The 127,059-nt window shown below is 47.9% G+C and overlaps 1 long non-coding RNA gene across 1 annotated transcript; it reads right to left on the bottom strand.

The window, feature by feature from the left end:
* Nucleotides 1-581: 581 nt before the first annotated feature.
* LOC140397952 (uncharacterized) lies at nt 582-53,728 on the bottom strand. Its single transcript, XR_011937348.1, has 2 exons — nt 53,439-53,728; nt 582-879 (listed from the first exon to the last, which is right to left on the bottom strand). It is a non-coding gene; the product is annotated as an uncharacterized lncRNA (long non-coding RNA).
* Nucleotides 53,729-127,059: the final 73,331 nt, after the last annotated feature.

Below are 127,059 nucleotides of genomic sequence, written 5' to 3' on the forward strand. Positions count from 1 at the left end.
AGCAAATTTAGAATCAATAGTGGCAAACCATTTACGAAAAATTAAAGCACGGACGGTTTGAGTCCCTTATCTGCTCTCCTTTCGCCTTTCTAGACAGCATCTCGAGACATTTTTCTCTGTTAATGGGTATTGCATAAATCCACGTTATTCCCGTAGTTAGGCCTGCAAAGGTTCAGTCATGGTTTATCACTTTATTATGACTTCCTTTGTATAAAAAAAGCAAAAGTAATATAAAGCTTGAACTGTATTTGAAATGACACTTACAAAAAGTAAAATGATGTGCATATATTCAAAGGGCCATTGTGGAATGACAGAACTGCACATTGGCGGATTGATTGATGTGACTGTTTTACGCACCAGGGTTTTTTTTTTTAAATTTACCTTGCAATTGGCGATTTTGTTTTCCTCCAAGGATCCATCAGCCATCACTTCCTTCATTGCTTCAGAATAAACCTTTCACAGATTTCTTTCCAAATCCTTTCTGTGGCCCTGTGCACCTCGTAATCACAAAGCACTCTCCACAACACACATTAAACACTCTAACCTCCTCTCCACTGTAAGCAATTCCACAAGAGATCCGCTAATTAGCAGCAAACGTTTATTTTTTTAAAAATTGAAACATAACCTGTCAACTATTTTATTTAGCATCTTGGACCTGTGCAATATGAAGTAATTCAGTCAACATGATCTCAATGAGTATTTCTTGTAATGTTGTATTATGACTTGTTTGACATTATATTCCATATCATTGCTGTCAGCTGTCTGTCCTTAGCCTTTCAAACTCCTGAAAAGCATCAGTCGCAGTACAATAGAGGCCTCCCTCATGAATTATAAGATAGTTGACCTGCAATGCAGCAGTCTTTGAATCCAAATGTCACTCTGCAATACACAATGGGAGTTAGAAATTACAGAGAGTTGAATATAGAGACTATTTCCATTCCCCAAAGATTTTTGAAGATTACCAAATCCCACGGTCTTGGGAAGAGACAGCTGGGAGATGTCACAAAAAGGGGAAAATGAAATTATTTTCTCAGCCCTGGAAGCCAGTGTTGTCTGGTGGACTACGGCCGTTGATTGCCTGAGAGTTATGCACGCCGAGTTTCCTTCTTCCTTTTGCCGTGCAACTTTGATAGACCACAGTTGGCAGCATCACAGAATGGTTACAACACAGAAGGGGGCCGCTCAGCCCATCTACTCTGTGCCGGCTCCCTGAGAGAGCAAATCACATAGTCCCACTCTCCCTCCCCTGCTTCCCACCAACTAAATCCTGCAAATACTCATCAGGGCCATCAGCATCTGTGGAGCAATACACAAAGTTCACATGACAGATCTCCTACCTTTCATCAGATGCTGCCTAACCTACCAAATATTCAAGAACAGCTTCTTCTCCGCTGTTACCAGACTCCTAAACGACTCTCTTATGGACTGACCTGATTAACGCTACACCCTGTATGCTTCACCCGATGCCAGTGTTATGTAGTTACATTGTGTACCTTGTGTTGCCCTATTATGTATTTTATTTTTTTTCATGTACTTAATGATCTGTTGAGCTGCTCGCAGAAAAATACTTTTCACTGTACCTCAGTACTCATGACAATAAACAAATCCAATCCAATATTTCCAGCAATTTCTGTTTTTGTTACTTCTTTTAACGTTACTATATTACGTGGAATGGACTTCATCTAATCCCATCTAGGGGGTATTATAATAGGAATGAATATCGTAGCCAGAACCACATTCATCTACCCCAAAACAAAACAGATGAAGGGCATGTTAATTAGACAGTAGGTTAAACATTTCCATCCTTAATGTCAGGAGCTTAAAGTTGCTCAATGATTCTTAAACGTAGAATATAGCTGGTAGCTTAAATTCAGTTAATTAAATAACTTTAGAAGAGAAAGCTAGTATTGATTAATAACGGTGGTCAGGAGACAATTGGATTGTCATGAAAAAAAACATCTGTTTCATTAATATACTTTCAGGAAGGAAATCAGACATCTTTATCTAGCCCGGCCCACATTTAACTGCAGAACCATAACAACATGCTTGACTCTGAAATGCCCTCTGAAATGGTCTCACACGTCACTCAGTTATAACAAACTAGCCTACAAAACTGCAAGGTGAACGTGTTTGGATGGAACACAGCATCGGCCGAGGCACAGGATTCAGGTTCGGCATTCAGCCCAGCCATTAACATCTGGAGTCTTGTGCCAAAATTGGGAGAGCCGGCCCACAGACTCGTCTAGCAACAGTCAGACTCACTGAATCAAACCTCACAGCCATGTCGCAGACCCCCCCCCCCCCCCCCCCCCCGACCTACCCTAGTGCCCTGGCCCAGCAGCAGGACAGACCCACCAGCAGGGGTGGCACAGGGGTATAGAGTCGGGAGGGGTGGTCCTAGGAATGTTCAATATTGACCCAAGACCCCCAATGAAATTCTAATATCCCACACGAGACCCAAGGGTTGGGAATGATTATCTGCCCCGTGGTCTTCGCAGGATACGAGCTCTCCTGCTATGGGCGGGGGAACATTCATTAACATTGTCTAAAAGGTTGGCCTCTATGTTGAATGTCACATGGAAGAGGAACTGAGGGTAGCAAGAGCACAGAATGTGGGTGACTTCAACATCCATCAGCAAAAGTGGCTCTGTAGCACCATGGTTTTCAGAGGGCTGAGTTCAAGGATGCATCTGCCAGACATGCGCAGGTGGTGTCTTGCCCAGGTGGTGAGAGAGTCAACCAGAATCAATCCTGTCACGAATGTGTCTGACTATGACAGTATTGGTCAGAGTGACCATCGCACCATCATTGTGGAACTCCATCTTCATACTGAGTGTCATAATATACACCAGTATATCATGGTGCAGACACACACACTGATGGACACACAGCGGGACCAATCAACACACACAACACCGCAGCCAATCACCAGTTAGAGCACACTCACTATATAGACAGAAGGCATCAGAGTTCCCGTTCGTTCAGGATGCAGCCTCTCAGAAGGACAGAGCTTACAGCTTACAACACAGATCTTCACCATGTGCTGAGTGCATAGACTGGTTAGGACAGGCATAGGTCTTTAGTTTAATCTAACATCGTGTTAACCCACAGTGAAAGTATGTTCAACAGTTTCTAACTTAATAAAATAGTGTTGTACTATTTTAAGTATTGGTGGCCTGTATGTGTTCCACGGATCCAGAGCACCCAACACATCATGGTACCAGTAGTTGAGGGATGTTAGAACTTCTTAGATCTACCTGCAAGTGATCTGCCTTCCACCAGCATACAGCCATCCTGCAAAATGGACAGCGTCCGCCCGCCGCCGCCGCTCCGCATCACCGGTAACCTAGGGGCCAACTGGAAGATATTCAAACAACGCTTCCAGCTCTACCTTGAAGCCACAGACCGGGAAGATGCCTCAGACACCAGGAAGATCGCTCTCTTCCTATCCACGGCCGGGGAACATGCCATCCACATTTTCAATTCTCTCACCTTTGCTGATGATGAAGATAAATCAAAATTCAAGACGGTCCTCCTCAAGTTTGACACTCACTGCAACATCGAGGTGAATGAAAGTTTCGAGCGCTATGTATTCCAACAGCATTTGCAGGGTAAGGATGAACCTTTCCAGTACTTTCTCACCCACCTCCGCATCCTTGCGCAGTCCTGTAATTACGGGCCCACTTCCGACTCCATGATACGCGACCAGATCGTTTTCGGTGTTCAGTCGGACCCCCTACACATGCTCCTCAAGGTAAAGCAGCTCACCCTAGCGATTGCCATCGAGACCTGCGTGCTACATAAACACGCCACTAGTCGGTATTCCCACATCCAAGCGGCTGAAACGGCGCGGCAAGGTCCCCACGAGGTAGAACGGGTCCAAGCAATCGAGCAACTCCAGGGCCTCAGCCTGGATGAGGGCGGCCATTTTGTGCACTTTTCGCGGACTCCCGCGCTTGTGCGCACTGAACGAGGGGACGGCGATGTCGACGAACGTACTGCGCAGGCGCACACCACGTACGACCGCACTGCGCATGCGCAGTGGCGCAGTGAACATACTGATGCTACAACGTTGAAGGATTTCTACCATTCGGTTCCCAGCAGCACTTTGCGATTACTGGAACTCAGTAGAAATTTAAGTTAAAACTTCTCAGGTGCCAATAGGAATTGTTTTATTTGTCTTCTATTGATTACAATTTGAAAGTCATTTAAAAGGCAATTTGTAGACAATTTGAAGCTTTCAAAAGAATCACAGATCTTCTTGCTTAGGCAAACAGCTCGACAATAATTTTTAAAAGTCAAAGTCTGAAAATGAAATATGAAAAAGAGAGAGCGAGAGAGCGAGAGAGCTAATCTTCAGCTTCAAACCAACAAAACAAAAACTAACAAACTACCCACAAAAACCTACCCTACCAATCTACCTAAACCTAATCTACAACAAAAACTCCAAACTAAAACTCAAAATGGCGGGCCGAAACTTCTTCAGTTATACCCTTTCATATCTGTCTTAAGTCATCTAATCACACCCCAATATAATCCTAATTGGTTTGGGTTTGACTCAAACACAGTTGATTTGACGGCAAGCCGTCCATCTTCAATATGTAACATTACTTCTAATTGTTGCGTATCTACATACCTGTGTATGTTAAAGAATGCAATATGGTGCTTTATCAAAGCCAAAATATGCTGGCCTGGCTATTGCAAATGATTTGCAAAATATAAATCAAAGTCTGTTTCAATTTATCAAAGTGAATTATGCTGCTTCTATGAAATTGTTATGTTTTGAGAAAGTTGGAATCAAATATATATTTGATTCGATATCTTGTAAACTGTCCATTTTAAAACTACACCAATAATCTAAAATGTTTCAGCCTTATAAGTTATAGAATGTGGTTCAGGCTATGATAACAATGGAGCCTTCATGTTATCTTAACAGGCAATGTTGTTATGGGTCTTCTCTGTCCTTGGACACTGACTTGAAAAATGTATTCAAGACTGTCTGTTTTATCAGACTTCGGTGTTACTTTAAAACTGTGTAAAATGAATTTGCAGAATATGTGTCTCTTCAATCCTTAATTTAAAACTGGGGCTTAATATTTATGCTTAAAAAGCTATCTTTTACCTATATTAGTTGTATTAGAAATACCTGGTTTCTACAAACGTGCGGCAACTGTGGCTCCGCCCACTTAAAGCGGCAATTCCCTGCCAAATCCCAACGATGCCTGAGATGTGGCAAACTTGGCCACTGTGCTGCTATATGCAGGTCAGCTCAGCCTGCCAACTCTCGTCGCTCCAGCCAGCCTCGCAGGAATGTCCGGGCCATTCAACCCACGGTCACCGAGCCCGATTCGGACCTGCTACCCAACACTGACACCGAGGACCCGAAGGCGTCTTTTCGAGTCGGTATCATTACACAAAACAGGGTGTCCCCAAAGCAAAGAATCCAGCCTCTATTGGTATACAGCATCGATCCGGACGATGAGTGGTGTGCCACCCTTACGGTCACCCGGTCCCAAATACGATTCCGCCTGGACACTGGTGCCTCCCCCAATCTTATTGCGCGGTCTGACCTCCAAAGCCTGTGTGTCAAACCAGCCATCCTGCCATCAGCTTGCCAGCTATTAGTTTATAATGGCAATGCAATTGCTGCCAGTGGCTCATGCCAACTTGAAGTGACGCACAGGTCACGCAAAGCCTTTGAAATCGTGGACTCCTCGAAAGCCTCCCTGCTTGGCGCGCAGGCATGCAAGCTGTTGAACCTAGTTCAGAGAGTTCACTCTCTCTTTCCTGCTGATGCATCTGCCTTTCAGGACACTGACTTCAGGGCGCAGCTCAACGCCATTTACAACCAGTACGACGGCGTCTTCGAGGGCGTGGGCACGCTCCCGTACACCTACAAGATTTTATTAAAACCGAATGCCACGCCTGTGGTGCACGCACCTCGCAGGGTCCCAGCACCCCTTAAGGACCGCCTCAAACAGCAGCTGCAGGACCTCCAGAACCAAGGAGTGATTTCCAAAATCACGGAACCAACCGACTGGGTCAGTTCCATAGTATGTGTAAAAAAGCCTTCCGGCAAATTGAGAATTTGCATTGATCTCAAGGATCTAAATTGCAATATTATGAGAGAGCACTATCCAATTCCCAAGCATGAAGAGCTCACAGGTGAGATGGCTCGCGCCAAGCTCTTTAGCAAACCCGACGCCTCAAAAGGATTCTGGCAAATCCAGCTCGATAAATCCAGCAGGAAACTCTGCACATTTAACACCCCGTTTGGAAGATATTGTCACAACAGGATGCCGTTTGGGATCATCTCTGCATCAGAAGTGTTCCATAGGATTATGGGACAAATGATGGAAGGTATTGAAGGTGTTCGCGTCTATGTCGATGACATAATCATTTGGTCCACCACCCCGCAGGAGCATGTTAGTCGCCTCCAGCGCGTATTCAGACATATACATGAGCATGGCCTCCACCTCAACAGGGCCAAATGCTCTTTTGGTCAGACAGAACTCAAGTTCCTCGGGGACCACATCTCCCAATTGGGTGTGCAGCCGGATGCGGACAAGGTAGCTGCCATCACAGCTATGAAAACACCAGAGGACAAGAAGGCAATCCTCCGATTTCTGGGCATGGTCAATGTTTTAGGGAAATTCATCCCTAACCTCGCCTCTCATACCACGGCTCTCAGGAACCTGGTCAGGAAGACGACAGACTTCCAATTGCTCCCTGCCCACGAGTGCGAATGGAGAGAACTCAAGGCAAAACTGACCACGGCCCCGGTCTTAGCTTTCTTCGATCGAGCAAAGGAGACCAAAATTTCGACCGATGCCAGTCAATCCGGCATTGGGGCAGTGCTCCTTCAACGTGATGAGACCTCATCATGGGCCCCCGTTGTATATGCGTCACGTGCGATGACCCCCACGGAGCAGCGCTACGCGCAGATAGAAAAGGAGTGCCTGGGCCTTCTGACCGGTGTTGTTAAGTTTCACGGTTATGTCTACGGACTTCCTCAATTCACCGTAGAGACCGACCATTGCCCGCTGGTCAATAAAATACAGAAAGACTTGAACGACATGACACCTCGCCTCCAGCGTATTCTTCCCAAGCTCCGGCGATACGACTTCCAGCTGGTATACACCCCAGGCAAGGACCTCATCATTGCTGACACTCTCTCCAGGGCAGTCAACACTCCATGTGACCCAGCGGGATTTGTCTGCCAGGTTGACGCCCATGTGGCATTCGCGGCCTTCAATCTACCTGCCTCGGATGAACGCCTCCTCCAAATTCGCCGCGGGACGGCGGCTGACCCCTTGCTACAGTGTGTCATGCGCCACCTAACGGATGGGTGGCTCAAGGGCCAATGCCCTCAATTCTATAATGTCAGAGATGATCTGCCGGTAGTAGGCGGGGTTCTTCTAAAACTGGACCGCATTGTCATCCCGCTGAGCATGCGCCAGCTTGTCCTGGAACAACTACACGAGGGCCACCTTGGCGTGGAAAAGTGCCACCGACGGGCCCGAGAGGCAGTGTACTGGCCCGGCATTAATGAGGACATAGCCAACACAATGCTCAACTGCCCCACTTGTCAGCGCTTCCAGCCGGCCCAACCACGTGAGATCCTGCAGCCCCATGAGCTGGTCACGTCACCATGGACCAAGGTGGGCAGCGACCTGTTCCATGTGCTGGGTAGAGACTATGTCCTGATCGTGGACTACTTTGAATTACCTGGAGGTGATACAGTTGCACGACCTCACCTCGTCTGCAGTCATTCCTGCATGTAAATAAATCTTTGCTCGACACGGCATCCCGCTCACGGTTATGTCGGACAATGGCCCCTGCTTCGCCAGCCAAGAATGGTCCAACTTTGCCAGGCGGTACAATTTTGCCCATGTGACGTCCAGTCCCCTGTACCCCCAATCCAACGGCAAAGCAGAGAAGGGAGTACATATCGTCAAACGGCTCCTATGCAAGGCTGCCGATGCGGGGTCTGATTTCTAGCTTGCCTTGCTGGCCTATCGCTCCGCCCCGCTGTCCACTGGCCTGTCGCCAGCCCAGTTACTCATGAGTCGCACCCTGAGGACGACGGTGCTGTCCATCCATGTCCCAGACCTCGACCACGTTCCGATCCTTCGCCGGGTGCAGCTATCTCGTGCACAGCACAAGGCGGCTCATGACTCCCGTGCAGCTGATCTCCCTGCTCTGGCTCCAGATGACAATGTCCGCGTCCATCTTCCGGATGGTGGCTGGTCTGCAACCGCTGTTGTCCTTCGGCAGGTGGCCCCCTGCTCGTTCCTGGTTCGTCTACCGGATGGCTCTATTCTGCGCCGCAATCGACGCGCCCTTCGCCTCGTTCCACACTCGCCACGTGATCCTCCAGTGTCGCCTCGCCCTCCTGCTGACCCTGCCACGGACTATGCAGAGCTCCCTGTCACTCTGCCTCCCCCTGACTCTGACGCAATTCAGCCCGCTCCTGAACCGGCGGCTCTCGACCCACCCTTGAGGCGGTCAACCAGAATTCGTCGCCCACCTCAGAGACTAAATTTATGAACTTTTCGAATTTATGGACTCTCTGAATTGTTTCGTTGCTTTGTTTGATCGTTTCCCTGGTTTGTAAAGAGTGTTGATCTCGTTACTCTTGTTGCATACTGCTTCTCTGCACCAGGCACCTCCCCATGTAAATAGCTTAGTTCTCATGTACATAGTCCTGTAAATATGTCTTCGCACCCCACACGTAGTTAGGAACATTCTCACCACACATTATTTATTGCCACACACATACATTTCTTTATAAAAGGGGTGATGTCATAATACACACCAGTATATCATGGTGCAGATACACACACACTGATGGACACACAGCAAGACCAATCAACACACACAACACCGCAGCCAATCACCAGTAAGAGCACACTCACTATAAAGACAGGGGGCATCAGAGTTCCCGCTCATTCGGGATGCAGCCTCTCAGAAGGACAGAGCTTACAGCTTACATCACAGATCTTCACCGTGTGCTGAGTGCATAGACTGGTTAGAACAGGCATAGGTCTTTAGTTTAATCTAACATCGTGTTAACCCACAGTGAAAGTATGTTCAACAGTTTCTAACTTAATAAAATAGTGTTGTACTATTTTTTATTGGTGGCCTGTATGTGTTCCACGGATCCAGAGCACCCAACACATCACTGAGGAAACCCTCCATTGTGTTGTGCGGCACTACCACTGTGCGCTAAAAGATTCAGAACAGGTCTGGCAGCTCAAAACTGGTGCTTTCTGGTGTCAACAGGGAGCAGACTTGTATTCAACCACAATCTGCAACCTCATGGTCTGGCATATCCCTCACTCCACCGTTACCATCAAACCTGGAGGCCAACCCTGGTTCAATGAGGAGTACAGAGGAAGATTCCAGGAGCAGCATCAGATGCACCTGAAAATTAGGTGACAACCTGATGAAGCTACAACGCACGGGTGCTAAACATCAGAAGCTGCAGAATATTGATAGTGCTGAGCGATCCCACAAGCAACGGACTTGTTGCAGCTTGAAACTATGCAATCCTGTCACACCCAGTTGAGAATGGTGGTTGACAAATAAGCAACAAACGGGAAGAGGAGGTGGAGACTCCATGAGATCCCCATCCTTAATAATCTTTATTGTCACAAGTAGGCTTACATTAACATTTCCATGAAGTTACTGTGGAAAGCCCCTAGTCGCCACATTGCAGCCCCTGTTCGCGGACACAGAGGGAGAATTCAGAATGTCCAAATTACCTAACAGCACGTCTTTCAGGACTTTTGGGAGGAAACCGGAGCACCCGGTGGAAACCCATGCAGACACGGGGAGAACGTGCAGACTCCGCACAGTGACCCAAGCTGGGAATTGAACATTGGACCCTGGTTCTGTGAAGCAACAGTGCTAACCACTGTGCTACCGAGCCACCCGCTTGGAGGGGAACCTCCAGCACAGTGAAAGGAATTTTAAAGAATGAGAGGGAATCAAAATTCTGAAGGACAATTGAAGGAATACAGTTGTTGGGAGCTGATTGGAAATAATTTGAAAGTTCTCACAAGCAGAACCCCTTCATCGTATCTCATTGGGATTATTTTCAAGTCTTGTTGCTTGGTTTAGTTATTTCGGTATTAGATTCCCAGAAAATTCAGAGAGTTGGTTGTCTACCTGAATCAGGTTTTTATTGGACGCATGTACGGTGATACTGAAATGGTTACTAATATCACAATATAAAAACCTACCCAATGGGCAAGAAGCATTTATTACCATGATACCAAATCTCAACAACAAAACTCAAAGCACAATATGAAAATGTTTTTTAAAAATTGATTATTGCTCTTCTTTCTTTGGGCCAGATTTTCAAGCTGTTCACGCAGGCGGCGACTTCCAGTCCCGTCGACAGCGCACCCCTGCCACGGATTTCCAGGCGGCAAGAGGTGCATTCAATGGGAAACCGCATTGACAACTCCGGGACCAGAAGATCCCGCCGCTGGCCAATGGCGGGCCGTTGCTGTGAAACACCTGGCGGGTTGCTCGGTACATCCCACCCATAACACTAAAGAAGCGAGACCACCATCCAGGAGAAAGCCATTCGCTTGATCAGCATCTCATCCACCACCGGTGCACAGTGGCAGCCGTGTGCACCATCTACAGGAAACTCCCCAATGCTCCTTCAACAGCACCTCCCAATCCCGCGACGTCTACCACCTAGAAACGTAAGGGCAGAAGGTGCTTGGGACCAGCACCACAGGCAAGTTCCCCTCCAAGCCATACACTATCCTGATGTGAACTATATAACCATCCTTTTACTGTAGCTGTGTGAAAGTCTCCCGACTCCCTCCCTAACAACACTGTGGGTGTACTGTCATGTCCAGAAAAGGCATATCCTATTCATAACTTTCAACATAATTTCATTCAGTGCATAATTTTCTCAAACTGTCTTTTATTTAAGAATGGACACTAACAGACCGGATAAGGTGGCTGCCCAAGGTCACGTGACCTTTTGTCATTTCTGCCTCAAGTCTCTGGGAAGTTCCTGATTGAATAACCATGTATATAAACCTTCCCCTTGAATGGGCACACTGAGGCAAATCTACAGATCTACACCTGCTATTGTTTGTGGTTAACCCAAAATTCGCAAGTCTATCGACTCCTCGACCTGACTTCAAGCTCAATATTTAACAAAAGGGAGTTGCGGAAACCAGTTAAACACAAGTAGGTGTGAATGGCCAACATCTATCTCCTATTGTGCAGCAATGACTTTGGACAGCCAAACAATGCAGATTGGACAATACAGTTGTTCACGTGATCCAAACTTCAGACAACAAGTTCTTTGCTCCCAAGAACCAAAGGGAAATAATCAGTATACATAGAACACCAGCTACAGGACATTAGCTGAAAAAGGCAATAGATCCATCCCTGCTTAAATTTCAGCAGTCTCCAGGTTTAAAAGCCTCTCAGCTTGATTCTTATTCCAAGTCTACCAGTATGGAATCCTGACCTCCTGGTAACAAAACCACAAGTAACCAAGTTGAAGACATGCTGGAACAGTCCATCTTTTCAAGGAAATCCTGCAAATATTCTGACATACAAATCCAACCTTTTGAATCTATCTAGGCTGACCTTCAGGAGTGAAATACCTTCTCAATGGACCAGCAATGGCCTATTTTTCATCAGACAGGCCATACATGTGAACCATGACTTATTCCTTTTTCTTACAGCGTGTGAAAGTGCACTATCAAAGAACAAAGAAATGTACAGTACAGGAACAGGCCCTTTGGCCCTCCAAGCCCTTGCCGACCATGCTGCCCATCTAAACTAAAATCTTCTACACTTCCTGGGTCCGTATCCCTCTATTCCCATCCTATTCATGTATTTGTCAAGATGCCCCTTAAATGTCACTGTCGTCCCTGCTTCCACCACCTCCTCCGGCAGCGAGTTCCAGGCACCCACTACCCTCGGTGTAAAAAACTTGCCTCGTACATCTACTCTAAACCTTGCCCCTCTCACCTTAAACCTATGCCCTCTAGTAATTGACCCCTCTACCCCGGGGAAAAGACTCTGACTATCCTCCCTAACTGTATTTTTCTGATGTGTGTGCATGTTTGTGTGTTCTGCTGAGTGAATGGTGTTACGTTAGACTTCCGGGTGAAAGTATGAGGGAATAACGTTTTTTATTATAACACTATAGCAAGGCAGTGAGGTCACTGGAGAAGGCGCAGAGGGCATTCACCAGGATGCTACCTGAGCTGGAGCACTTCAGCTATCGAGAGAGACTCAATAGATTGGGGTTGTTATCCTTGGAGCAGAGAAGGGTAAGGGGGACCTGATTGAGGTATATAAAACTATGAGGGACATATGTAGGACCGATAGGAGGAATGTTTCCCCTTTGTTGGGGTCAATAATCAGGGAGCATACATTTAAGGTAAGGGGCAGGAGGGTTAGGGGGGGATGTAACAAAAACCTTTTCACCCAGAGGGGGTTTGGAATCTGAAACTGACTGCCTGAAAGGGTGGCACTTTTCTCACAGAGGGTTGAGAATCTTTGTATTTTTCTTTCAGAAATGGTGGTGGAAGCAGAGGGAGTGTTTCACCGGCTGTTCCTGTCGGTGAGATCTTCTGCCCCTGCCAACAGTGACCCTCGCCACAGGTTCCACGGCGGCAGAGGGTGCAAACGACAGGAAACACCACTGGCAGCGGCAGCACAGGTAGATCCCACCGCCAGTCAATGGCAGCCGCTTCAGTGACTACAAAACATGTCGTGGCGGGTTCGTGGAAAGTCTCGCCCAGTACCTTGGAATATTTTGAAGGCAGATATGGATAGATCCTTGAAAAGCAAAGGGATGAAAGGTTATCGGGGTTAGGCATGAACTGAGGAGTTGAGCTTACAATCAGATCAGCCATGATCTTTTTAAAAAATATTTTTATTCCATTTTTAAACATTTAAAAATGTTGTACATAAAACAAAATGACACAAAACAGAAAGAATAACAAACCCCATCCCCACTCTACCGAGCAATAGATATATGACTCAAAAAGTGCCCCCCCCTCCGCCCATTTAGCAGCTGACGATGACCAACTCTATAAAGTGAAGGATAAACAGACCCCATCTCTTATGGAACCCCTCAATCGCCTCCCTCAAGGTGAACTTAACTTCTCAAGTGACAGAAACTCCATCAGGTCCCCCAGCCACACTGGGGCACAGGGCGGAGAAGCTGATCTCCATCCCAACAGGTCCCGCCTGCAAGCAATCAGCGAGGCAAAGGCTAAAATCTCTGCCCCCGCCCCCGTCTGCAATCCCAGCAGGTCCGACACAAACACGGTCCTCAAGGGACTGGGCTTCAGGTCCAAGTTAAAGATCGGCAACATGCTGCTCAAGAAAGAATCCCCAAACCTCTCCAACTTCGGACAGGACCGGAACATATGTATATGGTTAGCCAGGCCCCTCCTACACCACTCACAAGCGCCCTCCACCCCCTCAAACAGCCGGCTCATCCTTGACCTCATCAGGTGTGCCCTGCGCACCACCTTCAATTGTATTATTAGCCATGATCTTATTGAATGGTGGAGCAGGCTCAAGGGGCCAAGTGGATTACTTACACCTGCTCCCAATCCGTATGTTCGCAAGCATCAGATCAGCATGGGTGATGCATATGTTGATTCAGCTTGAACCTCAGACTGGCAGCAAGGTAACCAGAAGAGACAGCAACAGCCTTCTCCTCAAGCTGCTATCAATCTCGCTCAGTCAGGAACACTCTCACCCCTGAAGGAGACGGTTGTTCAAATGCCATTCCTCAACTTGAGCATGAGCACGAGCCTGACACTCCAGTGCAGTATTTGGATGGCATCTTAAACAGAGTGCCGGCTCTTCCAGGTGAACATCAAAGATCGCAGGGCAATATTTCAAAGAAGCGCTGGGGAATTATCCCTGGTGCCCCAGCCAATTTTCATCCTTCAGTCAATAAATAAAAAAACAGATGACTTGTTCGTCAACAGAAACAGATTGCTCTTTGTGGGAGCTTGCTGTGTACAAATTGGCTGCTGTGTTTCCTACATTACAACAGCATTTCAAAAAGGAGCGCGTTGTATTTCAAGCACTTTGGGAAGTCCCCGATCATGGAAGGTCCTGTGTGAAGGCAAGTTTTTTTTTCTTCTTTGTGCTACTCCACAGGTGCTGGCATCTCACAAGCGAGGATGTGCAGAACCAGGATCACCTCTAGACAAACAAACACCAGTGTCTCAGAAGTTTCAACGGTTAACATGGCATTCCGTATGGCGCCCGGCGCCAACCTCGATTCACAGCTGACGCCATATTCTTCCGCCCAAACGTGTTTCCCAATTTCGGCGTTGGCCGACAGAGAATCCCACCCATAATCTTTTCATGGAATCAATCATAGAATTTACAGTGCAGAGGGGATTTTCAATGCAGAAAAGGGATTTTCATCCTTAATAAATATCCTTTCATACATTTAAGAGCGTTCACCTGGGAAAATGTTATTAATACAACTTTCAGGAGTTCATCACAAAAATAGAGCGAGTAAATTGATTTTAAATAATTGAAAATGACTTGATAAACTAAGCAGAACTATAGAGTAGATTCATTATTGCGAAGTGGTCAGTTTCTCAGTCAATTAAATGTTTAATGTTCTGAAGCTTTTCTTCAATAAGGTGGCTATTACTGGCGCTGCACCTGAAGAATATTTTATATTAAGAGCATCCTTGAAGAAGACCCTCAACAGGTACAATTAGTTAAATTTGCAAGGGTGAGATGTTTGGTTGGCGAGCAATGAAATTACACTGAAAATACTAGCGGGACCTCTCCCCCCCCCCCTCAGCTTTTTCATCCATTGTGACTGCTGGCTGACTTTGCATCACCTCCAAACTAAACACAACCAAAGTGTTTTGAAGCCGTGTGTTGCTGTGAATTTAAATTGACAAGAAATCCAGTCTTTTATCCATTTTGAAGGTAAACATTATTTAATTCTCTCAGCAATGGCCACAAGTGTCTCAGAGCGCAAAGAACATGATCGGCTCAGTAATATCTTACTTGGTGAGCCAATATAATTCACCGGCAAAAGCCGATTGTTCATCTTCCACAGCACATTGCCTTATAGCTAGGTATATATCAGATACCAGGGGATGAAGAAGCAGACAGGTCTTCTTATAGAAATACCTTATCAACACTTCACCAAGTGCTTTTGGATTATCGCCTTGGAGTTGATCAAAGTTTTTTCCGGGCTATCTTTTCCAATTTTTTTTTTTATTGAATGCAAAGTTTTACTTGTTTTGGGAGAAAAAAACAATCAAATGGAGTTCTTTCATGTTGGATTTATCGCCCGTGATCATATTGACAATTCTCCAGCCTAGAAAAAGAACAGAGTGCAGCAAACCCGTGCTGAGGGGGAGGTGTACCAGGCAAAAGTGTTCTACAAGCTTTGATATTTTATCTCCAAGAGTGCACACATGCAACACAGCGCCAAATGTTAGCTCTTAGTGAGACCCCTGCTATAATCATGCTCCTTCCTCTCCCATTGAAGTCAAGCTTTGTTAGTTAATCAAATAGCTGAACTCAAACAGAAACCCAGTGAAGAAATAGCTCAGATTCTGCACTAAAATGGCTGCATATGAATTTCACATTAATTGAAGTAAAGTTTCACAGAATCACAGAATTTACAGTGCAGAAGGAGGCCATTCGGCCCATCACGTTTGCACCGGCTCTTGGAAAGAGCACCCTACTTCAGCCCACGCCGCCACCCTATCCCCGTAATCCAGTAACCCCAGCTAACCTTTTTGGACACTAAGGGCAATTTAGCATGGCCAATCCACCTAACCCGCACATCTTTGGACTGTGGGAGGAAACCGGAGCACCCGGAGGAAACCCACGCAGGGAGAACGTGAAGACTCTGCACAGACAGTGACCCAAACCGGGAATCGAACCTGGGACCCTGGGGCTGTGAAGCAACAGTGCTACCGTGCCGCCCTAATGATCTATCCATCATTTCAATCCAATCTCAATTAAAAATTGAAACCCCAATGACATGTTGAGCAAATGATTCGCCACCAGGGTACTAGACCAAATTTACTTAAGGTTTCCAGCATCTTATTTGGCATTCAGTTTAAGGTATTGGGCCATACAAACTAGAATTCACCCTCTTCCAACGTTTCAACAGGACCCTTAATTCAAAATTTCCTCTTGAAGTCCATCACTATCTTCCTCAAAATTCATAATACTTCCAAGTTTTATGTCACCTGCAAATTTTGAAGTTGTGTCCAGCACACCTTAAGTGGTTGATTCCTGCTAAGTACAGTTCCAGAGGCGCTGCATTTCATCACTGCATGGCCCATGCGTCTCTTCTTGGTGTTTGAATCTCGGGTAGCAAGCATAATCAGGTTACTTTGACTGTGGGGAAATACAGCGAAGCCTATTCTCACCCTTTTGTGGCCTGGGACAAAGGTGATGGCTTTGGTCTTCCTGATATTGGGCTGGTTGAAGCTGGGATTTATGCAGCACTTAATGTAGACAACACAAGGCATTCATGCATTGAGAGGGGCGCTGGAGAGGCGAACCTGACCCCGTGCCTTGGGAAGGGAAAGACACAGGTTGGAAAAGGGCCAGCCGAAAGGGGGAGATGGTGGCAAGGTGGCTATGTATCTGGACCAATAATCCAGATACGCAGAATAAGGATCTGGGGACATGGGTTCAAATCCCACCACTTCGGACAGTGGAATTTAAATTAAATTGATAAACCTGGAATGTAAAGCTAGTCTCAGTAATTGCCCATGACAGCTATCATCAAATGTTGCAAAAACACATCTGGTTTGCTAATCTCCTTGCCCGGTCTGACCTACATGTGACTCCAGACCCACAACAATGCCCTCTTAAATGGCCCAGCAAGCCACTCAGTTCAAGGGACAGTTATGGATGAACAATAATTCTGGCCTTGGTAGCGACATGGCAGATAAAATTTCCTGTGGCCACTTCTGAAGGGGTGCAGGAACAGCGGGACCTGGGAGTATGTGGGCGCAATTCACTGAATGTGGAAGGGTGGGTTGAGAATGCTATCTTGGGCTTTTGTGCGAGAATAGAATAAAGCAAGCAAGTTACGACGAACCTTTATAAAACTCTGCTTCAGCCTCACGTGGAGTATTGTGTCTGATTCTGGGCCCCACACGATAGAAAATAAAGGTTACAGAGAGGGTGGAGAAAGGATTTGTGAGAATGGTTCCAGGGACGAGGGGGTTCAGTTGTGTCGATAGACTGGAAAAGCTGAGGCTGTCCTTCTTCGAGAACAGAAGATGGAGAGGAGATTTGGAGGTGTTCAAAATCCTCGGTCTGGAAAGAGCAGAGAGAGTGAGAGAAACTATTCCCATTGGCAGAAGGATCTAGACCCAGGGGAAACAAATTCATGGTGATTGGCAAAGGAACCACCAGTGACATGAAAAAAACAAGTGGACAGTATCTGGAATACATCACCGGAGAGTATGGGGGCAGCAGATTCAGTTCTGGCTTTCAAAAGATAACTGGATAAGTGCCTAGAAAGGGAGTAGTTGGCAGGTTTGGGGAAGAGTGGTGTGGGGCCACCTGGACTGCTCTTGCAGAGAGCCAGTGCAGTATAGAGACAATTGGCCAAATGGCCTCCTTCTTTGCATTCAATGGTTCTATAATTGAGGAAAGAGATTTGGTGAAAACAAGGAATGTAGTTGAACATAGCTCAATATGTTTCTTGGGAGAGGGAAAAAAATGAAGATCTTGGGCGTCATTCTCCGACCCCTCGCCGGGTCGGAGAATGGCCGTTGGCCACCGTGAATCCCGCCCCCGCCCCCGCCGAAGTCTCCGGTACTGGAGATTGGGCAGGGGCGGGAGTCGGGCCGCGCCGGTTGGCGGGACCCCCCGCTCAATTCTCAGGCCCGGATGGGCCGAAGTCCCGCCCAGAAATTGCCTGTCCCGCCGGCGTAAATCAAAGCTGGCATTTACCGGCGGGACCAGGCGGCGTGGGCGGGCTCCGGGGTCCTGGGGGGGGGGGCGCGGGGTGATCTGACCCAGGGGGTGCCCCCACGGTGGGCTGGCCCGCGATCGGGGCCCACCGATCCGCGGGCGGGCCTGTGCCGTGGGGGCACTCTTTCCCTTCCGCCTTCGCCACGGTCTCCACCATGGCGGAGGAGGAAGTGACTCTCCCCACTGCGCATGCACGGGAAACTGTCGGTGGCCGCTGACGCTCCCGCGCATGCGCCGCATTTCCGCGCCTGCTGGCGGGGCAACAAACGCCATTTCCGCCACCTGGCGGGGCGGAAATCCCTCCGGCGCCGGCCTAGCCCCTCAATGTTGGGGCTCAGCCCCCAAAGATGCGGAGCATTCCGCACCTTTGGGCCGGCGCGATGCCCGTCTGATTGGTGCCGTTTTTGGCGCCAGTCGGCGGACATCGCAACGTTGGGGGAGAATATCGCCCCTTATCTTGATGGTTCCTTCATTCCAGCACACATTGCAAATGGCAGCACTGTTTGAGGAAGCTGACATTACCTTCCTTGCTTGAATCCCTGATATAGCATCAAAAGATGGCTTTTTTGCCCAGTGATTTAAAAGAAACACAAGGTTCAGGCTTTCAAAATTAACTATCTGTTTTCAAGCTGCCTGATATGACCATAAATTCACACGAAACGGGAGTAGAAGTAAACTGTGACTTTAATCAACTAGAACAGTGCCTGCCTGTGACTGATCTGTTAGTGTCAGCCGCCGACAGGTCGACTGCTCTATATACCTCCCCTCAAGGGGTGGAGCCAGGGGCGGAGCCCAAACAGGTCCCAACATGTTACATTATGGGTAATACCATTCAATGGTCCACAGGTGGAGCCCACAGGGGCAACAGCGTAGTACAGATAAACACATGGTGGATTATTACAGCAATACATTTACCACACTGCCAAAGAAATATTCCAGGAGGTTTGCTCCACACAGTTGGCGAAAAGTTAAAGCCAATAATCGTGTTATTGCTTCATTTATTTCAGTTAAAATATTCATTAATCCCCCACAGCTCTTTTGTCCGTTCGTCATTGTGACCAGCTTTGTTCATTCATTTGATGTGCTTCAAGGAGATCAAGTAAAAGGCTGAATTTAGCTTTGGTAATTGTAAAACAAACCAGACCTGATAGAGATTCAGCCGCTGTTTAATCAGGGAGCACATCAGTAATGGAAAACGCTTTCTTAATTTATTTATGCAGTTTTAATTAACTCAACCTTTATGCTGTTTAATGGCAGGTGAATTCATCAGGTGAATAAGGGTTCAAAAATGGGTTGGGCGTCGCAGAAGGAAGGAGAGCAGATAGAGTTTCCTTGGCTACAAGTTCAAACCAATCCTTTAGCTCCTGCAAACGATAAACTAAATGTCGGCCGAAACAGTTTTCGAAACCATCAGTGGCTGTGACTACATTTTTAAAAAAATCTTTATTGTCACAAGTGGGCTTACATTAACACTGCAATGAAGGTACTGTGAAAAGCCCCTAGTCGCCACACTCTGGTGCCAGTTCAGGTACACGGAGGGAGAATTCAGAATGCCCAATTCAGCTAACAGCACTCTTTTGTTATGCTCTTGTCGTAGCATAAGCTGCTTCCTTGATGAGCACTCTGACAAAGGAAGGTTCAGACTTGGAGATAGCTTTAACACGTTTATTGAACTACTAACAATTCTCCGACTTGGATTCAACGCTACTGTTAATCCTGCTATAGCTACTCAGACTGACTAACCAGTCTGCTACAATCCACGTGGTGGGTGTGATGTGTTTTAAATCAACCCTTTGTACTCACTGAGAGTCTCCACTGGAAAGAGGAAGATCATGTGTGCAGTGTCCTTATATATGGGTTGGTGTAATGCCTCCCTGTGGTAGTGTCACCTCTGTGTACCGTGAATGCCCATTGGTCGTGTCCTATCTTACTGACCTATTGGTTGACTGTCTGTGTGTCATGTCTCTGGTGTTCCCTCTAGTGTCTAGCTAGGTGTAGTGTATGTACATTAACCCTTTGTGTACTTACAGTGATGTATATCACCACAAGCACCTTTTCCGGTACTTGTGGGAGGAAACCGGAGCACCCGGAGGAAACCCACACAGACACGGGGAGAATATGCAGACTCCGCACTTAGTGACCCAAGCCCTAATTATTATTATTATTATTAAACAGTCTGTGTCCCCATTAAAAAAAGCCCATAGAGCCATATCTGCACAAAAGGAGGTCATTAAGTCTATGCTGGACAGTGCTACTCGCTTTGCCAAATATCTCCATCCGTAATCAATTACATTGCCCATTTGGAACATTCATGTTAATTTATAATCAAGAAAGGACCCTTAATAAGTGAAGAGCTTTTAATTTATAAAGTATATTTTAACGTAGGCAAATACTCATGTCGTTAAACCCGTTAATTAAGGAAAGGATTGGCCGCCTCTCATTTGTAACTGTCGCTATGAACTGCAAAGAAAGCAAATTGCAAAGGTTTTGAGAAGCTTTCAAAGGCCTCTGGAACTTCATGGACTTGGTAAAGCAGTCAGAAAGCCTTTGGGAAAGACAACTAACATTCGGCACTTGGCTTCCAGTAGACAAGGGGATACAGGAGGTTTCACCTATTGCGTTTGCAACGGTAAAGCTCACCGCGATTCTCAAGCTTTGGAATGGCCCATCATGTGTCAGTCAAGTCACTGGCTGTCTGAGATAGATAGGTTCTTGATCAATAAGAGAATCGGGGGCTGCAAGGAGAAGGCAGGAGAATGGGGATGAGAAACAGGGGCGAAATACTCCGGGAACGGCGCGATGTCCGCCGACTAGCGCCCAAAACGGCGCAAATCAGTCGGGCATCGCGCCGCCCCAAAGGTGTGGAATGCTCCGCATCTTTGGGGGCCAAGCCCCAACCTTAAGGGGCTAGGCCGCCGCCAGATGAATTTCCGCCCCGCCAGCTGGCGGGAAAGGCCTTTGGTGCCCCACCAGCTGGCGCGGAAATGACATCTCCAGGTGGCGCATGCGCGGGAGCGTCAGCGGCCGCTGACGGCATTCTCGCGCATGCGCAGTGGAGGGAGTCTCTTCCGCCTCCGCCATAGTGGAGACCGTGGCGAAGGCGGAAGGGAAAGAGTGCCCCACGGTACAGGCCCGCCCGCGGATCGGTGGGCCCCGATCGCGGGCCAGGCCACCGTGGGGAGCACCCCCCGGGGCCAGATCGCCCTGCGCCCCAGGACCCCGGAGCCCGCCCGCGCCACCTTGTCCCGCCGGTAAGAGAGGTGGTTTAATCTACGCCGGCGGGACAGGCATTTTAGCGGCGGACTTCGGCCCATCCGGGTGGAGAATCGCGGGGGGGGGGGTGCCCGCCAACCGGCGCGGCGCGATTCCCGTCCCCGCCGAATATCCAGTGGTGGAGAATTCGGCAACCAGCAGGGGCGGGATTCACGCCAGCCCCCGGCGATTCTCCGACCCGGCGAGGGGTCGGAGAATCTCGCCCCAGGTCAGCCATGACCGAATGGCGGAGCAGACTCTTAATGGGCAGAATGGCCTAAATATGCTCCTATTGTGGCAGATTCTTTATGAGAGTTGAAGGAGACTCGAGGAACTTGGCCAAGAGGAAGGAACGTCGCGAACCAAGAAAAAATAATTACAAGAGCGACAAAGGGACAGATTACTCCATTGATTTGATGTCAAAATCTTTTCTTTAAAAGGTTGTATGCATTTATTGATTTGTTCAATGCTTGTGTGAACAGTTCTTATTCACCATGTTTGAACTATTATAGGAGAATTTCTTTGAAGCAATGCCCAGCTTCTCAAATCGCTGGAACATCCGTATCTCAAAGACTTATTCAGAAAATCCAATTGAAAGTAATGGGGCTGGATTTTCCGGTCTCTGGCGCCGAAATCACGTTCACCGATCGGCCGGAGAATCCAAGTTCCCGACCGGATCGGGGCTGCGCCACTTTTGCGATGCTCTACCCCCTCCAAAGCAGAGCATTCTCCGAGTGTGCCACGCCACGTTTCGACAGCCTCAGGACATTGCCTGAAGCCCCCACCCCTCCCCCCAACCCCCCCGATGCTCCGCCCCCGACCAGCCGAGTTCCCAACCGCGTGAGTCACATGTGATGTCACCTGTCGGGAACTCGGCATGGCGGCTGCGGACTCAGTCCAGCACAGACACAGTCGGGGGAGGGCCAATCCACGGGCAGGGGGGGACATTATTCGGGGCTGGGGGCATTGTGTGGGGGGGGAGGGTCCGGGGCGCGTGAGCCAGCCGAAGGGGGGAACTATTTCGCGGGCCTGGTCCACGGGCGGAGTAGCACGGCACGGCTGCTGCAGGCCACCGCCGTGCGCATGCCCACCCACGGACCCGGCAATTCTCCTGGGCATGTCGGCAGCTAGAGTCGGGCGCTCTGCGCCGCCATTCCTGCTAGCCCCCAGCAATACAGGGAATCGGTGGCCGTTTTGCGCCTGTTTTTCTCCGTTCCCACGCCGGCGTGGAACATAGCCCCTGAATCGAAGAATCCAGCCCATTGTCTTCACAGATATGAATAATGAAGGATAAGCACCTACCCTAGAGTGCATTTACCCAGGAAATATCTGCAGTTCTCACCACGCTTCCCCCATTGAGCCACCACCTGCAACAAATCATCTATTCACATCACATTCACAGGCCCATGCCATCCCTACTGATTAACTAAACAAAACCCACCCAAATAATACACTAACCCAATTAACCATCCTCCTGCCTGTCAAACCCAACCCAACCCTAACTGCCTGTCCGTACCTCTACCCCACCCCATAACATGGAGCTGCATGGTCAGTGATACCTCTGCTATAATATCCGGGGTCTCTTCCATGTGTGAGGAAAGTTCCCACCCATTTCTAAAATTCACTTCTGCCACTCTGAACATTTAATGTTCTGCCGTGTTTTAATTTGAGGTATTATTCAGATCTTGCCATTTTATTTTTAAAATATCATTGAATACCTTCCCTCTAATCTAAGCTGCCGCACTCTTCATGTTTATTAATAATAATAATAACAATCTGTATTAGTGTCACAAGCAGGCTGACATTAACCCTGCAATGAAGTTACTGTGAAAATCCCCAAGTCGCCACACTCCGGCGCCTGTTCGGGTACACCGAGGGAGAATTCTGAATGTCCAATTCACTGAACAAGCACGTTTTTCAGGACTTGTGGGAGGAAATCAGAGCACCCGGAGAAAACCCACACGAGCGTGCAGACAGTGTCCCAAGCCGGGAATCGAACCCGGGACCCTGGCGCAGTGAAGCCATAATGCTAACCACTGTGCTACAAACAGTTCATGCTCGCAGCATGCGCAGCGTTTTGCTTTTGGAGGATGTGAGCTTTTATTCTCACACAGCTGGACACGCAGCAACCTGAGGACTAGGGCTCGGATGCGCTGTGCTGGAAAAGGACGGTGTAGATTTTACAACAAGAATAGCCTGGAGCTACAGCACAGCGTTTTGAAGTGCTTTCGGAATGCAGAGGGGAATCGCCGCCCTGTTTGATGGAATGTGATGTAAAACAGCTGCTCAGCCCAACGTCTTTGATGCCCCCTACCTGCCTACAGCATTTGAATGCTACCCTTTTGGCTAATAACAGACAGTGAAGAAAGCTGCACTTAAAGAGAATGCAGGGCTCAAACTGTTTGAAACAATGGCCGTCTTGACGTTCCGTTGGCATGTCCTGATAAAGATGCTTGGGTAGTGTGAGATAGCAAGAGGGCCTCATTCGAACTTCTGTTCCTTGACAGCTTCCAAGCTCAATAGCTCATTGCTCTAAATGACAGAATACAGTAGTTGGTTAATGGATGGGAACAGAAAATTCAGGCAGCGTGAGGCCACTGGGGGTCACAGGCAAGTCTGCACAGCAGTTTCTTCGAGGCTGCCTTCTGGTGCCGGGGCACAGACCTCATTGAAGGGGTGAAGGGAGGGAAGGAGAGCCTGGGGCATGGGCTTCAGTACAGTTGCGGGGGGGGGGGGGGGTGAAGGCAAGGAAAACCCATGTGAATGGTGAGCACACTGTTGCAGCTGAGACCATTTAGTTTGAGCTCAATTGACATGCTTGGAGTCAGACTGGTAACACAATTGTGCCCACTCAAGCAGCAATAATGCGTGCGAGTGCCAATGATTGCTGCCTTGCATTGAATCCATGGAGCACAGACTTCCAAATTCAATGACTGATGTGGTGCGACAGTGCCATTGTCCGGCTGGGCAAGCTAGAATAATCCTTTAGAAAGTCGGCCATGCCGCACTGCCCGAGGATAGTGCTCCTAATCCTTTGCTCTATGCTGAAGTGGCTATTAACAAGTGCCCCCTATGATCCAAGCTGAACACAAAGCTTTGGAGTGAAGATCAGGATAATGGCTGTGCCTGAGATGAGAGCTCAGGATGCTGAAGCTGTCACCACTCATTCATGTGGTGCGTGGTGGGGTGGTGTCAAGTTCTGGCCAAACATCATGTGACTAAGGACTGGGCATGAATATTGCGGCCAGGACATGATTCAATGGGCTTTGAGAGGCAACTATAGATGATGAATGGACAAAGAGTGGTTCATCGCAGACAGATGTTGACTGTCAAGCCTCTCTCTTTGATACTACAGTCAGGAGATCATCAGGAAGATGGAGCCTGGTGTCTTGCTGTCTGCAAGATTAGGTAAGAGAGAAGAAGGAGGAGACCACAACAGTGCCTCGCCAAAGGCAGGAGCAGAACGTCAAAAGCAAAGAGTGACAGGCCTGTTTCGGATGCAGAGGATGAAGCCAGAGAGCCGCCGCTCATGGACACCTCTCTAGACCCAGTGAGCAGACAGCAGTTGCCATTCCTGCAGATGATCAAGAACCAGTATCGCTGAAGATTGCACATGTCCAGGGAACTGGTTGCTCACATCTGCCACCTGCTGTAGGATCTGGCACCATGGGGGCTTGGAGGGAATCTACTGTCTGTGTCACTGAAAGTGACTCCGGTGCTCGATTCTTACGGCAGTGGCTCCTTCCAGGGCTCCACAGGTGGCCCCTGTGGGGGCTCACAAATCTTCGCACACCTGCATCCAGGAGGTCACAGATGCAATCTTCACGAGGACACACGAATAGTCCATTTCAACCGGGTTCAGGCAAGCCAGGAAGCAAGAGCACTGGGGTTTGCGCACATCTCGGGTTTTCCACAGGTGCAGGATGCCATCGACTACACTCAACGTGGCACTAAGATCTCAGGGGTATCAACCTGCCAACCATGAGGACCACAAGGGCTCCCACTTGCTGAATGTTCAGCTGGTCTGTGACCACACCAGACCCATCCTGCCTGTAGTTTTGTACATAAAATAGTGTGGGACCTCAAAAAGAACATGTCGGGAAACGACATGCAACAGCTACCTTCTTCACCAATTACATAGCTGCCTCCAATATCAGTTTGAAGAGTTTCTTATGCAATATTGTACATACAGGGTAATGAGCTCCTGAACGCGATACTTCAAACATGACGAAAATGAAAGAAAAAAATTATATCATTGAAATGCACACTTTAATGAATCTTTGACCACAATTCTACTTATAGTTACCCAGATAACCAGTGAACTATGACACTGACTTTGACATCTTACTGTGAAATCACTGTAACCGAAGTGGCGTTCATTCAAATGCTCAATTTCAAATATGTTCGAGCAATTCTAAAATAGTGGACAGTGGATTTGCATCTGAAAATGTTCGGTCATTACTAATATAGGTGTATAATGTGATTGTTTTATTTGAACAAAAACATGGAAAAGCTTTGCTTTGTGCGTCATGAGATTCAGTCCTTGCTTTTCGTTCATTTTAAGAGATGATGAAAAACATGAGGTGAATCAAGCATAATCGTTCCTTTGACCTCCCCGCCACCCTCACCCACTTCTCTCTCTCGACATCCACGTGTCCTGCAGGAATCCCCAGGTGGCTACCTTGTCGCCGAGGCCCTGATTTTTGTGGCTGTCTAACAAGCAGCTGGGAGTCGTGTCCTCTGAGCCTCCCTCCCAGAGGGGAAGCACGTTTGCCTTTTCTGACTGACTACACACCTGATACAACAGATGGGGGTCAGAGGTTTTACCAGATGGGGGATTCTCAACAGCAACAGTAGAATATCAACAGATTCATTTCTTCTTTCAACGAGTTTCAGCTCGGTCTAGTTGCGAGAGTTCCACTTAGAAATCAACCTCCGGTGTCGCAAATACAAGACGACAGCAAAGCTGAACAAAATGTCACTGGATAGATCGCACTAATTCACACTTTACCTCCATTGCCCCTTAACCTTCACCAATTGAGTCTCCACGTCAACTCATTATCGTTTAAGGGTAAAAGGCCTATCCCTGGCATCAGCGACAAATTATCTATTGACACATTTGCAGCAATGTCACCCTTCGACATAGGCCGAGTTTCGCCGTTGCTAGTCCGCCCCGCGATCATTGCTAGCTGCTTGTCAATGGGAGTTTCCCATTGAAACCACTCCATGCTGCCGGGAAACCTGCGGGAAGGGGTGTGTTGCCGGCGGGTCCAGAGAATCCCATCCCAGCTAACGAGCGGAGAATCCCACAATTCTTGCTGTTAACCAGATGCACCAAAGTGAACTAAAAAGAAAGATTATCACTAAATGGCAAGAATTGTGTGATGAATCATTTTAAATTATATCAGAGAGTAGAGTTTGCAATCCAAGAATAAGCATAAATGGGTTCAAACCAAGTCTTGGACCATTTTTGGTCGATGCTGTGCACTCCGCTGCCAAATGAATGGACTGTCCAACATTTGCCCGGCTTGGCTAGTTCCTCATTATTCACTCACTTTAATCTTTTGGTTGCCCTCTTAGCTTGATGTAAAAGATTCCAGGGCACTCTCTCAAGGAGGAACAGGGAAGTTATCCCCAGTGTCATGGTTAATATTTGACCTCGCCAACTTCACTAACCACAGATACACTGCTCATTAGTTGTGGGATCTTGCTTGCTGTGCTACTACACTTCAAGCTTGCTTGCTCATTGCTTGCTGTGCTACTACACTTCAAGGTTCCTTCATTTGTTGTAAAATATTTCGGGACTTATTGAGGTTTGCGAAAGGTGCTGTAGAAATGGAAGTCAACCTGACTTTTACAGCTGATAAAAGGTCATCATTACGTGGTTAAGATTAGTATATATTTGTCGCATAAAATCACACGGTCAGAAACAAAACACTTTTTCTTGAAATTTCATTAACAGCCCATATGTTACGTCGTTAAATGGACACTTTTCAATGCAAGAGGAAAATCAAATCCTTTCACTGCTACACCAATAAACAGATACATGTTACATGAATATAAAAAAAGAATCAAGCCACCTTCGATCATGGAATTCCTACAGTGCAGAAGGAGGCCATTCGGTACATCAAGTCTGCACCGACCCTCTGAAAGAGCACCCCACCTAGACCCACTCCCCTGCTCACTACGCGTATCCTGCACATCTTTAGATACTAAGGGGCAATTTAGCGTCGCCAATCCACCTAACCTGCGCACCTTTGGAGTTGCGGGAGGAAACCGGAGCACCCGGAGGAAGCCCACGCAGACACGGGGAGAAGGTGCAGACAGTTACACGAGGCTGGAATTGAAGCCCGGTCCCTGACACTGTGAGGCAGCAGTGCTAACAGCTGTGCCACCCACCTTCATGTCCAACTACGAAAACCTATTCATCCAGGACCCACTTACAGTATTGTCTAATAAAGCCTTGACATAAAAGTGCCTCAGTGATTTAACTGCGCACTCTATTCATCTAAATATTGCACATGGCCCCATCAATGACTGAGTCATTCTAAAGTAGTCTAGTTTGCTCACAGCAGAGTTCAATCAGAAACAAGCACTTTCCATCTATTATTTCTTTATCCATTTGTGCTTATTTAAAACAAGTGCAATCCTGTTGATAAAGTATGCTGCAAGGTAATGTTGCCAAAGCTAGCTGCAAGGGAACATGAAATGCTCTTTCTGCAGTCACAGTGCAGAGGTATGTTTCATATCATCATGAACAAAAGTATGAAGGTGCATTGAAAGTGCATCTGGGTGTTATCATCGTAAAGCTACGACGCCAGTGAGGTGAGCATTGCTGTGCCGAAAGGGCCTTTTCATAGCCTCCAAATTTATTATGCTCGAAATCTTACATCTGACACTTAGATATCCGGTAAAATAAATCAGGTTTTATGATGAACTACTTACTGTGTGGTGCAAGATAAAAACACATAAAGACAATAATCTACTAACTATCTGTTGTTAAATCTGCAACTATGCCAAAGAAGATCAAGAAGGACAATTGAGGGTGGGCAGCAAATGCTCACCTTTCCAGCAATGCTCACATCTCATGAACAATAAAAGAAAAAAGTTGGTACAACATTCTTGGGGTGATTACTGTACAGTATGGTTTCCCGATCCTGTACACAACAAACGATAAATATGGCAATTAAAGCAGCCAGTGGAGCGTTTTTAATTTGCATTGCTTCCTACCAGCCCAAAGGTGTACACGTTAGGTTCATTTATGTGGTTAGAGTGGGCCTAGGTAGAGTGCTCTTTTGGAGGGTCGATGCAGACGCGATGGGCTGAATGGTCTCCTTCTTCACTGCAGGGATTCCGTGGATTCTTTTCATAAAAAAATTAAAGTGCCCAATTCTTTTTATTTCCAATTAAGGGGCAATTTAGCATGGCCAATCCACCCACCCTGCACATCTTTGGGTGGTGGGGGTGGGACCTGTAGTGATCTGTACATCTGTACATACATCTGCACATACACAAGGGACTGCAGCACAGATGTGACAGCCACAGCATCACTAGAGGGAGCATCAGAGACGGGATAAGGGTCGAGCCCAAGGCAGGATCCGCCTCTTTTAGAAGCACAGGGCTAGTGAGCAGCAGCACACAGAGACAGCTCACCATAGGCAGTTTACCTGAGCTTCACTGGTCATACCTCTTGACTGTTTTACATCTAGTTGAGCTCTGGAAGCAGAACAAACCCTTTGAATAAAGTGTTTGTGTTAACTGTAAGTCTACAGTCATTATTCAGAATTAGAGAATAACATATAGTACCAGGAGTGGTTTCAATAAACCAGCTAGACACCAGCAAGAGAAGAGAACTTAAACCAGACATTCGACCAAGGAAGGCCTCGCAGCATTCGGAATCTTCAGATACCAATCGGCACGATGGACCCAATCCAACCTCCCCGCCTGCTCAAGACCACGGGTAATATGCATTCCAATTGGAAACTTCGCATACAACAGTTCAAAATATATCTAGAAGCTAAGGGTCTGACCTCAGCGTCTGATGCCAGGAAGATAGCCTTGCTCTTATCCCTTGCAGGGCCACAGGTATTAGAAATATATAATTCCTTTATCTCCCTGGAAGGGGAGGACAAGGGCAAGCTGGAAATAATCATCAAAAAATTTGAAACCCACTGGCAATCTGAAGTCAATGAGATATTTGAAAGATTCAAGTTCACCAGGCGTTTGCAACAACCGGGAGAATCTTTCAGCAGCTTTGTAACTGATTTAAAATTACTAGCTCAATCCTGCAACTTTGAAAACCTCCGTGACTCCCTCATCAGAGACCAGATAGTCAATGGCATATCTGATGCGGGACTTAGAAAATCCTTATTAAAACGAAAAGACCTAACCCTAGAAACAGTCATGCAAAGATGCTCTACTCATGAAAAACGTAAAGAGGAATATGAGGAGTTTACTTACTGGGACCAAGGCCTTCACCACGAGGTCGAGCCCGTCAAAATGGTGGCTCAGGCGTCCAGAAGGCGCTCCTCTAGCGGCAATCCCGCGCGAGCGAACCTGGATGCAGGCCACATGCATGCGCAGTTCTCCCGAAGATTTGACACAGAAGAAAGGCCTACTGCGCATGCGCGAGCGTGGAGGGACAGCGTTATGATGTGTCCCCACTGTGGACACACCCACTTAAAAGGGCAATGTCCAGCTTCTGGAAAACAATGTTTAAAGTGTGGCAAATACAACCACTTTGCCTCACAGTGCAGAGCTGCATCGTAAATGAAGACAATAGGACAGAAATACATGAACTTCAACGTAAAAAGCATAGACTCAACGGAGCACAAAAAAAACAATGGTGAGTATTCCTCGGACGAGGACAACCTCGTTTGCGACAACTCGCTTGTCGTGGACACGATCAAGACAATTGAGGAACATGACACAACAATCGCCACGCCTCACCCGGTCGACAGCATTGATTCCAGCAGTGAGTGGACTGCGACTCTGCAAGTCAACGACTTTCCATTAGTCTTCAAGCTTGACACTGGGGCCTCAGCAAACGTCCTCACTAATAAAGGATCTCCATTCGATTCCAGGAGACCATGAAATAATACCTGCTGCATGTCGGTTGAAGGACTACAATGGCAATCAGATCATCTCAAAGGGATCGTGCCATCTCCGGGTGGACAGCAAGACGATATGCAAGCAGCTACGATTCGAGATTGTAGACAACAATAAATCATCACTGTTAGGCCGCTCACGCCTGCAAAGACCTGCGGCTGGTACAACGCATTTACATGCACACCCAGGATCCATCAAGCCTGGAAGCTAAAATCCACAGCATGCTACAAGAATACCCCGACGTATTTAAAGGCATGGGCACCTTCCCCTGCAAATACAAAATCATGCTGAAGACAGACGCCAAACCCGTCATTCAGCCGCCCAGGAGGGTTCCAACTCCACTGTGGGAGAAGGTGAAAGCGGAACTCAACAGACTGCAGTCACAAGGCGTAATATCGCGAGTCACACAGCCGACTGACTGGGTCAGCTCCATTGTCTGCGTTAAGAAACCTTCTGGAGATCTTCGCATATGTATAGACCCGAAGGACCTGAACCAGAACATTCACCGGGAACACTACCCCATCCCCAAGCGTGAAGAGATCACATCTGAGATGGCAAATGCTCGTATCTTCACCAAACCCGACGCCTCGCAGGGATTTTGGCAGATACAGCTCGATGACTCGAGCAGATTACTGTGTACGTTCAACACGCCATTCAGACGTTTCTGCTTCAATCGCATGCCCTTTGGCATTATTTCTGCGTCAGAGATCTTCCACAGGATAATGGAGAAAATGACCTAGGGCATCGAGGGTGTCAGAGTCTATGTGGATGACATCATCGTATGGTCCACCACTGAAGAAGAACATCTCTGTCGTCTGAAGAAGATGTTTCAGAGGATTCATAAATACGGTTTGAAACTGAACCAGGCAAAATGCACATTTGCGAAGGAGTCTGTCACCTTTTGGGGTGATACTATATCCTCTCAGGGTGTCAGCCCTGATGAGGTGAAAATCGCTGCGATATGGACCATGAAGACGCCACACGGCAAGAAGGCGGTGCTACAATTTCTGGGCTTTGTCAACTTCCTCGGCAGTTTCCTCCCAAACCTGTCCGCACGGTGGTAGCTTTACGCAACCTCCTACGAAAGACCACTACGTTTGAGTGGACACAACGTCACCAGAATGAATGGGCGGATCTCAAACAGCAACTAACGAGGGCACCGACCCTTGATTTATTTGATGCAACCAGACCCACTAAGATCTCCACTGACACCAGCCAGGACGGGATTGGCGCCGTTCTCCTCCAACAGGCCGACCAGTCTGACTGGGTCCCGGTGGCATACGCGTCCAGGGCCATGACCGCAACTGAGTGCAGAAATGCACAAATCGAAAAAGAATGTCTCGGATTCCTCACTGGCATTTTGAAGTTCCATGACTACGTGTACGGCCTGCCCACGTTCATAGTGGAAACAGACCACAGACCGTTGGTCCATATCATAGACAAGGATCTAAATGACATGACACCGCGTCTGCAGTGCATCATGGGGAAGAGATCTTGCCATTGCCAACGCACTGTCCCGATCAATTGGCACTGACAGCGCACCACCAGCCCCCGTCAGAGAAATCGAGGCCCAAACACAGTTATGCATGGAGAATCTGCCTGCTTCGGATGAGAAACTTTGCCTAATCCGACAGGAGACGCAGAAAGACGCAACCTTACGGAGAGTGCTGCACCTACTCCAGCACGGTTGGACAAGGACACAATGTCCACATTTTAAGAATGTCAAGTCAAAACTGATTGAAGTTGACGGCCTTCTGCTACGCAATGCGCAGATTGTGATTCTGACCACTCTCCGCGCCGAGATGCTACGTAAGATTCATGAAGGCCACCTTGGAATTGAGAAATGCAAAAGGCGAGCATGACAGGCTGTGTACTGGCCCGGCATGAATCAAGACATAACGGACATGGTCATGACATGTGACACCTGTCAAAGACATCAACCCGCACAGTGTAAAGAACCTGCAGCAACACAAACTCACAATGGCATCGTGGACAAAAGTGGGCATTGACCTATTTCATGCCACAGGGGTGATTACGTCTTGATCATGGACTATTACTCAAACTATCCAGAGGTACTGAAACTCCCTGATCTCACGTCTTCGTCTGTCATCAAGGCGTGCCAGGAGACATTCGCGCGACATGGAATCCAGTGTGTGGTGATGTCAGATAATGGTCCCTGCTTCGCGAGCTGGGAATGCAAAGTGTTCTCAGACCTATACAGCTTTCGGCATGTAACATCCAGCCCACACTACCCACAATCAAATGGGAAAGTGGAAAAGGGTGTCCACATTGTTAAACAACTTCTTAGCAAGGCAACAGATTCACGCTCGGACATCAACCTAGCGCTGTTGTCCTACCGAGCAACCCATGTTGAGCTCAGGACTGTCGCCAGCGCAGATGCTCTTCGGCAGGGACATCCGAACAACCCTACCGCCGATTCAATTCCGAGACCCCGATAACGCTCTGGTACTCGACAAAATGCGGGTACTACGGTCCAAACAAAAACAATACTACGATGAACATGTGATCCCACTCAAGCCACTGAACATGGGCGACATCGTCAGGATCAGGGACCCAGAAGGCGGATGGTCTGAGCCAGCCACAGTGATCAGGCAGGAGGCACCGCGGTCCTACATTGTCAAGTCGTCGGCGGGAGTACCTTTTCGCCGCAACCGCCGGGATCTGTTAGTGATTCGACCTACAACGCCAGTATTTCCCACACTGGACTTGACCGAGTCCATTAGTCCACAGGACGTTCCTCGCCACACAACGCCAGACAGTACTCTTGATGACATCAAACCGTCATCCACACCACCACTGTTAAGATGCTCCGGCAGAAGCCGTAAGGCACCCAACCGACTAGATTTGTAACGACACTTCAACACACGCACAAGGCGAATATGGACATTTCTCACGATGGACTCATAACACTGTTAATTGTTTCTGTGTTACTTTATCATTTTCACAGTGTGCAGCTTTGCTTATTCTCACCACTTGTTATGTACAGTTTTCTTGAGGCCAGTCTGAAAACATATCAAGTCAAAAGGGGGGGGGATGTAGTGATCTGTACATCTGTACATACATCTGCACATACACCAGGGACTGCAGCACACATGTAACAGCCACAGCATCACTAGAGGGCAGCATCAGAGACGGGTATAAAGAGTCAAGCCCAAGGCAGGATCCGCCTCTTTTAGAAGCACAGAGCTAGTGAGCAGCAGCACACAGGGATAGTTTAGCATAGGCAGTTTACCTTAGTTTCACTGGTGATACTTCTGGACTGTTTTACATCTAGTTGAGCTCTGGAAGCAGAACGAACCCTTTGTGTTAACTGTAAGTCTACAGTCGTTATTCAGAATTAGAGAATAACATAGGACCCATGCAGTCAAGGGGAGAATTTGCAAACTCAACAGGGACAGTGATCCGTGGCCAGGATCAAACCTGGGTTCTCGGAGCCATGAGGCAGCAATGCTATCCACTGCACCACCATGATTCTGTGGATTCTGTGGATATCATGCTAAGGCAGTCAAAAAGAAATGCCCATTACCAAGATTTTGCCAGTATGACTCCGTAATGAGCTATGAACTGGTGCAAATCAGTAAGTCATCCCTCACATCCACAATATCACCTCCTCAGGTGGGATGTGTGGTATTGCAATAGTCCTGGATAGCAAGGCTCAAGAGGCAGGGTGGCTAAGACCCTGAATCAAACGATGGAGTGGAAAATTACCAAACCTCAAGCAGGGCTTGAAATGAGAAAAATAATAATAATCATGGATATGTGGCCTAGATTTCAGCTAAAGCAGTAAAGATTAAAATTTTAACTGGATCAATATTGTGTAAAAATGCAATGAATTGAGGATAAATGCAGAGAGCAATGATTAAATCTTGTGTGCAACATGATTGATGTGTTCAACCATTTAAATATTCGGGCAGGGATTATGAATTGAGAGCTCAGGTCTTGTTAGATTTCATGTCTATTCAGGCTCCATGCTATCGATTGAGATTCACACATTCTCTCTTTAAAGAGCCACAATTAAAGAAAATTCAAGGCTACACAAATATTTCATTTGATTTACCTGCAAGGAATGGGGAGGAAGCGTAGCATATTGGGTCAGAACCGTGTCTATGATCAAGCAGGTTGTACCGCAGTCTGTGGAATGAATGGGTTTGATTGGTTGGATGGCATTTTCAGCATTACTTGCACTTCAATAAGACAGGCATTCCTCGCAGGGCAGGATCGTGATGGTCTGGCCTCCAGGGGCAACTGTAGCAGCGTTTTTTTTTCAACAGCCCTGGAGTCAATGGCAACAGAGAAGGAAGTGCCTTTTCAGCTTGACTGGGTCTACAGGAGGATTACAGCTGTCTTGCCCTCAGAGGAAGCTCAGGCAGCCTCAGGAGATCCAACATTCTTCAAACACGTTGTTAATTAAACTGAATTGGGGAAGGACAGCTGATCCAAGACAGATCTCAATTCAAACCAAGACGGTTCTTAAAAAGTTGCATTTGTGAATGATACCCTTGGCTGTTTTTACACAGAATCCACACACTACAAAGACAAGTATTTACAGAAGAACTGAATTTCTCATCACCCAATGTTGGTCGCATTAATCTGCACAATACAATCCATCCAGCATGCTGTTCATGCCTTATTAGTGACAGATGTTAGGCTTTCCAATTTATTTTCATACAATCTCTGCACCAGAGCCAAATATGTAGGAGTGGCATTTAAATCCATAAACATCAAAATATTTGACAGCAAGTGATAATAAATTTACATGATTGAAAAGAAAATAAAGAGCAATGTATTGGAAAGGTATCATCACCCCAGTCTCTTTGTCAAATTCACTGATTATAGATTGTGAATAGCAGAGGTCCAATACTGATCTTTGCTAGTTACAGCTGCCACACCAAAAATGTCCCATTTATTCCTAAACTGTTTCCCGTCCGTTCCTCAATCCATGCTAATATATTAGCCCCAATCTGATGAGTCCTAATTTTGTGCAATTACCTCATGTGTGCCACCTTATGCAATGCTTTAAAGAAAATCCAAATATACTACATCCACCGCTTCTCCTTTGTCCATCTCACTCTTTGCAGCCTCAAAGAATTCTAACAGATTTTTCAAAAATATTTGACAGCAAGTGTTGTCCAATTTGAGTCTGCTTTTTTAAAATCATTTTCTAAGTGTTCTGTTATCATGCCCCTAGTAATCGTCCAGCATTTTGCCTCCTCCTGATATCAGGGTAAGAGCAAGGGTTCCCCGAATTCGTGCTTTCTCCCATCTCAAAAAGTGGGGTTATGTTTGCTACTTTGCAATCTTTGGGAACAACTACAGAACCTAAGGAATTCTGGAAGATTAAAATCAATGCATCCACTATTTCTGCAGTGACTTCAAGGACGCAAGGCTACAGATTCAGGGGATTTGACATCAGCTGTGTTGCTCGCGATTTGGAGGTGTTAATGTGAAGATATCAAGTCTGGCTCTAAACAAATGCTTACAGGCTAAAATGCATCAGCATTAAGTCACAATGATTAATTGACTCATGACCCACTGTTTTCTAAGAGACTGTTGTACCTTTCCTTTTTAAAGTCTGACTGCAGGATGAATTTTATAATTATTTTGAAAGCCCAATTTGTTTAGAGCGCAAAAATCTTTCTATATCTGTAATCATGCAATATTTGCATTGAAAGCTGGGAAGATGATCCATCCATCAAATGCTGAGTTTGAAGAATATCTGCATTGTTGAATGGATGTACTTTATTGAGCATAATCTTTTCCATTTACCATTGCTCATTTTTGTTTTGCTTTTAAGGTTAAACATCTTTCCACATCTGGATAAAAGGGAGCATAGAACATACAGTGCAGAAGGAGGCCATTCAGCCCATCGAGACTGCACCGGGCCATTTAAGCCCTCACTTCCACCCTATCCCCATAACCCAATAACCCGTCCTAACATTTTTGGTCACTAAGGGCAATTTATCATGGCCAATCCACCTAACCCGCATGTCTTTGGACTGTGGGAGGGAACCGGAGCACCTGGAGGAAACCCACGCAGACACGGGGAGAACGTGCAGACTCCGCACTGACAGTGACCCAGTGGGGAATCGAACCTGGGACCCTGGTGCTGTGAAGCCACAGTGCTATCCACTTGTGCTACCGTGCTGCCCAAAAGCTGACAACCAGGCATTAGGCACCTAACCAGGAGGAGGTTTCCAATGATTACCCAGCAACAATTCTCTCTTTCCTCCACCACACCCACTACAGCGAACCCAAGACCAAGTTTGGCCGAGTCCCGCCGGCGTGGATTACTCAGGTCCCACCAGGTGAGTGTGCGGGGGTCGTCCTGGAAGGGGGGCAGAGGGATCCGACCCCGGGGGATGGGGGCCCCCACGGTGGCCTGGCCCGCGATCAGAGCCTACCGATCGGCAGGCGGGTTGGTTCCGTAGGGGCCTACTTTACTCCATGCCGGGCCCCTGTAGGGCTCTGCCATATTGCCGGGGGCTGCGAAGGGAACCCTCGCGCATGCGCAGAAATACGCAGGCCGTTTTGCACATGCGCGAACTCGCGCGGCCGATCCGCGCCGACTGGAGATGCGGGGACCATCATCTCCAGTGCCAACCTAGCCCCCTAAAAATGGGAGAATGTCTCACTTTCATTGGCATCGGTTTTCACGCCAGCATGGGGACATAGCCCCATTATTAGAGAATCCCGCCCATGGTGTCCAGCTTAGTGAGATGATGTAGTTAATGGGAAGAGCCAGGGAATGAAGCAGTCAGGTGTTGGGGGTTTCAGAGTTCGTTTTTGGCTGAAAGGGAGCTGAGGAAGTTTCTGAAGCCAGAGATTCAGCTTTATTCGGGCAGGGTGTCAGGTCTCTTTCTCTCAAGCAATCTCAAAAGATCTCTCTTTCTCAAAATGGAGTACCCAAGGCATCTCTTTACAGCAAGCATTCCTGAGTGTATTTAAAAGTGGATTGTGACCTGTTGTTTGAGTGGAAGTAAAGATAGCAGTTAAGGGTTATTGTGTCACTGTATTGATTAGCATTGTTTAAGGGGTAATTTTATGCTATTTTCTTGTGTGATATTAAAGATATATTTTAACACTGTGTTAATAATAAAGTTATTTTTAATATATCATATCTCTATTTTGGGGCAAGGTATCCTTTCCTCGGAGTCTTACAAAATTAAAATAAAATATTGGGATTTCTGTCTAGTATATCAAAATTGTTGAGGTCTGGTCAAGGATCGTAATACCAAAGTTACGCTCGCTGTTCATGCACCAAACAGTGCGAGGAAATTCTGTACACTTGTGTGCACGAGAAGCTTTGTTTGCATTGAATGCATTCCGGTTAAACCACATGCAGTGACTGTAACGGAGTGACAGAATCTCAAGCTGGTGTATATATATATTGAGAAATGCTGTAGGAAGCTGGCAACTGTTGAGAAATCATTCGCACAAGAGACTGGCAGCTATTATTCATGTTTTCAACGCAGTGGATTAAATACTTCACTCTCAATGGACAAAAACCCTCCTGAATGGTGTGACAGATTATTCACCCAGAACATCCCTGCTGAATGTTGCTGAAACTAATAGTATTCATTGAGTGTCCAACCTGTTAGTCAGCTCTCATATTCCCACTGACATCATTGGCCGGCAGATTTTAAAATGATGAAATCGCCCTTGAAACAGATGGCCAGGAGCTTGCTGGAGAGAGGATAGCATTCGCTGTACTTCTGCAGGTACAAATCTACTTTGAAGATGTTGGGGTTCTCAATTATCTAATATCATGAATTGTTCACGTAACTAACACAGGCTGGTTGGAATTCAGGCGTTCCCAAAAACATCTCCAGCGCATGACTGTATATTTTTTTTAAAACTCATGCCGCACACCCCCACCTCAAATAAATGCATTTGATTGGAAATGTAATTCGGGGTGGTTTTAATATTGAGTTGCCAGCAACAATCCCAATGACTCCTAAATTGTAAATTTATAGCTCATTATTCATTTGCCTAAACGGTTGTACAGAATGACACCTTAATTAACTTATACAGATGCATTTCACAACACCAACAGCAACACATAAATACATTTCACACAGGTAGTCATTTGAAGCTGGTGGGGAAGCATCAAGATCCCCATTATATCCAATCATCTGGTGAATTTAAGAAAGTGATGTTTTGGCCATGACACCAGAGAGAACTCCCCTGCTCTTTGTTTAAGTTGTGCAATGGGATCTTTTACATCCACCCAAGGGCAGGCCATAGTTGAAGGTCTTGTTCAGAAGACAGAACTTTCAAGAGTGCAACACTGCATGGTCAGCCCAGAGCTTGTCCTCCTCTTGCCGAAGGAGGCTTTGAAACCACAACATCCTGAGACAGTGGCAAGACTGTTACACATCAATTCGCAACACCAACCGTTACAGCAGTAACTCCTCTGGATTAGAGGTCCGCAGGTCAGTTCTTTGTCTGGGTTGCGAACAATTGACTTTGATGCTCTCAAGCTATACAGGGGAAGAAGATCAGCCAGGTTTCTTGTTCAGTAGTTAGGTGAGCCTTACTGTAAAGTATGTATGTGTGCATGAGAAAGGGGAAGTGTTTACAGCTCAGCTGTGATTGTCCCTTGGTGAAATTGGGTAAAATTCTCCAATCCAGGACTAAGTCCTGTGGCAGTGATGGGAATGGGGATGGAGACGGTAAGTGTTTCCCACTGTAAAGGCCAATGGGAAACCATGTCATATCTTCCATCCCCGGCATAATTCTAACTGCATCCAGGTTTTGTGCCATGTTCCGTGGTGGGGTGGACTGATGGCACATGTCCCCCTGTCATACCAGGGTATCATTTTAAAAAGGCGCTCAACGTCACTGATGCACAATTGAAGAAAGAAGATGGACCTCCTGAAGACAGAAGATTGAATCAGGAACACTGAGACTGGCAGATGGGCCTCCTCAAAGACACTGAAGCTCGAAGATCCACCTGATGGCTGTTCCTCCCACCCAATGTTCTGTGTTCCTGGGTCAACAATCATTGTCGGCCTCCGTCCTGAGCTCCGGAGGCAGCCCCAGGCCTCCTTCATGTAAGTCCCAAATTTTGAACACTATATTAGTCCAGATGTATTCTGGACCAGCGTACTTTGCTGCTGGCATCGCGGGGAAGTGGGCGTGCAGGTTTCCGGTTGGGCCTTCATCTGCTGGGATGCAAGTCAGTTTCATGTGGCCTTCAGCGGTGCCCCTGACCCATCACGGCGGGCTGTATCGGAAGATCCCGCTGTAACTTCACGCCAGCATGAAACAGATTTTTCACCAAATTCTCACCCCGCCAAATTCTCACCCCTCCTACTATTGATCTCGTCAGCGCCGGCATGGGAGAATTCCACACATAGCCACCAATACTCATAGGTGTAGAAGAGTTCCTTGAGTAAGATACTAAATAACAACAGGAAGCAAGGAAACTGTAGCCAAACAAGAGCCATTGCGTCAGATCAACATTCAGTGGCCTACCTCAACAATAATCAGTACATTTACAACAGGGGAGCTATGAATAAGGAAACTTTTGGACTGCATTTTCACCCTGAGCTCTCAAATCACTGTGGATAACTCCAGAGAATGTGTGATGTCGGAAATCATCTTGCACCAATCAATCTTGCTTACATTTGTGTTGATTATTCTTAATAGGATAAAAGGGTCCTTTGCGTTTAGGTAATGCAATTAATATGTTGTTAATTCAGAGTTAACAGTCACCAAATACTCAATCTTCAAGAAACCTCACCACACTTTCAACTATAACTGCTTTTAAATTGTAATAATATCTGCAAGTTTGACAAATATATTTTAGCGGCTGCCAAAAGTGATCAAAAGCCATAAAGCTTTACGGTTTAAATTGCCAATTTGACAGACTGGCAAACAGCCACAATTCAAGGACATTGTCAAGAAGAAAATAAATTCTTTCAACTCGCAAACCATCTCGCAGTTGAATAGCCATTAACACTTCTGATCACTAACCGCTGGGATTGAACATCCCATAGCAGTGGGTAAAAGTAACAATTAGTTCTGTATGGTTCATGTGTGACTTATGTCATGTGAGAATACCTTTAAGTAATGGGTGTTTATAAAATAGCTGTCGTGCATCTACCTTTAAGAAATGGGTGTTTATCAGTGATGTCAGAGTGTGGGTGGAGCTGGGCTATCTGTCTGTTTTTACTTTCGCTTTGTGCTGTCTGCTACAGGGTGCGTTTTAGTTTCGTTTCGAGAGTTGGATAGCTGCAGTCACAGCAAGAAGGTGTATAAGTCCCTCTCTGCAATCTAAAGACTGTCAATCAACAAAGAGTTCAGTTGGAGGGAGAAGAATTAAAATGGACTATGTTATTATAAATGTTTGCATGTTTTGTTTTGTTAAAAAAGAAACATTTATTCACTGTTAATATTTCTTAAAGGTAAGTGAAAAATGAAATCATCCTGAAGTTCATGGTTTATTTATTTTTTCTTGGTCATGTGAGAGTACTTTTAAGAAATGGGTGTTTATAAAATAGCTGTAGTGAATGTACCTTTAGGAAATGGGTGTTTATCAGTGATGTCAGAGTGTGGGTGGAGTTGGGCTGTCAGTCTGCTTTTACTTTCGCTTTGGGCTGTCTGTTACAGGGTGTGTTTTAGTTTTGTTTTAGATTTGGAGAAGCTGCAGTCACAGCCAGATGTGTATCAATCTCTGCAAGCTAAAGAATGTTCATTTGGTGATTTCAAAGTGGTAACAGCTCTCAATAGAGAATTTAAACTTGCTGCCCTTCTGTAAAAAGGGCTTTTGTCTTATGGATGTTAAAAGGAAAGATTAAGGACTACTTATAGAGTACTGTATTCTTTGAATTGATGGTTTTTAAGATGTTTACTGTGGCTTTATAAAATGTTAACTGGTTTCATAATAAACATTGTTTTAATTTAAAAGTACTGTAGATCTCTGTTGCATCACACCTGCAGAATAGGCCCGTGTGCTCCCCATAACCACAATCTATTAAAAGTTGTGGGTCAGGTGAACTCCATGGTACCCTTTGGAGTTCTCTCAACCCTGGCCCATAACACTTACTACCAACACCAAGTCATGCTCACACAGCCAAACAGGTCACGATGGAGAGCAGGACCAGTCCTACAGGACAGGACACAATCTTCTGCTTTGTTTTACCCAGTATCAATTCATTCAGTTCTACACTCTTACACTGAACAGACCAAACAAAGGGTGAGAATTCAATGAGTACCATTTCCCGCAACATATAGTTCTTTTATCGGGCTGAATTTTAAGGAGGAGTTGGGTACGTACTGTTCACTCCCTTACCCCTTCCCTGCCACCCCCCATTCCATAAGATGTAGGAGCAGAAGTAAATCATTTAGCCCATTGAGTCTGCTCCGCCATTCAATCAGATCGTAACTGATCTGATGTGATGATAATCCTCGACGCCACTTTCCCACCTTATCCCCCTAACCCTTGATTCCCTTACCGATTAAAAACCTGTTTATCTCAACCTTAAACATGCAGAATGAACAACCTCTACAGCTCTCTGCAGTAAAGAGTTCCACAGATTCACTACCCTCTGAGAGAAGAAATTCCTCCTCATCTCTGTCTTCAATGGGCAGCCCCTTACTCTGAGATTATGCTCTTTGGCCCTAGACTCTCCCAAAAGGAGAAACAGTCACCTAACATCTACCCTGCCAAGCCCCCTGAAAATCCTATATGTCTCAATATGGTCACCTCTCATTCTTCTAAACTCCAATGACCATAGGCTCAACCTACTCAACCTCTCCTCATAAGAAAGTCCCTCCATACCCAGATCGACCTAGTGAACCTTCTCTGGACTGCCTCCAACGCCAGTATATCTTTCCTTAGCTAAGAGGACACCAGACGAAATGCCAGTGCCACATTAACTGACCTTCAGCAAGTCAGCCCTGCAGCAAGAAAATGTTGCCAGTGGCCTTGAGGAGGTGATGGAAGGACTTCCTTCAGCAGCTCAAGCTATCCTGTTAGTTCCAGAATTCAGTAATGGGTATTGCTGGGACTTCAAGCGAGCCCCGAGGAGAGGTGAACTATGGATCACTGAGGACCCCGGACTGCGGTAAGTCTGGGGACGTTATGGGAGCAAGGATTGGGGAGCCCGGGTAGGGGCTGTGAACAGAGTGGAGATGGACAGACTTTGGAAGAGGAAGAGCGTCCTGCCGTCACCATCGCAGTGAAGAAGTGTGGGAACAGTGCCCTGCACTCAGTTCTTTATGAAAATAAATGAGGGCCATCACAGGAAAACCAGCGGAGGCAGGGAGATAAAGGAGCCCAAGAGAGAGCGAGACTGAGAGCAGAGCCTGGAGGATAAAAGAGGAGGAGAAAGCGAGTGACTGAGAGCGAAGTGCTAGCTTGGTAATTTTGAACACCTGGAGTGGCAGCGGGATTCAAAAGTGATGCACAGCAAATGGGAGCAGCTTCTTGGGTGAGTACAGGGAGTACAGTCGGGTAAGTACTACTTTTATCGCTTATATTTTGTAATTAAGTCACCTCAACTGTATTGCGGGTAACCGGAGAACCCCTCCAGTGGCAAACAGGAGGAAGATCATCATCCAACAGAGGTGGCAGAAGGGGATTCTGGGAGACGTCAACTCAGTCACCTTGACTACTGTAACGTACAGAGGGACCTGGGCGTGGATGTCAACAGTTCCCTAAAAGTGGCAACACAGGTGGTCAAGGTAATTAAGAAGGCATAGGGCATGCTTTCCTTCATCAGCTGGGGCATTGAGTACAGGAGTTGGGAAATCATGTTGCAGTTGTATAAAACCTTGGTTAGGCCGCATTCGGAGTATTGCGTGCAGTTCTGGTCACCACATTATCAGAAGGACGTGGAAACTTTGAAGAGAGTGCAAAGAAGGTTCACCAGGGTGTTGCCTGGTCGCGAGGATATTGGCTATGAGGAGAGGTTAAATAAACTAGGATTGTTTTCACTGGAAAGACAGAGACTGAGAGAAGACCTTATAGAGGTCTACAAAATTATGAAAGGCATAGACAGGGTCTGTATCCCTCTAATTTCTCCCTATTCATGTACCCATCCAGATGCCTCTTAAATGTTGCTAATGTGCCTGCTTCCACCACATGCTCTGGCTGCACATAGCAGGCTCCCACCACTCTTTGCGTGAAAAACGTACCCTGCACATCTCCCTTAAACTTTACCTTCCCTCACTCACCTTGAACCTGTGCCCCCTTGTAATTGACATTTCCATCCTTGGAAAAAAGCCTCAGACCCCTCACACCACTCATGCATGAGGTTGACCTGACTCCCTCATCCAACCTCCTCAGCACCTCCCTCAGCCACCTACGTACTTTCTACATTTAAAAAGAGGCAGTAAAACCATTTTGCTTCTTTAAAGTAGTCAGCAGCTGTCAATCATAACAAGAATGTTTACTGTACGTGCGTTCTGGAACACATTGACGCAGCAGTCGAGGCGACGGAGAATTGCGATTTGCAGTGAAATCAGCGTCCGCCGCGATTTTCCGACTCTCCGCCTAATCCCATTTTGTGATTCCGGCTTTGGCCGGCGGAGAATCCCGCCCAAAGCGTTTCTGGCTTGATTCTTCACTGATCTATCTGGCCTGCTCATCAGCTGTCAGGCAGACCAGTTCTGAGTGAGAAGACCACTTTAGAGAGTTTGAACAGGTCAAACCAGGATGAAGACCATGAACAGAGGGCTGCCTGAGGCACCATGTCAAGAGTGATCTTTGGGTTGTCCAGGGCTGGAAGGAGCAGTCCGGACATGGGACCCCATCCCAGGGAAGGATCCAGGGGTCAACCCCTTACCCATAGAAAGATTGGAATCGAACCCGGGTACCTGGCGTTGTGGGGCAGCAGTGCCAACCACCGTGCCACCATGCGGTCGTGTCGTTAGTTAAGTTTTGTAGGAGTAGATGGTTAATATTGTAGGTGTAGATGGTTATCAATGTATACAACTGCTGTGCTCAGCAGCAGATGTTGTGGAACTAAATTAAAGTATACGTGAAAAATAACACGAGTTCAGCTACTCAGTAACCAACATCACCGAAAACACAATAGATTGTATGTGATTGAGACATAAACCCAATCAGTGGGGTTAACATCCCACTGCGGCACATTACAACCAATCCTTGTAAGGAACTGGCACTCTCACTGCCCTGCCTCTGAAAGGAGTTACAAAAGTTGTCGGCATTGAAGCGAAAGAAGTGATACCAGCATGTTACGTTGGAGGCTGAATAAAGTTTTGTACGACTGTACCACAACTCCGGCTCGAGTCCCGTGAATGTAACAGTTTCTTTTGACATTCTCCTTTTGTTGCAGTGACCCGCCAAGCACTGTCACTCCTCTAATTTGTTTGTTTTATTGATTTATTCATTCTAATTTTTTAAAAGAGTCTAAATAGGGGCTAGCTAGGATACTGGAGGTGTGAAAGGTCTAGATTTCAGCTTCACCAACTAGCTTGGATTGTATTTACAACAGCCAGATCCTCTCAATTCATGCAAATTGCCAAACTTTACGTGTGAGCCAATGCCCGGAGAGTAATTGATTGAGCTTTTCACAATATTTTGTGCATTTTGCTCCACATGGATAGTCTTGTTTTTGGTCCATGAACCACGGAGTTGGGCCTTCATGAAACAAGTATAATTAGGAACAGTTATTGAGATTGGAACTGACACCATTCTTTTTCCAAACTTAATTCTGTTGAAAGGTCACAGTCCTGAGACATTAACTCTTTCTCTGTTCACAGATACTACCTGACCTGCTGACTGTTTCTGTTTTCATTTTATCTGTAGTATTTTCCTTTAATTACAGCCGAAACAGCATTAATTTCATTCATCAATATCAATCACTTACCTTCTCACCGGATATCTCGGTGCCTTCTTCATGTACAGCAATGCTTTCCATTGCGAACATATAAATATGCCTTCTGTTTCTCATTAGCAGTGTCTCCAGGATAAATATTACATTTTTTTTTGTTCCACCTCAGTATATCTGCTAACGTATTTTATTCTTGTACAGTCAAGGGGGCAGGGGGCAGCTTCCACAATAATGCATTAAACTCATCTCCGGGTTTCAGACATACGAACATGCGAACTAGGAGAAGAAATAGACCACTCGGCCTTTCAGACACGCTCTATCATTCAATAATATCATGGCTGATCTAATTGGAACTTCCACTCCACATTCTCACCTACCCCCCCCCCCCCCACCCCTCTTGATAACCTTTCATCCCGTTGCTTATCAAGAACCCATCTATCTCTGCCTCAAAAAAATTCAAAGTCTCTGCTTCCACCATCTTTTGAGGGAGGAAGTTCCTCAACCCTGTTGTAGTGGCATGCATAAACAAGGGTATGTGTAAATACATATAGCCTCTGACCAGTAGGTGTCAAGCAAGTAATAGCACGTGACACTGTAGACTGCAGGAGAAACCATCGTGGTCAGCCGTGTTTGTATTCATTCCAGTTTGAAAGCATTCCTTTCTTACCCACAGCTTATTATGCTATAATAAAATTGACCAGTCTTGAACTAGATGTTCTTCAGTACGCCGACTCAATAATTGTCTTTGTACAAGGACATAACATGGTACCAGAAGTGATGATCAAAAACTAAAAGATCAGGGACGGGATTCTCCTTTCCAGGACTAAGTTCCCACGCCGGCGGGAAAACTGGCGCGAACCACTCCGGCGTCAACAGCCCCCGAAAGTGCGGAATTCTCCGCACTTCCAAAGGCTAGATGGACGGCGGAGGGGTTGGTGCCGCGCCAGCCGGCCACTGAAGGGACTGCCCAAGTTAGCGCATGGGCCGAAGGGCCTGCGCGATCTCACGCATGCGCGGAACCGCCAGCGTGGTTCCGCGCAAGCGCAGATCAGCCAACGTATTCTGGCACCTGCGCAGGGGATGTCTTCTCCACACCAGCCATGGCGGAGCCCTGCAGGGGCCGGCGCGGAAGGAAGGAGTGCCCCCACGGCACAGGCCCGCCCGCAGATCGGTGGGCCCTGTTCGCGGGCCAGGCCACCGTGGGGCCCCCTCTCCCAGGGTCGGATCCCCCCGCCCCATGACCCGAGGACCGCCCCAGCCGACTTACCTGCCAGGTCCCGCCGTGTGGGACTATGTCTAACCCACGCCAGCGGGACTGGCCAAAAATGGACGGCCGCTCAGGGCCCGGAGAATTGCCGGGGAGGCCGCTGGCAACGGCCCCCGACCAGCATGCCGTAAACCCCGCCCCCGCCTGAAAACCGGCGCCGGAGAATATGGCAGCCGGTGTCGGGGCGGGATTCGCGCCGCCCACCGGTGATTGTCCGACCCAGCGGGGGGTTGGAGAATCCCGCTGCAGAAGTGTGAAGATTTGAAGGATATAGTCTTCACATTTGGTGAAATGGTGCTACAAGGAAAATGTGGAACATCTAAGGACATCCCTAAAAACCCAACACCAGATAGTTTAAAAACTCCTGAACAATCTCTGCTAACCGGTAATGTTGATAGCAATTGGCATGCATTTAAACAACAGTTTACACTGTATGTAGCAGCCCTAGGATTGCAGGCGCAGTCAGATAAATGTCGTTGCAGGCCAGCAGGCGATTGAAATTTATAACACCTTAGTATATGAACAAGAGGACAATAGTAAAAGCGTTGATGCCGTCATAAAAAGATTTAATGGGCTGCACGGTGGCGCAGTGAGTAGCACTGCTGCCTCACGGCGCTGAGGTCCCAGGTTCGATCCCGGCTCTGGGTTACTGTCCATGTGGCGTTTGCACATTCTCTCCGTGTTTGCATGGGTTTCACCCCCACAACCCAAAGATGTGCAGGGTAGGTGGATTGGCCGTGCCAAATTGCCCCTTAATTGGAAAAAATGAATTGGGTAATCGAAATTTTAAAAAAGATTTTTAAAAATAAAAAGATTTGATGATCATTGCACACTGAAAAGAATATAACTTTTAAGTGATATATATTTAGAATGCGCACGCAGAAGATGTGCAAGTCCTTTGATAGCTTTCTTACCACCCTCAAATTAAAAGCACAAGCATGTAACTTTGTGATGTTAAAATCCTCAATGATTCAGGATCAAATTGTCTTTGGAGTAAATGATGATCATTGCGGGAGAATGAGCTTCAGTTAGAAGACACGATTAAGATTTGCCACGCTAGTGAATTAGCTGCGCAACATATCAGCACGTCGAATGCACAACGTTTTTGTGTGAAAATTGGGAGCGATGCTGACGCCATAGATGTTGTGATACTCTCAAAAATAAAATGTGACCTCAGCAGCGGTGGCCATTTTAAATGCTTGGCAGAAGCAGCCACTACGTGCCAAAGAAAAGGAAACAGACATCTACCGAGAGAATGTCCAGCATACGGCAAAATTTGCACAACATGCAAAGGGAGAAATGATTTTACGAAACAATGTTTCACAAACAAAAAAGTTAATGCAGGGAAGTAAATTAATAGAATTGATTACATTAATTTGAAGGCACATTTTTTTATTGATGTAGTCTCGGATGAAGACAGGGCAAACACAGGCAAAAGAATAAAGTGTCACCTACAAGAACAAAAAGTGATAAAAATGATAATGGAACAGTGACAAAGGACAAATGGAAAGTTTCTTTGTTGATAAATCAATTGCTTATCACTGTGATGTTAGATACAGGATCAAGAGCAAACCTTATAAGCATCAGTGATATCAAGACTATGCAATTAAAACAGAATATTGAATAAACCAATCTTCTTGAAGGACTATAATGGTCAGAAAATTAACACATTGGGAATGTGCGAATTGGATGTACAAGTAAAAGATAAAGTGCGCAAAGTAAAATTCTCGATAGTGAGTCGTTATTGGAGATAAACCACAAGTTGACATGGGGTGATGCATCTTTCATAAACACATGGACGACTTGAGGAGTAGAGATATGCTCCAGTCAGTGTTGCCATCAAGAAATGTTTTTGAACCTGTGAGCACCAAAGTACCTATTCGACCAGTTACAGGCATAACCGATGTCTCTGTGAAGCAAGTAGTAATGAACTGCCTGGGCAAAAACAGGTACCTATTATTGCAATTCATCTTAATGTTGATCCTGTGGAAGCATCTCAGACTACAGAATTATGCTACTCCACAAGAAACAGAAATTCTCAAAGATTTGATTTATTTATAATTGTACAACTCATGTATACAAAGCAGGATTCTCTGCTGTCCGCTGCTGGTAGCAGAGTTCCCGATGTGACGGAGAATCCAGCATCAGGGAAAATGCGTTTTTAGGTGCCCATGCTCCAGTCCCCTGCAAGTGGCAACATTGAGGTTTATACCCAAGGCCAGCGAAAGGATGCAAATAGGTCAAAATGACCCACTTGCAGCCTATTAACTGGCTGGGCACTGGATTCTCCACACCTCCATGATTCTCTGGCCCTCTGGGCTGCGATTCATATGGGCATGGATTGGTATAGGTATTTCCCAGCATGACCCTGACATGGTGAATTTCAGGGTGGGCCAAGGGGTTTATTATTTGAGGCAGGTGCCCCCCAAGTCCATCGGAAGAGCCCCCTCCCCACACAATGTAATTCCTGCCCCACCAGCAGACCCCCACATTCAGAGAACTCCACCATAACAGCACCCCCCACCCCCCGCCACCCATAGTTCAGCCCTGCCTGGAAGCTAAAGAACAATCCAGACAGAAACAGTGAAAGAAATCACTGTTTTGAGACTCACCTGTCCCTTACAGCTGCTGCCTCAGGCAGAGAATGCAGCACTGTAACTTCATAGAAAGCGAAATCCCCATCATCTGCATTTACGACTCCTCAGATCCTTTGATCTGCAGGGCTTCTGTTTACGTCAAAGAGAAATAACTTTACAAGGGTGTGGGCGGCACGGTAGCACAGTGGTTAGCACTGTTGCTTCACAGCTCCAGGGTCCCAGGTTCAATTCCCGGCTTGTGTCATTGTCTGTGTGGAGTCTGCATGTTCTCCCTGTGTCTGCATGGGTTTCCTCCGGGTGCTCGGTTTCCTCCCACAGTCCTGAAAGATGTGCTGTTAGGTAATTTGGACATTCTGAATTATCCCTCTGTGTCCCCGAACAGGCGTCGGAATGTGGCGACTAGGGGATTTTCACAGTAACCTCTTTGCAGTGTTAATGGAAGCCTACTTGTGACAATAAGTAGGGCAGCACAGTAGCATAGTGGTTAGCACAATTGCTTCACAGCTCCAGGGTCCCAGGTTCGATTCCCGGCTTGGGTCACTGACCGTGCGGAGTCTCAACGTTCTCCCTGTGTCTGCGTGGGTTTCCTCCGGGTGCTCCGGTTTGCTCCCACAGTCCAAAGATGTGCATGTTAGGTGGATTGGCCATGCTAAATTGCCCTTAGTGTTGGTTGGGGTTACTGGGCTATGTGGGCTTGGGTAGGGTGCTCTTTCCAAGAGCCGGTGCACAATCGATGGGCCAAATGGCCTCCTTCCGCACTGTAAATTCTATGATTCTATGAATAAAGAGTATTATTAATTGACAACGTCAGCAGGCAGATGTCGGGATTGTTTAATTTAATTTCCCTTCATGCTTGAATGGATCTCAAGAACCCAGCTGTACAAAGTGTTTTACAGCCAATTAAGTACTTATGAATTGTAGTCACTGTTGTCAAGGAGGAAACATGGCAGCATACCCACACTCAGCAAGATCCCACAAACAGCACTGCATTAAAAGCCAGGTCAGGTTTTAACTGCCCTACCATGGCCCTTGTCCCCCCAGCAGATGCGGTGAGCCATTTAAATTTCCAATCTGTTCACTAGAAGTCCCGTCAGGAGGGCAGGGCTGCAAAATCCTGGTCCGATGATCTGTATTTGTGATGTTGATTGCGGGATGAATATTATCCAGGTCAATGGGGATAAATCCCCTCCTCTTCCTCAAAATAGTGTCATGGGATCTTTTACATCCACCCAGGAGGGCAGGTGGGGCCTTGGTTTAATGTCTCAATCCCCCCAAAAAACAATTCGAAACAGTGCAGCACTCCCTCTGTACTGCACTGATGTTTCAGCTGAGGTTAGATGCTGCTTTCAATTCCTGGAGCAGGTCTTGAATTCACAACCTCGAGACTCTGAGACGAGGAGGAACTCAGTTAGAAACATCTTGTGACGGTAAGCATTGGAAAATTAAGAAGTCAGAAACAATTTGCAGAGCTGGGGTGTGAGACCAATTTAATAGCACTTGCAAAGGGCCAGTACCCACACCATGGGGCATCAGCCTCCTCCTGCACTGTGTGATTCATTGTGAAGCTCACACAAGGAATGGGACACAGGAGCTAGAGACCTGGTGACACCTCCAGTGAGAATCAATAACTTCTGGAGAGGAGGGAACAAGACAGCAAGAATTAAGATAGGCAATATAGTTGTATTCGTCAAGACACTCTGAAGGGCCAAGAGCAAAAACCCTGTATTCAATCTCTCCTCAATGTAATTACACCTGAGAAGGAAAAAGTCATGTTTCTCTATCTTGACAATGTGAGCAATACTGTTGGGTTTTATCTCACAAATGACAGGCCTTGGCAAGATATGACAGCCTGTTGTGCTTGAAGTAATAAAACCTTTTTGTAAATCACCCTGACATCTCTGGCCCATCGAGAATTCCCATTTCCGGGCGTTGGAAGATATCTCAGCCAATTTTATCACTGTGTTTGTTTGTCATTATTCCCAATGCTCTCGCAGAACCTCCAATCTCTGTTAAAGCTGTCGCTTTACTCCAACGATAGGGAGAGAGGCAACCACTAGTCTTTAAACACACCTGGAGAGAGTGGGCGGAATGAACATTGAGTGAGGAGACAGTATCAATCTCGGGTGCAATGGCTGTCATGTTTGAACAACATGTTATAAAGGATATATGGCAATACACAGGCCAGTCAGCCCAACCAGCCCCTGCTGGTGTTTATGCAACACTTGATCCATCTAGATCCATCATTGCGTCCTCTTTCCCCTTCTCCACTTTTTTCAAAATTTATTTTAATCCATTTTTAAATTAAAATTTTCATTTTCACTTTATTGCACACAGAAATTTGTTTTGCTCTTTTTTTTAAAATGACATATAAATGAATAACAGTGGGGAAAAATAGAAAGTGATCCTGTCACAGAGGTCTAACTGCAATTGAAGTATGTACTGAAAACTATGCATAAAAAATAATCAGTGTGAATCTAAGTGAATTGGGTGGCAAGCTCCAGCCACGTCTGCCTGGCGACCGGAGAATCCCGCCCGATGTCAATGGATTTTTCCATTGTCGGGGTCTCGCCTGTGGTGTTCGGAAGAATCCAGCCCATGCATTAAATTCCTGTTCAAAGCTTTTGTAAAGACAGGCACAAATGAGTTCAGGAACTGATTTGTCCTGCATCTAAAGGATTGTTGGCTTTTTTCCGAATGCAACCAGCAGTAATACTGAGACAATGGGTGATTCTTATTGTTCATGGCACCCTTTACTTTTGTTGAAATTCTTGGAGAGCAGACTTAGTCAAGAAAGATTCCTGCTTGGACCAATAATCTGTGTCCTTAAAGAGTATACTTTCCGAAGAGGTAACAGATACATCCAAAAAAGACAACACTCTCAACTACAGCCAAATAGAAGAGTTTCATTATTGTGAGATCCAGGTAAAATGATCTTCATGAGAACAATATCATTAACTGACGTTTTCCTGAATTCTATAATTAGTTCTTTCATCTCGTTTTCATACAATTTAAGAGAATTGATCTCGCGTCATTTCACAAACTTGTTCTGCATGTTCCTCTAGTTTACTTTATTATTCCTTGTGAAACTCACAACTACTGTATCATCAGCACACTTCAGGACCATTGCATTGTTGTTATAACCTGACTGAATACTATTGGCTGAGGACTATTGGGTGCCCCATCATGTGTTTTAGGGCCAATCAATTAAATTGAAGAACAGAAATTAACTGAGGGATTAATTAAAAGGGGCCGCTCCTAAAAGGACCACAGCCCAAAAAGAACAAAGAGGAACAGAAGCTTGAAAACATTAAATCAAAATGTGAAAACTGGAGTGGACAAAGCAATCCAATCTCTGTGATACTGAGCACGGAATGGGTATCCCATAACTCTTAGGGATTATGAGCTCCCCCAATGAGGGCCTAATCTATCCGTGTGCTGTGGGGTCAAATGGACCAATGTAAAAGGTGTGTGTGGTTGAGAAGGAAGCTGTAACTGATCAATATCACCAGAGTGTAAAGATCTGCCAATTGATGAGCACACTCCTCTTGTTCATGGATTTGAATATTGCTTTCAAGAACCACATTTGTTGTTCAACCCTAATTGCCCTTGGAAGTTTCTTATCTAGCTTCCTATTAAATAAATCGATCCTATTTGCTTCAACCACTCCCTGCAGTAGCAGATTCCACATTCTATTGAGTCCTAAAGTTTTCCAGCACAGAAAGTGCCTGCGTGTCTGCACCGATCTACAAGCACCCATCTATTCTAATGCCATTTTCCAGCATTTGGTCGGGAGCTTTGTCAAGCTATCCCCACCCCCTGCCAATAATGTAATGGGGTTCCAGCCATGAAAGTTTGGGAACCCAATTACCATACATTTAAATATTATTATCAGGCTTCCTCACTGTATTTTTCCCCCCACATTAGGAAATCTCCTCAAAGAGCCCTCCAGGGAACCCCCACCTCACCATGGACTTGCTCAATGGAAGCCCCCCCTCCACAGTGCTCCCGGCATTGTCCCTTGGTACTTTCTGGGCATTGCCACATGTACCATGGAGAGGATCACTCGGGAGGGGTCCCGTGTCCATGGGGGGAGGGGGGGGGGCATTCCCTGGGGGCGGTGGTACTCTGATTGGGGGAGCTCAGGTGGCTGTGGGGGTCCTTTTTTTTGATCGGGGTGCCATTTCCCAATCTCTCAGCCGCCGAGGTTCCAAGCTCATTAAAAGCCTGCCCCGCCAGTATGATGTCATGGGACCCTCCAACTTGTTACCTATTTTGAAAATACGGCAGGAAAACATGACAAGACAGCTGGCACACACCATTACACGCCTGAGGGTGAAGGGGAGCCTAATAACATATCTCCACGGAGTTCCTTGCCATTTCTGTACTCACCCTTACAGAAAGCAGAGTGTTGAACATTTTCCATCACTGTATCCAAGTTTGGTGCACGACATCATCCCACTGACCTGCGCGACCAGCTCTCCCTGTGCCTTCTTTGTGTCATGCGGGGGGGGGGCTCCTCTTACCGTCCCTGGACATGAGGACATCACGCCTGGTACTGACCTCCTCTGTGAAACGGGAGGGGGGGGCAGAGTGCCCACGAGATTTGCCCTCCCACCTTCCATGTCCACCAGGTGCCGAGGCCATTAGTGCCGCAGATATCTCTTTGATCCTGTGAAGGCCGCTCCCACAACCCCGTAGCAGCCCTCACGGTGCTGCCTGCAGAGTTTTTAAGAAGTCCCTGCCAGAGGCTCTCCACTCATTCCTTCCTCCTGGCCTACCAGAGGGCACGTCACATGCTCGGTTGGCCTTAATTGGCCACAGCAGAAAATTGCTTTGACAATGCGATTTCGCCCAGGAACAGATTCTACATCCACTTCCGAGCCAGCCAACTTCACGCACCCGAAAATCACAAAATTCAGTCCCAGCGAAGAGCAGCAGATTTCTTTCCCTAAAGGAGCATCAGATAACCCATTGGGATTTTACAACAATCAATGGTAGTTGTCATGGTCACCATTACTGACACTAGGTTTATAGTTCAGATTTATCATTCAATTATAGAGTTCCACTGGCAGTGATTGGAGGATTTGAACCCACACCCCTACAGCATTAGCTTGGGTCCAGTGACATCATCACTATCCCACCACCTCCCCTGCCTCAACCTTTAGGGAAAGTGGAGAGAAATCTGGGTAAAAGGGAAAAGGAGAAGGCAAATTTCTATGTCGATGTCTAAATTTAGTAGTGGCAGAAAACAGGCTGGTCCTTCGAGTCATTAATACCGTTGCATTTCATTTCATTACTCATGGATTACAGAATACTTCTCATTCCATCGGTTGACTTGCATTCTTTGTACAACTCTAGCAGAATGAACAAAGGGTAGTGGCTGGGATCAAATGCATCCTCGACTCTGCAGTTCATTGTTCCTCAGACATGCCTGTTACCTCCATCGTAAATCCGCCCTGTAAATTAGAGACATTTACAGGGGATTACAAATGTAAACAAATTTACACCTCTTTACGCCTGAGTCAGGAAGCTCTTCTCGTGGTTTTTTTCTGTACAGAATTAGAAGACATAACAACAGCAATTTGTATTTACTTTTATATTAAACTAATAAAATGTCCCAAGGTGCTTTAAAGAAGGTGTTAAATCAAAACTTGATATTGAACCATTTGGGACTATTAGGACAGATGACCAAAATCTTGGTCAAAGAGATAGGTTTTAAGGAGCCACTAACAGGAAAAAAGAGACGAAGAGGGACAGAGAGGTTCAGGGGGGCACAGCCACCAATGGTGGTGTAATTAAAATCCAGGGTGCTCAAGAGGCCAGAAACAGAGGAACACAGAGATCTCAGAGGGTCCTGGGGCTGGAAGTGGTGACAGGATTGGGAACAACCCTGGAGGGTTAGGAAAACTAGCATAAGAATTTTAAAATTATTGATTGATTGGAAGACAAACTATGCAAACTTCGGGATGATGGGTGGGAATGGGTAAATTATAGTGTGTGATGGGTAATAATGGATGAATGATTGGTGAATGATGGGTGAATGATGGGTGATGATGGGTGAATGATGGGTGAATGATGGGTGATGATGGGTGAATGATGGGTGATGATGGGTGATGATGGGTGAATGATGGGTGAATGATGGGTGAATGATGGGTGAATGATGGGTGAATGATGGGTGATGATGGGTGAATGATGGGTGATGATGGGTGATGATGGGTGGTGATGGGTGAATGATGGGTGAATGATGGGTGACTGATGGGTGGTAATGGGTGAATGGTGGGTGAATGATGGGTGAATGATGGGTGATGATGGGTGATGATGGGTGAATGATGGGTGAATGATGGGTGAATGATGGGTGATGATGGGTGAATGATGGGTGATGATGGGTGATGATGGGTGGTGATGGGTGAATGATGGGTGAATGATGGGTGACTGATGGGTGGTAATGGGTGAATGGTGGGTGATGATGGGTGAATGATGGGTGAATGATGGGTGGTAATGGGTGAATGGTGGGTGATGATGGGTGAATGATTGGTGAAAGGGTGGTAGTGGAATTAAGCACATAGACGGGGGAGTTTTGCATAGCTCTAAATTGATGAAGGTTATAATCTGAGAGGATGACCATGGTTACATTGAAATAGTCAAGTCTACAATTTGAAAATGACATGGAGAAGGTTTCGGTAACAGATAAAGTGAGTCAGGAGGGAGTCAGGTGAAGTTATGGAGGTGGAAATAGTGATTTTAATAATGGCACAGAAATGGGGTTGGAAATTAATCTTGGGGTCAAATATTATGACGAGGTTATGAAGAGTCTGGTTCTGATGGCAACACTTTCCTTAGTTCATTTCACAATGATCTTTTATACCTGTCACTGTGCTTTACGCACAGCTGTGTTCTTCTGAAGTAGCTATCTGTCAAGTTAGCAACTACAAAGGTCTTCATGTCCTTCCCTCCTAAAAAATTGAATAGGTTTCAAAACACAACAGAAAGCAAAACAGGCTTCTTAACGAAGAGACAATCTGTCTTGTTGTCAAACTGATTTTCTCTTGACAGCATTAGGAACCCAGTACCCCACCATGAGCTAAGAATTAACTGGGTAAGTGCTGTAAGACTCCTATCCATCCATTAGAGTTTTAAAGCAAACACACTTTGTTTGTTCAACTTTACATTTCCATTTTTATTTCACCAATTGTTGGCTCTTCACTGGGAATCCACATGAATAATAAAATGAGGTAGGATACTCCTTTTTGTGTGTTTGTGAGTCACAAAGTTCCAGTTCCAGGCCCACTACAGGAAGTGAACACACAGGTCAAGGCTGACACCAAGTGCAGTTATTGAGGAAGTGTTTCGCCGTCAGAGGTGCCATCTCTCAGATGAATCATTGAACTAAGGCCCCAACCACCCTCTCAGGTGGGTCCAAAACAGCCCATCACACTATTTTAAAGAAGAGCAAGCAAGTTATCCCTGGCCAATATTTATCCCTCAATCACATCGCAAAAACAGATTATCTGGTCATTTTCACATTGCTTTATGTGGGATCTTGCTGTGCGTACATTGGCTGCCCCATTTCTTACATCACAGCACTGGCTACACTTCAGAAGTTCTACGCCTGCTGTATGTGCTTTGAGATGTCTGCTGGTCATGAGAAATGCTGTATCATAGAATTATCATAGAACTTACAGTGCAGAAGGAGGCCATTCGGCCCATCGAGTCTGCACCAGCTCTTGGAAAGAGCACCCTACCCAAGGTCAACACCTCCACCCTATCCCCATAACCCAGTAACCCCACCCAACACTAAGGGCAATTTTGGACACACTAAGGGCAATTTATCATGGCCAATCCACCTAACCTGCACATCTTTGGACTGTGGGAGGAAACCGGAGCACCCGGATGAAACCCACGCACACACGGGGAGAACGTGCAGACTCCGCACAGACAGTGACCCAAGCTGGGAATCGAACCTGGGACCCTGGAGCTGTGAAGCAATTGTGCTATCCACAATGCTACCGTGCTGCCCCTATCAATGCAAATCTTTCTTTTTTTCTTTTTGTCTTATCGGCTGGCCTCCACGCTCAATGTCCATACACAATAAGCTTCTCAAAGCAACAGAACTCAACCAGCAGGTGGCACCCAAAGGTGTTAAGAACTATTGGCAACATTTCAAAGGTTGGACGTCAAGGTTTAGGTTCCTGAAACGTGATGCAATCCCCACCACCTTCTGTCAGATTGCACATTCTCAGCACTCCATGCTTCAGCCGACGTCACTGCACTTTGATGTCCTCCATACATTTCAGAGGGGAAATAAAAATCTCCTTCAGTTCTTCAAAGAACTGATGCTTCAGATCTTGTCCTGAAAAAGCTTATCACTTCAAAGTTGGCTTAGCAGGGATTTTGATGATGAGTGATTACATTAACTCTTCTCTTCCACCCCTGCTCCCGCCGAAATGTTTGAAGCTGGCCGGGCAACGTTTGATGGGAAGAAAATTAACATTGCGGGGAGACTCTTTGGGTTATTAACTTTGGCCCAGTAGCTCCTCAGAGCCAGAAGACGGTGGGTTCGAAGACCCCACAACAGAAACCTGATAACGCAATCCAAAAAAGGCTGCAGGACTTTTTTGTTTTCAGATCAATTATTAAAACCAAGACCCCATCATCCACCCCCACCCCCTCAGCTGGATGCAAGTGATGCCAGGACAATACGCTGAAGCCGAGCAGGGAGATTCTCTCAGGTGTTCAGGCCTATATTAATTCTCCCAACCAACGTCACTAAAAACAGATTATCTGCTCAAGTACCGCATTATTTTTCTGCCACTTAGCTACAAAGCAAGCCCCACAGAACTGTTGGGTCCGTTGCCCAGTAGATAACTCTGCTGATAGCCTCACCGACATTCACAGGGTCAGGCGGAGAGCTTCCATCAGCAGATTGGGGTAGGCCAAACATCCGTCCTGCTCTCCCACCGCACCCCACCTCTTTCCAAAGATACCAGATATGCTGAGGAAGCTATTTGAAACATGAAACTTCTTTTCCCCAATGAAAACTATTCAGCAACGAGAGTCTCACTTTGTCATTCAACAGAACTACTTACCAGAATCTTCACTCCTCTCATTCATCTAAATTTATAAATGTCCCAAAAAAAATGGAATTTTACTGAGCTTTGCTACCCAATGAAGGGCTGACAAGCCTATCAAGTATCAAAAGCCTCACACAATTCATCAGTGAGACCTCCTCAGTGACAATACAATCATACAATCAGGATTTACAGTGCAGAAGGGGGCCATTCGGCCCATTGAGTCTGCACTGGCCTTGGAAAGAGCACCCTACTTAAGCCCAAGCCTCCACCCTATCCCCATAAACCATGTGAACTGACCTAACCTTTTGGACACTAAGGGGCAATTTTAGCATGGCCAACCCACCTAACCTGCACATCTTTGGACTGTGGGAGGAAACCGGAGCATCCGGAGGAAACCCACGCAGACACGGGGAGAAAATTCAAACTCCACACAGACAGTCACCCAAGGTGGGAATTTAACCCAGGTCCCTGGCGCTGTGAGGCAGCAGTGCTAACCGATGTGTCACCGTGCTGCCCCACGATGTGTACAAATGGCCCAAATTCATCAACAATAATTTTTGTTATGAAATAAGTGGAAATTGCTTCAAAACAATTGACATAAACAGCCACTGAATCAATCCAAAGCAGGGCCTTTTCTCACTTCCTGCTTCCATTACTGATACCTTTCTTTAATTTAATCAATATTTATCCATTCAAATCTCCTTAAACCCTTGTTCTGCCACAGAAGCCATTTTACATCATTTCCTTCATCCCTGAATATTTAACTACATTGAAGTCGAGGTTTGGAGCAGACACTTTTTTTAATGTGAAGGGTGAGAAGTAATGCAAATTGTTGCTGTTGTTGAATCTTGCCCTTAGGATTTGAAGCCACGGAACTTATTTGGCCCATCAGTTTTCCCTTTCTCCCGCCAATCAGCTTTGATATTTCTACTTATTGACTTCGCAGTTGCTTTTCTATTTTATTTATTAATGTGGACACAAGTCCTCGATCCTTACTCCATGCTGCAGAAAACCATCAACCAGTAGATGAGGTGAATTCGTGTTTTGCACCAAGGCAAAATGCATGGTTGGGTAGATTGCAGTTACCCCTTCAGAGTGGTATCATGTGTGATTCATTGAGTAGAACTTTCACTTAGAGAGTTCGGAGGGTACAAAGGATTCCACCGACGGGAAGGGCTGGAGAACTCCGCCCATTATTGCATTTCTCTTTGCGGGAGCTTGCTGTGCATAAATTGAGCATGTGATTTCTTACATTAAAATAATGACTACATTCAAATACTTAATTAACTGTAAACCACTATGGGGCATTCTAAGTTTGCGAGGAGCGCGAACGGAATGAAAATCAAATCTTCCTTTAAATATTTTGATTAAATTTAAGGCCAGGTTGGGTTTCCGTTACTTCCAAAATGACAACTTCTACAGCTCAGAGAAAGATAGAAAGAAACCGCAGGATTAAATATGACAGGAATAAATGCAGTACAGGAGTTATTTCATCCAATTAAATGGGTTATTAAGAGAATGGATCACCCAGAGGCAAAATCAACATCTTAATTGCAGAGTAGATCAAAACAAAAGACAGAAATTTTAAGGATGACATCTAAAAGGAGGTGAAAATGTATTCTGAATGGAAGCTTTGACACCTGTATCCTTCACTGAAAGCTCTGTTATAAATATTCTCTCTTGTTTCAACCTCCCAAACACAGAATTAATAACAGAGCAGTAACAAACCTGTCACATGGGGAGTCAATGGTGTGGTTTCTATCCCCTCACACTTGCTCTGATCAATGTATTCATTCTGGGTCACTGGCTGAAGTAAACAACAGCATTTCTCTTATAATTGCTCTGCCTTTAACCCTTGCATTGCTCAGATGCCATTCTGCAGATCGAGGTCCACATGCTCTGATAGAAATTTGGGCCGAAAGATTGGCACATTAGTCAAGCGCTACTTGATGTACTAATGCCCCAAAATGACGAGCAGGAACCGTGCACACATTTTCAATCAGCCGATATCTGGGGAGACCTGTACTTCATCTCTGAGCTCTGCGCCCCCCCCCCCCCCCCCACCCCCCACCCCCACACACACTCAAAAAAGGGCAAGCCCAAATTTCTGGAATTTTGAATTTTGTATTTTGGGGCATTGCATTTGCTATATGCTGGAAGGGCAAATAAAAATGGGCAGCATAAACTAAATGGTACAATTTTACAAGGAAAGCAGGAAAGTAAATATCTGGGGGTTTACATTCAAAGAGTCCAAACAAGCACAGTAGCCAAATAGTCAAATGGTCTGATTGCGGTGTTATAAATTCAGTAGATTCATATCCATTTTGCTGCCTGCTCAAAATCAAATTGTCAGTTCGTAACAAGAGCATTGAAAATGTGACTCAAGGCTGCTCCCTCCATATATAATTCCATGATTCTGGACTCTCATTATGCAGAATTCTGCATAATTCATCTGTGCCTCGGGCTGGCAGCTATCCCAGGACTACATTGTCTCCAGAAAATGAAAATTAATCTCCTGGACATTGCTGCATGCAAATAGTCATGAGGCAACTCATGAGGATGTAAAATAACAATTGTGTTGCTTTTTGTTTTTAACACTTATTAGCACCTTGCAAACCCATGACCTCTCCCACCTAGAAGGACAAGGGGAGCTGATGCATGGGAACATGTATCAAGTTTTTCTCCAAGCTGCAGACTATCCCAATTTGGAAATAGATCACCGTTCCTTGACTGTCACTGGGTCAACATCCTGGAACTCCCTCCCTAACAGCACTGTGGGTGTATCTACACCACGTGGACTGCAGCGGTTCAAGAAGGCAACTCGCCAGCACCTTCTGGAGGGCAATTAGGGATGGGCAATTAAAAATGCTGGCCTAACCAGTGACGTCCACATCCCATTAAATAATATTAAAAAATAACTTTTTTTAAATTGCCGATCAAGGATATGGCGATCGAGGATAAAAAGCTTTCTGACTGAGTGGGCGGTTCGATGTGATGAAACCTTCAGCAATAAATCCATCCCTAGTATAAGGTTTATAGATTAACATTTCCAGTCCTAATCTATAACCTTCAAGGCTTGTAAAACAATCACCAACATATTCATTAATGGCTTATCTCAACAAGATTTGTTTTCCTCAGACATATATATTTCAGCCTGAATAGGCTGTTGGGCTTTACGCTTCTTCTAATAATTTCACAAGGTAACAGAGAGGCTAAACTGTGAGGAAATGGAGAAGGCTTATTTGAGGATGTGCTGGAATATGCAACAGCACTAGGTGGGTGTAATGTTCTTGTCGGATGGCATGATTTATACTACAAGAACACTTGTAGCTAAAGCTATAAACAATGTATTAACATTAACTGTGGGTAAATTATATACAAAACAACAGATGAATAACAGTAAGATAAAGCACAAGCAACCTCTCGCCAGCTTCTTCCAGCCAGCCAGAGGGGTCACCTGACTCTAACATTCACATATGCACTCGTGAGACTCCTAGTGGTCAGTTGGTGAATTACAACACAACCATGCCATCACTACTATGGGGATCCGGAAATCAAGTGCCCCTTCTACCCTAATAAAGAATGGTTGAGGAAAGACCAGCAAAAGGTGAAACAGAAATGGGCGGGGGAGATAGATGATTCACAAAGCCTTGGAAAGCTGACAACTAAGATAATGGAAACTATCAGGAACCTTCATTTAACGAATAGCATAATTTGGACAAGAATAAATCTCACATAGTTAGTCGGGACTAAAGGTGATCATTATTTATATGCAGAAATATAAAAGAATACGCTAATCAGTGTTAGCTGAGAGGGTCCAAAAGCAGAGTTCATCAATATAATATAGTCACAAATAAATCGAAGCAACATCTCTGGGGAAATGTTTTTACTCAGAGAATCACAGAAACGTGAAGGCACAGAAGGAGGCACGTTATTTCTATTCAATTAATCATGGTTAGAATGAGGTAATTGAGGAAAATAGCACAGATGCATTTTAGTGGAAGCTGGATAATATGTGAGAGAAAGATAGAGAAGGATATGTGGATAGGGTTTAACACCACAGTCTGGAAGGAGATTGCTGGGGAACATGAACACTGCTATGGACCAATTGGGCTGAATTGGCAGGTTTCTGAGCTGCACGTTTGATGTGATTCTGTGTCATTCACTGTCCGCGCTCTCCCCACTTCTAATTCATAATTTGATTTTCCATCAACATTGTAATCTCAATTAGAATTGCTGTAGAGAAATTTTCCAAGACAGAGTATTAAATTCAATTCCACTTTGTGTGCAACCATTCCATTGATTGTGATCAACACTGGCTGGCTAAATGTAGACACCAAATTAGATTTGGCTCCAATCTGCAAAGCTGTGATCTGATGCCAGGATTGCAATTTAGTACCTTGAAAAGAAAGGCTGCAAATAAACTCATTAAGCAACGGGATAATTTTCCAGTAAAGATTCTGTTCAACGTTTTAACAGTTAAATCCTTCAAAATGAGACTGTTTCTCATTTTAAGGTTCCTTTTTCTGGTCTAGTTAAGGTACAACGTACGCGGTTTGCAAATTAATTCAGCAATCATGAGCGTACATTTACATTCAAGGAGCTAATCATGCACAAATGAGTGTTGTTGATGGATGCTTAATGTGTTCCTACCAATATCTTCTCCACCATTAGTTCCAGAGGACTGGCAGGTAGCTAATATACTTTGATATTGAAGGAGATGCAATTAAGACACCGTAAAGGATTGAGCTAATGGGTATTTGTTTGGATTAAGAAGGTTTCCACTGGAGTAGTTCATGAGAGACATTGGACGGGATTCTCCAATCCCGCGGCAGAGTATCCACGACGGCGTAAACGCCATCGCGTATTATGGTGGCGTGAATGGGCTGTTCACACGTCTAATTCTAGCCCCCTACAAGGGGCCAGCACGGCACTGGAGTGGTTCACGCTGCTCCAGCTGCAGATCCCGCCGCGAACTCGGCACCGTGGGATCCGCGCATGCGCAGTTGCGCCGGCGCCAACAAAGACATGCGCCGTGGCCTCCTTCTACGTGCCATCCCCAATGCAACATGGCGCAGGGCTACAAGGGCCGGTGCGTAGGAAAGGAGGCCCCCAGACACCGAGATCGGTGGGTCCCGATCGTGGGCCAGGCCACATCGGAGGCCCCCCCGGGGTCAGATCCCCTCTCTCCCCCCCACCCCCTCACAGGCCGCCACCTGACCCTTACACGCCGAGGTCCAACGGCCCAGAGAAGGTTAGAATGGTGCCGGCGGGACTCGGCCCCTTTCCTTCGGCCGCTCGGCCCATCCGAGCCAGAGAATCGGCGGGCCAGCTGCGTAGAGTGGCCCGCAACCAGTGCCGCGCCAACCACGCCGGCGCCAATGGTGCCGATTCTCCGCACTGCGGGGAATCGCATGCCGGCGTCGGGGCGGCGTGGCCCGTTCGCAGGGATTCTCCAGCCCAGCGCGGGGCTATGAGAATCCCACCCATTGTGTTGGATTCTCCATCCCCGAACACTCGGAATGCATTTTCCGATGAGACAGAGAATCGGGCGTCGGAGAAAATCGGGCTGTAAATCCATTCCAAGCGCTAAGTGCATTTGAATCATTCAAGCCACGTGATTTCACTGTACTTACCTCTCTTTGATGTGGTTACTGTTTACAAACATTGGGGTTTCACCACTTAGGTCACTGAACCGTGAGGGGACATGAATGGTTTAAAGCTACAGATGGTTTGTGGAAGCTGGCAATCACAGACCACTACGCAATGCTATGAATGTTTTGCAGCTAATGGATTTGTGCGAACCAGACACAGGTATAGCTGCCCTCCTGCCAGGAATGGATACATGGATCTACAAGGTACATATTATAGCTATAATGCTTCCCACTGCTGCTGTCTGGACTGCTCTCTAGCTTCCAGACAGAGGTCCCTTTTCTGGGGGCTGTGTTTGTGTGCGTGGAGTGGGGTCTGTGTGTGGGGAGTTGTCTGTGGATGGTGTCCCTTTAGACAGGGGGTACCTGTGGGGAGTCCTCCTTGTCCTGGGTCCTTGGGGATGCCCCTATTAGAGGAGTCCCTGGGGCTGTCCCCCTATTACAGGGGTCCCTGGGGAGTCCCCCTATTGCAGAGGTCCTTACGCTTGGTCCCCCTATTACAGGGGCCCCTGTGGGAGTCCCCCATTACAGGGATCCCTGTGGGGGGTTCCTCCTATTATAGGGATCACTGGTGGAGTCCCCCTATTACAGGGGTCTCCGTGGAGGTTGCCGCTATTGCAGGGATCCCAAGCGGGGGTGAGTCTGGTCACAGCATACCTGAGAGTGGGGGGATACCCAGGCAATCCAGGGATGGGGGGCTGCTGTGCGGTGGGGGGGGGCGGGGGCTTTGGAGCTGATTTGCGGTGGCGGAGAGGTCGGGCCCAATGTGCGGTGCTATAGAACCTCACTATCGGGTCGCCCACTCAAGATGGCGGCCCGAAAGCAGGATTCTCTGGGAATGCCTCGCATTCCATGCCATGCAAAGTTATGCATGCTGTGGAACACTGAATTGCATCCCATCTTATGGGGATTATAAAGCTGGTGCAATTCCACTTTGGCGGTAGATCATAGGACTGGATTCTCCGATTGGCGACGGCAAAATTGTTTTCGGCGATTGGCCGGAGAATTCATTTTTACAGCGAAATCGGGGGCGGCGCCAGTTTTTTGGATGCTCCGCCCCTTCAAAAACAGCGTCATCTCTGAGTACGGCGCACGCCGTTGGGCACCTGAGGCCCTCTCCCGATGCTCTGCCCCCGATGGGCCGACTTCCCGATGGCGTGGGACACGTGAGCTCACAGTTTCCAGGGACCTCGCGCGGCGGATGCGCACTGTATCCAGCGCCGGCACAGTCGGGGGATGGGGGAGCCGTTCCACTGGCCGCGAGGCCATCGGGCTGGGGGGGGGGGGGGCTAGTTGGGTGTGGTCCGGGGTAAGCGTGGGGGGTTACAGGGGGGCACTATTTGGCAGGCCGGGTGCGTGCGCGGTCGGTGTCATGTTGAACGGCCCGACCGCTGCAGGTCGCCGCCGTGCACATGCGTGGCCATGGACCCGCCAATTCTCTGTCCGTATCTGCAGGTAAAGCCAGGGCTTTACATGGCGCGGCTGCTAGCCCATCGGAGGGGGGCAGCATCCACTTTTTGGTCGTAAACTAGACACATGCTCTGGACATAGCCTCAAAATCGGAGAATCCAGCCCATAGTCTCCAAGTGTTTTCACTTGGTAAAATGATGTAACTAATGGGGGGAGATAGAGTGCCAGCCATTTGGCAGAAAAGCTGGCATTTCAGTTGGTTCGTGGAAGTCAAACCATGAAGACAGTTTCTGGAGACCCTGCATTGTCTTGATAGGATTCAGGTCTATCTCTTCAAATAGAAACAAAGAACATCTCTTAGGGAAGTGTGCCTGGGTCTGCCAACTGTATTTAAAAGTGGATTGGGATATGAGATGGTTTTGTTGTTTGAGTGGAAGTAAAGATAGCAGTTAAGGGTTATTGTGTCACTGTATTGATTAGCATTGTTTCAGGGGTAATTGTAAGCAATTTTCTTGTGTGGTGTCAAAGATATTTTAATGCTGTGTTAGTAATAATGTTTGTTTTAATCTACCATATTCCTGTTTTATGTGAAATCACTCTCGGAGCGAAGCATCACTTCCTCACAGTCCTATAAAATTAAAATTAAATATTGGGGTTTCTGTTACCCTAGCCACTGTTGGGGTCTGTTTTGGGGTTGTAATACTAGCCACACTAACGCACACACAAAATCCCAATACAGTTGAAAGCAAAATGGTAATTATAAAAATGGAATTTAATTCAGTTTGTTTTTCGTTGCAGGGCTAATATTTCTTGTTTTTGCTGGAAGTGAAGATCTTTAAAAGCAAGGATTTCTCAGTGGCTCGAGATGCTCTTATAGATCTGTCAGATGTGGAGTGCTCATGTGAATGTGGTGGGGGGTTAGAGGAGGTTGGGGGGGATAGTCAGGGTGGTCCAGTGTGGAGTTAGGGGTGAGGGGAGGTAAATATTATGGTTAACCAGAAGATAGAGCAGGTTTTTAATCCTGCTAACCTTTCCTGGTTAGCCATTCAGCTAAGTGAGTCAGGAGCACCCAAATTCTCTGAATCTACCTCAGAGTTTTTGCGGGTTCCAGATGCAGGGACTTGGCCAAAAGGGATTAAAACTTCCCAGACAATTCCCGTGGAAGTTTTCCACTGGGTCCTACGCGGGTTCCCCTGCTGCACCTTCCAGGATACCTCAGGGCAGAACTATCCAGCAACTGGTCGGTCAGGACCATGATGGTCTTTTGGAGAGTCACAATATCATCAGACCAGTACAGCCATGGCACCATGTTCTTCTGAGTGCTACCACTGAGGGATGACCCAACAGGTCTATGTCGGTGTTTATGCTGCAAATGTGCCTACTCTCACCCATATCAATTTAACTCCATCATCATACCCTTCTATTCCTTTCTCCCTCATGGTACGTAGGGCGGCACGGTAGCTCAGTGGTTAGCACAGTTGCTTCACAGCGCCAGAGACTCGAGTTCGATTCCTGGCTTGGTTCACTGTCTGTGCGGAGTCTGCATGTTCTACCCGTGTCTGCGTGGGTTTCCTCCATGCGCTCCGGTTTCCTCCCACAGTCCAAAGATGTGTGGGTTAGGTGGATTGGTCATGCAAAATTGCCCCATAGTGTCCAAAGGCGAGGTGGGGTTGCTGGGTTACGAGGATAGGGCGGAGGTGTGGGCTTAGGTAGGATGCTCTTTCAGGGGCCAGTGTAGAATCTATGGGCCGAATGGCCTCCTTCTGCACTGTAAATTCAGTGATTCTACCTATTTTCCCCTTGAATGTACCCATTTTATTCACCCCAAACTATTCCCCCTGCGGAAACGAGTTCCACATTCTCATCATTGTCTGTGATAAAGATTTTCCTCGATTTCTCTTATGGATTTATTTGCGACTATGTTATATTTATGACCCTTGCTTTTGGTCTCACTTCCAAGTGATAACATCTCTTTGTTTACTTTATCAGAAACCTACATAATCTTGAAGATGTGTATCAGGTCACCCCTCAGCCTTTTCTATCCGTAAGAATAGACCCCACATTGTTTAATCCTCCCTGATAGATAAAACCTGTCAATTCTGATGCTGCCCAAGCATTTTCTTTGTTGCATTGTCCCCAGTGAGCCTCTATCCATTTCATAATAGGGAGCAGAAGTGTACACTGACTGAGGTCTAACAAAAATTTGATAATCATTTCTTGAACAAGCCAATATTGAGATCAGACTGGCATTGAATGAAAAACAAGCAGCCTAAAACCAGTAATTAATATTCGAGTTAGATCTTAAAGCATAATAAATATCTAATATACATGTCATTGGATAAGCAGGAACATATTACAAGGCAGTAATAATCCAATCAAAAGGGTTTCAGATCTGTTCAAGCACAGAGATAGCATTGCTAAATCACTTTGATAGTCATCTGAATCACGTTTAAATTACTCGCTGAAAACCTTTAAATTATATCCATGCAATATATCCGACAAAGATTTTGTTCAGTAGATTTGCTTGATCATTGATTTTTAACAAACCATTTCTAAATAATTCGGAAGCATAACAAAAAAGTAAATAGGGCCAATTACTCCAAATGCTCATGAGGCAGAAATTGGTTTTACTACTCCCCCAGGTATCTGCCAAGTTTTCAACATTGAAGGGATACATTAACAGAAGACCACCACCACCCTATGTCCCAGTTACATTGTAGACTTTGCATCGACCGACAAGGGAGCGAAATCATTGATTAGGTGGCAGACTCTCCTTTAGTAAGATGTATTAATTCACCACTTAGATTTACTCTCACGTTGCTTCAGTTTTGCATGGCTGTAGCTGGAGTAAAGCCAACTTTATAAAAGTGCCAGATGATTTGGACCTTATTTTCAAACATTTTAGGATTAGCAAAAAAAAAAATTGGAGAGACCCTTTGATCAGCAATGACCTTGGCACATGAGTATAGTGATGCATGTGACCTCTTCTTCCCCTGATTATACAGTGATGCAGAACCAAAAATAAACTTTGTTTTGCCACTCGAAAGCAAGCATGTTATCTGGATGCACGTAATGCTCTTTGGTTCAATATTACCAACTTGTTTGTGCTAACAAATATAGAAAGCAAAGCAAATAACAATCCTTTAAAATAAACTAGAAGAATCTAAAATACCTAAGTTCCTCATGATCTCTAATGTATCACTATAGAAATGTTTAAATCATCCATTTGTAAAATGTGAACCAAAGATAGCTCCTAAGTCAAACAGAAATGTTTTATTCATTCGAAATTTATTCACATTCTTAGTCGAGGATGACAGTGTCAATGAATTTCAGCTTCATTGCTGCAATTGTAAACACAGATGGGGCTCTCCATGAACATGCAGCTATTAATTACACTCAACAGTATTACTTGCTCACTGTGATGAAAGTGCATCTCCTATCAAACTTGTCACAGAGGAAAACTTCAAGAAGCTCACTTCTCCTGTTGTCATGTCTCACTAAGCCTGTCACTCAGAGACCAGATATTCTGACCATTCATCGACCTCTGGGACACAAGCTGACCAGAAAACTATGGGGCAGGATTCTCCTGTCCCCCAGTCGCATGTTTCTCACTGGTACGCTGTTCCCTGGCGGCAGGATTCTATCTTCCCAACTCTTGTCAATGGGATTTTCCATTGAAACCAGCCCACGCAGCCGTGAACCCATTGGCAGGAGTGCGCTGCCAGCAGGAAAAGCGAATCCTGACGACCAGAGAATTCCGGCCCAGGTCACCCAGGAAAAGAAAAGAAGACTGTAATTTGATAATCTTTCCCAGAACGTGTTGTAATCATTGGGAAATTCACACTAGCGCAGCAGATGTTATTATTTGTAGAATGGATTGTAAAGTGGGGGAACTTTCAGGTAATCGGCCTCAAAAGATGCTTTGACACAAATTATGAGAGGGTTTCTCCGCTGTGAGTCTGCCTCCCTAGTGTTGTCAATGAGGACAGAGAATTTGGTGCGCAGCTAATGGGAGAATGCCGCCAGCGTGAAGGAATGGAGAGTCAAGGGGGGGGGGTTACCGATCAACTCGCTGACTGTTTTCTGGCAGCGGAGGCGGCCAGCCAGCGGCATTTTCTAGTCCTGCCATTGTCAACAGGATTTCCCATTGACTGCACCCCTTTGTCGCCGGGAAACCCGTGTGCCATCGGTGGGATCGGAATATCCCATTGGCATGGACAGCCGGTAAATTCTGCCCAATTCTTTACTCGCATTCTTAGGGTCCAGAGGATGTGCACAAGAATGATCCCTGGAATGAAGAGCTTGTCGTATGAGGAACGGTTGAGGACTCTGGGTCTGTACTCGATGGAGTTTAGAAGGATGAGGGGGGATCTTATTGAAACTTACAGGATACTGTGAGGCCTGGATAGAGTGGACGTGGAGAGAATGTTTCTACTTGTAGGAAATACTAGAACCAGAGGACACCATCTCAGACTAAAGGGACGATCCTTTAAAACAGCGATGAGGATGAATTTCTTCAGCCAGAGGGTGGTGAATCTGTGGAACTCTTTGCCGCAGAAGGCTGTAGAGGCCAAATCACTGAGTGTCTTTAAGACAGAGATAGACAGGTTCTTGATTAATAAGGGGATCAGGGGTTATGGAGAGAAGGCAGGAGAATGGGGATGAGAAAAATATCAGCTGTGATCGAATGGCGGAGCAGACTCGATGGACCAAGCGGCCTAATTCTGCTCCTATGTCTTATGACCTTATGGTCTTGGAACCTATGTGTGTTTGTCACCTCAGAAATAGTCAACAAATCCATTTTGCTGGTGCTTGCGCTTCGATCACAAGTGAATCAAAGGAGTTTTCAGTGTTTCAATCTTGGCTAAGAAACACCCAATCACTTATGATACATGTGGAGCTCAACCTGCAAATCAGGTTACAGCAGGGAAAGCAAAATCTCCATTTTTCTTCACCCTAAAAGGAATTATTGCGATGCCAAGACCCTACAAGAAGTTGATTTCTATAAACGGTTTATTAGCACTTTATGGATTAATGGATTAATTCTAATTCTGGCATTGAACCTCTATTGCATTTGCCTTTTGTGTATTGTTTTATCTGTATTCAATATGAGGAGTCTTTGTAGGCTCTATTCAGTGATCCAGCGATGTGGTGTTTTCTGCTGTTTGAGGTGACAAGATAATATGGTGAACGTCCTACATACTCGCTAGGATGCAATATTCTGCAATTAGGATTAATTGTTAGACTTGGGCTGCCGCGGAGAGAATAAACACAAAGCACTTTAACTGCGAAGATACACAGACTGCTTATGAAAATTGTTTTTTAAGTCATTTGCACACAAAAGAAAGGCTAGACTGTAGCAATTAGATCCCATTGAAACGTTTGAAATTTTCCCCCACCACCCACAAAAAAGTATTTAATTCAGCCTCCATTTGCAGAAGTGTATTCGGGTGCAGCCAATACAAATAATAGTGGCCAAAATACTCGCATATACCAGAGAGAAAAGATTGTCAGCCACATGCACGTTACTTGGCAACTTTAAGGGAAAGCCAGGCAAAAATGTGAGGGAGAAGTTAATAGAGGGACACGATGGCAGATTTAGATTTAAAAAAGATGGGAGGAGGTCAAAGTTGATCCGAATTTCCTATGTAAACGTACTGTTTGGAAATCAGCACATTTATATTCCACGCAGCCCACGTATCGAATCAGAATTAAACCTCATTCATTCGCTATGAGGAGAGATCAGATAGACTGGCGTCCGAAGGAACTCTTTGCGTTGTAGATGGCACAGATAAAATCTACTAGGTTGATTCCTGAGATAAGCAGGTGATTAGAGGCTGGGTAAACTGGGCCTATATTCTTTGGATTTTGGGCGAATGAGAGGTTATTTCATTGAGGCGTACAAAACTCTGAAGCAGCTTGATAGGGTAGACATAGGGAGGTTGTTTCCCCTCTCTGGAGAATCCAGGACACCGGGACTTTCAGGGTAAGAGGTCAATCATTTATCAGTGAGGTGAGGACAAATGTCTTCATTCAAATGCGTGTGAATCTTCGGAATTATCTACCTCAGATGCACCATTGTTGATTGTATTCAAGGCCAAGATAGACAGGTATTGGTCTCTCAGGGAATGGCATCTGTGCGTGTCCCAATAACTGGTGGATTATATCAAACAGCAACGACCCTCGGCTGTTCACAATGGACTGCACTCGGCCAAGCATGTCTTCAAAACCCAGAACATAGTGTCGAACATTAGATGTGTCTCTGCGATTGGGCAGCACCTGCTGAACAATCTTGAGTATGCTATGAGCTACACATACAACCAATTTAAGATTCCCAGCTGAGCTCGCAATGTAGCTGATTACGCTTGCTAGAAGATACATATATTCATACGCAGGGGCCTGTCCTCCGCAGGGAAAAAGAACATGGCCAGAATTCTCCGTTTGGGAGATGAAGTGTTCCCGCCGAGACTGAACAGTGTGCGATTCGCACTTCCGTTGGGGGCGCTATATTGTAAGCAAGTGAGGATATGCGAAAGGGCCAGCACTCTGCCGGTGAAAATTGAGAGCAATTCACAGCCAGCGGGCGTTGTAAAAGTTGGGGCCAGTATTAGCGCTGAAGAATGTGACAACTGGGGCTGTTTTTAAGCACTTCTCTTACCACACACTCTCTGCAGCCACGAAGAAGACGTACAGAAGACCTGTCCCCCGAGTTCAGGATTCTAAGATGGACCCACAGCTCCATGCCAGTGAGGAGAGGAGGGACACCCTCTTTCCCAGGGTGGACCACAGACTCAAGCTTGCCCTCCCGAACAACGTCCGGGAGGTGGTGACAGAGGCAATCAGCAGTTCCAGCCTCACCACGAAGAGACAGCTGGTGGTCCTGAGGGGTAAGGGTCACTGGTGAGGCCTCTGCTATGAGAGGGACAGAGAACCAGGGAAGGTTCCAAAGACTGTGGTGCAGGTGTCCTCTGGTTGGGGTGAGTTCTGCTGATCCTCTGCTTCCTGTGCAGTGAGGCAGCGCTTCTGAGGAGTGCCAACACCTGCTGGGCCCCTGACTGAGCTTGGCCCATTCCATTGATGAAACAGCTGGGGTACAAGGCCCGGGCAACAACCGCCTCCCTCCACCCCTCAGAAAGCCTGATACGTTTTTAGGCTTTTTCAGAGGTTTTTAGCCTCCCGCTCCCCCACCACAGCCATGGCATCCAGGCCTTGCTTATAAATACTTGCACTAATTCATGCCTGCAAGAATTCTGCTGAAGAGGGGTGGAGCATGAAGTGTCCACGACACCAATTATGTTAAAATCCATGTAAATGGTGGTTTTGCATGGATCTGGCAGCACAGAGCACAAACCTCGATATTGCCACTAGCGAGGGACCGGAGACATGGCATCGGAATCAGCGCCGGGCACAAAACGTATTTTTCCATTTTCACACGATCGCGATTCTCGTTTGTAGCATTGCAAAGCAGAGAGTCCAACCCCATGTCCAGAGTTTGCACCTTTTTTGAATAAACAAAAGCATGGGAGACAAGCTCCCTACAGCATTTGCCATGTCAATGTCTTGACCAATCAGAGTCACCTTGTCAATCAATCAGCACCCCATTTCCTCATGCCATATATTTTGTTGTTCATCTTGAAATCTGCCATTCTTGTATCTGTTCTGATGAGTGCAAAAAGAAAAGCTTCAACAGAATGTCTCTTTTTTCAGCAATACTTAAGTTCTGTACTACCAAGTGACTATTTGAATACAAAATTATGATAAAGTGGATGTAGTGTTTCCCTTATCAGAGATCTATATTCGGGGGACATTAAGTTATCGGCAGAATGATTATAGGGGAGTTGAGGAGCAAATTTTCACCCAGAATGTGGTGGAGGCCTGGAAGGGTAGTGGATGCATAAATCCTCATTGCTTTTAAAAGAAGTAATTGGGGTGGGGGGGTTTGCGACCCCACCCGCCGCCAGGGTCATCCGATTTCGCTGAGTCAATGGACCAGGGGGCGCGACCCCCGGGTGGGTCGCGGGCAGGTGTCGGGAGGGTCGCGGAGCCGTCCATCGCGGCGCTCCGGATCGCGCAAGTCTGCGCGCAACAGCCGCAGCAGTCGGCTGTTAATAACGCCGGCTGCAAGCGGCCTTCAAAATGGCCGCGAACATGTAAAAAAAATGCGGCCGCACTGCGCATGCATGCCGGATCATCGGTGCGTATGCGCAAAATTCTGCGCATACGCTCCTTTGATCGGGCACGCATGCGGAATGCTGCCGCTTTTTTTTAAAACAGCCGCAGCTTTTTGTTTTACAAGTTCGGGGCGGTTTTATTCATTTATTTCATTCATTTTATTTTTATTTTTTTTTACAAGTTCAGGGGGGCTTTATTTGATAACATTTTATAGGAAAAAAATCCAGAACTTTGGACAGATGGAGACTCTACACTTTCTGACTCCGGAAGGCTTCACCTTCATCCATTGGAGGAGCGTGTACGAGGGTCAAAGGGGCCCGAAACCATTTCCTCCATTTTTGTCAGCAGCAAACGAGATAAGTGAAAATGGTGGGTCGCGCAGGTCGGCCGGCGTGGGTCGCGCAGGTCGGCCGGCGTGGGTCGCGAAGGTCAGCCGGCGTGGGTCGCGAAGGTCGGCCGGCGTGGGTCGCGAAGGTCAGCCGGCGTGGGTCGCGAAGGTCGGTCGGCGTGGGTCGCGAAGGTCGGCCGGCGTGGGTGCGAAGGTCGGCCGGCGTGGGTCGCGAAGGTCGGCCGGCGTGGGTCGCGTAGGTCGGCCTGCGTGGGTCCCGAATGTTGGCCGGTTGATAAAAATGGGTCCCCCGAAACAAAGTTTGAAGAACATTGGGATAGAATGTTCGAGAATTTCTATTTTGATGCGAGAGATAATGATAGGAGATTTGAAGGAGGGTGGGAACAGCACCAAAGATAATAATAATATTATTATTATTAAATCACTGAGTGTCTTTAAGGCAGAGATAGATAGGTTCTTGATTAATAAGGGGATCAGGGGTTATGGGGAGAAGGCAGGAGAATGGGGATGAGAAACATAGCCATGATTGAATGGCGGAGCAGACTCGATGGGCCGAGTGGCCTAATTCTGCTCCTATGTCTTAATGTCTTCCCATATAATATCCCAGTTTAATAAAGGTTTTAATCCCTATTTTACACTGGGCAGGCGCTTAACCACTGCGACATCGAGGGGTCACCATGGGATGGAATGATCTCGGCATTGTTAAGTTCCAAAGGCACACTTCCACAACATAAATCCACAAAAACACTGAAACTTTAATTCAAAAATCTGACAAAATTGGATTCAGACTATGGAACACCTGAATTTACCTTGAGGCACAACATTCAGCCCTAACCCTGGGAGCAATAACCTTGCATTGCGTCCATGTCATTCAATCGTTTCCGCAATGCATCAGTTTTGCAGAGACACTGGTGTTTTTAATGTTCCCCCAAATATGTCACACTGTACATTTTATCCTGAGGTTTGACAGCATTTAAAGATGATGTATGTACAACGATTTGCACGTTATCCATCCTTCCCCTCATAAGGTTTTGTAAAATGCTGACATTTTAATGGACATCAGCTTTAATGCACTATACACAATGTCAGCTACACTATTTCAAATTGCTTCATTGGAACCCTGTTTATAGGGCTACGTGATTGCCAGCTTTCTGACATTTTGCTTGGCTAATGCTAAGCCCTCAAGGGTCTTGGCAAAAAAAGAAAGGCATGCCTTGCAAACACGCAGAAGTAAAATTTCAGGTGGGGGGGGGGGGAAAGAAAGTTAATTTAACCCCTCCCTCCCCCAATCAGCTTCTACTGTGATGCTGCGTGCTCCAGCTGTCTTCAAAAAGCTGTGGAGCAGAACATTAGCAATTACATCCACTCCTGATTACTATCCAGTGACCCATGCTATCATTGTGGTTAGGGTCGTGTTCAGTTGTGTGTCCTGAGCCACAAAATAACCTGCTCACACTCCTCGTCCATGCTCACACTAACCTGGGTGCAGTGCTAGAAACTGAGCGGTCCCCATTGAATTGAGCCCCAGCATAAAACATCAACAGTGACCTCACCTCAACATGACCTCCCATTGGCTATCATTTTCGCTTTGGGATGTTCTGAGATTGTGAAAGGTGCTCCATAAACACATGTCCCTTTTTTTTCTATCCAAGGATACACCTGCAGGAAAGAAGGGAGAAAATGTTGGCAAATATTGCCTTTGCCCCATGTTCAATCCTGCATTTGCGCTGTTTGTGGAAGCCAAGGTCAATAGGGGTATTGCAGCATCCCTCGCCCCTACTGAGGGGAAAAATGAATCGGTCCGATTCTCTACTCCAGCTCATTGTCCAGTGACCCCCCTCATGGGGAGAACAGCAACAGCCTCGCCTGATTTTTCATCACGTTCAAACTGCCTGCTTTCGTTCACTGTCTGACACGAGGGTCCCCAGAGAATGGTGCTCCACATGACTCCACGCTCTGATTACCGAAGGGGTGAAAACTGGAGGGTGAAAATCATTACATAAATGGACTGAAATGAAGGGGGGTGCACCAGATTACACATTCAACAATAATTGTGCTGTACTGGTCTATGTTCTATCTGTGTTCTAATTCACTGCAGCTCTTGATTAGGATTTGAAAATTAATAGATAATGACAATCAACAAAATTTGGATCAGATTCAAACTAACAGTGACTGCTTAATTGGCCCAAAGATTACCTATAATCCAGTGTGACTCTATATAGAATAAGGTCAGGTGCAGCATGAGAACACCTGCCAACTTTAATGATTGAAGCAGAGGGAATCACTTTAAGTTCCCACTACTCCATTATGGTACAGTTGTATATTTTAACTACTGGAGTCCCAGTCCCATTCTCTGACTGTCCACGACATATAATCTCAAGGGCACACAGAAGGCCATTCTCAATATTAGACAATGGTGGCACGGTGGTGTAATAATATGTAGACTGACATGTAACTAAAGGGTTAATCAGAACACCCGGATGTAGCACGACCACTAGAGGGCATTACACAACTCATTATAAAACCAGACACACACTAGACCCTCCCTCTCACTCCTGGCAGGGACTGTAGGATTAGCACCAGAATTGTTTAGATCTCAGGCTGGGTCGCCACATGTGGCCTAGAGTGGCCTAAATCCCAGATGTACAGTTAGTCATTATCACTGAGTTACTAGCGATAGATCAGCAGAGTGTCAAACTCATTTATCTAGTTGTTGTTACTGAATAAATCCTTTCAACTTACTTCAAGGACTGGAGTGTCTTTTAACGTCGTCTATGGTCAGTAGCAACTTATGTTAATCAAACAGCATAATGTAACAGGTGGCACAGTGGGTAGCACTGCTGCCTCACAGCTCCAGGGTCCCAGATTCAATTCTGCCCTCGGGTCACTGTCTGTGTGGAGTTTGCGCGTTCTCCCCGTGTCCTGCGTGGGTTTCCTCCGGGCACTCCAGTTTCCTCCCATTGTCCAAAGACGTACAGGTTAGGTGGATTGGCCATGCTAAATTGCCCTTAGTGTCCAAAAGGTTAGGTGGGGTTACTGGGTTACGGGGATAGGATGGAGGTGTAGGCTTAAGTAGGGTGCTCTTTCCAAGGGCCAGTGCGGACTCAATGGGCCGAATGGCCTCCTTCTGCACTGTACATTCTATGATTCTATGAATTGCTCCTTACCGGATGAGAGGGTTGTCACTCTTACCTCCCAATCAGAAAACTGTGGGTCTAGGTGGAAATACAACATTTAGACTAACATTCCAGTGCAGTAGTGAGGGAATGGTTCACTGTCAGAGGTGCTATTTCTCACCTGAGATGTCCAATCGAGGCCCTGTCTGCCCTCTCACGTGGAGGTTACGGATCCCGTGGCACGGTTTTGGAGAAGAGTAGGGAAGTTCTCCCTGGTGCCCAGGCCAATATTCCTCAAGCAACACCTAAAACTCAGATCGTCTGGTCAGAATCACATTACTGCTTGTGGGAACTTGCTGTGCACAGACTAGATGCCTGGTTTCCTGCATAACAACGGTGACTACACTCCATGAAGCATTTAATTGGTTTGAAAGTGCTTTGGACACCCTGAACGTCTGAAAGATACTGTAAGCTCTTTTTTAACCTGACCATCTTTCCCAGCAACTGAACGGGGAAAACTGAAAACAAACTCCTTTCACTCATCCAGTGAAAAGGAACATTCAAAGTTTAACTAACTAATTTGCATAAGATTGGATTTAAGCTAGACCAATGTAAAGAATCTATGCAAGAATAATTTTCATGTTTCTTCCATCCACTAAGCAGGGGCGATAACCCATTACTATAACAGAAAATAATGTATATTTATATAGCACCTTTAATGTAGCAAAATGTCCCGAGAGATTTGTAGTAAATTTATCCAAGAAATTTTGACATTGAGCCACAGGAGGAAATATTGGGGCAGCTGATCAAAGAGGCAGGTTTCAAGGAGAACCTTAAAAAAAGAAAGGTTTAGGGAGGAAATTCCAGAGCTTAGAACAATTAAAATTGGCGATGTGCAAGAGACCAGAACTAGAGGAATCCTGACATCTCGGAAGGTTGTGAGGCTGGAGGAGTTTACAGAGATGGGGAGCGACAAGGCCATTGGAAATTTTGAAAAGAAGGATGAGATATTTCGAGGAATTGCTCAATAAGGAACTGACATGGATCAACGAGCAAAAAAAGATAATGGTGAACTGGACCCAAATACGAACAGCTGTGATTTGGATGAGTTTAAGGCTTTAGAACTTAGAACTTAGAACATAGAACATTACAGCACAGTACAGGCCCTTCGGCCCACGATGTTGTGCCAATCATTTATCCTAATCTAAAATCAACCTAGCCTGCACCCCTTCAAATTACTGCTGTCCATGTGCCTGTCCAAGAGTCGCTTAAATGTCCCTAATGACTCTGACTCCACCACCTCCGCTGGCAGTGCATTCCACACACCCACCACTCTCTGTGTAAAGAACCGGCCTCTGACATCTCCCCTATACCTTCCTCCAATCACCTTAAAATTATGTTCCCTCGGGACAGCCATTTCCGCCCTGGGGTAAAGTCTCTGGTTACCCACTCTAACCATGCCTCTCATCACCTTGTACACCTCTATCAAGTCACCTCTCTGCCCTTCTTCGCTCCAGTGAGAAAAGCCCTAGCTCCCACAACCTTTCTTCATAAGACAAGCCCTCCAGTCCAGGCAGCATCCTGATAAATCTCCTCTGCACCCTCTCCAAAACATCTGCATCCTTCCTATAATGAGGCGACCAGAACTGGACACAATGTTCCAAGTGTGGTCTAACCAGTGTTTTATAAATTTGCAGCAAAACCTCGCGGCTCTTAAACTCAATCCCCCTGTTAATGAAAGCCAACACACCATACGGCTTCTTAACAACACTATCAACCTGGGTGGCAACTTTGAGGGATCTCTGTACGTGGGCCCCAAGATCCCTCTGTTCCCCCACGCTTCCAAGAATCCTGCCTTTAATCCTGTGTTCGGCATTCAAATTCGACCTTCCAAAATGAATCACTTCACATTTATCTGGGTTGAACTCCATCTGCCACTTCTCAGCCCAGCTCTGCATCCTGTCAATGTCCTGTTGTAACTTGCAACATCCCTCAACACTGCCCTGCGAGTCGGGTTTTGGAGGGTGGAAGGTGGGTGGCTGGCTCGGAGAGCCTTGGACAGTTAAATCTGAAGGCAACAAAGAATCTTACCAGAATTTGGCAAAGTATCAGGCTGAGGCCCTCTGCCAAAAAAAAGAGTGGGTGTGGTTTACGGCGTCACTCTGGCGGGACGGGGTCCTTTAGAACCAGGAACCAGCTCCAAAGAATTCTGGGTACCATCTTTAAAGGATGCCACGATCAGTGCTACAGCATAACAGCCCCCAGTCCTCATCACAGAAGTTTCAGGGTGCTCTCCTCCTCACCCGGCATTCATCGCCAGCAACCCGCTCCCCCAGCCCCCGCCCCCCCCCCCCCGATAATCCTCACCGTCAACCCCTCTCAGTGTGCACTCTCCGCTCTTCCCCACCCCGCTCCCCGCCCACCACACATCAACGCTCCCACTAGGGTCTGCCCCGACACTTCCCCCTAGCACAGGTTGCCACTGCCAGGTTGGTAGTGCCAACCTGTATGTTCCCTCACTCCCTGGGGGCTTTACATCCCGTTTCACCCCCAGAGGGAGTGACTGCCTCACGCCTGGCCCAACCTGTCGTGAGCCTCTCTGACGTCGGCAAGGCATGAATATTTAGTCAGGGGGATCGTTTGTCGGGGAGGGGGCCGCTAATACCATTTAAATGAATTCAAATTTATTAATATGACATTTGCGACGTGGCTGGCAAGGGGCGGGGAAAATGGGCAAACACGTTCCCTCCAGCGAGAATCGCATTTCCCGGTTCTTGCCATATTTTTCACTCATGCCGCCAATTCTGCGGGTGGCAAATGATGGCGCCCATAGATTTTGGTTTTAAAGGGAAATGAGCTGAGGCAGTGATGGAAACGCACAGTGGCGGAAGTAGGCAGTCTTAACAATGACATGGGTAACACTAGGAATTTGAAAATATAGAATAAATATTTTAGAGATAATGAACAAGTAAATATCCAACAGTAGAGGCGACCAGCCTGTGCATGATACATCGGTTGTTCGATGTTGAAGACAAGATAGAGTGAGGCAGAGTTAAGTGCCGATAGACACACACATGTGCACACAATTCATATTATACAATCAATTAGTGTAAGAGCACAGGTTTGTTACTCAGTCCACTTTGCCAAGCAGCTATTTGATGTTAGAATGCTTGTATTGATTTGCTGTAAGCTTAAGGGTTAGAGAAACAGTAGTTAAAACTGTTTTATTTTCAAACCTGCTTATGAATGATGAATGGTACATGTCAACTTGGGACAGGCAACTAAAAGCATACACTGAGCAAACACTGTCGAGCCATTAGTTTACTAATTGAATTAAAATCCATGAGAAACCAAGACACAACATGGGGTTGGACAAGACAAAAACAAAATGGTTATAAAGTAAAAATAAAAGAAACAGAGAAAGGTGTCGCGACAGACTGGACAGGCAGGTGCTGAATGGAGTGTCAGGGGCATCAGTCGCTTATCTACACGACAATTGCAAAAAGGTCATGCCTTTATAGAGCGTCTTTCACAACCTCAGAATGTCCCAAAGCACTTCAGAGCCAATGAAATGCTTTCTCAGTTGCTGTTGCAATGTAGGAAATGCAGCCGTCAATTTGCAAACAGCAATATCCCACAAACAGCAATGTTGACAATGGCCAGATTAGCTGTTTTAACAATGCTCGTGTGCACACCCATGTTCTTTTTCAAGGTAAAGACAGATTCCCAGGTCAATGGAATGGCACCTAGTTAACACAAAATCAGACCCATCTCTACTACACGCCTATCCCATGCAGATGGAATATCCTGCACCTGCCTACCATTGGGTTGGGCGCTGGCTGGCCCTGCATTTACAAAGCCCAGCTATATCCCTCTGGTCTTCTATGTGAGGGGCCGATTGTGTTGTCCACTCTCTGGGCTGGATCCGTGAAACTGTGGCCTATTTTCTCCCATCGAGGAGTAGGTATACCTCAACAATACCAACGAACCAGCCTCCAGAGACAGGTGGAAGCCAACTGCTACAGACAGTGCGAACTGTGAGCACAGGAACATCTTCCCCCAGCCACCTCTCGCTCTGTCACTAGTCACCCCTGAGTGACCCCTTTTCTTGTATGGGGTGGGCAGGCAGAGGATCCACACCTTATAAGACATGTTGGAAAATCCCATAAATGGCAGAGACCCAAAACAAATGAATTGCTAATCTCAGCCAGTGGGTTGCAGCAGGAGAGACACAGAATTCCTGTGGATGTTCAGGACGTATAATGGTCGGCCACCATTTTTTTTTTAATACTCTTTATTGTCACAATTAGGCTTACATTAATACTGCAATGAAGTTACCGTGAAAAGCCCCGAGTCGCCACATTCCGGCGCCTGTTCGGGTACACGGAGGGAGAATTCAGAATGTCCAAATTACCTAACAGCACGTCTTTCAGGACTTGTGGGAAGAAACCGGAGCACCCGGAGGAAACCCACGCAGACACGGGGAGAACGTGCAGGCTCCGCACAGACAGTGACCCAAGCCAGGAATCGAACCTGGGACCCTGGAACTGTGAAGTGCTGCTGGCCTGGGCTTGCAAAATCCCATCAACTGTCCTCCTGGCTTGAGACAATTTACACCTATTTAACCTGTGATTATCCCTCTCTCCAGTCGCACTGTCTGGACCTGTAGGAATGTAATTATCTGCAAAAACTCGCATTAAATGCATTTTCTTGCATCATTGGCGTTGTCTATATATATGTTTGTGTAACCTACCTCTTCACTCACCTGATGAAGGAGCTACGCTCTAAAAGCTAGTGATTCCAAACAAACCTGTTGGACTTTAACCTGATGTTGTAAGACTTCTTATTGTGCCCACCCCAGCCCAACGCCGGCATCTCCACATCATGCTCAGCTTTCAGAGCAAGCAGTTACAGTTACAAGCTGTGGTAGCGTGACCTCTATAACGGGGCGGGCTTTGCAGTCCACATGGCCGGCCCGGGACCAATTGCATGGGAACGCTCAAAACCTCCGACCAATAGGGAGGAAGCACGGGGCCCTGGGAGCAGGGTCTGTGAGGACCCCGGAGCTGGAGAGTCAAGATCTAACCATCATTGCTCTGTGCTTGCCTTATTGTTGCTTTTGCCGACTGTTAATAAACCCCTTTTTGTTGTTCCTGGAAGGCTCCAGCGTGTTGTCCCGAGTCACCACACAAGCCATCGGTCTTTTTTTTAAATTATTAAGAATGAACGTCAGATTGGGACAACATGGCAGTGCAGTGGTTAGCACTGCTGCCTCACGGCGCTGAGGTCCCAGGTTCGATCCCGGCTCTGGGTCACTGTCCGTGTGGAGTTTGCACATTCTCCCCGTGTCTGCGTGGGTTTCACCCCCACAACCCGAAGATGTGCAGGGCAGGTGGATTGGCCACGCTAAATTGTCCCTTAATTGGAAAAAATTAATTGGATACTCCAAAAAATTTTTTTTTTTAAAGAATGAGCGTCTGATTCCACCTTTTCTCATTTCTGAAGGAGTTTTTGCTTTGGTTAATTTGTACTATTATATTCTAAATATGGTCGTGTCATGTCTGCATATGTAGCTGGCAAATCAGTCCTGGTGGTCGTACTGTCACGATAGTTAAGATAATCTGACTCAGTACGTGAACTCCTTTCCATCCACAACTCTCTCCTGCCATTACCGTAACTATTCTAACTCACTGAATGGTCAAGACTGGTTGTTGCGCCATCAATTCTGGTTCACAAGTCAATGAACACTGGTGACCCCAGGTCCTTGAGAGTATTTTCTAACTTTTGGGTAATAATGAGGCTCAAGCACGAGCTCTCCCTTGAGCATATATGCATCAGCAAGACAGTCATGCATGTCGGCCTGCATTAGAGTATTCTGTGTCACTGTGAGTTCAACCCAAGTGCAGCCCATGTATTTTGCTCCTTATTCAGGACACGGCAGAACTTTGCACAGCGTCTGTGGTGAACATATTGCTGCTACAATTCACCACTGTATTATGTTGATGCCCTTGTGGGCTCCGCCCCCTCAGGGGTGGTATATAGATCTGCAATTTGTAGGCGGCACTCAGTACAGAGCAGTCGCAGGCAGGCACAGATCTAGCTCATTAAAACCACTGTTCACTTATATTAATCATCTTGTGTGAATTGATGGTCGCTTCAGCGTCAGAGGAAAATGTAGCACAAAACGCCAACAGTGAGATTCTCAATTCTCACACCATATAACAGGTTTCTTTGTGTGTAACTTTAGGGATTGAGGTAGGTTAGTGCTTTTAAGTGCCCCAGCCTATGCCCAAGGTTCAAATAAACGATCATCTTTCAATGGTCAAGCACCAATTCTTAGTCAAGTTCAATGTGGGTGACACGGTAGCACCGTTGGTTAGCACTGTTGCTTCACAGCGCCAGGGTCCCTGGTTCGATTCCGGGCTTGGGACACTGTCTGTGCAGAGTTTGCACGTTCTCCCCATGTCTGCGTGGGTTTTCTCTGGGCGCTCCGGTTTCCTCCCACAAATCCCGAAAGACGTGCTTGTTAGGTGAATTGGACATTCTGAATTCTCCCTCTATGTACCCGAACAGGCGCCAGAATGTGGCGACTAGGGGCTTTTCACAGTAACTTCATTGCTGTGTTAACGTAAGCCTACTTGTGACAATAAAGATTATGATATTTTCTTATGTATTTTGTTCAGAACGTTGCATCTTACATTGCATCTCAACCCAAGACAGACGCTCATCCAATCAAGATGAACAAAGGTTGTTATGTGTAGAATGGCTCTGTTTAAAAGATCCAGTATTAAGGAGAGTTGACTATAGTAGACATTCCAGACTCATGCCTGAAGAGTTTTTCCTTCATGATTAAGGGACCTGTGGCTGTAAAGATGCACTTTCACAGACATCATTAGTGAACTTGAAAGGTATTTCTGAATAAGAATTGTACAGCAGCCAATTGGCTGTAGCCGGCTCCCAAAATGTCTCTGCCTTGGAGCCTCTGGAGAGAGATCACTATGGGGTAATTCCACCCCCTGATTGGTCACCCAGACCAGGTGACCCTTACTCTGCTGTGTTGCCCTTAAAATGACAATGACCACAGTGGCCTTTATACTGAAAGGGCGATTAACTGTTTTGAAACATTTGCTAGTTATACTTCTGGCTGCTGCCTGTAAAGACACATGGAGCAGAACACAGCCATGTCCGAACTAACAATTATTATTTTCACCCTTTCAGAAAAAGCAGCCCATTATCTCATTTCAGGTGATGAAGGGAATGTCCAGCCATTCAATTTGTTTATTGCAGTTGGGTGACATTTCATTAAATTGAATGTGTATTTATGCAGAAACATTCTTGACAGCCTTCGATATTTTACTTCGCACTTAGCTTCACAAATTACGTTGTCCAGATATCATCCAATCTACTTTATTGATTTCCAGTCAATTATTTCTGTTATTTAATGCTAAAGTTCCAGACTTTTCTCGCAGGCTGTTATAAAGGAGACGGCCTTGGAGAAAAGGCTGAAACTTAAGCGGCAAATAAGCTAACTAACTGTAAATCAAAGTAAATTGGATGATGCCTTAACAACTTGATTTTATATCAGGTTTGTTGGTCATTCAAATTGAGGAAAATTGTGCTGCTCACGATTGCAATCAAAAAATTTGCAATGTGTTAAAACACACAAAGCCGAGCATTAAGGGGAGCGTTTGTTGAATCAAGGTCACAAAAAGTCTGCCTATGGAGGCAAACTATTTACACAGTGCAGTCCCTTTGAGACAACCAACATATCGGTCCCTATCCGGGCCGACCTTAATACTGGGCTCGTAGTGTGGAAACCATAATATCCTGTTCCTTCATGCAGGACAGGGGTCTGTGGAGACAGATTGATGGAGGTAGCCTTAACAAGAATGCACTTTTCTGTAAACTACCGTAACCTCCAAGGGCAGGAGGGGAAATGATTATGCAAAAGAAGGATCGAAAGTGCTTGTTTTTCTATTGGTCCGTTTGCCCTGTTTTCTGTTGGCTAGAATTACTGTCCTTTCATTGGTTTAAAATGAAAGTTCAACTGTGATATTATTGGTGTGTGTGACATGCAAATGAAGGATTAGACTGCAACCTGTAAATCTATTGGTCGAAGAAGCTATCGCTGTTTCCGCTTCGCTGGACTCAGACAGACAATGCAGTGAGCCCCACTGAGTTGCTCTCCTTGTGCACAAGTCAATAAAGATTGATAAAAGAGTATTCCTGTGTATGCCTTGCAGTAATTTCAACAGTATGAGCCCCAGCCGGACGAGCTCCGCCCACTACCCGGGAAGCTCATATTCCACGAGTTGCTTGGGGAGATCTGTCAGGACACAATGCTCCTGAGATTTTGGGCCAACCACATTGTGCAAGCAATTCTGCAAAGGAAAAATCAGGCAACAAAATAATCGGAACACTAGCAGTTCTCTCAAACACTGCACCTCCTCACACCATTTCCAACCTGTTCATTGTCCTACACTTACCCTATCTTAGTCTCATCTCAAAGTATCCATACCTATTCATTGCCCCGACTGTCATATCTAACATTATTCACATCTGATTCTATCCCAACACAATCCCTTGGCCACAGTATCCGATCCTCCCCACACCCTAGTTGTCCTCTAATTCCTACAAATATGATACACATCACTATTTCTTCGTCATCTCTGGGTTGAAATCTGGAACCTCCTCCCTAACAGCACTGTGGATGCATCTACACCATACAAACTGCAACTTTTTTTATTCATTCAAGGGAGATGGCCATCGCTGGCTAGGTCAGCATTTATTGTCCATCCCAAATTGCCCTTGAGAAGGTGCTGGTGAGCTGCCTTCTTGAATCCATGAGGTGCAGGTACACCCACAGTGCTGTTAGTGAGGGAGTTCCCAGCGACAGTGAAGGAACGGTGATATAGTTCCAAGTCAGGATGGCGAGTGACTTGGGGGAGAACTTGCAGGTGCTGATGTTCCCATGCATATGCTGCCCTTGTCCTTCTAGACGGTAGAGGCCATGGATTTGGAAGGCGCTGTCCAAGGAGCCTTGGTGAGTTACTCCAATTTGCTTTAGTCCTTTGTTTGATAACAGCTCGCTGAAGTTTGATAGCTTGTTAAGGGCAGAATTACAACCCTATCCAATCTGTCTCACTTAACGCATAGTTTTATCTCAAACAAATCGATTAGTACGAAGTATAATGTTATAAAAATAGAATGCAGTTTTGCTTGGCCTTTTCCTGGCCATTCTATAAGTAAATGTACTGAAAAGTGAAAATATAACTCAGCAAACATGCATTATTGTACCTGATAGTTTAATACAATATAAAAATAAGGCAGAATGTGCTGATTTTATGCATCACCACTGCTGTGTTTCATTCACTCCTGCTTGGCTGCATTGCTATATTACTGTGTCGCTATTATTACAATCTATCACTCTAATTATCCACTTTGTCACTAGTACACTTATCATACTGTGCCTCTTTCTGCAATACATTACTCATACAACATCTGCCAGGTTGTTCTGTGTGTTGCTTTCCATTGTAAGAACATAAAATGGCCAACACAAGATCTCATGGCCACAATTGGAATTGGTAGGTGAGGCACGCTGGGGGAATTCTGGTGAAAGATGTTGATACCCGACCTCGCTTCACCTGAGATTCTCAACATTAGTCAGAAGGGTCCTTTCTCTGACATCCCCCCCCCCCCCCCCCCACCCACAATGCCCCCCACCCCCAACACCACCCACTGTCCCAGGGACACCCTTGAAATGTTGACGTCACTGGGTGCCAATATCCATGAGTGCTCAATTGAGGCAGCAGCTGCCCCGATTTCTTTCCCTATTTGTAACTTCCAGTCGCTGTGGAGAATTCTCTTGCCTGGGCGGAAGATTTCGAGAATAAAATGACCACACTTGCATGTAGATAGTGCCTCACATCAGCCCCGGGAGATCATCAACTGCTCTACAGCCGGTGAACCACATTTGGCATTCAGTCACGGTTCCGGCATGACAGGGGATTTGCACATGGGGGTGGGGAGGGGGTGGAGCGGGGTCGTGTCCGGAAAATCCTGCCCGTGGAGTTTCTCCACCACTTTCTCCTTTTTATTTCCCATCTCCAGAATCTGCTGTAGTTTGCTTTTAATTGTGCTTTTACTCATCTATTTTAGACATTGGTGAAGGTATCCACATCAGCCAGGCCTATCCTTGCCCCTCTTCGATATGGTGTCGCTGGGAACCCTCACACCCTCCTCAGAGTGCGGATTGGGACACAGGCATGCACACATTCAACAACGTCATCGGAAGCCTCACTTCAGTGCGATTGCAAAGCAGGAAGCGGAGGATTTATATTCTCGCCTCATCAGGGTCGAGATTCTCCGACTCCCCGCTGGGTCGGAGAATCGCCGGGGGCTGGCGTGAATCCCGCCCCCGCCGGTTGCCGAATTCTCCGGCACTGGATATTCGGCGGGGGCGGGAATTGCCCCGCGCCGATTGGCGCCCCCCCCCCCCCCCCCCCCCTGCGATTCTCCAGCCCGGATGGGCCGAAGTCCCGCTGCTAAAATGCGATCCCGCAGGCGGGCTCCGGGGTCCTGGGGGGGCCGCGGGGCGATCTGGCCCCGGGGGGGTGCCCCCACGGTGGCCTGGCCCGCGATCGGGGCCCACCGAACCGGGGGGCACTCTACTCCGCCATTTAATGAGATCATGGCTGATCTTTCGTGGAATCAGCTCCACTTTCCGGCCCGAACACCATAACCCTTAATCCCTTTATTCTTCAAAAAACTATCTATCTTTATCTTAAAAAATTTAATGAAGGAGCCTCAATGAAGGAGAATGTGCGAACTCTACACAGCCGTGGGGGCACTCTTTTCCTTTCGCCTTCGCCACGGTCTCCACCATGGCAGAGGCGGAAGAGACCCCCTCCACTGAGCATGCGCGGGAATGCCGTCAGCGGCCGCTAACGCTCCCGCGCATGCGCCGCCCGGAGGTGTCATTTCCGCGCCAGCTGGCGGGGCACCAAAGACCTTTTCCGCCAGCTGGCGGGGCGGAAATTAGTCCGGCGCGGGCCTAGCCCCTTAAGGTTGGGGCTCGGCCCCCCAAGATGCGGAGCATTCCGCACCTTTGGGGCGGCGCGATGCCCGACTGATTTGCGCCGTTTTGGGCGCCAGTCGGCAGACATCGCGCCGATACCGGAGAATTTCGCCCCAGATCTCTCAGCGTCATTTGATTTAAAATATCATCGAAAAAGACAGCACCTCAGAAGTGCAGCACCCCCTCAGTGCTGCACCAGACGCTATGCTGGAGAGCGAAGGAGCCAGCTTCTAATCTGACCAAATGCAGCCAAAACGCTGAGAAGGGAGAGGCATTTTGATCACATGTTACATTCGAGGATTAGTTCCAGCTTCTACAAAAAGGTGCCGTACAATTTCATTCTGACACGCAGCTTTATGTGAGAGAGTCTAGTTGCAATGACCTGGATTTGAATGATGCCCGCATTACAGTGAGTTTTGTATTCCTCACTGTAATGCTAGACCCCACCATTAGCCCAGCATTCCACAAGAGGTGAATGGAAGATCAGGAATTGAGGTTGCATCCAAAATGTTTTCTATATACTTGGAATTTCGTTCAAAATAAATACATGCAGCATCGTGAATCCCCTGATAATCAACATATCAAAAAAGGCAGATTCAACACTGTGCTCTTTCAGACACAGTGTGAATGTGCAGTAGAGCAGGCTCTTTTAGGGCAGCACGGTGAAACCGTGGTTAGCACTGCTGCCTTCGGAGCTGAGGACCCGGGTTGGATCCCGGCCCCGGGTCACTGTCTGTGTAGAGTTCGCACATTCTCCTTCATTGAGGCTCCTTCATTAAATATTTTTAAGATAAAGATAGATAGTTTTTTGAAGAATAAAGGGATTAAGGGTTATGGTGTTCGGGCCGGAAAGTGGAGCTGATTCCACGAAAGATCAGCCATGATCTCATTAAATGGCGGAGCAGATTCGAGGGGCCAGATGGCCTACTCCTGCTCCTCGTTCTTATGTTCTTATGTATTCTCCGGGTGTCTGCGTGGGTTTCCCCCTTACAACCCAAAGATGTGCAGGCTAGGTGGATTGGCCGCACTAAATTGCCCTTTTAATTGGAAAAAAAATAACTTTTCCTTCACCTACACAGGAAGAAAAAGACTTCTCTCAACGGTACTCTCGCAGTTGTGGCCTTTCTTATTTATCTCGATTTCCAGATATGTCCAGTCATGTGGAGAAGCTGGGGTTGTCCTTAATAGAAATGTCGAACAGGGGAGCAGCAGTAGGCCATTCAGCCCTTCGAGCCTGCTCCTCCATTCAGTATGAGCATGGCTGACCCTCTATTTCAACACCATACTCCCGCTCTCTCCATACCCTTTGACACCTTTAGGGTCTAGATATCTACTTATTTCCTTCTCAAATATATTCAGTGATTTGTCCTCCACAGCCTCCTGTCATAAGAATTCCACAGGCTCACCACCCTCGGAGTGAAGAAATTACTCCTCATCTCGGTCCTAAATGGCCTATCCCGTACCCTGAAACTGTGACCCCCCCGTATTCCAGACCCCCCCCCCCCCCCCCGACCAGAGGAAGCAAGACTCCTGCATCCAGTCTGTCAAGCCCTGTCAGAATGTCATACGTTTCAATGAGATCCCCTCTCATTCTTCTAAGTTCCAGCCACTACAGCCTCAGTCGACCCAATCACTCCCATACGGCAATCCTGCCATCCCAGAAATCAGTCACCTGGCCAACCTTCGCTGCACTCGCTCTATGGGAAGAATATCCTTCATTAGGTAAAGAGACCAAAACTGCATACAATACTCCAGGTGTGGTCTCACCAGGGCCCTGTACAGCTGCAGTAAGACATCTTTGCTCCAGTACTCAAGTACTCTTGAAGTGAAGACCAATAGACTATTTGCTTGCTGTATCTGCATGCTTGCTTTCAGTGATTGGTGTACTAGGACACTTAGGTCTCTTTAACATCAAAATTTCCCAATCTATAGCCATTTAAATAATACTCTGCCATTCTGTTTCTTTGCCCGAAGTGGATAACTTCATATTTATCCACGTTATACTGCATCTGCCATTGCATTTTTCCATTCACTCGGCACGGTGCAGGTCGGGGGCCGTTCTACACGGCCCCCCCCCCCCCCCCCCCCCCCACCCCCCCCGGCAATTCCCCACCCGGGATGGACCGAGTGGTCACGCCAAAAAAGCCGAGTCCCGCCGTCGCCGTTAACACCTGCTTTTACCCGGCGGGATCTCGGCGTGGTTCCATCCGGGGGTGGCCTGGTGGGAGAAGAGGGGGGTCCGACCCCGGGGCGGGGGGGTCCTCCTCTATGGCTTGGCCCACGATCGGGGCCCACCGATCGACGGGCTGGGGGGCTCTTTGGTTCTACGCCGGACCCTGTAGCCCTACGCCATGTTGTGTCGGAGCCAGCGCGGAGAAGGGAGCCACTGCGCATGCGCACGTTGGCGCCGGTCCCGCAGCGCATGTGCAGACCCGCGGCGCCCACTGACGCCGGGGATCGGCAGCTGGAGCGGCGTGGGTCACTCGGTGCCTTGCTGGCCCCCTGTAGGGGTTAGAATCGCTACTCCTGAGGCCATGTTGACGCCGTCGAGAAACGTGACGGCGTTTACGATGGCGTCAACACTTAGCCTCAGGATCAGAGAATCCCACCGCTCACCTCCCCAGTGTCGCACCACCAGCTCTAAGCCACAAATTGATTCCACCCCATCAGCCAGTCTTACTGGTTTGTCTCTCATAGTATTTCTCACACTGGGTGGAATCTTGTCCCATTTCAGGATAATTGAAGGGGTGGGGCCACTACATGTCAGCGCAGCCGCCTGGGTGGTCTTCCTGGAGGTGGCTGGAGACTGCCTCCTGAAGCGCTGGTGGACGAGGGCACTTGCGCAACAGGATGGGCACCATAAGGCCGTCTCCGCCTTCAGGACCTCGGGAGGACTTTGAACGAAAATCTGGACACAGCTAACCAGGCTACCCCTGTGCAGGGGAACCCTTCCCCAGCTGTGAGCCACGGACTAAAACTGTTCCATTTGGGACCCATCCCCACCCACATCTGTCTCCAGCCACCTTCCAGGCTTGACCCATAGTCAGGGGAGTCCCCAAACAACCCAGAAATGATAGTTAATTCGTTACCCACAGGTAGCCTCTACCAATGATGTCTCTGGGAGGAACCAGAGGACCACGGTCCCGACACCATGGTGTCTGAATTTTATCAGGCCTTCAAGACCAATCCCATGGGAAGATTCCAACTATTAAGGCGGACATAAGAGAGTCAACAAGGACAGTATATTGCTGTGTTGTGCAAAGCATTTTAGAATTTTCTGGAAATCCTCCTGTTTTATCCAGGGGGGTACAACACAGCCACCAGGGGAAGCCTTCTCCCCGGCTCCAACCCATTCATTGCAAATGTTCTTCGATTTCCTCTGATTATGGTCATTGCTTCTCACGTTGCTTTGATTTGATTTGATTTATTATTGTCACATGTATCAGTATACAGTGAAAAGTATTGTCTCTTGCATGCTGTACAAACAATGCACACCGTACATAGGGAAGGAAGGAGAGACTGCAGAATATAATGTTACAGTTATAGCAAGGTGTAGAGAAAAGATCAACTTAATACGAGGTAGGTCCATTCAAAAGTCTGATGGCAGTAGGGAAGAAGTTGTTCTTGAGTCGGTTGGTACGTGAGCGCAAACTTTGGTATCTTTTTCCTGACGGAAGAAGGTGGAAGAGAGTATGTCCGGGGTGCGTGGGGTCCTTAATTACGCTGGCTGCCTTTCCGAGGCAGCGGGAATTGTAGATAGAGTCAATGGATGGGAGGCTGGTTTGCGTGATGGACTGGGCTACATTCACAACCTTGTGTAGTTTCCTGTGGCCTTGGGCAGAGCAGGCTCCATACCAAGCTGTGATATAACTTGAAAGAATGCTTTCTATGGTGCATGTGTAGAAGTTGGTGAGAGTCGTAGCTGACATGCCACATTTCCTTAGTCTTCTGAGAAAGTAGAGTCGTTGGTGGGCTTTCTTAACTATAGTGTCGGCATGGGGGGGACCAGGACAGGTTGTTGGTCATCTGTACACCTAAAAATAGTTCCTTCCCACACTACAATAGTGACTACCCTTCAAAAGAATATTTCACTGTTTTAAAGCACCATGGGATCTCCTGGGCTTGTGAAAGGAGAGGTTTTTCCCAATACACCGTCCTGCAAGCACCTCCCCGCTCTTCCCAGTGTCACTGGTATGTTGACATCATGGCTCACTGCAACATTTCGGCAGCAACCAAACTGAGACCCGTCTTATTTCTCCCGCTCTTTGCTTCCTCAAAAAAAACTGAAGTCTTTTTCAAAGTCCTAGCTTTGCATCGTCTAACCACCAATTTGGTTCATCTTCTCAGCCTAGGTGGCTCTCCACTGAAGTTTCTCGATTTAAAGTGAAAGATTCGTTCAAAATGGAAGACGAAAAATAAGGAGGACATTCAACGCCAAATGCAGCATCTTTCTTCTCTCCCTCCTGGAATCAGGCCAGCTGACAAAAGTAGGACGAACGTTATATAGAATTATCTAAAAAAAAAACTGTTGGGACTATATATTAAATGATAACGGACTAAAAGGATGATTTCAGGGCTGTGGTATTATCATAAATGTAAGAACGGCAAGGGTTAATAAAATGTATAACTCATCCACTAGAGGGAGCTAGATGTACAAGTATATAAGACACTGATGTTTATGGGTGCGAGGTTGAGGAGAAGGTTAGAGTACAGACTGAAGGAAAGATAGTGTGAGTGAGAGCAGATCATAGTTAAGTCATAGTGTAGAGATTAGTAGTAGATGAGTGTAGATTATATGTTTATTATCAACTGTATGTTATTTAGGAGTACGTGTCAAATGCAAATTAGTAGTGTTAATAAATTTATAGCTTTATTCACGTTAAAGCTGTTTTGTGGTCTTTGTGAACACTACGCCAACTAGCCTGAATTTAGCAACACAAAGAACATTACAAGGGCTGTTTTCTCATCAAAGTCTTCAGTAATGGTCACGGGTTGCTCAAGCTTGATTCTCATCCACCATGTCATTATATGACAGCTTCGCATTAGTACTGTAGTGTAATCACTGTTGAAACTTAGGCAGTCAAATTTCCCACAGTGAGCCCCTACAAACAACAAAGTGGCATAAGCAATGAGCAGATCATCTATTTTGATAGTGTTGGGTTGCCGTTTATTTGTGCCCATAATAACTTCCGAAGGAAACCGTCACAAACGTAGGTGAATTTATTTACCTATACACAAGTTAAACTTTGCATAGCATCTCACTCCCAGTGTAGAGCCGAATGGGAGGCTGGTGAGACCTATCACCAGGTCCAGACTGAGGCCTGCTTTCATACTGTTTAACCAGCCCCAGGTGGTAGATCTTCGTCCCCGACCCGGGGAGCTCATGTTTAATGAGCCCCATTGGGAGATCAGTAATTGTTTTCTCATGATTCTCATGGGGGTTTCACTGTGCCCTCCGCTACAGGTCTTTCCTCCCTGCAAGCTGTCAATCAGATTTTGTTGCCTAAATGTCAGAGCTGACAGCTTTGATCCTAAATCCAGCTATTATTTTCTGGTAGAAATCAAGAAAATGGCCAAGCGACAGGCCTCTGTTATTCTTGTTTCTAAGATTTGTGCTTTTGTATCGTTGGGATTAAAGGGTCAAGCCAGGCCATCCTAATCCCGGGAGGAAAAGAGCATTTCTTCCGAAAGCTTTAGCGGAAGACCGCAGCTAATCAGCAACTAGCAATTGCTATGGTGCAGGAATGGACATTAGAACAGAGAGAGGAAATAGCGAATGGAACATCAGCCCCACCTACTGGCCATGTAGGACACTGCATTTCCAAATAGGAGCGCCAGCGTCAGAATTTCCCAATGCAAAATGTCTTTTTTTTTTGGTGAAAGGTAGAGATGATTTTCACAAGTTTCTCATCTTTGTAATTCACAAAGCTATGGAATTTAAAAATCAAGATGATAGGTGGACCGTTTTACAATGTGGTAAAAGTGGGAGTTTTTCGCTTTTTGATAAGGGGTTGGAGATGAATTTGGGAAGTTACAAATGTCCCCTCGTCAGGCTGAATCACCGCATAAAACTGTCCAAAATTTGGCACCATGTTTTTTAAATATATTCTGTGAGGAAATAAAGATGGTAATGTGTTAAATTGGAGCACTAACGGAAGACTTTTATTCAGCCTTCGGTCTGTGCCATAAGGGCACGATTCTCCCAAACGGGAACAAAGTTAACGAGCAAGTGCGTTTAGCTGCGTGTTCCCCTGCGTGTTGAATAAGGGGCCTGAACAGGGCACGCGTGGCCGAGGCCGCACATAGCCCGTTTTTCACAGAGGATCACTTGCAATGGATGCTCTTCCTACTCATCCCACCTTCACCATTGGACCTGCCCCCCGCCCCCCAGGGGTCTGTCCTTGGCCCCCTCCTATTGCTCATTTAAGTGCTGCCCCTCGCTAACAACATCTGAAGGCACAGTGTTAGGTTCTCCGTGTACATTGATGACACCCAGCTCTACCACACCACCACATCTCTTGATTCTTCTCCCCCACTGTTGCTAATTTACCAAACTGTTCACCAACCGGAAGAGCGGAAATTCCCTCCAGTTCAATATTGGGAAGCTATTGTTTTCAGACCCTGGGTAGACAGTGGCCGCGTGGTATTGTCACTGAACTAGTAATCTAGAAATGCAGGGTAATGCTCTGGGGGTCTGGGGGTTCGAATCACACCACGGCAGATGGTGAAATTTGAATTCAGTAAAATTCTGGAATTAAAAGTCTAATGATGACCATGAAACCATTGTCGATTGTCATAAAAACCCAGCTGGCTCACTGATGCCCTTTAGGGAAGGAAATCTGCTGTCCTTACCCAGTCTGGCCTACGTGTGACTCCAGACCCACAGCAATGTGGGTGACTCTTAAATGCCCACAGGGATGGGCAATAAATGCTGACCCAGACAACGATGCTCCCATCCCATGAATGAAAAACAAACGGTGTCCCAACTCCAATCCCTGGAGGCTCCATCCTTCACCCTGGCAACAGTCTGTGCTTAAGCCAGTTTGTTCAAAAGCCTTGGTACCATATTTTAGCACAGTGGGCTAAACAGCTGGCTTGTAATGCAGAACAAGACAGCAGCGCGGGTTCAATTCCCGTACCAGCCTCCCCAAACAGGTGCCGGAATGTGGCGACTAGGGGCATTGAAGCTTACTTGTGACAATAAGCAATTCTTATTGATCCCGAGATAAGCTTCTGATCTCATATTTCACCTCACTGAGGTTGCCTCATTCTACCTTCGTAACATCGCCCGACTTTGTCCCAGCTCAGGTCATGTGCTGCTGAAACCCTCATTCATGCCTTTGTTGCCTCTAGACTTGACCAACCCGACGCAGATCTTCTCCCGCATCCTCGCCTCTGTAAACGTGCGATCATCCAAAAATCTGCTACTCATGTCTTAAATCTCAGCAAGTCCTTTCCCACTGTCACACTTGTGCTCTCTGACTTACATTTGCTCCCTGTCACGCAGCGTCTTGACTTTAAAATTCTGATCCCCATTTTCAAATCCCTCCATTGTTAAAGGCTTGGTGTCATGTCTGGCCAGGCAAGGTAAGAATAAGCAGGTAACATCCTAAAAAAGGACGTGAGTGGACCAATGGAGTTTATATAACAATCCAACAACCTCAAGTTCACTTTTCAAACAAGACCAGCTTTTTGTGAGAGCCATGAAGAATCCGGCATGAGTTTGGAGAGTCAAACAGAAAGTAACTTTATCTACAATATGTACACAGGACCAGCAGTTAATAATAATAATAATAATAATAATAACCTTTTATTGTCACAAGTATGAAGTTACTATGAAAAGCCCCTAGTCGCCACATTCCTGCGCCTGTTCGGGTAAGCTGGTACGGGAATTGAACCCGCGCTGCTGGCCTTGTTCTGCATCACAAACCAGCTGTCTAGCTCACTGAGCTAAACCAGCCCCTACTGGTTCACTGCTGTTCTCACACTGGACAGCTCTATTTATACAGCTGTACTGCAATGATTGCTCCCCTACTCATTGGGGGAGCTGTGTTCCTCAAAGAACAAGGGGTAACCAATTGTCCCCAGTCAATAGGATCCGGGCAGGTTATAACACCAGCTTTTCACTTCCAGACAGAACTCAAATTCTCAAAGCTGACCTGAGGGGATTTGAACTCACATTTTCTGGATTGTTGGGCAACTAACTCGACAGCTACACTACAAAAACCCCAGAGCGCAATGGACTGAGCTCAAGGCCGGATGCCCACCTCACTGTAGGTTAGCTTCTAAAAGGATCACTTGTATCCGTGCCAAGATATAGATTTTTTTTAAACTGTTGTTCCATATTGCTTTGATGTTGAGAAACCTTTGAATGCCACGCCCTGGCTCAAGGGCATGAAAGGTAAGCAATGAGTAACCTCCAGTGGGAGCTTTGACAGCTCTGCACCAGCATCAAGGAAGAAATAGGGGCAGGGAAAGAATTGGGTTTTATATAAGCAATGTCACAGCATGACCACAAACAATGAAATTCCATTAAGCAAAGAACTACCTGTCAAAAATTGAACCTTATGTCAACAATATAGATGGCCATAATTCACCTGCACAACAGGCCTATTAAACTATATTTGTGAGTGATCGCAAGAGCATTCATCTGCCAAAACCCATTTACATTTTAATATTATAACTAAGTACAATTAATAGTCATTTGTAAAACAATTATGCGTCTCTAGCAGCTCTTCGAATAATAATACACATATTCTAATTGTGTCCAATGCAGGATTTAATGGGATTATAATTTGCTGAATATTAATTTGTGACTGGATTTCTGACCATGCTCAAATCTTCATCAGCAAATGAAGAAAGCAGCAGCTTGTCTTTATAGTAGTACCTTCAGCTAGTTCATTACAAAGCTCATCATAGAGATGTGTTGAGCCAAAATGGACTCTGGGCCAAGGTGGCGAGGTATTAGGAAGGGCAGCCGTAAACTCGCTCAGAGATGGGCTTTAAGGAGAGTCTCAAAAAGAGATTGAGGTTGAGAAGAGTGAGTATTGCAGATCGCAGAGCTGAGATACCATTTTTCTTGTTGGTGTTGCTGGTTCAGCCAGTATTCACTGTCCATCCCCAATTGCCCTTGGGAAGGTGGTTGTGAGCTGCCTTCTTGAACCGCTGTAGTCCATGTGGGTGTAGGTACACCCACTGTGCTGTTTGGGGAGGGAGTTCCAGGATTTTGACCCAGCGACAGTGAAGGAACGGCGATGTATTTCCAAGTCAGGGTGATGAGTGATTGGGAGGGGAACTTCCAGCTGGTAGTGTTCCCAGGTATCTGCTGCCCTTGTCCTTTTGGTCATGGATTTATAGGTACTGTCTGAAAAGCCTTGGTGTCTTCCTGCAGTGAATCTTGCAGATGGTATACACTGCTGCCATTGTGCGTCGGTGGCGGAGGGAGTGACTGTTTGCGGATGGAGTGCCAGTCAAGTGGGCTGCTTTATCCCAGATGGTGTTGAGGGTTTTGAATGTTTTAGGAGATGCACTCATCTCGACAAGAAGGGAGTACTCCATCACACTCCTGACTTGTGTCCTGTAGATGGTGCGCAGGCTTTGGGGAGTCAGGAGATGAGTTACTTGCATTGCCACAGAATTTCTAAACTCTGACCTGCTCTCTTGTAACTAGAGTATTTATATTACTGGTCCAGTCCATTTTTGGTCAACAGTAACCAAGCTGATTGACACTCCACATGAGATCAAGAAACAGCTTCCTTCCATCATCAGGTCAGAAGTGGAGATGTTCGCTAATGATTGAACAATGTTCAGCACCATGAGCAAATGCAGCAAAACCTGGACACTATCCATGATTGACAAGTGACAAGCGACATTCGTGCCACATAGGTGCCAGGCGATGACCATCTCCAACAAGAGAGAGTCAAGCAATGCCCCTTAACATTAAATGGCATTGCCATCACTGAATCCCCACTATCAACATCCTGGTGGTTACCATTAACCAGAAACTAAATTGGACAAGCCACATTAATACTGTGCTACAAGATCAGACCAGAGGCTAGGAATCCTGCGGAAACTCACCTCCTAATTCCCCAAAGTCTGTCCATAATCTACAAGGCACAAGGCAGGAATGTGATAGAATACTGTCCACTTGCCTGGATGAGTACAACTCCAACAACACTCAAGAAGCTCGACACCATCCAGGACAAAGTGGCCCACTTGATTGGCACCCCTTCCACAAACATTCACTCCATCAATGCCGTTTGTATCATCTACAAGATGCACTGCAGGAGCTCACCAAGGCTCCTTAGACATCAACTTCCAAACCCACACTACCACCATTTCTCCACCATGGTGCTCTTTCCGAGCGCCGGTGCAGACTCGATGGGCTGATTGGCCTCCTTCTGCACTGTAAATTCCATGATCCAGAAGGACAAGGACAGCAGTGGGAATGCCACCACCTGGAAGTTCCTCACCAAGTCATTCACCATCCTGACTTGGAAATATATCGCCGTTCCTTCACTGTCACTGGGGCAACATCCTGAACTCCTTCCCTTGGTCTCGGCCTACAGTCCATGAGGGATTTGCACAGGCTGAGTGAGTGGGCACATGCATGGCAGATTCAGTATAATGTGGATAAATGTGACATTATCCACTTTGGTAGCACAAATAGGAAGGCAGATTATTATTTGAATGGGTGTAAATTGAGAGAGGTGGATACTCAGCGAGACCTTGGTGTTCTCGTGCATCAGCCACTGAAAGTAAGCACGCAGGTACAGCAGGCAGTAAAATAGGTAAATGGTAAGTTGCCCTTTATAGTGAGAGGATTTGAGTATAAGAATAGGGATGTTTTACTTCAATTGTATCAGGCATTGGTGAGGCCACACCTGCAATTTTGGTGTCTTTATCTGAGGAAGGATGTTCTTGCTAGGGGGGATGTGCAGCGAATGTTTACCATTCCTGGGAGGGCGGGACTGTCATATGAGGAGAGACTAAGTGGGTTAGGATTATATTCACTGCAGTTTAGAAGAGTGAGAGGGAATCTCATAGAAACTTCTAAAATTCTAACATGATTAGATTGGGTAGATTCAGAAAGAATGTTCCCGGTGGTGGGGGTGTCCAGAACTAGGGGTCATAGTTTGAGGATAAGGGGTAAACCTTTTAGGACTGAGGTGAGGAGAAGTTTCTTCACCCAGAGAGTGGGGAATCTGTGGAATTCACTACCACAAAAAGTGGTTGAGGTGAAAACGTGTAATTTCAAGAAGGAATTAGATGCAGCTGTTGGGGCGAAAGGGATCGAGGGATATGGGGGGAAGCAGGATCGGGGTACTGAACCCGATGACCAACCATGATCATGATGAATGGTGGAGCAGGCTCGAAGGGCCGAATGGCCTCCTCCTGCTTGTGTTTTCTATGTATGTTTCTATGACTGCAATACAAAATTTGTGGCTGAATGTTTTCTGCAGTAAATGCCAGTATATCAATATCATTGTTTTATTTTTAGCATTCTTAATAAAATAAGTAGAAAGAGGGGGGGAAATGCTTCGCCTTATTAAATTGAAAAATACTTTATGGGTGCAATCTACTGCATAGAACATAGAATCCCTACATGCAGAAGAAGGCCATTCGACCCATCAAGGCTACACCAACCCTTGAAAAGAGCACCCTACCTCGGCTCACATCCCCACCCTATCCCCATAACCCCACTTTTTGGACACTAAGGGGCAATTTATCATGGCCAATCCACCTAAACCCCACAACTTTGGACTATGGGAGGAAACCGGAGCACCCGGGCGAAATCCACGCAGACACGGGGAGAAAATGCAAACTCCACACAGACAGTCACCCGAGGCCGGAATTGAACCCGGGACCCTGGAGCTGTGAGGCGGCAGTGCTAGCCATTGTGATACCGTGCCGCTCAGGTGCCCCCGTTCCTGTGCTGGCCCATACTGGCCGGATTGCGAGATCTAATGGGATCTCGCGAGACATTACAATCTGTATTAGAGTGAGCAGCTAGCCTGATCTACCCGAGGTGTTGGGATCTAACCCCTTCGCCTCGGAGACCTTAGGCGAGCACCGTTCAGTACTGGTCCTGACAAATGGGCACAAGGCGGAACAGAGCACGGGACGGGTCTCCCAGGGGATCGGGGGCCCCAAGGTAGTTGGTCTCTGGGCAGGATGGTACGTTGGTGCCAGCCAGACACCTTGGCACTGCCAGACTGGATGTGCTGCCTTGGGGCATTGCCAGCGTGCCAGGCTGGCATTGTGCTCGTGCCGGGGATCAGGTCTGGGTGTGCCCTGCCCGTGTGAGGTGGGGTGTGGGTGGGGGGGCCTGAGGGCCTGAGTGCTGGTGAAAGAGTGCGTGGAGAGTGGCGGGGACTCAGAGAAAGAGCGCGAGGAGAACAGCGGAGACTCAGTGAAAGAGCGCGAGGAGAGCGGTGGGGACACAGTGAAAGAGCATGAGGAGAGCGCCGGAGACTCAGTGAAAGAGCGCGAGGAGAGCGGCGGGGACACAGGATAACAGAGCGCGAGGAGAGTGGCGAGGACACAGGATTACAGAGCGCGAGGAGAGCGGCGGGGCCACAGGATAAAAGAGCGCAAGGAGAGCGGCGGGGACACAGGATAAAAGAGCGCAAGGAGAGTGGCGGGGACACAGGATAAAAGAGCGCAAGGAGAGAGGCGGGGCCACAGGATAAAAGAGCGCGAGGAGAGCGGCGGAGACACAGCTGCTGGAGAAGCAGCCTTCAGATTTTCGGTGGGAGCAGTGGCCAGGGGTCTGTCGGGAAGGTAAGTTTTCCTCTTTAAAAACTTTAGAAACTTACCTTGAAGAGCGACATCACAACAAAGCAGTGATCTGATTGGCTGGTAAGGAAAGTGCTCCAATTAGCAGTAGCTGGGAGAAATTTAACTCTTCGTGTGTTGGTAAGTATTGTGATTGGTAAGTAAAATCTTTATTCCTTTCACTTATTCATTATTTGACATTTGTAATCAGTTAAGGTAAAGTATAAAAATGGCAGGAGTTCCCAGACCCGTGTTATGCTCCTCGTGCTCAATGTGGGAGCTCAGGGACCCGGCCGATGCCCCTGACTCCTTCGTGTGTGGGAAGTGTGTCCAGCTGCAGCTCCTGTTAGACCGCATGACGGCTCTGGAGCTGCGGATGGACTCACTTTGGAGCATCCGCAATGCTGAGGAGGTCGTGGATAGCACATTCAGTGAGTTGGCCACACCGCAGATTAGGATTGATGAGGGTGACAGGGAATGGGTGACCAAAAGGCAGAGAAAGAGCAGGAAGGCAGTGCAGGTGTCCCCTGCGGTCATCTCCCTCCAAAACAGGTATACCGTTTTGGATACTGTTGGGGGAGATGACTCACCAGGGGAAGGCAGTAGTAGCCAGCCTCATGGCTGCTGCACAGAAGGGCGGGAAAAAGACCGGCAGGGCTATACTCATAGGGGATTCAATCGTAAGGGGAGTAGACAGGCGTTTTTGTGGTCGAAAACGAGACTCCCGAATGGTATGTTGCCTCCCGGGTGCACGGGTCAGGGATGTCTCAGATCGGCTGCAGGATATACTGAAGTGGGAGGGTGACCAACCAGTTGTCGTGGTGCATATAGGCACCAACGATATAGGTAAAAAACGGGATGAGGTCCTACAATCACAATTTATGGAGTTAGGAGGTAAGTTTAAAAAGTAGGAACTCAAAGGTAGTAATCTCAGGATTGCTACCAGTGCCATGAGACAGTCAGAGTAGAAATTCAAGAATAGTCAGAATGAATACGTGGCTTGAGAGATGGTGCAGGAGGGAGGGGTTCAGATTTTTGGGACATTGGAACCGGCTCTGGGGGCGGTGGGACCATTACAAATCGGATGGTCTACACCTGGGCAGGACTGGAACCAATGTCCTCGGGGGTGCTTTTGCTAACACTGTTGGGGAGGTTTTAAACTAATGTGGCAGGGGGATGGGAACCAGATTAGGAAGTTAGAGGCAGCAACTAAAGCCAGTAAGGTACTAGATAATAAACTCAATGTGACTAAGGGGAAGAGTAAATAGGGAAGAGATGATGAACGCAAAGGGACAGGTGGTCTGAGGTGCATTTGTTTCAATGCGAGAAATGTAGCAGGTAAGGCAGATGAACTTAGGGCTTGGATTAGTACCTGGGAATATGATGTTATTGGTATTACTGAGACTTAGTTGAGGGAAGGGCAAGACTGGCAACTAAATATCCCAGGGTATAGATGCTTCAGGAGGGATAGAGAGGGAGGTAAAAGGGGTGGAGGAGTTGGATTACTGGTCAGAGGTTATATCACAGCTGTGATTGAGGGCACGATGGCGGATTCGAGCACTGTGGCAATATGGGTAGAGCTAAGAAATAGGAAGGGTGCAGTAACATTGTTGGGACTTTACTACAGGCCTCCCAAAAGCGAGCGCGAAGTAGAGGTACAAATATGTAGACAGATTATAGAAAAATGTAGGAGCAATAGGGTGGTCATGATGGGAGATTTTAACTTCCCCAACATTGAATGGGACTCATGTAGTGTTGGAGGCGTAGATGGAGCAGAATTTGTAAGGAGCATCCAGGAGAGTTTTTTAGAGCAGTATGTAAATAGTCCAACTCGGGAAGGGGCCATACTGGACCTGGTATTGGGGAATGATCCCGGCCAGGTGGTTGAAGTTTCAGTCGGTGATTACTTTGGGAACAGCGATCACAATTCCGTAAGTTTTAGAAGACTCATGGACAAAGACGAGAGTGGTCCTAAAGGAAGAGTGCTAAATTGAGGAAAGGCCAAGTATAACAAAATTTGGTAGGAGCTAGGTAATGTGGATTGGGAGCAGCTGTTTAAGGGTAAATCCACATTTGAAATGTGGGAGTCTTTTAAGGAAAGGTTGATTAGAGTGCAGGTCAGACATGTCCCTGTGAAAATGAGGGATAGAAATGGCAAGATTAGGGAACCATGGATGAGGGTGGAATTGTGAGACTAGCTAAGATGAAAAAGGAAGCAACATAAGATCTAGGCGACTTAAAACGGATGAAGCTTTGGAGGAATATCGAGAACGTAGGACAAATCGCAAACGCGCAATAAAGAGGGCTAAAAGGGGTCATGAAATATCTTTGGCTAACAGGGTTAAGGAAAATCCCAAAGCCTTTTATTCATATATAAGGAGCAAGAGGGTAACGAGAGAAAGGATTGGCCCACTCAAAGACAAAAGAGGGAATTTATGCGTGGAGTCAGAGGAAATGGGAGAGATTCTTAATGAATATTTTGCATCGGTATTCACCAGGGAGAGGGACATGACGGATGTTGAGGCTAGGGATGGATGTTTAAATACTCTAGGTCAAGTCGGCATAAGGAAGAGGGAAGTATTGTGTATTCTAAAAGGCATTAAGGTGGACAAGTCCCCAGGTCCGGATGGGATCTATCCCAGGTTACTGAGGGAAGCGAGGGACGAAATAGTTGGGGCCTTAACAGATATCTTTGCAGCATCCTTGAGCACGGGTGAGGTCCCGGAGGACTGGAGAATTGCTAATGTTGTCCCTTTGTTTAAGAAGGGTAGCAGGGATAATCCAGGGAATTATAGACCTGTGAGCTTGACGCCAGTGGTAGGCAAACTGTTGGAGAAGATACTGAGGGATAGGATCTATTCACATTTGGAAGAAAATAGACTTATCAGTGATAGGCAGCATGGTTTTGTGCAGGGAAGATCATGTCTTACAAACCTAATAGAATTCTTTGAGGAAGTGACAAAGTTAATTGATGAGGGAAGGGCTGTAGATGTCATATACATGGACTTCAGTAAGGCGTTTGGTAAAGTTTCCCATGGCAGGTTGATGGAAAAGGTGAAGTCGTATGGGGTCAGGGTGTACTAGCTAGATGGATAAAGAACTGGCTGGGCAACAGGAGACAGAGAGTAGTGGTGGAAGGGAGTGTCTCAAAATGGAGAAAGGTGACTAGAGGTGTTCCACAGGGATCCGTGCTCGGACCACTGTTGTTTGTGATATACATAAATGATCTGGACCAAGGTATAGGTGCTCTGATTAGCAAGTATGCAGATGATACTAAGATTGGTGGAGTTGCAGATAGCGAGGAGGACTGTCAGAGAATACAGCAAAATATAGATAGATTGGAGAGTTGGGCAGAGAAATGACAGATGGAGTTCAATCCAGGCAAATGCGAGGTGATGCATTTTGGAAGATCTAATTCAAGAGTGGACTATACGGTCAATGGAAGAGTCCTGGGGAAAATTGATGTACAGAGAGATCTGGGAGTTCAGGTCCATTGGACCCTGAAGGTGGCAATGCAGGTCGATAGAATGGTCAAGAAGGCATACAGCATGCTTGCCTTCATCGGACGGGGTATTGAGTACAAGAGTCGGCAGGTCATGTTACAGTTGTATAGGACTTTGGTTAGGCCACATTTGGAATACTGCGTGCAGTTCTGGTCGCCACATTACCAGAAGGATATGGATGCTTTAGAGAGGGTGCAGAGGAGGTTTACCAGGATGTTCCCTGGTATGGAGGGTGCTAGCTATGAAGAAAGGTTGAGTAGATTAGGATTGTTTTCATTGGAAAGACGGAGGTTGAGGGGGGGACCTGATTGAGGTCTACAAAATTATGAGAGGTATGGACAGGGTGGATAGCAACAAGCTTTTTCCAAGAGTGGAGGTGTCAATTACAAGGAGTCACGATTTCAAGGTGAGAGGGGGAAAGTTTAAGGGAGATGTGCGTGGAATGTTTTTTACGCAGAGGGTGGTGGGTGCCTGGAACGCTTTGCCAGCGGAGGCGGTAGAGGCGGGCACAATAGCATCATTCAAGATGCATCTAGACAGATATATGAACGGGTGGGGAACAGAGGGAAGTAGATCCTTGGAAAATAGAAGGCAGGTTTAGATACAGGATCTGGATCGGCGCAGGCTGGGAGGGCCGAAGGGCCTGTTCTTGTGCTGTAATTCTCTTTGTTCTTTTGTTCTTATAGGTGAGTTGTGGGGTTGGGCGTTGGGGTGGGGTCAAGGGGGTCGAGCCCTGATCTCCTCCTGCCCTGAGTAACTTCATTTGAAGCCTACTTGTATGTCACTCACTGGGAGCTTACAAATTCCACTTTATAGATTCACTGACCACTTGTTTGAATCTAATTGGTTGGTTAACCGCATTATTGATACATAAGACGGCGGGGGCGATTCTCCGAAATGGAGACTAAGTGTTTGTGCTGCCATGAACGCCGTCGCATTTCACGACGGCGCAAAACGGGCACGGGGACGATCGATTCTGTCCCCCACCGGGGGCCTTCCCGGCGCCAACCTGCGCATGCGCGGGGGACTTCTTCAGCGCGCCGGCCCCTACGCAACATGGCATGGGGGTTCAGGGGCCGGCCGTGCAACATTGTAGGCCCGGCGGGAAGAGGGCAGCCTGCCAATCGGTGGGCCCCGATCGCGGGCCAGACCCCATCGGAGGTCCCCCCCTGTGAAGGAGCGCTTTTCCCTGCCTCACAGGCCGCCTCCCGACACTTTGCGCAGAGTTCCTGCTGGCAGCGACCAGGGGTGAACGGCGCCGGCAGGACTCTGCTTTTTCCGTGCGGCCACTCGGCCCATCCGGGCCTCGGAGAATCGCGCGCCGGCGTCGGGGCGCGGTTGCGGCGATTCTCCGGCCCAGCGCGGGGCTCGGAGAATCACGCCCAGTATTTCTCAATGTTAAAACAAACTGAGGGTCACCTTGGATCAAAGCTTTATCTCACACAATTCTGGCAGGTTATCAGGAACATAGATGATTGGAGTGTGTCTAATGGGATTATTGTTAAAGGAAAATTGTTCGTAAACTTTCAAAGGCTTTGTCACAGTAATTGGCCCAGAATTTGCTGGACTGGAGTCCCCCACACTGTGTACCGTACCCTACCCCCAGCTGGACATGTATCTATTCCCCTCCACCTTTCAGTTAGAAAAACGCATGCCCTGAAAAGTTGCTGAAAGCCCAAGTTAATAATAATAATCTTTATTATAATAGCAATCTTTATTATTGTCACAAGTAGGTTTACATTAACACTGCAATGAAGTTACTGTGAAAATCCCCCAGTCGCCAATCTCTGGCGCCTGTTCGGGTACACGGAGGGAGAATTCAGAATGTCCAATTCACCTAACAGCACGTCTTTCGGGACTTGTGGGAGGAAACTGGAGCACCCGGAGGAAACCCACGCAGACACGGGGAGAATGTACAGACTCCTCAGAGAGAGTGACCCAAGGGGGAATCGAACCTGGGACCCTGGCGCTGTGAAGCAATAGTGCTAACCACTGTGCTACCGTGCTGCTCCAATATTGACAACGGCACAGCAAAAAAAACGACAGGGCACCTATGGCCTTGGTGAATGATGGTATCAGCAGCGTATCTCTTTAACTAGTGAGACTTAGCATACAGAACGAAAGAGAGGAACGATAGAGCAGAAAAGAGAGAGAATGAGAGTCAAATTAAAGTAATAACAGCGCGCAGCATAAACTTTTGCCAGCAGGTTGCGGGCCAATGGATACAGCTGACATAATCTGGAACTGTTCAGGCAACGAATACAAAATTATCTCCAAAACTCATGCCAGATGAGTAAATTGAAATATGAATTTCATATTACTGACTAAGTTATTATAGATAAAGAAAAGAAAGAGTGAAATGGAGAGCTGCTTCATTGTAGACTGGCAGCAGTCCAACTCATTAACAAATTGTAATCACAGCCCATTAACAGGCCAGTGATATCCCGAGTCAGTCTCTTACTGCACTGAACTTAACAGCAGCCAATCACTCCCCACAGTCACACCACTGACTGCGTAGCTCAGTCTGCACAGGTTAGACTGTCATGGATAATTCTGCTCGTCAGTGCAATTAGCTGGCATGCGGTGGAAAGCATTAGAAGATGGGTCAGCAGTCAATCTCCATTACTGCAGGTGCCCAAGTACAAGGGGGGGGAAAAAACCAGATCGCACCCAACTCCATTCAACCTGAGAGTTTGATCATAGATCATAGAATTTACAGTGCAGAAGGAGGCCATTCGGCTCATCGAGTCTGTCCAGGCCCTTGGAAAGAGCACCCTACCTCCACCCCATCCCCGTAACTCCACCTTGCTTTTTGGACACAAAGGGGCAAGTTAGCGTGGCCAATCCACCTAACCTGCGCATCTCCGAACTGTGGGGGGAAACCGGAGCACCCAGAGGAAACCCCCGCAGAAACAGGGAGAAAGTGCAAACCCAACACAGACAGTCACCCGAGGCCGGAATTGAACCCGGGACCCTGGATCTATGAAGCAACAGTGCTACCCACTGTGCTACCGTGCTGGTGATATGGGTTGAGAGCAGACTGTTTGCCAGCACTCCAGGTGAACACTCTGCTCCCCCTCATATGACACCACTTCACCTTTAAAACCCACCAGACTAGATAGGTATGAAGTCCGTTTAGCCCCTCATCTTAAGGACAGTGTGGTGTTGGGTGCTCTGATGCACAGATGAGCCAACACAGTTGTATTTGGTACAACTCTATTTTATTTCAACTGCTTTATACAATTCGGTCTGGATACTCTGCACGTGGTGTTTCCCTGAGTGTGTAGTGTAACAGGTCCTGTCTTTGTCCTGGTCTCCAGCTCTACTGGCCACCAGGTGTCGTGTTTGTCCTTTTATACTGTCCCTGTCCTTGTCTGTGATTGGTTGTGGTGTTGTGTGTTCTGATTTGTCTGTTGGTGTGTCTATCATGATGTGTGTGTTTGAATATCATGACATTCCCCCCTTTTTACAAAGATATGTGCCTACTTGGTTATAAATATAATCGTGTCGTGTGTGCATCTAAGAGTGTGTGTGTGTGTTATTTACAGCATGTGCATACGACGTAACTATATACATGGGGCGATGTCGGGTGCGTCGTGCTAACGAGGTTGTACCATAACAAAACATGAATACAAAAAAACTTTGAACAGTGGTCCGGTCAAACGATATCTGGAACGATAAAACAACAACAGGTTATAATACAGTAGTGTTTAACGTTTAAACGTATGAACAGTGTTATAAGTCCAGTCTAATAGGTGTGCGACGAATTCGGGTTGACCGCCTCAAGGGTGGGTCAAGAACCACCGGCTGATGTGCAAGCCTGGCCACGGGTGGCGATGGAAAGGGCATGATCCGTGGCAGCTCCACGAAGTCATCCTTGGGAACCAGTGGAGGATCCGGCGTGTGCAAGGTTCAGTTGCGAGCGTGGAAGGCGGCGCAAGGCTCGCCGATTGCGCCTATGCACCAATCCATCCGCCATGCATACCAGGAACGAGGTGGAGTCTTTTTTCATTTTATGTTTGTGGTGGTGCTGTTGGATGGCATCTTGTAGCTGATGGGTCGTTGCCATTGACGAGGTACCATCACTAATATCATGCAAGGTGATGAATGTGCCAGATGTTGAAGTCGGCTGAGACTGTGCATGCTGGTTCTGGCCACATGCTGTGCTGGAAGGGTGATTCTGCTGAGAAGCGTCGAAGCATGTCGCCTTGGAGAGAGAATTGCTGCTCGCATCAATGTCTGGTGATGGTGTGAAACTAGAACCTTGCATCAGATAGGAAAACGCTATGTGGCTAGGCTGTGGTGCAGCAAATCCTGGGCAGTAACTAAGGCATCCAGTCTGTAGTGCAGATTGCACTGGCGGTTGTCCTCCTTCAGTCTTGATTCCACTAGTGGGCAATGCATAGTGCTGGCCTGTTTGAGAACATGCTGCATAGACTGCTGGCTGCTGCAGGCTTGAATACCGGGTCTGTCCAGCATGAGCTGTCATTGGCCGCACTGTCGGTGTGGACCAAATGTGTGGACATAGCTGTGGTGTAAATTGGTGTATCCGTCTTGGACTGTCAGTGCTGGTTGTTATTGCTGACCCAGTGTGATTGTCACGTGATCCATTCCCTGTCGCTGTGGCTTCCGCTGTCACCCTGTGCGTGCCACCACCGAGGCCACGACACTGCCCACCTGGAGCAAAGTCTGGCGTACGTGAATCAGAGTCGGCGCCTGGCCGCTCCCCATCTGGAGTCCGGTCCGTCTTCCGCCGATGCTCCCCGTCCGGAGTCCCAGCAGGCTCACTGGAGGCAGCTGAGATTTCGTGAAGCTGCACTTGAGGAGTCGGGACATGCAGGAGTGCATTGATTAGTGGAGAGGTTCGAGCCATTGAGGGTGGAAGTGGTGCGGTGTCACCGCAGTTGTCGGTGGTCCCACCGTGATCGTCGAGTGCCTCCGTACGCACTAGGCGAGGTCCGTCACTTTGCACCCCCTGCATGGGAAGTGGGACGCCGCCGTCACTCGTCTCACACCCCGTGGATGGATCCTCACTGGCAGCTTGCTGTTCACTAGGGTTGGGTAAATTGTCAGAGTTTTCATCGGGTGGTGCAAACCATGGCAGTGGACTGTCATTGTCTTGCCGTTGTCCTTCATTTGGGCTTTTCTTCTTTGGAATTTTAAATCTTCCCCCAGACATTGCAGAACCTTGTTTATTACCCTCAAGTTCTCCCATATGTATGGCCTCGAATGTTGGATCCAATGTTTCTTTCGACATTGTACTATGTTCCAAAGAACATTCCGTTTCAGTTTTCTTTTCAGTGACTTCATATGTATCTTTGTTTAATGTACATGCCTTCATAGTCTCTGGGTCTGATTTTGCTGCGACTGGCATAGTCACAGTCTCTCTTTTAGTGTTCTCAATTGCCCACATTGTACTCCCCAGACATGACTGCTTAATCTCTGGGGTTAGTGTGGTACAATGGACAGAAGACCCGACCTTATCTGCATCTTCACCATCAGTGGAAAGCACAATTGGTTCACTTGAAACTGCTGCGGGTTTTAAGTTCTTTATCTGGCTACTCGATGTCGGTGTCCTATATCTATGGGAGAGAGCTCACAGGATTCAGGTGGAATCCCGGTATCAGGCTGACATTTTGAGCAGGCAGCCCAATCCCGAGGTCGGGTGGCAGGTCCCCTCCCCCCACAATGCTAATCTTGCCTCCCCACCCCAAACCCCCCCCCCACCACCACCCCCACTGACAGGGAGGGGCATCCTCCACCCTACCACAGGAATAACAGGTCACTCCCCCACAGCATGCACACATGACCCCCGACCCCCTCCCCACCAACCCCGACCCAGTCCCCTCCATCAGACCCCACCATCAGACCCCCATCAGTCACCACATCAGACTCCTGGTCAAACACCCCATCAGAGACTCCCATCAGTCACCCCTGCCTGAAATCTGAAGAGCAGTACAGGCAGTTCAGTGAAAGGTCACTGCATTTTCACATACCCTTCCCTAACATCTGTTGCCTCAGACAAATGTGTTTAAAGCAGCAGCTGTTACAGATGACATAGGCTTCCTTAAAAGCCAAGCACACTTGAAAAGATTTCAGCTCCCTGACAGCCTTTGAAATGCAAAACTCCCATCAATTTCACATAGCAATACACTTCACTAGTCAATGATTGACGGTTTTATTACTCCAGAGACAACTACTTGGAGGATTGTTTATTGATATTTCCCTTCACGCTTCAATGCATCTCCATTACCCTGCTTTGACACTAACCACAATCTGTATAAACACTCTTGCTACGATTGAGAGCCTCCTCACCACATCAAAAGGCTCACAGAGAGAGCCTGGGCCTAGGTAGGGTGCTCTCTCAGAGGGTTGGTGCCGACTTGGATGGGCCGAGCGGCCTCCTTCTGCACTGGAGGGATTGTATGATTCCGTGGATTCTTTGAGTTGACAATATGCGAAGCTGCAACTGGTTAGCAGGTGAGGCAGGGGATGGGAGTGTTAGTGGGGGCGGGGTGGGAGAAGAGGGTGCATGGAAGAGGAGAGGTAACACTCTGCTAATTTTCTGCCTGCTCCATGGATCCCTCCAAACCTAACGATTCAGGTCCCAGAACGGGAAATTTGTCACATGCACTGGAAAATCAGCACTTTTTTCCTGAAGTGGATGCTCATATTACTGGCAGGGAGGACTATGTAATCTGTGCGCATGCAATTAAAGTATTGGTACCAATTAATGTTGGCTCAGTAAACTCCTGTGTCATTGAGAGCACAATGCAACTGTGACAAATTGTAAAAGTACAACATTCTGTCGCAATGCTTTGTGGACAATAAACTGCAGAATGAGTTTCATCTCAGCAGCTTATCACACAGATTGATATTTTGTTGTCCTGTCAATCAGATCCATGGGGACGATCAATAATAACAGAAAGATTGGGAAGCCAGACACCGATGAAACGTAAAAGGCCGAGAATCAGATACAAGCCAGCAAAATAAGTCATACTTAATTAAACAGGAAATGTTCATGTGGAAACTGAGGATACAAGGGATATGACTGCAATAACCTTCCGCTATATCTTCAAATATCACCCATTGATTGATTGTCCATATCTCGACTCACAGCCTTTTCCCCACACGGGCAGGAAATGACACACCCACTGTTACACCCAGAGACATCTTCTCTCTCTCATTGGTTGCCAATATATCATTATCCATTGAGCACCAGGCAAGAGAAGGTGTAATATTTTTATTAATATTCAGTGATTTACGATGTAGCCTACAAGATTAAGTTGACCCAGTGGAATTTTGCTTTACTTTTCTTTAGCCTCAGGAGATGAATTGAATTTTGTTGGATGGCTGTCCATAAAACTTTCAGCTTCAGTGAGGAAGAAGGGTCTCTGTAAATGTTGGCACTCTTCCCATCTCTGTGCACCTTCGAAAGACTACATCCTACCAAGAACTCGGAAGGATCCTGAGGAGGATGCATATGTCGCAGGCACAGGTCCTGGGGAACGACAATATTTACTTGGAGAGCCTTCCAATATTCCCGAGTGTGATAGAACAAAGAACAAGAACAAAGAAAAGTACAGCACAGGAATGAAAATGAAATGAATTAAAATCGCTTATTGTCACAAGTAGGCTTCAATGAAGTTACTGTGAAAAGCCCCTAGTCGCCACATTCCGGCGCCTGTTCGGGGAGGCTGTTACGGGAATTGAACCGTGCTGCTGGCCTGCCTTGGTCTGTTTTCAAAGCCAGCGATTTCGCCTAGTGTGCTAAACAGGCCCTTTGGCCCTCCAAGCCCGTGCCGACCATGCTGCCCGACTAAACTACAATCTTCTACACTTCCTGGGTCCGTATCCCTCTATTCCCATTCTATTCATGTGTTTGTCAAGATGCCCCTTAAATGTCACTATCGTCCCTGCTTCCACCACCTCCTCTGGCAGCGAGTTCCAGGCACCCACTACCCTGTAGTGGCGGGGGGGGAAACTTTTGGGAAATGTGCTAATATTCTAGGGTGGGGGCTTCTGGGGCCCCAAGTTCCAATGAGGAAATAAGAAATTTACAAATGGATATAGTTGGTTGGGTGACTGGGTAAAAATTTGGCAGACTGAGTTTAACGTGAATAAGCGTGAGGTTCTCCATTTTGATCGGGAAAATGGAAAAGTAACTTATCATCTAAATTAACAGATACTTCAGAGTGCTTCATTGCAGAGGGACCTGGGTGTCCTCATGCATGAGTGGCAGAAAACTAGTATGCAGGTCCAGCAGGTAATAAGGAAGTCAAATGGAATTCTGGCCTTTGTAGCTGAAGGAAGAGATAATAAAAGTAGGGAAGTGTTGCTGCAACTGTACAAGGCATTGGTGAGACTGCATTTGGGATGTAGTTGCATTAGAGGCAGTTCAGAGGAAGTTCACTAAATTGATTCCAGAGATTTAAAACAGAGATGAGGAGAAATTACTTCTCTCAAAGGATCGTGTATCTGTGGAATTCACTACCCCAGAGTGCGGTGGTTGCCGGGCCATTGAATAAATTTAAGGAGGAGGTAGATAGACTTTTAATTAGTAATGTGTTGAAGGGTAATGGAGAACGGGCAGGAAAGTGGAGTTGAGGCTGAGAGATCAGCCATGATCATATTGAATGCCGGTGCGGACTCGAGGGGCTGAATTTCCCACTCCTGCTCCTAGATCTTGGCCATAATTCTCCGGTCATTGGGATTCTAGGTCCCGCCAGAAACACGCCCTCACCTGCAGGTTTCCCAGCAGCGTGGAGTGCCTTCAATGGAAATCCCATTGGTAAGAGGCGGGAGTAAAGAATTCCGCCGGCAACGAACACCATGCCTCCGTGAAACAGGCGGTGGGAGACCACAGAATCCTTATGTCCGTATGTAAAAGGGAACCCACCCCTGGAACACCCTCCACTCTGGTAAGTATTGACACACTCCCCAGGACTCCCACCCAAGAATATTTGCACACACCCCTGGGCCCTTCAGAGTTCTTGGTGGGGTGTAGTCTCAGGGAAGGTTACAGAGATGGGGTGGGGGTGAAGCCATCTTGAATCTGAGGATGAGAATTTTAAAATGGAGAAGTTCAGGGAACAGAAGCAAATTTGCAGCAGTGAAGTCAGCACAGACCAAGGATCGGACCTGAGGCACTGGTGTCAATGATTCCGTTTCACCATATTTATCCACTTCAACCATGAAGGAAGCCCCTCAATACCAGGTTCCACACAAAAGAAACAAATGGCGAACGCAGGAACATTGATCAAAAACCTGCCCAACAACAGGTCGTGTTATTGGAAATTTGGGCTGGTCCTCCCAATTACTCAACTGAAATGCATGGAAAGATATGGGCGCGGTATAAATTGGTAATGTATTTGTATCGGGAGATAAATAAAACTACTTACCCTGTAAAAGAAAGCTTCAGAGCTTGGGCTTCACATATCCAATAAAGAGGCAAAGTCATACTTATCAGTCAGGTGAGAGATGAGAGTAACCAGAAACGGCAAGTTTCAAAATAAAAACCATTAAGTTATTAATTACTTATATCTTGAAGTGTTTAGAATTGGTGTGTTATTTGCTATTATTATTAATCCATCTTCTAACTGAGAGCAGGCACCTGAGCTGCCTGTCCTGGAGAACAAATGATTCCTGGATTCTGTTGCGAGTTGGAGCTTTCTGATGCATGTCTGATTACAGAAAAGTCTACATATATTAGCATCAACAACTACTTCCTATCCATCAATATCGGCACTGCGCAAACATTAACAGAAGCAACTCAAGTATAAACACAATGGGATGTTTTGGAGCAGAAACTTTTCTCAATTTATTACCCTAACATCTATGGGTGCTCAGATTAACTTTAATACATCGGCTTTGAGCTCAGTGTAGACGAGGGGCAGCACGGTAGCACAAATGGTTAGCTCTGTGGCTTCACAGCGCCAGGGTCCCAGGTTCGATTCCCCGCTGGGTCACTGTCTGTGCGGAGTCTGCACGTTCTCCCCGTGTCTGCGTAGGTTTCCTCCGGGTGCTCCTGGTTTCCTCCCACAGTCCAAAGACATGCAGGTTAGGTGGATTGGCCATGATAAATTACCCTTCGTGGTTAGGAGGGGTTATTGGGTTATGGGGATAGGGTGGAAGTGAGGACTTAAGTGGGTCAGTGCAGACTCGATGGGCCGAATGAACTCCTTCTGCACTGTATGTTCTATGAGGCACTGAATTCAGGAACTCCATGATGTACTTCCGAGTTAGACAGCTTACTCACTCAGTCATTGGGAAAGTTAAAACCATCAGTCAAGTCACAGCCTAATTTGCTGTGATTCGAAATATTGCTTCCTGACAATCTACATCCCACTGATATCAATTTTTATAAAGTTAATATACGGGATGTGGGCGTCGCTGGTTAGGCTAGCATTTATTGTCCATCCCTAGTTGTCCTTCAGAAGGTGGTGGTGAGCTGCCTGCTTGAACCGTTACAGTCCCTGAGGTGTAGGTACACCGACAGTGCAGTTAGGAAGGGAGTTACAGGATTTTGACCCAGCAACAGTGAAGGAACGGCGATATATTTCCAAGTCAGGATGGTGAGTGACTTGGAGGGGAACCTACAGGTGGTGGGGTTTCAGGTATCTGCTGCTCTTGTCCTTCGAGGTGCTAGTGGTCGTGGGTTTGGAAGGTGCTGCCTATCAAATGAGGCAAAAGTGACCCAGGTGGGTTTTACGACAATCGGCAATGGTTTCATGGTCATCATTGGACTTTTAATTCCAGATTTTATTGAATTCAAGTTTCAACATCTGCTGTGGCGGCATTAACCAAATTTAAGTTCTCCAATTGCTGTGGTAGTTTTTAATCTCAAGCCTCTGGCTCATTAATCCAGATTCCTGAATTACTAGCCCAGTAACATAACCACTAAGCTAACATACCCTTGTTACCTTATATTAATGAGTTTCCCTCATATTGTGCATCACCATATAACTGTCTTCATGCTGCACTCGTCATTCATTCCCGCAATAATAACAGAATTGACTTCCCCTGTGTGTATACATTTTTATCCACAATCCTTTCATTTTAGTCTTTCCATACATGCAGTCCTGCACCATTTGGCTCCTCACAAACAGCCGGTAGAAACATGAGGACCAACAATAGTGATGGTGTTCCATCTCTGGCCCAGGAACCATTCATCGCTTGGGAAACCATCGCAAACCACAACATCAGCATAGCCAGATTCTAGAACCTATTATTAAGGACCTGGAAACAGGGCGCTGAGAACATGATAATAAGACTGGGCAGAGTCAATTTGGATTAATGGAGAGGAAACCATGTTTGACAAATTTAATAGAGTTTAGTGAGCTTGTAACTCAGCAGGGGGAAGCAGCGGATGTATTATTAGATTTTCAAAAAGTGACAGGGAGGAGTTTATTGCACAATATTAGGGCTCATGGATTCGGGGTAATTGGATTATCATGGATTGAGGATTGGTTAACACTTGGTGTGATTTATCCAGAGTGTTTTCATGGGAGCAATCAGTTTATTAATAATGGCGATTCTTCTTTGGGCTTTGTTTGTTTGCGATTGCAAGATTAGATCATTTTCAGCTTGGCAGGTGAGCAGCCACAAGGATCAGTGCCAGAGCCTCACCTACCTACAAGCTATATCAGTGACTTTAGGTGGGGGCATGGAGTGTGATATATTCAAGATGGCTTAGAAGTCAAAGCTAGGAGGGACAGCAAGTTATAAAGAGGACAGAAAGGGGCTGCAAAAGGATACATACAGGTGAAGTGAGTGGGCAAGAATGTGGTAATTGGGGTATAATGATGCGTTGAAATATGGGGCTGGGTTTTATACGACACTGTGGTCTCTGTGCCACCAGCTAGAAGGTTGGGGAGGGGGAAACCGTCCCACCATCCCAACAGTCCTGGCAGACATTTATCTGCTATAAAACCCTGTTTTGGATTAGAAAATGACTTTGTTTATCGAGTGGGCTAAAGCCACAGAACACGTTTAAAATACATTCAAGAACATGAATTTACAGTGCAGAAGGAGGCCATTTGGCCCATCGAGTCTGCACCGGCTCTTGGAAAGAGCACCCGACCCAAGGTCCACACCTCCACCCTATCCCCATAACCCAGTAACCACACCCAACACTAAGGGCAATTTTGGACAGTAAGGGCAATTTATCATGGCCAATCCACCTAACCAGCACATCTTTGGACTGTGGGAGGAAACCGGAGCACCCGGAGGAAACCCACGCAGACACGGGGAGGATGTGCAGCCTCCGCACAGACAGTGACCCAAGCCGGGAATCGAACTTGGGACCCTGGCGCTGTGAAGCAATTGTGCTATCCACAATGCTACCGTGCTGCCTAAGTGACCTAAACGAGATGGCCAAATATTTACGTAACTTAATTTACGTAACTTATAATAATAATCTTTATTGTCACAAGTAGGCTTACACTGCAATGAAGCTACTGTGAAAAGTTGCTGTGAGTATTTACATACTCTCATTTCTATACCTCCATTTACATAACTTTTCAGACATTTACAAACCTTAATTTACATAACGTTACCTGACAATTCGCAGAACTGTTAGAAGGGAGTTGGGCAGTCCAGGTGTCACCCACTAAGGAAAATAAGTTAAATGAGTGTGAATTGCCATCTCTGAAACTCCCAAAAGTCATTCCGGCATAATAATAATAATCTTTATTGTCACAAGTAGGCTTACATTAACACTGCAATGAAGTTACTGTGAAAAGCCCCTAGTCGCCACATTCCGGCGCCTGTTCGGGTACACAGAGGGAGAATTCAGAATGTCCAAATTACCTCACAGGACGTCTTTCGGGACTTGTGGGAGGAAACCGGAGCGCCCGGAGGAAACCCACGCTGGCACGGGGAGAACGTGCAGACTCCACACAGACAGTGACCCAAGCTGGGAATCGAACCTGGGACCCTGGCGCTGTGAAGCAACAGTGCTAACCACTGTGCTAGCGATACCCAGAGTAATGCTCTGGGGACCCAGGTTGGGGTCCTGCCACAGCAGAGGGTGAAATTTGAATTCAATAAAAATCTAGAATTATGAATTATGAAATCATGAAACCATTGTCGATTGTTGTAAAAACCTATCTGGTTCACTAATGCCCTTTAGGGAAGGAAATCTGCCGCCCTTACCCGGTGTGGCCGACATGTGGCTCCAAACACGCAACAATGTGGTTGACTCTTAAATGCTCTCTGAAATGGCCCAGCAAGTTTAAGGGCAATTAGGGGTGGGCAATAAATGCTGGCCCTGCTGGCGATACCCACATCCCATGAATGAATAAAAATATTTTTAAGAATTATTCAGGTGATCACCATGACGAAGATCACCAGTCAACATTTTAAATGATGCAGAATGCGGAAACATCACTGATCCCCCAACCTGAAACTGTCCAAGCTATCGACCTACTCGATCTGTATGTGATTGACCTTCTTTTGGGAATCGTAAACAATTTGACCCATCCTCACTCTTTGTAACTTACTCCTGTGTGTGTATACTTGTGGGCGTGCATGAGAAGCTCTTGAATGCATCTGAGTGAGAGTCAAAGCTTATTCTTACAAATCGGGTGTTAAGTAGAATAAAGCAGGGTTAAGTGGGGGTGGCACAGTGGTTAACACTGCTGCCTCAAAGCGCCAGGGAACCGCGTTCAATTCCGGCCTTGGGTCACTGTCTGTGCGGAGTCTGCATGTTCTCACCGTGTCTGCGTGGGTTTCCTCCAAGTGCTCCGGTTTCCGCCCACAGTCCAAAAATGTGCAGGTTAGGTCGATTGGCCATGCTAAAACTGCCCCTTAGTGTCCAAAAGGGTAGATGGGATTAAGGGGATAAGGCATGGGAGTGGGCCTACATAGGGTAGTCTTTCAGAGGTCAGGCCTAACTCTATGGGCTGATAGGCCCCCTTCTCTACTGCAGGGATTCTATGATTCTATGAAATACAAACAGTAATCAGTGTGGAATTCTTGGGCGGAATTCTCCGACCCTCCACGACGGAATCGCACCCGGCGCAGGGGCGGAGAATAGCTGTTCACGCTGGAAATCCGGTGCGACGGCAATTCCGCGGACCGACCAGTCCCGCGCGCGCGGTCGACGAGGCGCCGGTCGGGGACTATTGGAACAGGCCCCCACAGCGATTCTCCGCAGTCGACTGGTCGAACTCCCGCCGGCGGGGTTTACATGTGGTACCAGCCGGCGGGAGCTGGGACCCGTGGCTGCGGGGGCGGTCCTGGTGGGATGCAGGGGGTATCTGACTCCGGGGGAGGCCTCAGCAGTGGCCAGGCTCGCGATCGGGGGCCACCAATCAGCGGGCCATCGCGATCTGGGAGGGACCTACCTTCCTCCGCACGGGCCCGCTGTGTGTCTCCGCCACGTCGGCGGCGCCCGCGCCGAGGTGGGCCGTCGCATGCATGGGCGAACCCGCTTGCGGCCGCCGTGCTCACGCGCGGCCGCACGGTCTGGCTAGCAAGGCCCCGCCGGCAGCCACAACTGCCGGACGCACGCCGGGGCTCTGCTAGCCCCCTGGCAAACAGAGAATCACCCCGGACCTTCGAGGAAAAAGTCCGGAGTGATTCTCGCCCGTCTTCCGGCGAGAATGGGGATTAGTCCCCAAAAGGGAGAATCCCGCCCTTATTCTGGATTGCATGGGCGTCATTCTCCGACCCCCCGCCGGGTCGGAGAATGGCCGTTGGCCGCCGTGAATCCCGCCCCCGCCCCCGCCGAAGTCTCCGAAGGGAGAAAAGTCGGCGGGGCGTTAATGGCGCCGCTGCCGCGGAGAATGTCACGGGTCTGCGCAAGGCAGCCGATTTTCGGCCTGCCGATATTCTCCCTTCCGGATGGGCCGAAGTCCCGTCGACGTGATGACCGTTCACGTCGACGTCAATCAAACCCCCTTTTCATCGGCGTGACCCGGTGCTCCAGGCTCACGCCGACCAGCAAGGAGGTGAGTGACGGCCTGGGGGGTTGGCTCTGGGCAGGAAATGGCGTGGCCGCAGACTGATTGCGTGAGGAGAGGTGTGTCTCGGCTTGTGCGTGTGTGTGTGCGGCAGGGGGGGTGGTTAGAGTAGGCTGGGCTCCGGGGGAGTGCCTGGAGGGGGTCCGTGCCGGGGTGGAGGTTGGGGGTTGTGGAGGGGGTCAGTGCCGGGGTGGAGGTTGGGGGTTGGGGAGGGGGTCCGTGCCGGGGTGGAGGTTGGGGGGGGGGTCCGTGCTGGGGTGGAGGTGGGGAGGGGGTCCATGCCGGGGTGGAGGTTGGGGGGGGTCCGTGCTGGGGTGGAGGTTGGGGAGGGGGTCCGTGCCGGGGTGGAGGTTGGGGGGGGGGGGTCCGTGCTGGGGTGGAGGTTGGGGAGGGGGTCCGTGCCGGGGTGGAGGTTGGGGAGGGGGGTCCGTGCCGGGGTGGAGGTTGCGGGGGGGGTCCGTGCTGGGGTGGAGGTTGGGGAGTGGGTCCGTGCCGGGGTGGAGGTTGGGGGTGGGTCCGTGCTGGGGTGGAGGTTGGGGGTTGGGGAGGGGGTCCGTGCCGGGGTGGAGGTTGGGGGGGGGTCCGTGCTGGGGTGGAGGTTGGGGAGGGGGTCCGTGCCGGGGTGGAGGTTGGGGAGGGGGTCCGTGCCGGGGTGGAGGTTGGGGGGGGGGTCCGTGCTGGGGTGGAGGTTGGGGAGGGGGTCCGTGCCGGGGTGGAGGTTGGGGGGGGGGGTCCGTGCTGGGGTGGAGGTTGGGGAGGGGGTCCGTGCCGGGGTGGAGGTTGGGGGGGGTCCGTGCTGGGGTGGAGGTTGGGGAGGGGGTCCGTGCCGGGGTGGAGGTTGGGGAGGGGGTCCGTGCCGGGGTGGAGGTTGGGGGGGGGTCCGTGCTGGGGTGGAGGTTGTGGAGGGGGTCCGTGCCGGGGTGGAGGTTGGGGGGGGGGTCCGTGCTGGGGTGGAGGTTGGGGAGGGGGTCCGTGCCGGGGTGGAGGTTGGGGGGGGTCCGTGCTGGGGTGGAGGTTGGGGAGGGGGTCCGTGCCGGGGTGGAGGTTGGGGGGGGGGGTCCGTGCTGGGGTGGAGGTTGGGGATTGGGGAGGGGGTCCGTGCCGGGGTGGAGGTTGGGGGGGGGTCCGTGCTGGGGTGGAGGTTGGGGGGGGGGTCCGTGCTGGGGTGGAGGTTGGGGAGGGGGTCCGTGCCGGGGTGGAGGTTGGGGGGGTTCCGTGCTGGGGTGGAGGTTGGGGGTTGGGGAGGGGGTCCGTGCCGGGGTGGAGGTTGGGGGGGGGTCCGTGCTGGGGTGGAGGTTGGGGGTTGGGGAGGGGGTCGTTGCCGGGGTGGCTGATGGGAGGGCAAATGAGTTGGTCCACCTGGCCAGGTGTCAGCCTCCAACAGTTGGACCCATGCGGTCCATGCCACCTGGCTGGGGGGAGGAGGGGATATGGGCAATGATGACATGTCGTCGTTCCCCTCCCCCCCACAGGCCGTCATGTTTTCAGACCATCCAGCGATGTTGGCCGCCGTGGTGGCAGCCGCTCATGTCTATGTTGCCCTGGATGAGGAGGAGGAGGAGGAGGAGGAGGAGCGTGCCAGAGAGGCGGCGCAGGCTGCCGCAGAGGGGCAGGCGGCAGCCGCCCAGGCTGGAGGGACACCTGACCGACAGGACGAGGAGGGGGAGGAGGACGTCATGGCCCCACGGCAACGGAGGCACCCGAGGGCGCCCCGTGTGTACCGGCCCCGGCAGTCATACCAGGACCTCACGGACCGGGAATGCAGGAGGAGACTCCGGATGAGCCGGGAAACCGTGGCACACATCTGCCACCTGCTGGCACACCTGTCACCGCGTGGCACTGGCGGGGGGGACCCTCTCCCCGTGTCCGTCAAGGTTACGGTGGCCCTGAACTTTTATGCAACGGGGTCATTCCAGGCACCGAGTGGGGACCTGTCCGGCATATCGCAGACATCGGTGCATCGGTGCATCCGGGCAGTGACAGATGCCCTTTATGCCATGGCGCACCGCTACATCCGCTTCCCCGTGGACCGGGCCAGCCAAGATGCCCGGGCCGTGGGCTTCTCTGCCGTTGCCGGGTTCCCCATGGTCCAGGGCGCGATCGATGGGATGCACGTCGCCGTGCGGCCACCTGCAGAGAACAGGGCCGTGTTCACTAATAGGAAGGGGACCTATTCAATGAACGTACAGGTGGTCTGCGACCACCGCATGATGATCCTCCACGTCTGTGCCCGTCACCCAGGCAGTGTACATGACTCATTTGTGTTGTCGCGGTCATCCATCCCCGGCATGTACGAGGGACTCCATCCCCGGCATGTACGAGGGACGCCATCCCCGGCTGAGGGGCTGGTTGCTGGGCGACAGGGGCTACCCATTGCGATCGTGGCTGATGACGCCTATACGGAGGCCACGCAATGAGGGGGAGAACCGCTACAATGATGCCCATGTAGCGACAAGGGGAGTGATCGAGAGGTGCTTTGGCGTGCTGAAGATGTGTTTCAGGTGCCTGGACCTCTCTGGGGGCGCCCTCCAGTATCGGTCAGATAGGGTCGGCCGCATCATTGTGGTGTGCTGCGTCCTGCACAACATAGCCCAGCAGAGGGGCGATGTGCCGCAGGCAGAGGAGGGCGGAGTGGAGGAGCAGCAGGAAGAGGCCCAGTCCTCCCCAGATGAGGGGGATGGGGGCAATGGTCAGGGCAGACGGGGTAGACACAGGCGGGTGGCTGTCCACCGTTACCGGCTGGCCCAGCGGGCACGGGACAGACTGATAGATGCCCGCTTCATTGACTAGATGGGCGTGGGAATCGGGTAGTATGGCCACAGACTGCACACCATGACAACAGCCGACCACCCACACCCCCCACCCATCCACCCACCCAGCACCCTCACCCCCCTCCCCAACCCCACACACCCCACCCGCATGCACACCACCCCCCCACCCCCAATTGCCGATCCACCGGCGGCACAACGGGCCGGGCTCACCCAGTTGCGGGTGGACGCGTGTCTATCGCAGGCCATGGAGGATGATGACAACCCGCCTCCGATGAGCTCCTGGCTCTACATCGTTGGACTATGTCTGACCCATGGCCACAGTACCACCATCCACCCGGACCATCCCTGCATGCGGCTGTGACACTGCAGCGCACGGTCCCGTCCTCTGCCCGGGGGATGTTGATGGCGGCCCAGGGGGAAGGGGGCAGACTCACCTGGGGCTGAGGTAAGACCACCCGTCACACACACACTTGCGCTCAACGTACATGACACGCCCGCACACTTTGGACAGAGCACAAAGGCAGCTTCGGTAGGTGTAACATTGACTTTAATAACCAAAGGAGTTCATGCACGTGCCCTAGCCCCTAAAACTCATCTGTGCCCTGCACCCGTGCCAACTTACTCAGTGTCTAATTGTTTGGCCTTACGGGCCCTTTGACTACGTCTACGTGGTTCCCCAGACGGTACAGCAAACTGGAGGTGGACTCCTGTGATTCCTGCCCTCTGACACCGGATCCCTTTGGCGGCCGTTTCCTGAGGCGTCCTGGCCTAGATGGGCCAGGCTGCGGCCCGGGCGACTGGGATGGCGAGCTGCCAGCCTGTCCTGCCCGTTGCCCACCCGATGCACCTGGGACGGAAGGGGGGGAGTCCGAGGTGTCGCGGTGTACCGGGACCTCCCCTACAGAGGGAGCCGGGATGGACCACACCACCTCCTCCTCCCTCGGGGTGCCCGATGGCCCCCAGGCCTCTACATGGGTGGGGGATGCGAACGGACTGGCCATCCGACGCGCCCCCGACATCTGGCGCTGCCAGTCCTGGAGGCCCGTGCTGGTATCGACAGGGGTCTGCAGGTTTGCAGCCATGGAGCCCAGGGGGTTGTCGAACCCTGTCTGCGACAGTGCGACGCCAGCTCGCACATGGCCACTGGCGCCGATGCCCTCAGCGATGGCCTGCTGAGACTGGGCCATGGCCTGCAGAGACTGGGCCATGGCCTGCAGAGACTGGGCTATGGCCTGCTGAGATTGGGCCATGGCCTGCTGAGACTGGGCCATGGCCTGCTGAGACTGGGCTATGGCGTTGAGTGCCTCTGCCATCTGGCGCTGGCACTGGCTCATGGCCTCCTGTGAGAGGGCAGCCATTTCCTGGGCCACAGACGCCGCCTGCACGGAAGGCCCCAGGCCTCGCAAACCGTTCCCCATGTCTGACACCGTCGCACCCATTGCCTCCACCGCGGACGCTACCCGTGCGGTGTCAGCCTGGGTGGCACGCATGACCGGGACCACTCCCAGCTCCTGGACGCGGGTGGACTCCTCCACCTGCGACCGCAGCCGCCGCAAGCCACCCGTCACCCTATTCGCTCGTCTCCGTGTCGGTGGTTGCATCGGATCTATGTGTGGGTGTGGTAACTGCAGGAACCCGGGATCCATCTGGGCGGCAGATGTTCGCTTGGCCTGGGCTGCCCTCCGACCGCCCGGTCCCTCTGCTGCTCCTACCTCCACCTGCTGTACCGGGACGGCTGTGTTGTGCGCACCAGTGAGTGTACCAGACGCCTCATCACTAAAGTGCCCAACCGTGGTGAGTGTTTCTGCGATGGTGGAGGGTGTTGGTGACAGCAGTGGCGTTGTGTCGTGCTCTTCGTCCCACTCTGAGTCCATGGCACTTTGGGGTGGGGGTTCGTCTCCACCCATCCACTCTGAGTCACTGTCCGGTATTTCGTCTTCCCGGGTAGGGGTGTCCTGGGTAGTGCTGTCCTGGGTAGTGCTGTCCCGGGTAGTGCTGTCCCGGGTAGGGGTGTCCTGGGTAGTGGTGCCCCGGGTAGGGGAGTCCTGGATAGTGGTGTCCTGGGTAGTGGTGTCCTGGCTCGGATGTGACGGGGGGCCTGTGGCTGCCCCCCTCATCGCTGGGTGGTCGCTCCCGCACGTGACGGGGGTGTCGTCTCCCTGTTGCTCCAGGTCTCTCCGTCTCCCGTGGTGTGCGAGGGGCATCCTGCGGGCGTCGCATGCTGGAGGGTGCGGGTCTCTCCGTCTCCCGTGGTCTCCGAGGGGCATCCTGCGGGCGTCGCATGCTGGAGGGTGCGGGTCTCTCCGTCTCCTGTGGTCTCCGAGGGGCATCCTGCGGGCGTCGCATGCTGGAGGGTGCGGGTCTCTCCGTCTCCCGTGGTCTCCGAGGGGCATCCTGCGGGCGTCGCATGCTGGAGGGTGCGGGGTCTCTCCGTCTCCTGTGGTCTCCGAGGGGCATCCTGCGGGCGTCGCATGCTGGAGGGTGCGGGGTCTCTCCGTCTCCCGTGGTCTCCGAGGGGCATCCTGCGGGCGGTCTGCATCTGCGGGGGATGGGGTGCCTGGACGTTTGGTCCTGCGATACACAATGAAGCATGCATGGTTAGACATCAGGCAGTGATCAGGTGATACGGGGAGGGGGATATAGGGGAGGGGGGATATGGGGACGGGCTGTTGGTGGCTCACTTGCTCGTGGGGCCCCGACCTCTGCATCAGCAACCTCCCGGTCCTCAGGTCCGCCAGCCAGTTCCAGGGCCCTTTCCTCGTGTACGGTCAGTGGCCTCTCATCAGCGGGCCCTCCTCCAGTCCTCACATGCTCCCTATTGTTGTGTGCGCGCTTCTCCTGTGGGGGGGGGGTGGTGGCAGGGGTAAAAGGCAACAGTGTTAGGCAGGTATATGAATGCACGCCATCGGTTGCGCGTGCATTGCAGAGGTTAAGGTTAGGGCTGGATTCACTTGGGGATATGGGGGGGGGGGGAGAGGGGGAGGGGGGGATATGGGGAGGGGGGAGATGGGGGAGGAGGGGGGATATGGGGGAGGGGGGGGATATGGGGGAGGGGGGGATATGGGGGAGGGGGGATATGGGGGAGGGGGGGATATGGGGAGGGGGGATATGGGGGAGGGGGGATATGGGGGAGGGGGGATATGGGGGAGGGGGGATATGGGGGAGGGGGGATATGGGGGAGGGGGATATGGGGGAGGGGGATGGGGAGGGGGATATGGGGGAGGGGGGATATGGGGGAGTGGGGATATGGGGGAGGGGGGATATGGGGAGGGGGAGGGGGATATGGGGGAGGGGGATATGGGGGAGGGGGGATATGGGGGAGGGGGGATATGGGGGATATGGGGGAGGGGGGATATGGGGGATATGGGGAGGGGGGGGATATGGGGGATATGGGGGAGGCTCACCCTGCCTGCTCTGACGAGGTCGTTCACCTTCTTGTGGCACTGGGGTGCCTGTCCGTGGTGTTAGGGCCACAGCGGGTGACGGCCTCTGCCACCTCCCTCCACAGACGCCGGCTGTGGCGTGGGGCAACTCTGCGGCCGTGCCCGGGATACAGGGCGTCCCTCCTCTGCTCCACCGCGTCCAGGAGCGCCTCCACATCGCGTGACTCGAACCTCGGGGCTGAGCGACGGCCAGCCATCAAGTCGGGTGTTGCGGTCGGGGTGTTCCGGTCGGGGTGGGGGGGGAGCTGCGCGGCCTTATGAGCCGTCACGCCCGTGCAGCGCGTATGACGCTGCACGGCGTGAACCACTGCGCAAGCGCGGATCCCGTTACGTCGCTGCTAGCCCATTTCGGGCCGCAGACTATCGGCCCATTTTTATGACGTGACGCAAGTGGGATTTGCGCCGTTTTTTTGCGCCGATCGGCAGAGTTTCCGCCGATAACGGAGAATTTCGCCCCATATCTTTCACCATGAAGTTGAATTTTTTCACCCCTGACTGGAGAGAGTTCTCGAGTCATCCCCCTCCCCCTCTCCCCCATCCCACACCTACCCACCAAATATAGACACAAGATGCAAAGAGAGATAATGTCCTTTGAAGATAGATCCCTGGACTGTCTAATTTCAGGACTAACTGCTATCTTGCAATCACAAACAAACCAGAACGGGTATTGCCATCATTAATAAACTGATTGCTGACGTGGAAGCGCGCACTGGATAAATCACACCAAGTGTTACCTTAGCGCCTGATGTTTGAATTAGAGAAATCTATTGTCTTTAGTGGAAATTAATTCAGGTTCAACAGTATCATGTGATGTGCTTATTTCACATGTGTTCCAAGCTCCTAACATTTCATTTAAACCGGTTTATTCCCTCCTCGCCATCGGTTTCTCACTCCGTGCCCATGGAACACTTCATTCATTTTCAGTTGAAAAGAACACTGCAAAGCCAAAATTGCTGGATAATTTCCTCCGCGCACATTTGCAGTTGATGGAAATCTCGGAATATACTTTAACATTATTAGTGTGGAAATCAGCAACTTTATCGTTTCCTCAGAAAACAAAACTGAACTAAAGTCAAGAAAGAAAATAAAAATAACACCCCCAGGACATCCCGAGATGTTCAGCAGCAATTAATTACTTCAAAGTATCATCGGCGAAATCTCACAAACCACCGATTGAATCATATCTGGCTGAGGGGAGGTAGCCTTGTACAAAAGGGTAGACAATGCTTGATGAGAAACAGCGCCAGACTGATGTCCTGAAGTGGTTCTGATTATCGAAGAGGAGTTGGGGAGCAAATCTCCGATCTCATTCCAATGTTTTTCCACATTGATCACACGATTTTGAATGGCGTGGGGACAGCACAATTGGGGAATACAGAACGGTTGGGCCAGAGGATCTTTCTGTGGCCATCTTTGTTTGCATGTATGTTCATAAATGAGTGACGAGTTGATTGATTTAGGCAGGGTGGATGAGGGCTGAATGTTGGCCAAGACACTGCTGAAACCTATTTTTCCAAGGCCTCTGTTTAACCTTACATTGGAAAGACAGCTTTGCCTAATGGGAGGGAGGCTAAATGAAATTTAAGTTACATTATTCAAGGGAATTTTAATTCCACGAAAATTAGAGGTGTGATTTTCCAGAAAGATTTCTGTGTCCGGTTTCAGGCACGTTTGATGGGGCATTTCTCGACGGCTGAAGCGCCG

This window comes from Scyliorhinus torazame, chromosome 21 (genome assembly GCF_047496885.1).
Source record: "Scyliorhinus torazame isolate Kashiwa2021f chromosome 21, sScyTor2.1, whole genome shotgun sequence".
Lineage (NCBI taxonomy): Eukaryota > Metazoa > Chordata > Chondrichthyes > Carcharhiniformes > Scyliorhinidae > Scyliorhinus > Scyliorhinus torazame.